At 37.6% G+C, this 129315-nt stretch overlaps 5 protein-coding genes and 2 long non-coding RNA genes across 27 annotated transcripts; 2 read left to right on the plus strand and 5 right to left on the minus strand.

Moving 5' to 3' along the window:
- Window positions 1–7966: 7966 nt before the first annotated feature.
- On the plus strand, window positions 7967–11976 carry LOC110898482 (BTB/POZ domain-containing protein At3g44820-like). 14 transcript variants are annotated; one of them, XM_035982040.1, is made up of 9 exons: window positions 7984–8113; window positions 8189–8962; window positions 9043–9192; window positions 9285–9345; window positions 9643–9720; window positions 10107–10327; window positions 11114–11251; window positions 11508–11539; window positions 11673–11976. In XM_035982040.1, exons 5-9 carry the CDS (start codon window positions 9684–9686, stop codon window positions 11683–11685), a joined length of 441 nt encoding a protein of 146 aa, XP_035837933.1. In that variant the 5' UTR covers window positions 7984–8113; window positions 8189–8962; window positions 9043–9192; window positions 9285–9345; window positions 9643–9683; the 3' UTR covers window positions 11686–11976. The 14 variants fall into 14 exon arrangements, 2 of the variants coding, with proteins under 2 accessions (XP_035837933.1, XP_035837934.1); XR_004877438.1 differs by having other exon boundaries at window positions 7978–8113; window positions 9643–10327; window positions 11109–11251; XR_004877435.1 differs by having other exon boundaries at window positions 7967–8113; window positions 8240–8314; window positions 8496–8962; window positions 9643–11251; window positions 11508–11976.
- A 5618-nt stretch (window positions 11977–17594) lies between these two features.
- LOC110898481 (coiled-coil domain-containing protein 93 homolog) lies at window positions 17595–25303 on the minus strand. Of its 5 annotated transcripts, none has more exons than XM_022145270.2 (10): window positions 25165–25303; window positions 25041–25103; window positions 24777–24890; window positions 23859–24038; window positions 19735–19814; window positions 19006–19045; window positions 18827–18934; window positions 18679–18759; window positions 18438–18560; window positions 17595–17737 (listed from the first exon to the last, which is right to left on the minus strand). In XM_022145270.2, the coding sequence occupies exons 2-10, from the start codon at window positions 25071–25073 to the stop codon at window positions 17681–17683; spliced, it is 816 nt and encodes a 271-aa protein (XP_022000962.1). In that variant the 5' UTR covers window positions 25074–25103; window positions 25165–25303; the 3' UTR covers window positions 17595–17680. The 5 variants fall into 5 exon arrangements, with proteins under 5 accessions (XP_022000962.1, XP_022000963.1, XP_022000961.1 ...); XM_022145271.2 differs by having other exon boundaries at window positions 25041–25045; window positions 25165–25264; XM_022145269.2 differs by having other exon boundaries at window positions 25041–25262.
- Window positions 25304–29164: 3861 nt separating this feature from the next.
- Window positions 29165–35516, minus strand: LOC110898480 (transcriptional corepressor LEUNIG). Of its 4 annotated transcripts, none has more exons than XM_022145268.2 (18): window positions 35216–35516; window positions 34801–34898; window positions 34602–34711; window positions 33608–34039; window positions 33429–33514; window positions 33207–33285; window positions 33017–33092; window positions 32866–32915; window positions 32472–32768; window positions 32151–32357; window positions 31396–31626; window positions 31166–31283; window positions 30974–31083; window positions 30322–30471; window positions 30064–30219; window positions 29854–29970; window positions 29573–29779; window positions 29165–29498 (listed from the first exon to the last, which is right to left on the minus strand). In XM_022145268.2, exons 1-18 carry the CDS (start codon window positions 35245–35247, stop codon window positions 29355–29357), a joined length of 2700 nt encoding a protein of 899 aa, XP_022000960.1. In that variant the 5' UTR covers window positions 35248–35516; the 3' UTR covers window positions 29165–29354. The 4 variants fall into 4 exon arrangements, with proteins under 4 accessions (XP_022000960.1, XP_022000958.1, XP_022000957.1 ...); XM_022145266.2 differs by having other exon boundaries at window positions 31166–31307; XM_022145265.2 differs by having other exon boundaries at window positions 31166–31307; window positions 33429–33517; window positions 35216–35513.
- A 5646-nt stretch (window positions 35517–41162) lies between these two features.
- LOC110902924 lies at window positions 41163–42900 on the plus strand. Its single transcript, XR_002571528.2, has 2 exons — window positions 41163–41312; window positions 42681–42900. It is a non-coding gene; the product is annotated as an uncharacterized LOC110902924 (long non-coding RNA).
- A 5177-nt stretch (window positions 42901–48077) lies between these two features.
- Window positions 48078–49705, minus strand: LOC110902923. Its single transcript, XR_002571527.2, has 3 exons — window positions 49554–49705; window positions 48980–49048; window positions 48078–48240 (listed from the first exon to the last, which is right to left on the minus strand). It is a non-coding gene; the product is annotated as an uncharacterized LOC110902923 (long non-coding RNA).
- A 16956-nt stretch (window positions 49706–66661) lies between these two features.
- Window positions 66662–70368, minus strand: LOC118485802. Its single transcript, XM_035982261.1, has 6 exons — window positions 69680–70368; window positions 69076–69535; window positions 68442–68730; window positions 67810–68189; window positions 66987–67463; window positions 66662–66745 (listed from the first exon to the last, which is right to left on the minus strand). The coding sequence occupies exons 1-6, from the start codon at window positions 70366–70368 to the stop codon at window positions 66662–66664; spliced, it is 2379 nt and encodes a 792-aa protein (XP_035838154.1).
- Window positions 70369–74958: 4590 nt separating this feature from the next.
- LOC110901206 (probable indole-3-pyruvate monooxygenase YUCCA4) lies at window positions 74959–101635 on the minus strand. Its single transcript, XM_022148049.1, has 4 exons — window positions 101012–101635; window positions 99592–99840; window positions 99385–99510; window positions 74959–75144 (listed from the first exon to the last, which is right to left on the minus strand). The coding sequence occupies exons 1-4, from the start codon at window positions 101633–101635 to the stop codon at window positions 74959–74961; spliced, it is 1185 nt and encodes a 394-aa protein (XP_022003741.1).
- Window positions 101636–129315: the final 27680 nt, after the last annotated feature.

Below are 129315 nucleotides of genomic sequence, written 5' to 3' on the forward strand. Positions count from 1 at the left end.
ATTCATTGGGTAAAGGTTTGCAATAAATTTTTGATTGAAAATTTCTATTCTTGCTCCCTGCAAGATTTCAAAAATCTTAACGGTTTCTCCATTTGCTGTCTCTACTAGACATTCTTGTGGTAGTTTAATTAATGATTTATTTAGAAGTTTGCAAAACGAAGTATTAATAAAACTTTGGTTTGCACCAGAGTCAAATAATACTTTAGCAAAAATATCATTAACTAAAAACGTACCAGCTATGACGTCTGGGATCATCTTGGCTTCATCTGTAGTTAGAACAAATGCTCCAGCATTTTTAGTGTTCTTGTTGTTTGCAGGTGGAGCTAACTTCAGACAGTTAGGCTTGATATGACCTTTTTCTCCACAATTGAAGCACAATCCATTGGTTGGTTTCCTTCTGCAGGTTTCTTCCTTGTGTCCTGGTACTTTGCAGAAATTGCAGTAAGTGGAGCATTTTCCTGAATGCTTCTTTCTGCAGGTTTTGCAGTATGGTGCAGAGATAGAACCTACATTCCTACGGTTGGAATTCCCAGAACGGAATTCTTGAGTAAGACTTTGGGTTAGGTTTCTCCTCTGATCTTCTCCATAATTGAAGCACAATCCATTGGTTGGTTTCCTTCTGCAGGTTTCTTCCTTGTGTCCTGGTACTTTGCAGAAACTGCAGTAAGTGGAGCATTTTCCTGAATGCTTCTTTCTGCAGGTTTTGCAGTATGGTGCAGAGGTAGAACCTACATTCATACGGTTGGAATTCCCAGAACGGAATTCTTGAGTAAGCCTTTGGGTTAGGTTTCTCCTCTGATCTTCTTCTCTAGTACGCACCAGTTCATCAGTCAAGGTATTGGCTAGTTCTACGGCTTCTTCTATGGTTTGGGGTCTAGTTGCCTTGACTACATGTCTATTCTCTCCAATTAATCCCCAGATGTAACGGGAGATTAATACCGGTTCAGGTGATGCAAGGGCTGGTACTATCCTAGCATATTCAAAGAATGTAGTAGTGTACTCCTTACTATCTACCCCGGTCATTCTAAGGTTCAGAAATTTATTCGCTATTTGCTCCTTTTCATTGGGAGGGCAGAATTTCCTTTCTGCCATATTTTTAAACTCCTCCCATTCCATGTTATATACCCTATCACTTCCTCTGACTGGAGGATAGTGTTCCACCATTCTAGGGTTGAGTTCTTAAACAGATTAGAAGCAAACATTATCTTGTCTTCTTCTGCACACTTGCTTATTTTTAAAACAACCTCAGTCTTCTCTATCCAGCGTAGAGCTACAATGGGCCCTTCGTTGCCCGAGAATTCTATTGGTTTGCAGGACCAGAAGTCTTTATAAGAACAACCATATGGCATGGTTCTTCTTCTTTTGGGAATGGGCACTTTAAGTACGGGTCCATTGTTCACGCTGTGTTCTGGTTAAGTTGGTCGCTTACTGCTATGCTTACTTTTATTTTCGGCTTCCTTAATATTTTGGATAATAAATGGCATCGCATCTATGATTCCTTGTGCCAGTATATGTTGAAGGGCACTATTATCCACTTGGTTTCCATTGTTATTGTTCGGAGACCGTTATTCAGATTATCGTTATTCGAGTGGTTATCATTCTGGTTTTCCTGGTTCACTTCGTTGTCCATCTGAATTTTAAACATTTACCACATATTAATATCACCAATAATATTTGAATATAGCCAATCACATGTCATACACTTTTGGTCAAAAGCGTCGAGCATTGCGACTTTACTCTATTCATATAGTATGCATCTATTACACACCAGTACTGAAATAAAGTTACAATACCGACTGAAATTTAAAGTTACACTATTAATAATAGGCATCCGTAGTTTTTTTTTCACATACGCACATATTTTATTATTATATTATATTATATTATTATTATTTCTACCATTTCCACCATTGATTCAAGGATATGGATTCATCCAAAATTCCATATTGCGCTCGTCCTATTTCCATACGAGACGCTCTCCCACCTGTCTCATTTGTTCACTACTCTCTAAAATTTCCTCACCGAAGGTCCTAAGTTCTTGTACATTGTCTGCACTCATTGGGGGTGCAGGTTCTAGGACTGGGTTCGGAATCTGGGGTGCGGGTTCCTGGTACGGGGCCTGGTATGGGTAAGGATTATCTAAAATCTCCCTAATGAATGCATCGTTATCGTAATAGGGATCTAGAGGATCTAACCCTGGGTAGGCTCCTAGATTGGGCATGGACAAATCTTCATGGCTGGGGTAACGTTGCATATAGTCCCTGTTATCGTCCCACCATGGGTCGTAATTTGGGTCTAGGGGATTTGGTGCAGGTACCCTAGGTATTTCTTCCGGATTAAAATCATGCATTTCTACTTGGTTTTCAGGGTTTTCTATTTACATGGGTTGGTCAGGAATTGGTGGTTGTGGTTGGGGTGCTAACATTTGTTCCAGTTTTGGGTCAGCTGCAGTGGTTGCTAAGATATGGATATTGGTTATTCCCCTATTAAGCATATCCTGGGCATAAGCATCGGTTTCTCTTTTAGCTGTGGCTAGTGCTCTCTGGTCTTGTAACTTTTTCATACGCTTCCTACGCTCATGTGCTCCCCTACTGAACCATCCCCTCTTTTTCTGAGGAAATGGCTCTTCAGATTGAGCCTTAAATACGAATATTCCTTCTTCTGTATCAGCAGAGTACCCTCGGAGGGCAGGCTGAGAAGAGGCACCTTCGCTTCTAGGCGAACCAGACAATTGACGGTACGCGTCAGATGGTCCTTGGTCGCTCATACTATAAACTAATAAATAGTCAGATAACACATAACAAGAAAATACAATTATACATGTATTCCCGTAATTTATTTCCTAACACTTTGAATTTTGGTGTCAGCGGAACACTTATGTGGCTGAATCAGTGGCTTAGCTCTGATACCACCTTCTGTCACAATCCTTGATCCCACCCTGGGAGCGGGAGCCGTGAGCCAGTTTTGGTATCCGGTTATTGTCTAATTTGGCAGCGGAATTTACATCAGGATCGTAGTTAGGAAATATTTTATCAGAGTAAAATCCCACATTTTCATAACATTAAACACATGGGTAAAACCCAAGTTTTCAGTACACACATTTCATAGGAATAAATCCTATTTTTATTTAAGAAAACATCTATTTCTTTTAGGTAACTTTATTGCCACTTTTCCAAGCCTTCAGTGCTGTCCAGCTGTCTTCTATTTGGCTTCTACATCTTGTTACCTGAAACGCGTTTTAAAAACATTTTGTCAGTGGGAAATACTGGTGAGTGAATCCCAGTTTAATCAAGTTTTTAATAAAAACCATAGTACAGTATTGAGGGTGCATCCGCAATTACATTTGTTTCCAAGTCATATCAATTACCACCACACGGTACTGTCGTTCCGATTTATGGTCATGTTACTCCTCTCAAGGTAGTAACAAATTTTGTATACAAAACCCCAAATTTACCGACTGTAATTGTATCCTTACAAATACTCAATAACTGTTTAATGTATAATTAATTAAGTGAGGTTTTGTAAAAACATTTAACAAAAAGGAGATTACTCACATTGCTGTCTTAGATTATCCGTAAGGGTTTCCTGGTGACAATCTATAAATTACACAAATGCATGCATGTTAGTATAATAACCCATTTTAATATTAGTAATACCCTCCCCGAGACGGTATTCCAACGACTACGTCAGGCAGAACCACGACAGCCGTTACGGAACACTGGATCAATCAGGCAGAGTATCTAATATGTCTCCAGGGGTTATGATACTTACATCGGAGCAGAACCTCGCTATTGAGGGGGGTATAATACCCGTATATTATGCCTAATATTCAGAATTGAGAGAAAGATTTCGATTTTGAACGATTCTCGACTGAAATCCGATGGCCTCTATTTATAGTGCTGATTTTCAGGTTTCTCGCGGCCTGCGTAAATGTAAGCTTAGGCTTACGCGGGCCGCGTAGTAGGGGAATAGGGTTGTAGGTGATCCGGGTCATCAATAGGTTCAACACGCGTTACAACACGTGTTAACACCGAGGCTAGCTTGATCCTTAAGTTGACGCGGCCCGCATAGGTGTAGCCAAAGGGCTACGCGGCCGCGAGCGCACCAAATTTCATTTTTTAATTATTTTTATTAATATTTAAGGTATTCGGGGCCCATTTTCGCGTATGGGGTGTATTTTAGGACATATTGGGATATTTTAAATATTTTTAGGGTGTCGGAAAAATTATGAGGGTGTCGGTTGTTATAACGTTACCCTCGGCTAAGTAGTCTGAGTCAGCAGGGATACAGCCCTAAATAGCCGGGTTAATGTTTTAATAGTAGTTTACATATGAGGGGATCAAGGAGTTCGGACCCCCGCCATCCAATACCAGTGGGTATTGAAGGAGGTCCTACTAAAGTTGACCCAGGTCCTTGCAGGATCTATACACTGAACAAGGCAAGACTCTTACCAAACCATTCCCTTAACCCCCAACCAGGTAACCAACATATCTCCATATAGACCGTGGAGATATGAATGGTGAAAATCTTTTATTTTATATAGACAATAAAATAATGCCAAGACACCACAGACAAATGATAAGGAAGATTCACCTTCAACATAAGAAACTAGTTATTAAAGTCATCAATACATAACCAAATAAAAAGTGCGAAAAGATTAAAAATAAAAAAGTATTACACTAGACACTTGTCTTCACCAAGTGATGTAAGAGACTTAGGCAAACATGGCCTTTGATTGTCAAGAACTCTTACGATCAATCTTGGATCCCGAGACTACTCACACACTCTATGATGGATGATGGATGATGGTGGTGGATGTGGGTTGTGATGGTGGTGGTGGGTGGGTGAAGTGTGAGAGAGGTGGCTTGCCAAGGGATGATTTGCAAATGAGCCAAGCACCCCTATTTATAGCCTGCACAGAAGCTCGAACACGGCCCCGTGTCCATTGGGCACGGCCCCGTGTCCACCCATCTTCTCTTTCTTCATTAAATGCAGTTTGTCTGCATTAGTTGACCACGCCCCCGTGTCCGCTGGGCACGACCCCGTGTGCAGAAACGTATCTGTACTATCAAGATTTTCCTAGATTCTGCGAATCTTAGAGTTGACCACGGCCCCGTGTCCGCTGGACACGCCCCCGTGGTGGGTGATAGAAGCTTCTACAACTTTGTCTTTTCTGCAGACACTTGGGCACGCCCCCGTGCTCATTGAGCACGAGGCGTGTTCAGCCTTCTATTCTCTTGTTTTTGCTTGGGAAGATGTTGTCGCGGGGTCGGGCATGCCACATTTATTCCTTTTCTTGTATTTATGTTAGATTTAGCTGTCTTTTTGCTTCTTTTGTTCATTTGGGCTCATTTAATCCTGAAAATACAAAAGGAAGACAAAAACACACTTTTTCCAACATTAGTACTAAAAAGGTTAGTTTTATGCCACATTTGATGTAATTTATATGTTGCATTTTGATCACATCAACACTCATGGGATATCAAGTTGGAAAGCTTGCAAAAACCGTGAGCATACTCGATCCCTTTTTCTTTTAATCACTTTTGGGTGCAACATGTATACTATACAAACTACACTTCACTTTGAAACTATTTTAAACAAACTCTATCCATTGTGAAGCATGAAACTATGTGTGATGCTTGTTAATCTCGTATGCCATGTAAACTATTTGTGTTGATATATGCTCATTAACTTTGCTAGCCTACTTTAACAATTATAGCGCTATAGGATTAACGCACCGCCCATGAGACTTGGGGTATTGTTAAGTTAAACATGTTAACCTCCCGCGATACTTTGGGATAGGCAAAATTAAACGCGTTGGAAACTTGGGTTTGAACATATTGTTACACAATCTAAGCATACTAGTAACTCGCATATTATGATTCATGTTGGATTGAGCAATTTTTTAGTCTATATTATGCTATGTAATCAAACTTGTATGCTTGCCAACTTTTTGTTGATATATTTTAATACATGTTGCAGGTTGATAGTTTGACGATGATGCGATGAAGAACAAAGATTAGGTGGACTTCGATACACACCTAAATTTAGTTTATCTTTTGATGTCATGTTTTGTTGAACTATGTTGTATTTCTTTGGAATCTTGTATGACATTTAGTCCATTTATGAAATTTGAATTTTAATTATATTGTCACATAGTGTTATGATGTTTTGAGCAATTTGTTCGTCTCATCCCGATGTTTCCGCCATCGGTTGGGGTGTGACAGCAAATACACTAGTGTTCACTATTGAACCCAATCATATAAATATATATATAAAGGGGTCAGTACTAACCTTTAAAACTAAAAAAAAAAAACAATTAGTTCGTAATGTAAGAGGTAAATATATTAAAGTTACTTAAATCGAAAACATCATCATCGAGTAAAGTTATCCTATAAAGTCTCCTAAATCTAAGAAGTATAGAATGACACAATGAATCATAAAATATAACATAGTGCCGAAAAATATAACACAACATCGAGTAAAAAGACACAGTGCTAAATAAAAAGACACAATGATATAAACAAATATTCTATAATCTACAAGCTATAAATCTATAAGTTTAAACCTAAAATCTCATATCGCAGAGTTCGATGAAGCAGTTCCAACACCGCTTGAATGAGATCAATCAAAGTCCGTTTGATACCTTTCTTGCGACTTATTCTTTAGAGATTTTTCATAACATAAAACTTATATATTGTTAGATTATGTGTATTCTTACTAAGATAAATAACATTAGCATATTATTAACATTTAATATATATATAATCTCAAGTAAGAAAATATTTCATATGGTTAAATATAACCAATATTTTTTAAAGTTCTGTTTTTAAACATCTCACATTATTAGCTAATTATATTACTTGCAACTACTAAATATTTAACTTTAGAGATATTTTTCATAACTAAAATTTATATATTGTTTGCATTTTACTAAAATAAATAAAAATAAATCAGTAAATAACAATATGGAAAAGTCAATAGTGGAAATCCTAAGATGGGATGATTGTGGACTTTTGGGCAAGCATGTGTGGCATCAATCATCACTTCGATATTGTATGCATAATGCATCCATGTATACAAGCACCAAGAGATAAAAAGGGTCTCATTATGTCAATGAAATCCCCATGACAATAACATCCACTCATCAAGATAAACATCATTACCTTAATAAACAATATTTATGATAATATAATTACAAAAAGTTATTCTCGTGGTTTTTTACTTCATTTGTCTAAAAACATTAAAAAATTATAATGGTTTGACAATTATTACCTTTCGACCTAAAAGTAAATTAACTTGGTGAGAGGTTATATGGATAAGATTTAGATTTTAATAATCTCAAGTTTCACCTGTTGGTCGACAATAATTTCAACTTTAAAAATTATCTCTAACGATCTCAACTTGTAATAATTTGGCCTCCATCGATCCTTTTCTAACATATAAGAATTGGATCTCCTCAATAGATTCAAGTGCACATGTAGCCTCCTTAATAGATACAAGTACACTGCAGGTAGAAAAGGATCATTGGGGGCCAAATTCTTACAAATTGTAATCATTTGAGAGAATTTTTAAAGTTGGGATTATTATGGGACAACATGTGAAACTTAGGATTATTAAAATCTAATAACCCTAAAAAAATACAAGTGTATATACAGTTTCTTTGGTTCCCTAGTTTGAATTGATTTTATATTAACATATAATCAAACTAAAGAAGTCACTTATTTTAACATCAAACCAACATACTTCTATGTCTGCAAATCGAAGAATTTGAACTTCTCATTTCTTGGAATCTTGGATAGAAGAGAGACACCTTACCATCACACCATGTCCCTCGGAGACACCTATTTTTTTTTAATACATATAATATTTTAGAGGTGAAAATCTATTATCTATATTAAAACAATACATTTTGGTGCCACTTGGCATAATTTTAATCCACTAATTGCCACATGGCATTTGCTTAAACCATTACTCTTCTTTTTGAGCGGCAATTTGTTTACAAGCGGCTTCTCAAACACGCATTATTCAAAAACCCTAATTATCATCTTCTTCAATTCTCTGGCGATTTCATACTTTTTCAATTGTCTCAAACACAAAAACTCTAATCCAGGTATCTTTATCATTTTCAACTTGCTTTCAGATCTTGAAGTTTTATTCACGATTAATTTCCTTTTCATTCTTCAAGTTTTCATCTTCTTTCCTATTTGAAACCCTAACGGAGAAGCCCCTGATCCAGCCGATCGATCTTCATCTGATAAGTTTTTGACGGATCGGGTTTTTCAATTCCCCGCAAGTAGAGAAAAAGATCAAGGTTGGTATATGCTTCTGAATGTTTGATTCTTTGTTTTTATTAGTTTATTTCAACATAGATCCATGAGTTTATACGACACCAAACCATTTGTAATCTGATAAAAATTGTGTTGTTAATTGTGTGTCGTTTTGTTAATTTGTTCTCTATTTGCGATTTGTATTAATGATGGATAATGAATTAGGGCACCAAAAGTGACTAAAAATCTCATCATCTCATTGCCATTTACTAATTCGGCTGATCATCCAACCTGGCCGGTTTGATTTGTCGTTTCCCAAAACTATAGTTAGCGGTTTGACCGAATATTATAGTCATAACATGTAGCTAGCGGGTTGACCGCAAAATTGATATACAATATCTCTGATACTTTGATGTATCTGTATAAGATTTTGTGAATGAGATTATATGTGAATATCCCATTTCTTATGATTATTTGATGTGGTGGTATATCTTGCGTATGTATGGTTTCTTGGATGTGTTGGGGCTCTTCAGAAGTAATTAATCTGCCAATATGTCTTGCAAATTTATCCCGTATAATACACGGGTCTATCACATGTAAATATTTTTTTGGTCTTAACATAATGTTTTGTGGTTTTGATTATGTATGTTTGAGGATCCTGGCTATGATTTTGATCATGATGACCACCAGAGGTCAAAATCTTTTCATTCTCTTTTGTATCTAAAGAAATCTTAATTTGCTTGTGATAGAAGTTTCATTTTTGTTTTCAAAGGGGTTAATGGATTACATCTATACCTGGAAGCTGGTGCTTGATCTATAATGGGTCAGATAATTTTTTATATCTTAAAGGGCTTAAATGGGTCAAACATGTAATGAAGATAGGAAGATCCACTTCTGCACAAAATATGGGCTACTATTAGAGGTTAGTGAGATCAACACACCAAGGTTTTATTTCTATTTTGTTTTATTATTTTATTTTCAAAAAGGATATTTCTTACATTTTATCTGCATTAGAACATAAATTGGATGATGGCGATGCTTTGGTTTTCAAATTGATTGAGCTACAAGATTCAAGGTACATCATTTACCATTCTAATTTGAATCAATCAACAAGTCAATCTAAAGCCAGAGAATAGCTTTATTTTATTCTGCATATGCTTTTTTATTGCATTTTGACCCATTTACTTTTGAACAAGCCAATTTGGTTTATATTTTATCTTTAACGGGTAAAAGGGAGGTGAGCTAAAAAGGAAATCGTTTGAAAGTAGTCATTTGAAATATACCTTTAATGGATATATCCTGGAATGCTTTATACAAATTAATTTAGTTATACTTGTAAAAATATATTTCTAACTTACTTTACTATTTGTAGTTGATTTTACATTAAAAGAATTACAAAATTTAAGGGCAAAGATGAGGGTTCCGTTCCGTGATCATCAGCAATATAATGGTTAGTTTCCTTTTAATTTTTAAGAGCCCAATGTTCTTTGAAATAAAATCCAACAATTTGCTGAAAAATTAACCGGGGCTTTGTAATATAAGTTCATAGAAGGTATTTGAGCTCATACATTACAGAGGTGTTTTGCTTTGAACTGGTCAAGTACATCAAACGGCTTAAATAAATATTTAGCTCACTGCATCTAAATGCATAAAAACTTTCAAAAACTGGATCAGCATTATTATATTCTACTTTTAAATCATATTAATCTCTTCTTATAAAACTAATGGATAGAGAAAGCAAATAAAATGTTGCAAGTTGGCCAATCTGACTTAATACGCAAGGTGGGAATTTAAGTTGTGTTGAAAGGATTATAAATCATTTTTTGGCTTGTGAAGAGAAAGTTACAGTTCTTTCTCCGAGAACGATTGTTTCGGAAGTATCGCCGTCGTCTGTACCGTTGAGGAAAGTTTCAAAGCTTGTGGATAATTATATGGCGGAGGTTGCATCTGAGGTGAATTTGAAACCTGAAAAGATGAAATCGCTTGCGGAAATTCTTCCTGATTCTGCAAGATCTTTGAATAATGGGTTGTATAGAGCTTTGGATGTGTATTTTAAGGTTTGTTTCTTATACTAGAGGTGGGAAATGGGCGTGTCGGTGGGGTAGGTAACGAGTCAAAACTGGTAATTTGGATTTTTGGTGCTGGTCAAAACAGTATGGTCTGGTTGGGTTGATCTAGAATATTTTCTTTAAGTTTTTAGTAACAAGGTAACCAACTTTGGGCAAATTTCTTTATTAGGTAACCAACTGTATTTAGACCACAGAAAACCACATTATTTTTAGAAGAGTAAAGTACACGGATGTTCCCTATGGTTTATCGAAATTTTGGATTTGGTCCCTAACTTTCCAAAAGTACACCGATGGTCCCTGTGGTTTGCACTTTGTAACGCATTCAGTCCCTAACTCGGACATGCCAAAATTTTGGATTTGACTTTATTCTGACATGACACTTGCAAATCAATACCTGAAGATTACTTAAAGAGTTCTATGTGAAGTTCAAAAATGAAGTATAGAGTCTTTGTAAATAGTTTATATGGTTTATGACACAAGAAAATCCATCCTAGATGTTTGGATATTGATGACGTGGACATCTGTTATGGATTTTCTTTAACCTAAAACGCTTATAATGTCGGGTAATTAAGCCCGTTACATGCTTATTCTTTTGTGAAACGTTGCATCTGATTCTTAGGTGTATAGACACCTGATTCTTAATTTTTTAATCCTATATTTTTTGGGCCATTAAGATTTGATCTGGTGTCTTTTGACCCGTTACATGTGTATTTGGGTTCCTAAATTTGTATATGGTTCATTGTTGAGCTCTGTCTCTTTTGTATATGAGCCAAGGTGGGTGGATGCCCAACACCAAACTTTTACATGCCAATGCTTTCGCCAAGTCAGCAGGCACCACATCCAGGTGGAAGTTGTGTTGATGTTCCTGGGAAGCAGAATCAGCAACAACCCATTCTTCATACGCAGCAACAGGTTTGTTGTACTATTCTGTTGCTATGTTTTATTGAATAATAGATGGTGCCATATAGACTAATGTAACCCCACCCACTTGGTAGTAACATTAGTGATGTGTCAAAAGGGTTATGATGTTGGGAATCTGGAGCATTTGAGTGATGCTGGTGGAATCTTTGCACCAAATGCTTTCCATTTTGGTTTCTTAAAAATGAAAAAAAAATGTATTTATTATGCTTTAGATATATGTGTGACGTGTAAATCTTGTGGGTGTTAGCGGAATAGCTGGAACCTGAGTCAGCAACAAAGGTAACTGAACTGCTATTGGAGATAGTTCTCTCATCGCATGATTGAAAACCATGCAGTGCTAAAAAGATTAATTTCAAAGTCTAGATACATTGTTGTGGTTATCGTTTTTTGTTTTTATTTTTCTAAAATGAAGGGTACAAGAATAGGTTGAAACAACAATATGTCGAGTTTCCAAAGGCAGGTTCTAGACAATTGTTCCAGGTTGTTGACGAAGTTTAGGAGTGGTGTGGTGATGTTTAACTGCTGTTAAATTGTTTCTAATATGATATTTAGATGTGCCAAGGTCTCTACTAGGTGATGTATTATGCTTGTGTTATCAATTTCTTTCAAATGATTATTTCAACAATTTTAAGTTATATACTTGTGTGTTAGTCCACCCGCGAAATTTGCGGGATCTTAGGCTAGTTATTAAATATAATAAATAAGTTTGCTAATTATGAATACGTAATGTGTTAATTTTTATGTTTTGTTTATATTTAGTTATATTCACTGGTGTTTTTAAGTTTAAAGAGAAACAAATTAAAAGAAAATGAAGAGTTTTTGGATCATTTTACTTGTAGAAGAGGAAAAAAAATACAAGCAGCGAAAACAAAAAATCATTTTCCTATGAATCTTTTACAATGTCCATGCTTTTAAACATATAAAATGCAATGTTTATACAGTTTTCTCTATTCTGAACATTGTTATGATTTCTTGTGTGATAAGTATCATGACAAAATTTGATAGCAAATTCAAGAGGTTCTTACCTATAAATCGAACAATATTAGCTGGTATGACAGACCAAATATTGCAAGAGCCACTCCTATGTCGTTCGGGATGATAAGGAAAAATTCATCAAGAACGATTAGTCTGGGAGCGTTTGTGATACTTTAGGTGAATCTCACATTCCTAAGGGTGAATCTGATCAATGACGATGAGTCCCAAAGAGGTAAATGAATAACTGTATCACCCTAAACAAATCTCACATCAGTCGTGAACATGAGAGATGTTGTTCGTTGAGTTTATGTCCATCCTCAAATACCACGAACGCGTTTAGAAAAAAAAAATCCACGGTATTTATAGATTGTACACTCAGTTTGGGTTTAAACCCATTAATTGTTAACCCACAACGGATGAGCTTATTGATCCATTAAGGGCCGGCTAATTAGGGTTGGGCCCAACCACTTATCTAAAGAAATTGAATTCCACAACGTGGGGGTTATTGAAGGTACAATTGAAAAAAGAGTAAACTGCAATTTTACCCTCTCAGGTTAGGGGTGATTGGCACTCTTACCCCCTCTAAGAAAATAATTGCAATTTTACCCCCCACTGTTTGCTGTTATGTCGCAACCTTACCCCCGGCCTCAAATTTGTTGACTAATCTGTTGACTATAACTTGAAATGACTATAATGCCCTTTCGTATTTACCCCCTGTGTTTTGTTCACTCTGCGATATTACCCCCCGCCACCACTGCCACCGCCATTGACCACCACTGCCACCTCCAGCCACCACCCTCAACCACCTGCAGTCACCACCCTTCAACACTCTCAACCGGGTACCACCGCTGCCACCGCCATTAACCTCTCAAGATCCAAATCTCACTCTTCCACCTCTCCATCTGTCCACATAATAAAACTCATCATTGCATATTGTATCAGTCACTTATCCTTCATCAATAACACATTAACACCATCTTCATCATCTTCAAACTCAATCCAACTCAACAATCTTTCCTGTCCAACTGAAGATGATCAAAAGATAAAGTTTTTGGTTTCTTGATTTCCACTTCATCAACAAAATATTAAACCGAAATCAAACCCACTTTAGTAACCGATTCAACTCCAAATAGTTCAAAAATGGAGATTTTCAGATCATCAAGAAACAAGAAAGAAATATATTTAAAGCTGAAGCTTTCAAGAACCAAAAATGGAAAAACAGAGCACCCATTTTGCATCAAATACTTCAAATGGATCCTTTGTTTTCACGTGAAGTTCATTACTGCCGTAACCTCCACGTCGAAGGGTGGTGGCTGCAGGTGGTTGAGAGTGGTTGATTAATTCACATATGAAGTCTTATGATTTAGAAAATCCAACTAGCTAGTGAAATCATTTTACTTCATAGAGTGAATTTCAAGTTTTGTCCTTTATCTTTAGGCCACTTTGCAAGTTTTGTCCTTTATGTTTAAATTTGACGAGTTTTGTCCTTTATGTTTAAAAGTCAAGCACGTTTTACCCTTTATGTTTAAAAATCAAACACGTTTTGTCCTTTATGTTTAAAAAGTCAAGCACGTTTTGTCCTTAAAAATAAAGCATAAAGGACAAAACGTGGTTGATTTTTAAACATAAAGGACAAAACTCGTCAAATTTAAACATAAAGGACAAAACTTGCAAAGTGGCCTAAAGATAAAGGACAAAACTTGAAATTCACCCTACTTCATAACATCTAAAAATTACACCAGTAGTACCTTATATAATTCACCAAACACCCCTCCTCCAAGACTGTGCTCATCACTGAAACTATCTGTGGTTATTTTTATATCATCATAGCTGTATTTTGCCGGACCTTGAAACAAGTCAGTTGATCCAGTTGATTTATCTAAGCAATGTAAATACGTTTCAGAGAGTCAATAATATGTTCGACTGGCATAAGTTAAAAGAAATCAAAATGTATCTATAACAAAAATGCATGTACCTTGTGGACGACTACTTGTATTTTTGGATCGAAATTGCCACAAGAAAAATGCAAGTACCAGTAACAACAAACATACACCTCCAACAACTCCCCCAATTATGTACCACTTCTTACTTGAATTATCTGCAAATCATAGATATTCAATGTTTATATATTTTTTAAATAAAATTACTAAACTATTAGTTTTTTTTTAAAAAAAAACTAAAATTACTAACTAGAGTATTGGGAAAAAAAAATGGTGCAGGCTATTGATTTTTAGCTACAACTAGAAAACTGATTATTTACAACACATTTCAGACTAAAAATATAATGACAAAAGCCTCCATGTCGAAGGGAAGGGCAGTGGTGGTACCCGGTTGAGAGTGTTGGAGGGTGGTGGCTGCAGGTGGTTGAGGGTGGTGGCTGGAGGTGGCAGTGGTGATTGTGGTGGTGAATGGCGATGGCAGTGGTGGCGGGGGGTAATATCACAGAGTGAACAAAACACGGGGGGTAAATATGAAAGGGCATTATAGTCATTTCAAGTTATAGTCAACAGATCAGTCAACAAATTTGAGGCCGGGGAGTAAGGTTGCGACATAACAGCAAACAGTGGGGGGTAAAATAACTAAAAATGCAATTATTTCCTTAGGGGGTAAGGGTGCCAATCATCCCTAACCTCAGGAGGTAAAATTGCAGTTTACTCTTGAAAAAATAGAACCTTAAAAGTTGAGTTTAGAACAATATTTTAATAATATAAAAGGTGTACCACTTCTATGAGGTGAAAGGTTTAAGGCCCATAATAAACAAGGGGTGTAGATTTTTAAAGTAGTATTAGTTTTTGTTTAAAAAATAAAAGATAATATAAAAGGTTTAATAATTAGAAACTTTTAAGACAAAATTGTCTTTTCGCAAAAACTTGTGGCTTAAGACCATTGGCTATGGGGAGGATAGTCTCCAAAGGACTACCCGCCATGTAGGCGTTACGTAATCACGGGAGGAGGATAGTCTTTTTGGGGACTACCCAAGGGTGTGGGGACTAGCCAAGACTACCCCACCATTAATAATATATTAATATATATATATATATATATATATATATATATATATATAGGGTAATGCTAGACAAAAAAACACTAAAATTCTTAGAAAACTCTGGAAACCCAAATGGGAACCCATTTTTACCCAACCTCCCGACATTTTTTTTTTGAAAAAAATTACACATGTAATATACATGTTTTAGAGTGTTTTGGGCAAAAAAAAAAAAAAACAAAAAAGTGCCGAAGGGATTTTTTTTTTTAAAATAAACAAATTTCAGTGCCTAACATGTGTTAGGCAAAAAAGACATAAATTTGCTGAAATTTGCTGAAACTTTTTTTTTTTAAATTATCCCTTCGGCGCTTTTTTGATTTTTTTGGCCCAAAAGTCTTAAAAACATGTATATTACATGTGTTATTTTCTTCAAAAAAAAAAAAAGTCGGGAGCTTGGGTTTTCTAGGGTTTTTTATATATATAGGGTTTTCTATATAGCCCAACCCTATATATATATATATATATATATATAAAGGATGAGAGAGAAGCTGCCAGGGGGGCCCACCAGCTTGCCCCGTCTCCGGCGTCACATATCCGACGGAAGTGCTAAGGACAGCCCTAAGGAGGCGGTGTGGGACGTGGCTAGGGGGGGCGGCCCTCTGCCAATCCCCATACCCAATGGTCTAACATCTTATCAATTTGGTCAAGGTTTTTGAGTGTTTTGTGTCAGACACTTTTGTGTACACTTGATTTTCTTGTTGAAATAAAAAATTACTTTATATGACCAATATAGGGTACAACATTGCAGAGGATAGAGGGGTTGCTTTCAGTGAGACCCCCGACTCCAAAATCCATAATCAAGACATAAACTTCTAAAAAAACAATAAGTACGCCACTACTACAAAAGATAGAGATAAAAATACTAATAAACACATAAATAAGTAACACGTGTCTACATCTTACCCTCCCAGACCCTATCAATAGCTTCGCTATAGGTAGAATTATACTGGGTATGGTTGTTGTTGTAGGGTACAACATCCGGTCTATTACTATATTAACTTAAATATTAATAAATAGACAAAAAAACACTATTTAAAACTAAATAAGATTCAAAGTAAATTGTTATTTGCGTCCCTGTAGTTTATTGTCGGATCACTGTTTGCACTCTCTTTTAAATTTCACATGTTGAGCTCGTGCAGTGGCGAAGTATAATGGGTGCCCGGGGTGCACCCGCCCACCCCAATATTTCGGTTAGAAGTGTATACGGTCCGTTTTTTCGTCCAAAAATTTTAAAATTATATAGGATCGTCCCCCTCTGATTATTTTTCCTAAATGATGGGTAGTTTGGTAAATATACTTTAACTCTTATTTTATTTGTTTAACTCTAGATTACCCATCACACAATAAACTTAATATCTCACAAATAGCTTGATGATTTACGTAGAAATAGAAATTGCTGATAAGTTTGATTCATAATTGATGAATTCAAAAATCTTAAAGGTCGTCGGGCTAAGTTGTAATTTTTCGTCCAGGTTCCATTTATCTCATATCATTATATATATATAGGTCTTTTGTTTCTTATACAATATTTAGTTTTTCTATGTTGAAGAACAAGTCCTTTGAATGAATGAATTTTTTTAGTTTTATTTTTAACTATTATTATTATTTGACCCGACCTGAATCGAATAGCCGACCTGACCCGAAACATAACGATAGGAAATGTTTTTTGGGTCCCATCACTTTACGCCCCCACGAAACTTTTGGTCAAGCTCCGTGTCACTGAGCTCGTGTTTTTTACGAACCATTTTCCCTTGCGTCCCTCCGTTTATTAGACGTTACTTTGGGCGTTAAAATGTTGGTGAAATGACAACTTAACCCCTACACCACCATTTTAATTTTTTCATAATTTTTTCACCTCAGTTCCACTTATCCCATCTGGGTTTTACTTCAAAATCAAAATCATCATACAGCTTTCTTTAAATTTTCTCAAATTCCATTTCCTAATTGCAAAGATCCCAAATTTGTTAAATCTTTGAGCTCAATTGGGTCGAAATCTTAATACAAAAGGGAGTTTACTCCAAGATTTATTCAACAATAAGGCTCCAGGGTGTGGTATAAAGCCCATAGGGGCTTTATCACGCCACCTCAACGCCACGTCACACACAGGGGCTTTAAAACCCCTTCCTTTAACTTGCATGGTGTGGTATAAAGCCCCCCTTTAACCTATAGCGCCCCCCTTTAAACAAAAACTGACCAAACATTCCTCGATCTCCTCATAGCGACTCTTTAGCGGCGGCGGTGTGGCGGTTGGCGCCCCACGGCGCTAAAAATGGTGAGGTGGCGGGGGGCGCCATGCCACACCCACCGGCCTAAGAATGAAGAATCTACTTTACAATTATCTAAAACGAAAAACATGCGATATAATCAACAGATCTTTTACAAATCCAAAAAAAAGATACATTCTATATGTGAATCTCTTGAGTTTGCTCTCGAAGTCTCGCATTCCTCGCGCATTCTTCCTGATACAAGTAATAACGATAAACGTTGATTTTGGTCCATAAGAGTAGTGATTTTTTCAAATTGATTTACGAGTTTGTGAGTTTCATATAGCCAACCCAGGTATCCAAATTCGAATTATATCTACATCACATATATGTGTGTGTAGTGTTTGTTCAAATCAACGCGAATTGGGTTTATCCGTTCGAATTAACCCGAATCAGAATCGCTTTTCTAGTTCTAATTCGAATTCCGACTTGAGGAACCTGAGTCGAATAACCTACACAACCCGAAAATCGATTCGACGAGCACCCCTAGGCAGGACCAAGGAGTCGGTTGACCCTCACCCTCCACCCATCGGAATTAATGGAATTTCTTTCGAGTTTACTTAGGGACTGTTTGGCAACTTCTGAATGGTTAAGTGCTGAACCAGTAAGAGGTCTGAACGATTAAGTGCTGAACCTGTAAGAGGTCTGAATCATTAAGAGCCAGTATAATGCTTAACCGTTCAGATGCAAATATCTGACCAATTCAGATTAGAGGTCTTAACCATTCAGACTCAGTATAATACTTAACCATTCAGACTCAGTATAATACTTAACCATTCAGAGGCAAATGTCTGAACCATTCAGACATCTGCTCTCGAAACAAACAGTCTGAACCATTAAGTGCTGAACCAGTAAGAGGTCTGAACCATTAAGAGGTAAACAAACAGCCCCTTACTTGAAAAGCCTTTAACAACGAATAGCAACGCCTTTTCTCCAAGTTCGCTGCAGCATGCTTTTTCTTCAAAACTTCACAAGCTTTTTGCTCTGCTTGCAGTGTAACTCGCACATTTTGGAGTTTCTGCGACAAGAAACAAGCGGGTGTTGAAGCAGTGGTATAAAGGTTTGACCACAAAAGTCAAACTGTAAATCTTTCTAACGGCATGGAAGTAGAAATTTCATGTTACCGTTTTTATTACCTGTTGAATACTCTTTGAAATTCCATCCATGGAACTAGTTAATTGCGCACGGCCAGCAGGAGTATTAAGCGCGTCTTTGAACTGTCAAAAGGCGGAGATCAACATAGGTTTAAGTTTGAAAAGTCAAAGCAACATCGGTTTTATTTACCTGTGAACTTAAAGAGTTTAATAAGGATGTTTCTTTAAGCATCAGCTCTTTTATTTCCAACAAAGCATTGTAGGTAGCATAGTATTTACGAGTTTGCCGGAGCTTTCCCTAACAAACAAAATGGTGAAACGAAATCGTTAAAGACTCTGAATTCAATATACAAAAGATAACCGACATACCTGGATGTGAACATTGAGTTCTGAAAACCGACGTTCATACCTGCAGCATAGACATAACTCTTTTCGTAATTAGCAATACTATATTATTGTTGATGGTCTTATAGATGGAATATTGGATTTTAATAAAACCAACTATTCGTCGTTAGCCGCCAACAGTCCCAACTTTAAAAATAACCACTGGCAGTCCTGACTTTTAACACACTGGCCTCCAATGGACCCTGACTAACAGAACCCTAACGCCGTTAGTCTCCGGTCGCCGGAAAAACGTTTTTTGGCCAGAAAACTAATTTTTTCCCGGAAAACTCAACATTTTTGTCTTGAACCTCTTTGTAACCTTATTATGGACATTTGGGAACCTTTTTCTAGTAAAAGCCCCAATTATTAAAGTTGCCGGAAAACTCGTTTTTCGCCGGAAAACTCAACTTTTTGGCCGGATAACTCAACATTTCCGTCCCAAACCTCTTTGTAACCTTAGATCGGACCTTTAGAAACCTTTTTCTGAACAAAAACGGTTTTTCGGCGACCGAAGACTAACGACATTAGGGTTCTGCTAGTCAGGGTCCATTGGTGGCCAATATGTCAATAGTTGGGACTGCCAGTGGTTATTCTTGAAGTTGAGACTGTTGGCAGCCAACGGCGAATAGTTGGGATTGTTAAAATCCAATATTCCCTTATAGATTTTACAAGGATTCTGTATTTCGACGTAAAAGATTTTGACGATTTACTTACTGGATGAGTTCTGCTTGTGTGGGAATGTCATCACGCTGGCGCTTTAATGATGTAATATCCCTTAGTTTCGAGGCGAGGGCCTACGTAACATAGGCAAACGTGAATCTTACACAGCAAAACCATGGCACAAGTGAAAGCATAAAGAAATTTTAAACGGTATTAGACTAGTTATGTACTTAGTTATAACTGTTATAATCTTAAAGGTAGAGGTAAGGCTGTCTACATCTTACCCTCCTCAGACCCTACCTTAGCTTTGCTATTGGTGGAATTTACTGAGGAGTAGGAGTAGGAGGAGGGGGAGGACGAGGAGTTGGGCGGCGGCGGCGGCGACGATGATGATGATCATATTCCCTAAAAACGCAACTTCTCAAGATTGAGATGAAAGGTGATGAGCCACCATTGGTGAACCGACTAAAGATAAAAAACTCCTTATGCATGTCATTTCAGGTCTTCATGATGAATACATGTTGAATGTTAATTCCTTATCCATGTAGGTTAAGTTATGGGTCGTTTATGTCAATAGTCTAAAGTTAGTTTTAGAGTCTCTTATGTTAAGTATGCAAAGTATAAGGGTCATATATGTATATGCATGTAAATCAATGCCTTGTTCCCCAAGGCAACATAGGGTATAAATACTGGTCAAACTCATTCATTTGTACGTTATGAAAATTCTGGTTTTATAACAATTCTCTGTCGTAATTCGTAAAATCCTGCAACTCGTATTTCTATCAAAACAATGGTTATAAACATTAATCATTGCACACGGATTCCCAATTCATTAAATAAAGTTCATCCTCTTTTTAGTTATCACAATTCACGACTTCATGCTTGGTTAAACCATGCTTCTAACCCATCCGTTGCTCAAGCATTTCGCTCTACCATAGCTCACAACAACTCTCCTAGATCCACGTGATCTGCAACTTACGGATTCCCATCACAAAAAAACCATCTTTTAGTCTTCCATTAACTGCCTATTCAACTTGGTTTTCAGTTAATGCCTACTGCCTCATCAGGTTTCAAGCCTTTACTGGCTGCCATCGACAAATGTGAAAAGCTTCAACGTGGGATTGCCGCATTAACAATTGTGATCGTGTCGATGGCAGCCAATTTATTTGGCGTCGACTTATAACACAATACACGGCACGTGCAATAGATGTGGCATTCTAGGTTTAAAAAAGCGTGAAGCGCACAAAAGCGAGAAGGTCTAAAATCAAAGCGCGAAGCGCAAATCGCAAAAGCGGTGGGCTTTTCGTATGTGAGGCGCAAAATGCTTATATATTTTTATATATATATATTTTTTTTATATAGTGATAAATAAGGTTTATATATGATTTAATGTATAAAATATAAATCTTATAATGTATTTTAGCTGCATGTATAACACTTTAAAGCACAAAACACCTTTTGTACAAAAAGCGCGCGCCTCAGTGGGATTTTTTTCCAAAAAAGCTCGCTTTTTGTGCGCTTTTTGTATAGAGCTCGCTTTATGTCACACAAGGCGCAACTCTTTGTGCCTAGGGTCGCTTTGCGCTTAAGCACTTTTTTTTTAAACCAAGGTGGCATTCGGCACATTCATCACGATGCTATAATCGTGATCCCACTACTATCTATGCTAGGGCGCTAGGCAAACAACCAACTTTGCTGACAGTCATGCTTCTTCATCTGCTACCTCCACTCCATGGTTTCCACTTTTAGACATGGGAGCCGTAGCCCCCCTCTGTTTGTACAACTCAGTGGCGGACCCAGAAATTTTTCTATGGGGGTGCGAAACATTTTTAAAAATTTTAGGCCCCTAGGTATATAAGTAAAAAAATCGGTGCGTATCGGGTCGGGTCGGGTCAGGTCGGGTCGGGTCATGTAAAACAAACGAACATCAAACTAAATTTATATAATAATAAAAAACGTCGACGCCCTGCGGGTTTTCATTTTTTGAAATCTATTCAAAACATCATCTAAAGCTAATTTCTTAAGCAAGTCTTTCTCTATTTAATTTTCAACTATTGAAGCCATAGAAATCATAAGGTAAGTTGTAATCACCCTAAAAATATATAAGCAACATAATCATCCTAAAAATCATCTAAACAACGTCAAAACACACAAAATTTCAAACCTATTTAACAACTTTATTACCCTTTTTTCTCCTATAATATCAACCAAAATCATCAAAATAACAAAGAACCTTACCCGTTTTTGGATTCTGGTTAGATTTGGTGTCGAACGACGGTGGTATGGTGGCTGATTAAGGTGGTCGCCGGCTGCTGGACTGTTGTCGCTGGATGATGTTATTCCTTGGCAGTGCAGGGACGAAAGAGAGAGAGAGAGCGGGAGAGAATTTCTAAAGCTTTTGGGCTTTAATTATTTTATTATAGTTTGAAATATTGTTAGGTTTGGTTAATGGGCTAAGACTTAGTGGGCTAGCTAGTTATGAATTGTAAGTTGGTAAAGGTATGAGTATTTGGGTTTAGTTAGTTAGGTATTAAAAGTTATATAATTTAGGTAGTATATTTTTTTTAAATAAGAGTTTACTAAAAAAATTAAAATATAAATTGATAACAATTTTTACCTAAGGGTGACGAAAAATTTCAAGGGGTGCGGTCGAAAAATTCAAGGGGTGCAGACGAAAAATTCCAAGGGGTGCGGACGGAATTTTCGACGGAACTTAGCACTAAATATTTTTTTCCCCGGGGGTGCGCCCGCCCACCCTGGGCCAACCTTAGGTACGCCCCTGGTACAACTACGAGGTATATCATATGATAATGACACAATCTTGATTGTAATGGTTTCTAGACATGTAAGCTATGAGACCCCTTCTTCATTTGTTGCCTCAACAACCTGGCAGTGCTTTGCCACTTACACAGTTACACTCTTAATTATGTTGAGATTGTTCCTGAGGGTTCTAGCACTATGCAGTTAAAGCGGTCCAAAATCGAATAGCGGTCAAGGTCCGCTATATGATATATAGGTTATAGCGGTGATATAGCGGTAATTTTTATACCATGCATAATTTATGTATTTTTATATATATATAGGGAAAGGTTATCATACAAAACACCTTATCGTACATTAACATACGCGAAGGGTGTAACCGTACGATCAGGTAAGTAATCACGCATGGAACAGTTTTTTTTTTATAATCACGCATGGGAGGCACAAATCACGCATGGAACCCTAATAAATCACGCATGGGAGCCTTTATTATACAAATCACGCACGTTGTATGTTAATCACGCACGTTGTAATCTTGTCGCGTACGTTAACGTACGTTTAGGCTTTTTGTACATTATACTTAATCTATATATATAAATATATCTTTGAAAAATATTAATAGTAATATCAAAATTCATAGTAATATCATTCCATTATCAAAAACCTGTTGCAAATCAAATACTAATAGTAACTTTGAAGTATTTAATTTAAGAATTAACACAATCAAACACCGTTACTGCTATAACCGCTATAGGCCACCGCTATTTGGACCGCTACACACCCTGAGGTCCGCTAACCGCTATAGCACCCTTATTGATTGCTTAGTTCTAGCATCATACGATCTCATACATATTGGAGCATCTAAAATTCCATGCAAGTTTTATCAACAAATGATCAAATTGTTGATATCTTTACAAAGTCGTTGCCAACTCTTAGATTTCTCTCTTTACGATCCAGGCTACAAGCTATGGACTTACTTGTAATTGTGATAGTCTAGAAACTATTTACGTGTAATATCAAAGTGCATATATAGAGTCCCTATAGAACCCTATTATGTGTACAAATAATCAATATACGGTAAATAATACAATATGCTTCCAGATTAAAAAAGTTTCCATTTTGTATACGGCGCTATATAAGCATTTACCAACGCATGTATGTATGATATACCCACTAACAATGCAAAAAAAGTGGAAGTCCATACGCGTTTTTCGTATTTTTACCCTTAAATCATATTAGATTATGCACAGATCAATAAATAAAGCCCTTATCCCTAATTAGTTCATTGTATGTATAACTATCTCTGCTACTGCTAGTATGTATACGACACATTGACACCCTTGGATGACAAAAGATCAAACCCACATTAACATGCCTCGGCTATCTGTTTGAACCGAACATATGCAATACGGAAATACCTGTTTCGCTAAATTCAATCTGTCAACAGCATTAGCCAACAAACGATCGACACCCTGGTCAGAACTTCCTCCATGCTCATCACCCTGTATCATCTCTTCCAACTCATTAACCTCCGATTGCAATCTAGAATATTCTTCACTGAAATTTAATTCAACTTCCGCTTCTTCCTTCTCGAGATCCTAAACCACATTTTTCAAACATTTCAACACCTAATCACCATAAACCCAGGGGCGAAGTATATAAGGGGCGGGGAGCGCCCAACCCCCTGAACTTTTCGCTCAGTAGTGTTATATATGTAGTTTTCGTATAGAAATTTTTGGGTATATAAGTTTTCGACCCCCCCCCCCCCCCCGGTCATTCGGGTCAAGCTTCGCCACTGCATAAACCGAAAGCCTAGTCACTATAAAAGACACATTCACTTCGCTTACAAACGAAAACAGAATTATTTAGGTCACCGGTGAAACCTCAGTTTTTCTTTAATTTACGATTTTGTCCCGCTTTAAAATAACGATTTTGCCATCAGTTTAAAATTATGCTTTTATCTCCACTTTCAAATAAAATTACGCTTTTGCCCCCCGGTGAAAAATTACAATTTTGCCCTTAGTTCAAAATGACCATTTTGCCCCGTTTAAATTTACATGTAGTTTTCGACCCCCCCCCCCCGGTCATTCGGGTCAAGCATAGCCACTGCATAAACTGAAAGCCTAGTCACTATAAAAGACACATTCACTTCGGTTGCAAACGAAAACAGAATTATTTACGTCAACGGCGAAACCTCAGTTTTTCTTTCAGCTTTCTATGCTCCCTCATTATAATCAAGACTGATAAACTAAGACATAACAAATTAATAATACCTAATTAACAAATTGTTTATTTGTTTAATAATAACATCAAAACCATAATAAGTAGATCGAAACCTTTAACGTCTCCATAAGTGAAAGTAATCTCTGTACATTATCAGTAGCACCAGCCTTCTCAGCTTCAGCTCTCAAATCATGTGTCTTCTTCAGAGTTTCTGTAATCTGTTGATCCTGCAATATCAAAAAGAAAGAAGAATGTTAAATTCTACTTAAAAACTATTTAATTAGGTTTTTTTTATTTTCAACTTCAACATATTTCCAGAAATAAAATCAAGAATAAATCCTGTTTTATCAGAACAAGAAGAGAATAAACTGATTTACCATTTCTGTCATCGTTGCATTCAATTGAACCATCAAATTTTCGACAATTAGTAATTCTTCAAGCTGCAGAGCATAAATTTATCAATTAATCGGTCGATAAGAACTAAGAGAGATGGATAATTACCTATCAGGACAGTTAAAGTAAACCTAATCGATTGAGAACTATATGCCCTAATTGTTACTAATTTGGGGAATTTTTGCTATCGTTTACATCTAAGGGCTGTTTGGTAGTCTCTTAATGACCATTCAGATGCTACCTCTTAAAGGTTTAAAACCTCTGAATCAATAAGAGGTAACCTCAAGTCTGAATGCTCTTAATGGTTTAAAACCTCTGAATGAATAAGAGGTAACCTCTGAATGATAAATCATCACATGTCACATTCTTCTACCTTCTCATTGGTAAAATTCTTAATGGTTCCATTAAGAGGTAGCCTCTTAATGATCATTCAGAGGCTACCAAACAACCCCTAAGTTGCATTGCATACGTGTAATAATTAAATTACATATAAAAATAAGAAAGTTACTTTTAACATTTAAATATAGATATAATAAATGATAAAATTATCCTAAATATACAAATTAACAACAACAACCATACCCAGTAAATTTTACAAATAGTAAAACTACTTATAAGGTCTGAAAAAATATACAAATAAAAAGATTGTTTATTAGAAGTTCTACGAGTTCTGTAAATATTTAGGATTCTGAAATGATCTTTACCCTATATATATATAGGCCTATAGGGTTAGGTTCATTTGTGAACAACTCCTTTGATTGTGAACACTTATGAACTAATCTTATCCCTTGATTATCAATACACAAGTGTAAATCAATGGTCAAGATTTGATGATGAAAGTACACTAGTATATTTTACGATTTGATGATATAAAATACACTAATGTATTTAAGACAAAAAAATTCAGCACAAAAAAATTCAGCACAAAAAATTTAGCACAAAAATATAGTACAAAAATCCAGCACAAAAAAATGTTATACAACATGGAAATACAACACATTTTTGTGGGTTTTTTTCGTCGTTATATTTTATATAGCATGTGGAGAAAGAAAGTCAATAAATAAGATTTTCCTAAGATATCTTTACATTTCTCTTTTTTCCTACATTTTCATGTTAACCATTAATTTGAAAAAATGAATAGTTAAGATTACTTCTCAGCCTACTTAGGCAAAATGAACTTTTCATTTAATCTTTACCCCCAACGTGTGTATATATATATATATATATATATATATATATATATATATATATATATATATATATTTATCTTTTTTCTCTTTTTGAATAAATGTCAACAAAAATGTAACCTTATAGATAAGTTATAGATTTTGGAGATTTTAAAGCATATTAATACACTATGGAACTATCCTTTCATTTTGAAATATTATATACACCTTATGATTTATATATTTGACATTGTGTAACCCGTGTGTTACACGGGTACTTAAATTACTAATATTAGATAAGGACTGCAAACCTAGATATCGATAAAACAATAAATGTGGTGTACAAATAAATCTTTAACGACTTGTGATTTTTTCGTATTCAATTTTTCGACTCAGTGTAATTTGATATTTACATAAGTAATGAAACGTTTATTTTATTTCAAGATTTATGCCAACGTTGTTAAATAATATACTTTACTTTGAATAACCTGTATAACACATGTGTACTTAAACTAGTCTTTTCTAAAAAGAAAATCTACACCCAATAATAAATAGATTACTTGTTGCTTCACGTACCACAATTCTGTGTACCAAGATTATTTTTCGTGTTTCTCTTATTTCACTTCTTCGTATTATATTTCTTAATTTAAAAAAGTTAATTATAAAAAATAATAGTAATAAAACGTAATATATTAAATTATTAGTTTGTAACTAAATAATTTATATGAGATATTTGACTTTAAATATATTAAATTATTATATTTTATGTTCCATTCATTCAACTTTGTAATACACTAGCTGTTGCCTCGCCCGCGTTACGGGGCGATAGCCGAATAGTTCTCACTCAATTAAAAAAACACTATTATACTTTTGTTAGGAAAAAAACTAAAACGATGACAAGACCGTAGTTCTGAGCTCAGGGCAAAACTGTAGTTTGTCAGGATTAATGAGCGAGTGTTAGGCAGCTCATTGAGATGGAAAAAATTAAATCCAGTCAACAAATTAAAAGAACACTTTTATATGCTAAAAAAACTAAAACGATAACAATACTATAATTTGAACTGAGGGCAAAGTTGTATTTGTTGACTTGGGTAAAATTGTAATTTGCCAAAAGTTAAAGTGATGACAATACCATAAATTTAAACCAGAGACAAAATCGTAATATAATTTTGCACTAAGGACAAAATCGTAATTTTAAGTTGGGGACAAAACTATATTTTTAATTTAAACTGAGGACAAAATCGTAATTTTGAATTGGGGGCCGGGGGGGGGGGGGGGGGGTGGGGGCAAAAGCATTTTTTTTTGAACCAGGCAATAACATAATTTTAAACTGAAGGCGAAATCATAATTTTTGAAGCGGGGCGAAAATGCAAAATCGTTAGTTTTAGTTTGGGAGAAAAGCAAAAATTTATTTTGAACTGGGGCCAAAAATATAATTGTAATATGGGAATAAAATCATAATTTTGAACCGATGGCAAAATCGTAATTTTAAGCGAGGGACACAAACATAATTTTATTTTGAAGTGGGGGCAAAACAGACAATATATTTTAAATTAAGGACGAAACCGTAATTTTAAAACGAATATAAAAAATAAAATGGTTGGTCTAATTAGGAAGTGTCAGGCAGCTGCCTGACACTATTCCCCCATTTGTTTTTTTTTTTTTTTGTATCTGCCTGACACTATTTCCCCATTTGTTTTTTTTTTTTTTTTGTATGTAATAGGAAATTCATCCTACTCTTTAAATAAACCAAATCTTCATTTTTTTAAAGATCTCTGTCGGTTAGCACGTTTGAAAATCACATGTGCATGTGCTCCTTGTTTCGCTATTTTATTTGACATATAATTTTTTTTTTTACTTATAGAGGGGTTTTCTTTTTTCTTTTTTTTTTTTTTGTTTTAAATCAAAACCTTATCATTCCACACGAAAAAGGACAATTACAAAGCAATGACAGGTAATCGGGCAACAAGTTGCGCCGCCACCCCCTTTTATATACAAATTCGAGCACACCCTATATAAATGTACATGAAACTAAACTAAAGTTGTGAAGATGTATTCAACTTTAGAAAATATTTTGTATTGAAAAGATAAAAAAAAATGTACATCACAATTTGACAAAAACACGTACGGCTGCTTCTGAGCAACTGAGCAAGCCTAGCCTTGCCATCTTCGTCAGCTTGACTCGGCTCATTTAGACCACCTGTAATCGGGCGTTTTTCATCAAAAAAATTGCCCAAACACGCCTGATCACGCCCCAGTGCCGCCCCCTAGGCGTTTTCCGGCGTTATTTGCGAAAAAAGGGACGTTGGCGTGATTTGAAACACGTCGGAACTTGATTTCTTTGCCCATAAGACCTTGCATATGTGTATACTTAGTTTTAATTTAAAAAAAAAAAAACAAAAGAAATGAGTTTTAATTAGATTTCTTGAAGTTTAAGTTACAGGTGGTTGTTGTGGGCGTAAGGAAGAAGAAGGTGATTTTTCATTTCAGTCCATGCATTTTGATTGTATTAAAAAAAAGGATTTAAACTTCAAAAGTCCTTAAAAAAAGGATTGTGCATTTCAGTCCCTAAAGTTTTAATTAGATTTTGGTAATGTACATTTTTTTTTTTTTACTTTTTTCTGTTTTTTTTTTTATTTCTAGTATTGTATATATTTTTTTTTTAATTTAATGAAGTATTTTAAGTTTTTAATTGATAAAAATGTGTAATGATTGGAAGGGGCGTTATTGGGTATTATTTCCACTACGGCACTTTTGCAATAACGCCCAATAATGCCCCCATGCTGACTGGACTGCCACATGGCAGAAAACGCCTCAGGGTAGGTGCATTATTCATCTAACGACTACGCATGTTCTTATTCAACTGAAATTTGAGCTTGAGGCAGCTTGCACGTCTTAAGCCTTAGGTAAATTTTAAAGGAAAGCTATAGATATTATAAATTCAAGAAACAAGTAGATCATATATATATATATATAAAAACAAGTTAAGACGGACAGCACAAAATCCGTTTGTACTAAGATTTCAACATGCTAAAATATAAAGATAAGACAGAAAACACATTAAATAAACATACGATTCCACAAACATGGTAAAACAACGGATCATACAACATTTGTTTTCTGTTTTGTTTTTCACTTCCAAAGTTTAACGATCTTATCATGGCTAGCTGAAGCTACCAAACCCGTAGCCGTCGACAACGCCAAACCCGCAATCAGTCCTTCATGTGCCGATAACGTCATCGTCTTGTTCTCCGACATGTTCCATAGCTCCAAAGACTACATTAACATATCATTACGATCACGTTTATTTTAACAATTTACATTATGATGATCTAGAGTCGAAATTTCACCTGGTAACAGCCGATGACCAATAACGAAGCATAACTAGGATGAAAAACACAAGAGTTAAACTTGTTGCCGTTACAACTGAGTTCGTGTACACACTCCCCTTCGTTTCCATTAAGTAGTGACCACACTCGAACCGAATCCTCACTAACCGATGCCAGCAACTCCCCGGTCGGGTCCCAACAAATCGAATGAATCGGCTTTGTATGCCCCTGCACCAATATCATCACTCGTGTTAGAAAATGTACCGTTGTCTATAAAGAGCGAATATAAACAACAAACAAACCTGTAACGAATGTCGACAGGCTTGAGTTTCCACATCGAGTATAGATACGATGTTTTCTGCAGCCGCTGCAAGAAACCTTCCATGGCGTGGCTGAAATCTCACTTGTGACGTTGCTCCCTAATTTTTCCAATAAATCACACCGTAAACTTATAAATAATACTAAAAAATAGCGCAATACAGTAAAATTTTAGTTTTTTTTAACTTTGGTACCTTGAATACACGAGTGCAACTACCATTATTTACGCTCCAGTAGCGTATCTCCCCATCCCCGTCACACGAACAGAGGAGGTCGTCTTTGTTCGGGTGGAAATCCAATGACATCACAGATGCAGAATGTCCCATAAAGGTACGCAGAGAAAAACCAGGCTGCAAGTGAAGTCAAAGTCAAAACAAAATAGTCAAAAGGACTGTTTAGACAGAATACTTAAGAAGGTGGAACATAAAGTCAACAAATTTTAGTCAACTAACATTGTCGGCATCCCAGACACGGACGGTTTTATCAAAAGATGATGTGGCAAGGCGCGGCATACTTGGGCTGAAACGCACATCCGTGATCATTGATGAATGTTCTTCGAGAGTCGTCTTCAGCTTTAAAGCATCTGTATACCACAGTACAGCCTGCATCCCAAAACTTAGGAGTTATTACCATAAATATAAAATGTTGAGTAAAATGCCATTTTCATCCCTGAGGTTTGGCCAGTTTTGCAACTTTCGTCCAAAGGTTTGTTTTTCCGCATCTTGATCCAAAAGGTTTAAAATCGTGCCATTTTCATTCGGCTCGTTAACTCCATCCATTTTTCTCTGTTAAGTCAGGGGTATTCCGTCCTTTTTGTTCACTTAAAGGGCAATTCGGTTTTTTTCAAGGGTATTTGGTCTTTTTACATAAAGTGAAAAAGACCGAATTACCCTTTAAGTGAACAATAGAGACGGAAATACCCTTGACTTAACAGAGAAAAATGGATGGAGTTAACGGGCCGGATGAAAATGGCAAGATTTTAAACCTTTTGGATCCAGATGCGGAAAAAAAAACCTTTGGACGAAAGTCACAAAACGGGCCAAACTTTAAGGATGTAAATGGCATTTTACTCTAAATTGTTGCAGGTTTAATTGTATTATTTACCTTTTTATCATGACCACCAGTAGCAAGCAATTTACCATCTGAAGAGAAATGACAGCAAACAACCTTGTTTGCACTAGCCCGAACAGAATTGACCTCCGTAAAAGTAAATCCTAAGATCAAACAATAAATAAAGTTATGAAACCGATGTAAATAATGTAAATAATATAATAAAATGCAACTCTCAAGTCTCACCTTTGCTCACATCCATACAACGACCGACAGTATCCCTTAAATCGGTATCATCATGTGATAAAAAAGACTCTACGTTATCATCAAGAGATCCATCCTCCACAAAACGTTCCATGTCAGCCTGCACAATGTCCTTATCATCCCACTGCAACAGTATAATTTATATCCATTTAAAGAAAACTAAAAAACCGAACCAGACCCACTTACATACGACACACGTGTGTCATACTCACCAATTGATTTGACGGAGATGTAAGCGTTGTGGGCCCATCAGGCCGGAACATCATTAACGGTTTTGATGTATTATCGTTATGTGGCAAAGCTGGCATTGAGATCACATCTCCAGGTGTGTGAGTTGACGGTGTCGACGGTGCTGAACTCGGTGAAGGCCCAGCTGTGTTAGCCGTTCCTGAGCTGTTGGCGGGTCCCGAAGATGACACGGGCTGCTTTCTTTTTCTTCCAGTCTGGTTTTTTAAAAGCGTTAAATCGCATTAGCATCTTGAAACCATATTATATATACTATAAAATATGCTATTTGTCAACATCAAACAACTTTAGCCCCTCATATTTAGTAATAAACAACTTTAACCCCCACAACTTTAATAATGACATGTTTAACCCTTTAACTTTAATGATGACATGTTTAACCCTTTAACTTTAATGATGACATGTTTAACCCTTGAATAATGACATGTTTAGCCCCTTAAATAAAACAACTTTAGCCCCTCAACTTCAATAATGACATGTTTAGCCCCTTAAATAAAACAACTTTAGCCCCTCAACTTCAATAATAAACAACTTTAACCCCTCAACTTTAATAATGACATGTTTAGCCCCTTAACTAAAACATCAAACAACTTTAACTCTCGCGATTTGCTTATTTTTATCTACATTTCGAACCCGCTGCAGAGCACAGGTGATAACCCGCTAGTTAGCGTTTAAAAACTCAAATAACAAGCAAAGGGTAAAGTTGTAAAATCCACACGACCTGATCGTTTCCTCTAAACGAATTTGACATGCTCCCATCCCCCACGCTGCTTGCACCAACAATCTTTTCTTGTTGAAGATTCATATTCGAATTTTGCGGCGGTGGTGCAGAAAGAGAATGATGAATCTGTTGTTGTTGCTGATTACCGTTCTGTTGTTGCTGTTGCTGCTGCTGCTGTTGTTGTTGCTGTAATTGCGCCATTTTAATCTAAAGTCGAAAGTAAATAAAGTCACTTAACGGCTTAACCTCAATGCGTTGATTTATTATTAATTAATTTTAATAAACAATAACTAGGTATGAAAGTGAGAATTGAGAAATTACTTTAAGCAGCATATCTGTATCGTTACGGGGTAAACCAGGAATGGGAGATCCGACATTCGGAATGTCGCCAACGGAATTAGAAATACCATCTTTGCCCATACTTATACTTCGGTTATTAAGAAGCATTCTCAGTCGTCTGCTTTCGTCATTGGCTGATTGTGATGTCATGTTCTGTTGCGCTAGCAAAAGTTGTTGCTGATGTTGTGGTGACATCATTTGCAGCTGATGAAACGGTTGAGAGCCTTGCATGAATGACTTCTGTTGTTGCATTATACCAGATCGCAGCTGATCTAATCCCTGATAACATCAACAATAACAATCCCGCATATTTTACTTGTGCGTTTGAAAGGAACATAACATAAATATAGAAGTATACAACATTAACAAAACTTACGGTGAGAGGCCACCCTTTTAACGTCAAATTGTTACCACCTTGATTTGATCCTAAACGTAAAAAGGGCGTATTTAGTATTCAGTCATATACTTATGTGAAGTGATTTAAGTAAATGGCCAATGAAACAGAATTCCATAAAGTCAAAATGTACCGGGAATCCCAATCAAAGATACTTCGGGACCAGCAGCTCTAGGATTCAAAATTGGATTCATCTCCGTCTTTATTTCCTATATTTCAGTGTAGAACAGCCGAACGTAACTTAGATGACATTTTACCACAATAATCAAACGCATCAATGTGTTTTTGGTCTTCAAAACATTCAAACATGAGTTATTACTTACCGGAGCAGAGCCTGGAAGTTGTTGGCTGCGACCTTGGACTTGAGGCGACATACTGCCAGCTGTACCATGCAGCACTTGCCTGAAAAATTACACACGTGTGTTCCGAATTTTAAATTGGTTATCAGATAGTAAGCACCATGAGAACTAGAAAGAAAATTTTCCCACTTGTGAACGCGTGAAAATGTACATAAAATTCATAAGATTTGCATGAAATAACATTACCCTGAAGGTTGACCAGCTGCAGCTGCAGATTTCAAAATTGATGCTTGGTTTGGATCCAAAAGTTGACCGACATTCTCGCCGTACCTCTGCTAAGAAACCAAAATACAATATCTAAATTTGTCAACGAACTCCGCATAAAAGTCAACTATCTGGAACAATAAAAAAGAAGAAAGGTATACCTTCATAGCTGCATCATCTAAAGAATCCCTAGGGAGCGGTACTTTCAATTTCTCCTCATACATTTTGGTAGCAATAGCATTAACACCAGGGTTTGATCTCATAAGCGGATCGTTTCCAACAAGCCTGTTTGACCCTCCATTAAGAAGGTGAGAGCCATCTCTCCGTTGCTGCTGCTGCTGCTGTTGTTGATGTTGCTGTTGCTGCTGTTGTTGCGCTTGTTGTTGTTGCTGCTGCTGTTGCTGTTGCTGCTGTTGTTGTGCTTGTTGCTGTTGTTGCTGCTGCTGTTGTTGTTGAGCTTGACGTTGTAATATAAGCTGCTGCATTTGCATCTGTTGATGCTGTTGTTGTTGTTGCTGCTGTTGTTGCGGATGAGGTGTTTGGTGCGGCTGCTGCTGCTGCTGCTGTTGCTCCCTCGCTTTGTTTAACTGAGTCTAAAACGTTACATAAGATATATAATTAGGGGTGTAAACAAGCCCAAAGGCTCGAGAGCTACTCGTGATCGGCTCGGTTAAAAGCTCGAACGAGCCGAGCCTTAACGAGCCCGAGCCCGAGCCTGAAATAGAGCTCCTTTTGTTATCGAGCCCGAGCTCGAGCCTGAAATACAAAGCTTGTTTAGGCTCACGAGCCTAAACGAGCCCATACAAATATTTAATTTTTTATATATATAATATATTAGTAATGATGATAACATTGATGAGCTGAGCTAGAGCCGAGTTTTGGCTCGTTTAAGTGATGTTGAAGTGAGCTCGAGCCAAGTTTTTAGCTCGTTTAAGGTTGTTCTCAAAATAGTTCGAGCCGAGCTCGAGCTTTGGGTTTTACTCGCGAGCCGAGCACGAGCTCAAAGAAGTAGACTCGAACCGAGCCGAGCTCGAGCTTCATAAAAACCTAACGAGCCAAGCTCGGGCTCGACTCGGCTCATTTACACCCCTATATATAATATTATAATGTGTGTATACACGTAAACATGAAGCTATATATATACAACTAGCAAACCTCAATGTAAGAAGCTGCGACTTCCGAGTGTTTCTCGTTAGTTCTCGCTATAAATATATCCCAAAACACAGACCACCACTCAAACAAAAAGCCACCGGGCGCATCAATAGCTGTAACATACACCAAGAACGTACGATTATGTCTCGAAAGACTAAAACACCCTTCAACAAAGTTGAACTTTTCATTAACAGGTTCTTACCAACAGGGTCAGATGAGACCTTTCCTTCGGCTTGAAACGCCTGAGCCGAAGCCTTTAAATCCCTTTTCACCAAGTAATCATGTATATAAACATCTAACCTATTAACCAAATCAAACCACAACATCAATTTACACAGAAATCAGTCTCTAGAACCAAATTAACTTCAAAACAACATAAAAACTGTAAGCACAAACACTCTAACAGCATCAATTAACAAAACTATCTACCAAAATAAAAAAACCCTAAAAACTGAAACCCTAGATTAAACAAAACAAAACCTAAACAGGATCAAGCAGCAAGTGTTCCATAACCAAAAGAGGAGCAACAAGTGTGTAAATCTAACAAGCAGAGCTACGGATGTAACAGAAATGATCATAAATTAGAACAAATTATGGGGAAAATGAAAGAAATTTACATTTTATCAGCTTCCCAGTGAGTTTGAGACATGTTTACGAAGAAGCAGGAGGATGAAGAATGATGAATTGAGTGTTAGATCTTCATGTAAGTAAGCTAGGGTTTGTGTTGTTCCGGTGAAACTGAAACCCTATGAGTAATTGATGTGAAAATTCCAGAATAATAATAATAATAATAATAAATAGAAAGGAAGATCCTTCAAGAAAGAAAGAGATAAGAGAGGGTAAAGAGAGAGAAAGGGGGGATTGAAGAGAGAGAATGTCTCAATGAGATAATTTTGTGTCTTAAGTTGGCTATTCACTTTCTTTTAACCTTTTTCTCATATTTTATTATCATATATTATTATAATTATAACTATAAAAATTATATATGTATGTTCTTGTTTGAGTTCATATGATTTGATCTAGTTTGCTCTCAAAGCCATGTTTAAAAGGAGGAGTTTCCTTTTCGAATGATATCTGCGGGTTTTATAGTAGAGGGTCTTAATTAATTTAGCGGCCCATGGCTTTATAGCCTAGTGGCATCTTGGGGGTGGGATAAGGCTTTGGGACCAATAGGTCCTGGGTTCGATTCCTACAAGGGGGGTTTTTCCCATATTTATTGGGTTTCCTCCTGAATTGGTGTATAGGCATAATGCCTAGTGGAGATGGATATGATCGGGTGGTTCCGCTGGTGGCACGATGATACTCCAGTGGTCCGTCAGTGATCCAAATTTGCCGTTCAAAAAAAAAATTTAGCGTGTTTTATTTGTACTCGCTTAGTTACATGATTGTTTAGATTTTATGCTTAGATTATCGTGATATTTTGTTTGGCTTTTGTTTGTGTGCTTTGTTTCCCCGTAGGTTAAATCTATCAAGTGAAATGAGTTAATCTTCTTTCACTAATTATAACATTTTTGAACACACTCTTTAAAAAAAACGTTAAATTTAGTCTCATTAAAATTCACGATATAGACACACGAGTCTTAGAATATAAGTTATATTATTAGTTATATTTAATATTTTTTTATTTTTAATATCAAATATACCTTGTTGTTATTTTTTTTAAAGTAGAATACATATTATACAGAGTAAGTTACAGATTATGTCATTTAACTATATGTAATTGCAGGGTATGTACTTTGTCTTTGCACTGTATGTCCTTTACTTAAAATTTATGCACGCTTTATATCCTTTCTACTAGCAAAAGTTAACTTTTTCTGTTAGTTTTTTTATATATGACTATTTTGCCCTCATTAGTTAAAAGACAAATACGTAGTTTGGTCTTAATCAAAATATATGTATATTCTTGTTTGAGTTCATATGATTTGATCTAATTTTTTTTATATCCTTAGTTTTTTTATAATTAAGTGATAAAATTATAATTACTTAATTCTTATTTCTATAATTAATATGGTTTGGTCTTAATCAAAATATATGTATATTCTTGTTTGATTCATATGATTTAATCTAATTTGGTCTCAGAGCGACGCTTAAGAGGAGCGGTTTCTTTTTCGAACGATACCTGCAGATTTTATAGTATAGTGCCTTAATTAATTTGGTGTGTTTTATTTATACTCGATTGCTTGCATGATTGTTTAGATCCATGCTTAGATTGTTATGATATTTGTTTCCCGTAGGTTATCTTTATTTAGTGAAATGAGTTGATCTTCTTTCACTAATTATAATATTTTTTGACACCATCTTTAAAAAAAACCTTAAATTTAGTCTCATTAAAATTCACGATCTATTCTAAAACACATGAGTCGTAAAATATAAGTTATATTATTAGTTATATTTTATATTGCTTATTTTAATCTTAGTACCAAATGTACCTTGTTGTTAAAATTTTTTAAGAGTAAATTACAAGTTTTGTCCTTTATGTTTATATCAGATTGTAGGTGCTATCCTTTTGGCCAAAAGTTTATAGGCGGTGTCCTTAACCTTTCAAAATCTTGCACGTTTTGTCCTTTAGGCCAAACCTGGTTAGAAATCTCAGTGAAAAACTGTCATGTGTGCAATGCACATGAGGGTAAAATGATAATTTCCCTCTCAACCCTTTCTAATCCCCCATTTATAACCCTCACCCCTATTTCTTTAACATTGATGATTGATGATTGTAAATTGCTCAATAATTCCAATCTTCATGGCCATGTTAATATAAGAGCACCAAAAACAACATTATCATCAATCATCATCCAATCCCATAAAAGAAAAAAGAAAAGAGTTTGTTTAATAAACTCTTAAGATGGTTATAAATAGGGGAATAGAAAGTTAAATTACCTGCAATGCCCAATTTTATTTTCTAATCCAATCCAAATACAGGTCGCTCGATACACAGAGAAGTAAACAAAATAGTAAACACGGGTCACGTATCTCCCGTCAGGGCTCGGATAACAGCAGTCAGAAGAGTGATAATAAATGTCGAATACAATTCAGTTCCAAATACATGACATCTGAAGAGATCGAAAGCGTTCTTAACATGCAGCATGCCACAACACACAACAATGATCCGTATATTAACGATTATTATCACCAAGCTCGGCTTGCGAAGAATTCTTCTAAAAACCGATTCCACCCGGCCCATCTTAAAGATTCGTCACAACGGGGTCGTAATGGTTCAGATTCACAACCTCATATTACTGTCAATTCACATGGAAGAGTTCCGTTCTCTTTGATTCGAAGGCCACAGTCGTTTCTTGAAGTGGAACCATCATCCGGTTCGGGTGATAACAGGTCTGAAGTTAAAAGATCTGAGAAACCGGTGGATGATGATTGATGATAATGTTGTTGTTGCTGCTCTTATTGTTGTCCCAATTAACATGGCTATGAAGATTGGAATTATTGAGCCATTTACAGCCTCCAACCCCACCCTAGGAGCGGGAGCCGCGAGCCAGGCAGATGGTATCGGTGGCACAGCCTCCGACCCCACCCTGGGAGCGGGAGCCGCGAGCCAGCCAGATGGTATCGATGTTTATTAATTACGCAGCAGAAAATTTTCATCAGGACCATAGTTAAAAAATATGGCAAAAGATCAAATACAAATAATCTTAACATATTAAACATACTAATTGAAAGAAAACTCAAAAAGATAAGGTGGCATTTTTGTAATTACCACCAACTATCAAAGTTACTATACAAATGTGAACTCAACCAAAAATACATAAAAAACACAATTTTTTTAATATTTTTTATAAAAAATCGCCACATTTTGTTAGCAAAAAAAATTGCTGCTACTAAAATAGCGATTTTTTAATAAAAAATGTTAAAAAAATAAAATAAAATAATTTTGTGTGTTTTTTTATTTTTTAGATTTTTTTAGATTTTTGGGGGTTTAGTTTTTAGCATTTTAGCTTGGGGGGTGTTAGGTTTTTGGGGGGTGGGGGTGTTTAGGTTTTTTGGGGGATGGGGGGTTAGGTTTTTTTTAGGTTTTTCAGGTATATTTGTAGAATAACTTTGATAGTTATTGATAATTACAAAAGTGCCACCTTGTCTTTTTGAGTTTTCCTTCAATTTGTATGTTTAGTATGTTAAGATTATTTGTACAATAACTTTCCCCTAGGAAATATTTATTAGAGTTCAAAACACCAGATTTTTATAATAAATAAATGAGATAAACCCAGTTTTTATTCACAATACATTTATAGGGATAAACCCTGATTATTGAAAACATGATCTCTTTTTCATTTAGATAACTTTTATAGCCACTTCTTTAAGCTTTCGGTGCTCCATAGCTGACTTCTAATAGCTTTCACATTAAGTTACCTGAAGCGCGTTTTAAAAAGGTTTTATCAGCAAGAAATATTAGCGAGTACATTCCAGTTTATAAAAAACATTAGTTGTTATTACATTACAGTATTAAGGGCGATTACAATGTTTATATCTACCCAATTACTCGTTCAGTACGTGTCACTCGACGAATCTGTGATTATGGTCATATAACACATTGGATAACCGTGCCCAATTGTGAAGGTTATCAAGTACTGTATAATTACAAAGACTTAATCACTGTAATTGTAATTGATAAACATTTATAGTTTTGGAAAAAAAAACATTTGAAATAATGGCTCACAAACTATGAGAAAAGGAGAATAACTCACAAAAAGAGTTTATAAAAGGGGAATGACTCACATTGTAGACTTAGGTATTTATACAGGCTTCCTGGTAATATTTTTGGATTATTTCCTTGAGTTTCTATGAAAAATATACAATGCACACGTGTTAGTAAGATAACCCAAATCACATTAGCCGTACAACACGAGACAGAACTCCAATGAACTGAGTCAGACAGAGCCTAAAAATGTGTTACGGAGTCCTAGATCAATCAGGCAGAGTATCGACTTAGTGTTCAGAGGTTAAAATACTTACAACGAGGCAAAGCTTCGTGTTTTAGGGGGGTACTATTCCCGAGTATAATAGCACTATAGCTTTTGAGAGAGAAAAGAAAATTCTGAACGAAATGAAATTGAGGCCAGAGGCCTCCTTATATAGGCTGGTCGAAGGGCGGCTCACGTGTAACGCCCCAAAACTCGAATTACTAAATTTGCTAGTGAGACCCCATGTTTAATAAGATGGAATGTAATAACTAGGTTATTATACCTAGTCAAATGTTTAGCAAAACAAACAAGGGTACAAACTTGAGGGACCAAAGATGAACAAGGGGAAAGTTATGTTTTAATTAACAAAACACACACAAAAACACACACATCTCGTGTGTTCTGGAACGATCAGGAGGGCTCCATAGGAGCCAAACCCTAGTTCTTCAAAAAGCTTCAAATCAAAGGATGATTCAAGGCTTAAATTCGTGAATGAACATGGATTAATGATCACCATCACAAGGGGATCATAAGGTATGTCTTAAAAGTTAGATTGGTGATCTTTCATGAAGTGGGTTTTGATGTAAATCGCGAATTTGTATGAAATTGAGAACGGGTGTGTGTTAGAATCATCATATAGAACATGGATTATGCATGGTTTAGGTTAATTCGATGTTTAGAGGTGAAACCCATTAGTTATGGTAAGAATGATGACTTGAATCATCATCCATGTCTAATTCTTGTTGCATGTTGTTCGTATTATGTGGGTATGATGAATTCTTGTTAGATGAATTGAAAGAAAGGTGGTGTTGATATGCTTGATGTTATGTATGAATGGTAGATGCTAATTCGTAGGAGGATTGGATGAATTATGTATGAGATTAGAAGAATATGCATAAATTAGTTGTACATTATGCTTAGATAGTGGTACGCACGCCAAGTGTTTGATGAAATGACTAAACGACGATATTATATGAAAATGTATGCAAGTAGTGGATGAACATACATACAATGTGTAAATGATTAAATTGTTAGTAAACTTATACAAGGAACATGTGTAAGATTGAATCCATGTGGAGGTTTTATTGATGTCTTGTTTGGGCAGAAATGTGCACTAGTATCTTTCATTGTTCACTCACATTGTATGGTACACACTATGTGTTTAGTCGGCGGTTTAGTTGAGATTACGAAATGAAATTGGTGTTAATGTATAGCAAGTAAGGATGGTAAAATCATGTTGGTTGTGTACCCCAAATATGGCCGTCTTTTATGGGATCCCGAAAGCTTTAGTATATATAGTGTTGATATTATGTATGGGTGTGTATGTAATGGATTGATCATGTGGTTGTAAGCATATTACATCATGAATATGAAGTGTATATAATGCCATTGTTATAGCTTAATGTGATGACATGGATATATGAGGTTAAGTCGAAAGTCCATAAGATGGGTCGTTGACTTTTGGAAGTCAAACCTTGCATGAGTAGTATAGCTAGACTCTTGTCAAATTTCAATGCAATAAAGTCATATGGTGCATTTATAACAATGTGTGTTATATGCAATTATGTAAGGAATTGTACGAGTTGGAAGAGATGTGATTTTGGGTATATGTCTTATGTTTGTTAGACTTGACTAATGAAAGTCAAACGTGAACCATGCATTTGACATGATCATTTAAGCGTACAATCATGCATACTAACAAGAATGTGATTGTGTGATGTGAAAGCATAGGGATCATGTGGAAATGGACTCAAGCAAGAAAGGCAAACGGGTCAAAAGAAGGCAAGGGAACAGACGCAAAAAGGTAAGTGATTTCCGCAATCACTTCTTAGTTGTTTAAGTAATGTAGCGTTTTAACTAATAAAACATGATGTTTAAAGTTAAATGTGGATTAGATTGTATGAAATCGGTGAATTTCGCTAAGTAGACCAATGGGTCAAAATAAGGTCTTATGATTATTGAAATGTTGCATAAGAAATGGCTACACCGGTACTATAACCGGTTAATGGGTAGAATTGCTTATAAGTACGCAACCCGGGAATCGGAGATGCGGTTTAATAGTCAACAGAATCGGATGTGAGTTTGTTTTAATAGATAAACAACTATGTAAGTGGAAATTTTAGTAACAAAGTTAGGTTCGTAGATTTGAATGAAACGTGTGAGTTTAATGAATACCGGGTGTCGGGTGCGTAAGCCCCAAGTGCGGAACTCCGGATAAGGTAAAAATATTATGGCTATAATGTTCGTGTATGATTCGGGTTAGAACAAATGAGTGGTTTGATGAAAACATGAACAGGTCGAATAAATAGAAAATGACTAATAAGCCGAAAGCGCGTAAGATAGGAATTTCCTTAAATCGGATATGGGATTCCAAGTCCATATCATAGAATGTGAATTTACAAGCATGTAGGAAGAAACGGGAGGTTAAACGGGTAAACGGTTTAAAAGCTACGCAAGTTTTAGCGTTTTCGGACGACGAAACGAATCTGCAGCAAGAAACACCTCTTAACTTAAGAGGAGTGCAAAAGAAACACATCTTAACTTAAGAGGAGTGCAAAAGAAACACATCTTAACATAAGAGGAGTTCAACAAAACATCTTTTAACTTATGCACAATGCAGAGACCGTCGGCGACGACCCCTTGTGGCGTCGGCGACGGTACCCCTTCACCCGACGGCCCCTCCTTATCCGATTTTCCTGTTTTGCTTGTTTGTTATAGAGTGTTTATGAGATGCAATGAGCATGTACGCAAGCTTAAAACAGAACGAAATAAGTATAGAGGTATTTGTAAGTATAAGTATGGAATTACTTACTTGATTAGTAAAGGGAATCCATAGGCAAACGCGTCTAGGAATGTATATATGTGAGTGGGTATGTATGTATGCAGGTATGTATACGTGTATGTATGTATGTTCGTAGATATGTACGTATTGTATACATGGTTTCAATACATTTAAGTATTGACGTTATTAACCGTGTGCCTTGAGAATGAAATGTAATGCAGGTACATTATTGATGTCTTATCAAGGATTAGACACCCAGATGGAACGATTAAATCTAGAAAGATAACGGATGGAAAGTATACGTGGATAGAACGTAACGAGACTACATGATTATGAACCTTGTTTGTATATGATGTATGCTAATGTTGCGAATGTATATGGTGGGTGCAGGTTGTACGAATCACAGATTATCATCAAGAGGAGTAGCAATCAAGTCAAGAGCAAGGATTGTACGGAAAGTGCGGTCACATAGTTAAGTTATGTATTGCCTTGAAGTCTTAAAATTGAGTACGAATGTTGCGATTACTTTTATGAAACGTTTGACAATTTGTAACTTGAACCGTCATGTAAGTAATGTCGTTACCAAAGAAATAAATTTTAAGGTTCGCAATTCCGCTACGTCGTTTTAAGGTTAAACGTGTTAGGGTCTTACATCGCGCCCCGCGAGTCCCATCTTCTTCTCCTTCACGGCCCGCGAGGACACTAGGCTAGGGCCTAGCTTTGACTAGTCAGCACTCTGGCCTCAACACGTAGTGGGATACGTGGCTAAAGGGGTGTCCGACAAGTAATAGGTTGTCTCGGCCCGCAACTCGCCCTAGTGATTCCTTCGCGGCCCGCGAGCGACGGGTTTTTTATTGTTTTATTTGATATTTATTAAAATAAATGTTATTCAGGTTCGTTTATCGCATATGGGTGTATTTAAGAGCGTTTAGGGGTGTTTTTCGAGGGTTGTTATATATGCCTTCTTGTAAGTCTCTAAGCATAAAGTGAGTAAACCTACACCATGCCTCCAATCTCACAATGTTGGAAGTACTCATCTATGTGATACCTCACCTGGTTACTTAGCAAATAGATAGTGTATTATGTACTTCATACTTGTATTCATGACCATCCGAATCATCCATGTTGGTGATTTTGTGCAATGGTGAAAATCTTGAGGTTAGTGGATTACCCTACCTCTAATGCATGACAATTACTTGATTATGTAAATAATGATAACAACCTACGTATATACATATCATACTTATCTCAAAACCAAACCATAATATCAACCAAATTCATGGTTGAATGTTATCTGTTAAGGTGGAGAATATCTTAAACTTAAATTTCTTCTTTTGGGCTTCTAATGAGTGTTAACACTCATGAAAAACACAAACTAAAAACAGTGTCCAATAAGTGCACAAGTAAGATATGTTTTATGTAATTTCATATACGTAAATTTCATTTACATTCCAAACTCAAAATCATTATACTCATACACCTTTGTTTACCTTTTTGGGGTAAACTTTGGTGACTCCGTCCTTCAAGACCGATTACTCGCTTTTGTGGAAATCTTTGCAAATCGTGAGTTCATACTTGGCAAATTTTTCGCTTTAGACACTATTTGGGTTGCAACATGTATACGTATTGAAATCACTATCACACATACAATCAATCTTATGCAAACACTCAATCCTTAGACATAAGTATGAAGAGTAATTTGGGTCTGGAAGGTTATTTAAATGAACGCTCATAAGCAATGGAATATTATTATTATCATGCTTGGCTCGTATTTGTCGCAACCCCCGCCCCCCAATTACAAGGAACGGGCGGCCGCGACCAGTTTCAGTGGTATCGGTGTTTATCAGTTTGGCAGCGGAAATTACATCAGGACCGTAGTTAGGAAATATTTTATCAGAGTAAAATACCACACTTTTATAATATTAAACACGTGGGAAATTCTCAAGTTTTCAGTACACACATTTTCATAGGGATAAAACCCTATTTTATTTAAATAAAAACATCTATTTATTTAGGTAACTTTTATAGCCACTTTTCCAAGCCTTCAGTGCTGTCCAGCTGCCTTCTATTTGGCTTTCACATTTTGTTACCTGAAACGCGTTTAAAAAGATTTTGTCAGTGGGAAATACTGGTGAGTGAATCCCAGTTTAATTAAGATAAGTAAAACCGTTTACAGCATCGAGGGCGGTCGCACAATTACATTTGTTTATTTTCTACTTTAATTACCACCCACGGTACTGTCAACCCGACTTGTGGTCATGTTACTACTCACAGTGTAGTAACAAATTTTGTATACAAAACCCCAACATACCGAAGATAATTGTAGAATACAAATAATCAATCACTGTTAAATATAAATTAAAACAATTGAGGTAACAATTTGTGAAAAGAGGAATTACTCACATTGCTATCTTAGGGTTTTCCTTTGTGATTTCCTGGTGATTATATATTAATTACACAATGCACACGCGTTAGTTTAATAACCCAATATTTACATTAGTAATACCCTCCCCGAGACATAATTCCAACGACTACGTCGGGCAGAACCCCGGCAGCCGTTATGGAACCCTAGATCAATCAGGTAGCGTATCTAATACGTAACCGAGGGTTATGATACTTACAATGATGCATAACTTCATTAATCAGGGGGTATAATGCCCGGAGATTGTGCTTATACTACAGAAATTTAGAGAGAGAATTCGTTTTTGAACATTAGAAACTGAAGGCCGATGCTCCCAATTTATAGGAGCTGATTTCAAGTTCCTTGCGGCCCGCGTAAGCCAAAGGCTTAGCCTTCGTGGCCTGCGAGCTAGGGGTGTAGGTTTTCTAGGTTTGACACGAGTGGTGACACGTGGCAGCACCGGGCTACGCCCTTGTGACCATCTGCCGCGGCCCGCGTAAGACGAAGAGCAGGTCTTCGCGGCCCGCCATAAACCATTAAAATTTGTTTTTATTTTATTTTTAATTATATAAAGGTATATAGGGTCAAATTTCATAAACGGGGCGTATTTTAAGACGTATAGGGGCATTCTAAATATATTAGAGGTGTCGTAAATATTTTTGGAGGGTTGTTATAGTATTAGTTAGTGATATTGGGTCATCGTGTGTTGTTGTAGTTGCCTCAAAACTTAGTGTAAAACATAAGAACATTGTTGTTGTAGTTGTCTCAAACTTATTGTAAAACATAAGAATGGAGTCACTATAGTCTTTGAATGAGATTCTATTGTAGTCATAGTTTGTTTTATTTGATTTAGCCCCTCTCATTTAATATATTTGTTTGGATGAGGATATGTGAACAAGGTACTGCAAATTTGAAGGCGCTAAACTATTTTTTTCGTGTAAAAAACGTGTTCTGCGGAAACGCATGAAATTTTGGGATATTGAACTGTAGTTATCAACTACAGTCACGACTGATCCACTTTAATATTGTCCAGCAAAAGCAACAATCAAAGCGTTGCGCAACGCGCGACATCGAAGACCCCTAGTTTATATTCAAGCAATAAATGCATATCCAAACACCCACTAAACTACTGAGTTAAGATTATGGAAATGCCTTGCAAGCAAAAAACAACACTTTGACGGGTGATATTTTAACTTATCCTTATTATAAATATTGATGTGCAGAAAAAGCAACATATAAATTACATCAATTGTGGCATAAAACTAACCCTTTTTTAGTACTAATGTTAGAAAAAAGTGTGCTTTTGTCTTTCTTTTGTATTTTCAGGATTAAATGAGCTCAAATAAACAAAAGAAGAAAAAAGGCAGCAAAATCTGACATAAATACAAGAAAGGGAACAAAACGTGGCATGCCCGACCTCCCGACAACATCTTCCCAAACAATACAAGAAGACAGAAGGCTGAACACGCCCCGTGCTCAGTGAGCACGGGGGCGTGCCCAAGTGTCAGCAGAAAAGACAAAGTGGTAGAAGCTTCTACTGCCCACCACGGGGCCGTGCTCAGCGGACACGGGGGCGTGGTCAACTGTTGCAGACGCATTTAATGAAACTGCGAATTGCAATTAATGAAGAGAGAGAGTCAGATGGACACGGGGCCGTGCCCAGTGGACACGGGGCCGTGCCCAAGCTTCTGTTCAGCCTATAAATAGGAGTGCTTGGAGATCTTGTAACTCATCTAGGGGTGTTAAACGGGTCGTGTTCGCGGGTTGGCGGGTTCAACCCGACCCGAACCCAAAAATTTTACACAAATCCGAACCCGACCCGAACCCGAAAATCGTATCATACATAAGAACCCGAACACGACCCGAAGTTTCGTGGGTTGACCCGAACACGACCCGTTCAACCCGAATTTTTTTATTTTTTTCAAAAATTATCATATTAAAATTAAATTTACTTAAAAAACACTAGTGTATATAATAATATCATATTTAAATTATAAAATCTATGTTAATTCTCTTTTTAAGTTATAATCATTACATAAAATACACACCCCATTTAATTTATAACATAAAATATATTGTAAAAAAATATAATATAGTATAAATGTGTTAAACGGGTCAACCCGCCAACCCGACCAGGTTGACCCGAACCCGACCCGTTAACCTAAACGGGTTCGTGGGTTCAACCTGAAACTGACCCGAACCCGTTTAGACTAAACCTAAACCCGTGAATTTCGTGTTAGGTTCGTGTCGGGTTTTCGGGTCGTGTCAGAAATTCACGCCCCTACTCATCCCTTGGCACACCACCTCTCCCACACTTCTCCCACCACCCACCACCATCACAACACCATCATCCACTACCATCATCCATTGTCCATCATAGAGTGTGTGAGTCGTCTTAGGATCCAAGATTAATCGTAAGAGTTCTTGACAATCAAAGGCCATGTTTGCCTAAGTCTCTTACATCACTTGGTGAAGACAAGTGTTTAGTGTAATACTTTTTATTTTTAATCTTTTGCACTTTTTAATTGGTTTGTATTAATGACTTTAATAACTAGTTTCTTATGTTGAATGTGATTCTTCCTTATCGGTTGTCCGTGGTGTCTTGGCATTATTTTACTGTCTATATAAAATAAAAGATTTTCACCATTCATATCTCCACGGTCTATATGGAGGTATGTTGGCTACCTGGTCGGGGTTAAGGGAACGGTTTGGTAAGAGTCTTGCCATTGTTCAGTGTATAGATCCTGCAAAGGACCTAGGTCAAATTTAGTAGGACCTCCTTCAATACCCACCGGTATTGGATGGCAGGGGTCCAAACTCTTTGATCCCCTCATAAGTTAAACTACTATTAGAACTTTAACCCGGCTACTTAGGACTGTATCCCTGCTGACTCAGACTACTTAGCCGAGGGTAACGTCGCCTTCAAAAGAGGGGCCTACCACAATATGCATTAATAACTTAATTAATTATCTTTCAATAATCCGACCCTTTAGGATTGTATCCTTGCTGACTCAAACTATTGGGTTGAGGGTAACGTCACCTTCAAAAGAGGGGCCTACTACAATAACTAAGATAATCTCTTACAGAAGTGCAAAAGTGCGAAAATAATCAAAGGTTACACTACACACGAGTTGAATCCAAGTGATTCATCTTGTCTATCTGTTTTTATTTTTATTTTATAGCATTTTAGTTAGTTTTATTTTTCTAGTTTAAAAATCTTTTTCTAACATTTTGATTTGATTAGACGTTGAGGATAAACCAGTACTAAAAGCTCTTGTGTCCTTGGACGACCTCGGTATCTTACCAACTGTAAGACCTTTAAAAACATTGAGTTATTTACTTGAAACATATATCACTTTATAAGTGTCTTTTACCAATTATCCACAAAACGATAATTTACATGGATTTTATATATTTTCAACAAAACTACTTCTACTTATTACACATAAGTTTCATTTCAAAAGGACTATTATAATTGCGGAAGCTTTGACATTTGTGTGTTCGATCCTTTCGGGTACTTGATCATCATCCGTAATTCGCTACCATCACCTATAATCCAGAAATTTTTCAAAACATTAGTCATTGATGTTTATAATGTGTATTAACAAGTACTAAAGTCAAAACACATAAAAGAACAACATTTTTTCCAGCTCTATGTAATGTTCACTGTACACTAGGAGTATTCATTGTACAGTAGGTGTTTCACTGAATAATAGGAGTTTTCACTGTACAGTAGGAGTATTCACTGTACAGTAGGTGTTTCACTGAATAATAGGAGTTTTCACTGTACAATAGGAGTATTCCAAATTATTCGACCCGTTTACATTAATGAGGTATAAAATGTACTTATAAGCTCAAAACTTCCATAAGAACCACATCTTATCATCCGTTTACATTACGAGACATTAAACTAAAACTCAAGTGCCGATAATAAGGTACACATGTCCTAGTTTTTCCATTTTGACTTAATTAGCAACATTTATCACTTTAACTTACCAAAGTTTAATACTTTGGTGATTTTGACCCGTTTGATCTCACTAACGAATCCATCGCCCTTTCTGAATCAAACATATAGTATCCGAGTCAATTTAACCCGGTGAACTTTTAAGTGGAATCCACCACTTTCTTCATTTCTATATTCTCAACATTTCTACCTTTTCGTGTTTGGATACTACAAACGAAATTCTTCGTTTTTAGTATTATCCAACTTTATAACGATTTAATTATCATTCCACAACTAAGCATAAAAGTACTAAAACAAGATATTACGAAGCGAATAGCCGCGTACCTTTTCAAAGTTTTCCTTTTAAGCGGTTATCCGACCCGCCTTGTCCATTTGATGATCCACCCAATTCACCTATAAAATTTGACTCGAATATATTGTTTAGAACTCATGGTTCAATATTCGATATCTCATACTCTTGTTTAATCAATTAAACGATTATTTCATACTTTTCAAGTATTTCAATTCATTCAAGCATTTTATCGAACATCTAGTGTGCATACTTAGTATTCTAACATTGTCATGTTCATGATTAATAACTTTAACCTTTTTTAGGCATAGTTATTCGATTCATATATCAAGAACACTACAATCACACTATAATTTGCATCATAACCATCAATCAACATCCAATATTACAAGACTACATGAATTCTTTATAAAAAAACCCATATACCCTTATATGACAAGTAATGAAACTCATGAATTATGACATGAATAAATCAATTCATAGTCTAATACTCCTTCCTAGACTTGTATTCATCAAAATTTACCCATAACATCCATTAATTTACCTCTAATTTCTGTTATGAGAATTCAAAATCATCCCAACATCATTATATCTAAAAATTTAACATACCTTGTGACCTACTAAGTATGAGGATCACAAATTCAGCCTTGATTCACCTTCAATTGGGTTTTATTTCTTGGATTTTGAGTGAATTTAGAGGAGTTAGGGTTTTGAAAGAAGGAGAGTTCGTCCCTGGGTTTCTGATCGTTCTAGACACACACAAAATGTGTGCCTTTGATGTTTATCCAGATTTTGAACAAAATATCTTTCAAAATTTACACAATTAATCCCTCAAGTTTCCAAGTTAATACAATGATTACAATTCTTTGATTTCCCCATCTTTTAAATTAAGAATTTAACTAGGTTAATTATTCCTAGTTTCGATTCTCATTATTTTATGATTAATATTCCAACTTATACATGTACAACAATATATATAGTTTAATAAATTTAGGGGTGTTACAGACCAACACTATACTACATCCACGATGGGTGCACTTGCCCATATGTGTGTTTAGTGTTAGTAAATATCGTGTTTATAAATTTAAAACTTGGCTAAAAAGTGTAAAAAGGGCTTAAAATATACACCCAAATTATATTACACCTAACGCACATCAAGTTTTTGGCGCCGTTGCTGGGGACACAAGGATTTTAAGAAAGCTTAAAATCGACGGCCTAATCAGTTTTACAAAACTTTTTCAAAACGCGCGCACATTTTTCTGCATTTTAGTTTAGTTTGCATTTATAGTAGCCTGAACACGGGGCCGTGTTCACTGAACACGGGGCCGTGCTGCATATTTTTTTTAAAACGCCCAGATACAGAGTCTGAACACGGGGTCGTGCTCACTGAACACGCCCCCGTGCTCAACAAGACTAGTAATTTTAATTAAAACGCCGAGATACAGATCCTGAACACGGGCCGTGTCCACTGAACACGGGGCCGTGTCCAGCCTCTATTTCCGTCTTTGTTTTTGTTTTCTGGTCCCGAGACTCTGTTGTGGTCTGTTGAGTGATTCTTATGGATTAATACTCAGGAGGCTACAACTACACTTATGAGGAGGATGATTATAGGGGAAACTATTGCACTAATTGTGGTAACCCGCACTAGGTACAATATTGCAACTTATTTCAACCATCCACTTCATACAACTATTATGAGGAGCCTAGGTACGAGCCATCGACTTCATACAAATCCTATGAAGACCAAAGGTATGAACCTTCTCCCTCATACTCATATTTTGATGAGCCAAGATATGAGCCTTCATACTCATACTTTGAGGAATCAAGATATGAGCCACCACCTTCATACTCTTATTATGAGGAACCATGACGTGAACAACCCACCTCATATAAGTACTATGAAGAACAAAATTACGAACCTTATCCATCATATACTTACAATAAAGAACAATGGTATGAACCATCTACTTCATATGAGTACTATGAGGAACCAAGGATCGAACAACCGGATTCAAGCTTTGAGGATCCCGATCCTTTTGCTATCACCGAAGTTCCCGATAGGATAATAGAAAAACTTAAAACTATCGAACGATACATAAAAGAATCTCGCGCAAGGGAAGAGGCGTCCCACGCAAGAGAAGAATTAAATAAAGAAACGATAGTTGAAGAGTTAAAAATGGAAGAACAAATAAGTGAAGAACTTATACATGAGTTAAACAACGAAAGAGGTGAGGTCGATAACGTTAAAATTCAAGAAGAGTCTAATTTTAAAGAAATTAATCTCTTGTCACCTTCTTTTGAAAATCATTGTTTGGTACCAACTCATGCTAAGTTTTTAAAAGAGTTAAACACTAACACCAAAATTGAAGAAACTGTAAGTGTTAAGTTAACTAATGATCAAACTTCACTAATAAAAGAAGACCCTTTTTGAAATTAACATTACACCGGTTCCATGTTTCTTTCAAAATTCCTTTATTAGTAATATCACAATCGATAAAGATCTTTGTGTTAACATAATGCCTAACTACATTTTCAGAAAATTAAGTATTAGTGATTTTTCTCCACTTCAAATACCCATTTTTCTATCCGATCGGAAAGTGATAAAATCAATCGGTATAGTTGAGGATGTCTTGGTTCAAACAAATCAAATGGTAATCCCAACCGACTTTGTCATCCTCGATGACGCTCCTCTAGTGTTAGGACGACCTTTTGTAAAAACTCATGAAGCTTTGAAAAACCGGAAGTTCAATAATCTACCTCTTCAATTAGGGGCATTCAAAAGGAGCATAGATCTTGAGCGCTTAATGAAATATCCTTTTGGCAACAATGACCCCCTAATTGAAGATGAAGATGAGCCACCCGATACAAGTGAAAAGATTGACCACTTTGTTGAAGAAGAGGACGCCATAGAACAAACTTTCAAAGTTCTTGATCAAAATGAGCCGCCAAATAAGGAGTCTCTTAAAGACCCACCACTTGAGCTCAAAGAACTCCCGAAAGGTTTGGAATATGCTTTTCTAGACACAGATGGTAAATCACCTGTAATTATTTCGTCTAAATTAAGTAGTTTAGAAAAAGAAAAATTAATTAAACTTTTGAAAAAACATAAAAATGCGATCGCTTGGAAGCTTGTAGATATTAAAGGAATAAGTCCTTCCATGTGCACACACAAAATTTTAATGAATGATGACTACAAATTGGTGATACAACCACAACGTAGAGTAAATCTAAATGTGCAAGAAGTGGTTAAAAACGAAGTCGTCAAATTACTTGACGCTGGACTTATCTACCCTATCTCATATAGTCCCTGGGTAAGTCCCGTCCAAGTAGTTCCAAAGAAAGGAGGTATGACGGTAATAACTAATGAAAAGAATGAATTGATACCAACGAGAACCGTCACAGGATGGAGAGTATGTATAGACTATAGACGATTAAATGAAGCAACAAGGAAAGATCACTTTCCTTTGCCCTTCATTGATCAAATGTTAGAAAGATTATCCGGTCATAAATTATATTGTTTCTTGGATGGTTTTTCAGGTTACTTTCAAATCCCGATAGCGCCCGAAGACCAAGAAAAGACAACTTTCACATGTCCCTATGGAACTTTTGCTTATCGACGCATGCCGTTTTGTCTATGTAATGCCCCCGCAACATTCCAACGTTGCATGGTGGCCATCTTCCATGACAAGATAGAAAAGACAATGGAAGTCTTCATGGACGACTTTTCTATCTTTGGAGACTCATACAACCAATGCCTCGATAACCTTGAACGAATGTTATCCCGATGTGAGGAAACTAACCTCGCCCTTAATTGGGAAAAATGCCATTTCATGGTAACAGAGGGAATAGTGCTCGGTCACAAGATCTCTAGCGAAGGAATGGAAGTTGATCGAGCAAAAATAGACACTATTTCTCGATTGCATCCACCATCCTCCATTAGAGAAATCGGAAGTTTCTTAGGGCTGCCAGATTTTATAGGCGGTTTATCAAGGACTTTTCTAAAATTTCAAGACCTCTAACAAAATTACTTGAAAAAGATGCGCCTTTCATCTTTGACAAGGATTGCAATCAAGCATTTCTAACCCTCAAGGAAATGCTAGTCAATGCACCTATCATGATAGCGCCTGATTGGAAATTTCCTTTCGAAATCATGTGTGATGCAAGTGACTTTGCAGTTGGAGCAGTCTTGGGACAAAGAAAAGAGAAGCATTTGCACCCAATTTATTATGCTAGTAAAACACTTAACGATGCACAAGAGAATTACACAACAACTGAAAAAGAATTACTAGCTGTGGTATTTGCTTTTGATAAATTTTGTTCTTATCTTGTTCTTTCTAAAACAATAGTCTATACAGATCATGCAGCCATTTGATACCTTTTCAAGAAACAAGACGCAAAACCCCATTTGATCAGGTGGATTCTACTCCTCCAAGAATTTGATATTGAAACCAAAGACAAAAGAGGAGCAGAAAACACCGCTACAGATCATCTTTCGCGCTTAGAAGACCCAGCTTTGGAGGCAACTAGGGACGAGCAAATCAACGAAAAATTTCCAACAGAGTCCCTAGAAATGGTGGAATACAAGGAAGAACCATGGTATGCCGACTATGCTAACTACTTAGCTAGCGGTATAGTCACCAAAGGATGGCCACATCACCAAAGAAAAAAATTCTTTGCTAATGTGAAGCATTACTTTTGGGAAGATCCTTATCTTTTCAAAATGTGTGCCGACCAACTCATCCGAAGGTGCATGCATGGTAGTGAAACAAGAAGAATTCTCCGCCATTGTCATGAAGGTCCATACGGAGGACATCATGGTGCCGCTAGTACCGCATGAAAGGTATTTGATTCAGGATTTTATTGGCCGACCATTTACAAGGACGCGCAAAGTCTAGTTAAGACATGTGATGCTTGCCAAATATCAGGTAATATTTCTTCCAAAAATGAAATGCCACAAAATGGCATTCTCGTTTGTGAAATTTTTGATGTGTGGGGACTCGACTTTATGGGACCTTTCCCACCGTCAAAAGGAAACAAATATATACTTGTGGCAGTAGATTACTTGTCTAAAGGGGCCGAGGCCGAGGCACTTCCAACAAATGATGGAAGAGTCGTGGTAAGATTTCTGAAAAAATTATTCTCTCGTTTTGGAACACCTAAAGCATTAATAAGTGATAGAGGTTACCATTTTTGTAATCATCAACTCGAAAAAATCTTAACAATATATGGGGTCTATCACCGGGTCAACAGCATATCACCCTCAAACAAACGGACAAGCCGAAGTGGCTAATAGAGGTTTAAAACGAATACTTGAAAAAACCGTAGGATTAAATAAAAAGGAATGGGCCGATAAATTAGATGATGCTTTATGGGCTTTTCGAACTGCCTATAAAACAACTATAGGCACAACCCCATATAAGCTCGTCTATGGAAAAAGTTGTCATTTGCCAGTAGAAATAGCTCACAAGGCCTACTGGGCAATAAAAAATGTAAACTTGGATTTAGAAATTGCAGGTAAAAATCGATTTTGTCAAATAAATGAATTAGACGAATTAAGGAATTATGCATACTCTAACTCTGAAATTTATAAGGAAAGAATGAAAAATTTACACGACAAACACATTAAACCTAATGAATTTCGAGTGGGAGATCAAGTTCTATTGTTTAATTAACGACTTTGATTATTTCCGGGTAAACTAAAATATAGGTGGTCAGGACCTTTTTCCATCACCCATATTTTTCCTCACGGTGCAGTAGAAATTAAATCTCGGAATGGAATTCCATTCAAAGTCAATGGCCAACGGCTAAAACTCTATCAAGGATTCATTGAGGATGAGGAGGAAGAAATCTCGCTTCAAACGGTCAACGAGTAAAGGCATCAACATCATACCTGGTAAGTTACGAACAAGCGGATGAACATCGAAACGGTAAGTCTTCTAACCAAGTTTTGGGATAACAGGGCACTCACACGAGCACGTAAAAAAAAGTTGCTCGGCACGGGGCCGTGCCCGAGTAGCTGTCGGGATAAAACCCCTTTTTCATATCAGTTACACCATTCCACACGCCCCGTTTCCCCGAAAAACGGTCTGGTCCAGACGATTTTCCGCAGATTTTCGACGTCTCCTCTCATTCTAACAACATCAAGGTATGATTCTATCATCATTAGTAGTTAGATTAGTTACTTGAATGTAGTTAAAATACCAAAAATTTGGGGGGAAATCTAGGGTTCTTGAAGTTTATCCGGATCAAACCTCAAGTTTTTGCATAAATCTGTTAACATTAGTTTAGATTAGTGTTATGGAAAGTAAACCCACTTGTATTGTTGATAGATTTGCCCGATTTCTCACAAAAACCCCAAACCCTTGTTTCTGAATCGAAAAAGATAAAATCAAAAGGGTAAACAGTTTGTTTTGGGAAAAACGGCACTTGGCGTTTCATTTTCGGGGGAAACCGCACCTACTTGGCCAAAAAATTTTAGATTTTCGGGACCAGGACGAAAAATGAAGTTTTTGAGTAACAGACGGCTGGACACGGGGTCGTGCCCGCTGAACACGGGGCCGTGTCCAGCCTGCTGTTTACAGTTTTCTCCGAAAATCTCATTGTTTCGTGCTAACTTTTGGTGTATTCTTTCAGATGTCGAAGAAGTTCACAAGATTCAACGCAAATGAGCTCGATGCTAGGGCCAGATATGACATACTTCAAACAAGACCCGAAGAATACCCAAGACAAGCATGCACGAACCTCTTAGCAATGGTGAACCAACTTGACCGGTTTAACAACCTCGTTACCGGCCCACTAAGGATTGCCCTAACCTCTAGACTTCGTTCCGTCCATGAGTGCACTATGGAATTCTATAGCACCTTCACTTTCAATTCAAGGTGCAACCCTTTCGACAATAATGGGGTGGAATTCCGATGCGGTGGAACAAGGTACTCGATTTCAATGGCACAATTCGGGGCAATAGTAGGGCTGTATGTGGAGGAAGATTCGGGGAATGAAGAGAACACCGGAGGAATGCAAGAGTTGGATGAGAACGAACGCCAAGCCGCATGGGCTCAGATTGGTGATGGGTACTACAATCCGAGCAGCACTAAGAGCACTAAGCTGAGGGATCCGCTTTACCGCTACATTCATAGGCTCCTCGCTTACTCTCTTAGTCAAAGGCATGACAACAGCGGCGTTGTTGGGTTAAGAGATTTGGTGGTTCTTCACTGCATTCATACCCGAAGATACCTCGATGTTCCATTTCTCCTACTCCGGAACATGCATCTAAACCGGCTAGCTCATGCACCAACCCCTATCTTCTTTGGGGGATGGGTGTACCGCCTCTTCAAGCACTTCGTGAACATACCTAGGTCCTTCGAAAGGAGCCCATGGTCGGGACAAGTCGATGTACACATCTGCCGCTCCGTGAACCTAATCTATGAGGCGGAAGATGGGTCGGTTAGCTTTCAGAGGATGCAAGGGCATGCATGGAACCCGCAAGAGGCGCTAGTCCTTCACGCTCCACCTCCCCAATACCAGTACCACCCTTACGGTGATCCAGGCCAATCCTCCTCGCAAGGAGGTGGTTTTCCTAACTTTCAAAGTTTGCATGATCTTTTGCAGGAAAACCTTATGTGCACCAGGAACACCTGCAACCTCGCCAACAACACGTACAACCGGGCCGGGGCCATTGAAAGAAACATATCTGATAGCCAAGATGACATTGGAAGCATCCGGGAGTACATGGCGGGGCATGGAGGAGGAGGTGATGAGGAGGGCAGCGATGATGCCATGGACTAGGCGGGTGGAGTAGGAGCAGGAGCAGGTGGTTGGTGATCCCACAAGTTAAACCCCCTTTTCTATCGAACAATTTCCGACCTGCGTGCCGAGTGTTGAACAATTTACTTTCCCTAACTTCTTTTTATTTCTGCTTTTGTTTTTATTTTTAAATTGATGGTTTGGATGTTGAACTTGGTAATCTAGGATGTTTGGTATTGTTTGGTATTGTTTGGTGTGGTATTTATTGATAAAACAGGTACATACAAGGCTTAGAGTACTAAACATTAGTACTACTAAATCCGGAACATGAAAACCAAAGCTAGAAACCTGTTTTTCAACTTTGCAAACTGTCTACACGGGGTCGTGTCTGGCCGACACGCCCTCGTGCCCACCTCCCAGACCTGCTGTTTGTTTAATTTCTGCAGATCTTCTGCCAGACACGGGGTCGTGTCCAGCCAACACGCCCCCGTGTCCACCTTCTGTAAGTTTTTGTTACTGGCACTTGAACACGGGGTCGTGCCCATCGGACACGAGGCCGTGTCCAGAGTGCCAGTAACATAAAATTTTGCTTATTAACACCTTTTTACACATTTAATCAAACTAAAAACTTATTTTCGGGACACATTGAAGACAATATGTAATTTAAGTGTGGGGGGATGCTAAAACTTTGAATCTTGCAAGTCCTAATTAACAAGCCTTACACAAAACTCTATTGAAACCGCTAATCACCCCAAATTTTTTCAAAAAAAAATTTCGTTTTTTTTACTTGTCTAAGTTTAAGTTAGGAATTTCAAGTTCTAAAAAAAGGTTATATTTTTACAAGTTTACAACCGTTAGCGTCGTGATAAAAAGAACCAACATAAGAAAATTATGAAACGGCATGACAAGCTTAGTTAAAATTTGATTATATATAGTTGATCACATAAAAACCCATTCCCATAAAATTGAGTTTTGAGCCTTTATTGAGCATACAAATACACATCTTTACACTAAATGCTCATTTTTCATTTCTTGTGTGAATAGCCGCTTGGTTCGTACGACTCTAGAACTTGCCACGATAATGCATTCCCGGTCCTTACCAACTTAAATCCGAGTAAGTAAATGATGGAGGCATTAGGACTAACCTTTTTTTTTCTTTCTACACCATTATTTTTCATTTTTTTACCACCTATCCAAAATCCCCATAGTTAACCCCTTTGAGCCTAAACCTTTTCATTTCTTAACCCAAAACAATCACCCTTTTTACCTACCTAAACCTTTTTATTTTAACCCTTTCTTTTAGTAACAAAGCTCAGTTTTGTTATGACTGAAAAAAAATATTTTTTGATGATGAAACCAAATAAACAAACAAGTTCATCAAAAATTACTTCGTTTGTAAGAAATGGTTCATCAAAATAAAATAAAATTGTGAAAAATAAAAAGTCTTTAAAAAACCGACGCTTTTTACGCTTTTTGCCATTTCACTAACCACTAACCCAACCACCCACCTTTAGCCCAAGCCTAACCCTTCACCCAAAAGTCCTCTTGATATTTACAAAGGTATATAATTAATAAGGAGGAGGATTGATTGCTTGGCAAGCTTATGGTAGGAGTAAGTTCCATGCCGCTCTCGAGTGATTCACTAAAAATACACTTTCGGCCGAGTGTTGAGTGACCCACGTGAGGTATGTGAACTTGTATATAGATGAAATTTTAAAAAGGTATGTTATGCCCTAATAAGTAATTTATCCTATGAAACGTTTTTAATAAGTCATGACGAATAGGATTGTAAATAAATAAAAATAAAACCTAAATAAAGAATCTTGGAAATCCCGACACTCTGTGACAAGCCCAAAAACCTTCTCTTCTACTGTAGATCCCAAAACGAATCCGGATCACAGTGGTTGGTTGTTTTAACCCATAACACCTATTGATTAGGTGTTTGAGATATGAAAAGTTAAGAAGGATCAAAGATGAAGGTGAAGCTAATGGATTAATGAATACAACAAGTGTTGTATTGAATCCAAATAATAAGATATAACAATAAACCACCTTGGATATCAGATTTGAGCACAAGATCAACACAAGAATGTAACAACACCAATATTCATTGAAGAGCCAAAATCTTGAGTTTGTTACAAGGCATGAGCTATATATAGGGTGTTCCTGATTAGCCAGCAAATTTATAAATTTGCTGGAATATTATCTACACTAGGTCAGGAACACTACTATTAGAGAATTACAAAATAAGCCCTTGCACATTCTAATTAGCTACAAACTATGACTAAACTAATCCAGCACAAGTATCAATGATCTCCAAAGTTCTAACAATATCCCCCCTAGATCGTTGCATACTTGTCTTTTCATTCTTCAGTTGTGGCGGCTGGATTCTCAGTAGCTTGCTTCTCAGGCTCTGTTGGATTTTCTTCGTTAGTTGTTGTTTCTGGTGGTGCCTCGGTCTCGGTTGGTGCTTCCGGAGTTTCTTGAGTGATTACAGCTTCACAAATAGGTTGATCCTCCACAATGGCCTCATATGTGGATGAGGCCGGAGGTGGTGATGTGGTGGTGGGTTCAGTTGTAGAAGCAGAAGTTCCTTCTTTCTTTCGTTCGTGTTTCTTCTTCTTTCTTGCTTCCTTTTTCTTATCTTCCTTTTCTTTCCTCTTCTCAATCTTATCAACCAGATCCAGCATTTTCCTTTTCAAATTCCAGGCTAGCTCCACCGCTCTCTGAAATAACGCTGCCTCCTCCATGTTTGCGTTACCCGCTCCCACGTTTATACGACTAGCGTTTAATATTGTTAGATCTGAGAGCCCAAACATAAAAACATCCATCGGATCCAGAATACGAATATCCACATTTTCATTGGATCTTATTACAGCTTCACCGGTCCTGCTATCGTAAAACCATTTCTTAAAATTGGTGAGGACGACAGGAACTTCTTCTGGCAGCTTGATCCTCGTGACAACTTTGGCTGGGTTGATTACCCACGTCACTTTTCCCTTTCCGGTTACTGGATCGATGGTAGTTTTTGAAACTCTGCGTCTTGGACGCTGAGGAGCATGATTCGGGAAACCCCTGTTGCTTTCTTTTGCAATTATCCGCTCAAAGTCTCTTCCGATCCCTCTTTCTTCTGGGTTCAGAATGTCCAGACGACCCAGTTCACGCAGATCCCACCTAGGAAGTGTAAAAAGGTCAAAGCCGGTCTGAAAATACTGCATAACGCCACCACGTCTTTTCACTACAAACATCCCTCGAAGATTGTCGTACATCCAGCTGATGATCTTATCAGTGGCTTCAGTCTTTTCCACTGTTATGACTTGATAGAAATCCGGGAGTTGTTCTCTCTCTTTCTTGAACCATTCAGGGTGCTCAGGAGCGAATGTTTTTCCATTCTCATGTTCATAGAGAACTTCGTCTTCAAGACCCCATTCGAGGAATTTGGCTGGCATATGATCTCGATCCACTGCCTCTTCATCACTTTTGTTTCCCTCAGATACTTTGTCGACCTATTCCAAACGCTTTTTCTTAGCTTCAGCCTCCTTTTCTTTTCTAGCATTTTCTTCTTCCACGAACCCCTCAAAGTCAAAGATCTCTTCGAAGGTGAACATGGGCTTGACTTTCATTTTCTCACACATGTTTCGCATCATTCTATACATCTTCTCCAACCCTGCTTGCTGAAATCTGATGAACTTGGACTGCTTAGCCATGTATGCAGTCATTTCTTTGTTTTTCTTCCTCTGATCCTAGATCTTTTCCCTCAGAAAGTTCGTGTCGTTTACTTGATTCTTTAGCAGACAGATTTCTTTGGCAACTGAAGGCCCGGTATCTTTGATCAGCTTGTCGTAGAGTTCTTGAAAGGGACGAACCCTTTGTGGAGGTACTGGAGGCTTTGAAATCCTTGTTGGCTTCACAGGAGACACTTTAGAAGGGCCCTTGCTTGCAGATGCTTCTTTGGGGTCTACAATCATTGCATCTACGAAATCATTCAACGATTGAACTTCCTCAGTCACTGTTCTTGGTCTTTCTGAGGCTGATATCTCTTTTCGCTTCAACTTCTTTTCTCTTTTCTCCTTTTCTTGCAAGGCGTGAATCGCTTTCAAATCTTTAATGTGCTGGCGTTGTTCTTCTGACTCGGCCGCCCTTATGCCTGCCTCCATAAATCGTTCAGTGCTTTCTGACGCCCTTTTCTTTTTGGGTGGAACGTCTTCAGCCGCCTATTTTTCTTTCCTTTTTCCTTTAGCACGTTCTTCTTTTGCAGCTGCTTCGGCTTGAGCTTGAGCAGCTCGCTGTTGTTTTTCTCGAACAGCTTCCTTGTACTTTTTATATGCTTCCTTTACCAGAGGTAATCTCTCAGCTCGATACATCCAATCATGCAACAATACCCATTCATTGGTTTTGATCTCGGTGTACTGACGGCTAGTGGGGACGTGAAATTTGTAAAGGTTTCCATCGTTTGGAAGATCCTTGTATTGATCATTGATCAGCATCTGAATGAATCTTGGATACATCGCCCACGTAGCTCCACTTGCATTTTCAAGCATATAGTTGAATATTAAGCCAGAGAGATTAAACTTCTGATTTAGACATAAATTCAGCATGACTGCCGACCATTCCAAGTTCAAACCATCAAAACCACCCTTTCGGTGAGCTAGACTCATAGAAATAACATGAACAATGAACCTCCAGTCTCTGGTGAGTCCTCCTCTCTTGATCTCTTTCTTGTGACGGAAATCTCCAACATAACCCATCCCTCGAAAACCATCCAGGATATCATCTTGACTCAGGCTTAATGGATCTTGATCATTGTCTCGTAGCTTCAGAACCTGGCGTATCCGGTCTTCAGTCACTTCTATTCTTTTGTTGCGAACCGTCGACACTATCCCTCTTTTGTTGTTGATGGTTTCTGCTTTTGCGTTTTCCCAGAATTCTTGTATGTGAATGTTGTAAACCTTAACTGCTGTCTCCACAGCATAACCGATTCTGGTGGAACGTACCCATCTAGTTACATCTTCAAAATCTAGAGGCACTTCATCCAGGTTGATGCTTTGATTGTGTTTCAACGTCTTATCCCACTCGAGAATCTTCACCATACTGCACATGACACGTAAAAACGAGGCAAGTTAGAACCGAAAATTACACAAGAAACTATGCACAGAACAGTATTTACAAAAAATAAACAAGATTATATAAAATATTAGATTAAATGAATTAAATGAATTTGAAAATTTTTAAAAATTAGACTTAATCTCGCTGCCAGATCATGTGTTGTCTTCGCTGATGCTGTTATCGGGTTCAGAGACTAGATCAGTCAACGAAGATGGTTCATCATCGCTGACTTCGCTGGCCGACTAGACACTGATCACCGGTATTATCGTTACCATCGCTCGTGAACTGGACTCATGTCTTCGCTGAGCTCGCTAGTTATCCGATTAGCGTTGTCGGCATTAAATCCTGGTCAAGTTTTATTTCGCTAGCAAACTTAAGCAAAGACAGAGTTTTGTCTCCGGAAACGATTTACCAGCGAAGGCAACATACTAAATCGCTACACGAGCGAAATAGATAGTTTTGCTGGTTGCTCGAACTCGCGTTCGAGACTTTTGATCTTCCTCAATTAAATTCGCTATCATCGTTTTCATCATATTAAATTCGCTGGCATCAAATATTTCTTATTAAACCCTTTAAAAGCCCTAACAGTTTATATTAACCGATCAAGCATGAGTTTTGCACAGATCTGAGCATATGCAATCACTTTAATGTCGGATTCTACTCGGTTTTATACTAGTATCATCTAACATAATCAACAGATTTGCAATGTATCAAGAACAACCCAAAACCCACACAATGTTTAAACTCGAAACCCATACAATGTTTGAAGCAGGAACCATTAATCTGAACCGATCAAGAAGTGAAACCTGTGATAGATTAAATGAGATTACCTGATAATCTTGAACGGATTTGAATCTTGTGTCGAGTTTATTATAGTGTCCGGTGATGAGTAATAGAGAAGATGAAGCAACCGTTTTTTACAAGAATTTGAAATGTTTGAAAGTAACTGACGGTTAAAAAAATGATATATATATATATATATGAATTTAGCTAACCAGCGAAATTATAATTTCGCTGGTATCTTAATTCCGCCGCCAAGTGTTAGATTTCAAACAATTTTTAATTTCGCTCGTTGATTTCAAACTTTCTCGTAAAACGTGCCCATTTTTTATTAAAAAATTATTTATTACGTAATATTCACAAACTTGCTAAAATTTGGGCCATTTTGACTCCGAACTTCAAATTTCTTGCTCTGGGAGGTTCCATTTAATGCAAATTTTCTTGAAATGTTCGACGCTCACTGAACTTACCTGCAGAAGATCATATTGCCAACACTCGCCAAATTCTTTATATATTATTATTATTATTTACTAACCAGGGCACAAGAAAAACTGCCAGTATGTTTGTCCGCTTAAATCCATGCATCCTTCTTTCAACATGCCTTCAGAGAGCGCTATTATCATGTTTTTGGTAATATTGACAAGTCTTCGATGGCCCCCACACAAGCTATTGAGAATAGAATCATTACGCCCTCGTGAGTCCCACATCAGGACATACCCCCGCGATCAAGGTATGCACAAAGATTCTTCATAACAGGTGAGTATATTGGTTTCATTCTCTTCAACGATAGAACGGAGATCAGGTCTGTACTTTCGTACAACAGAGATCCCAAGAGCTATCGAGGGTTAAGATAGATAGTTCGGTGAACAGGTCAGTACCACCGTACAACAGAGTTACCAAATTAATCTATCTAAGGATTTTGGCCAAAAATGGCGCTTATTATGGATTTTGGCCAAAAATGGCACTTATTAGGAAGGGTTTGGCCTTTTTTTTTGTAAGGCACTTATTATTAAAAGAATATCATAGCGTCTAGGTCAACATGTATCTGGATGCAGCAGAAGAACGACTATGATATCCTCCGAATGAAATACCAATATAAAGACCCAAAATCTCAGACTTTGGCAATCTGTCAACGCAAGATTCAAGACCATCAAGCCATATGCCGCAACGTGTTACCCACTGAGATGCGTAATGCCTGAGAAAAGCCAGAATTCTTGTGTAGACATTATGTTTTGCTCCCTAACAGCAGTTTACTCGTCGGTGTTGCTGAATCTACCGACACGTCGTTGCTTGGTACCCTGATTTCCTTTTGTTTTCTGTTTTTGCAAGAAATGACAAAGTGGTAGCAATTTTCTATCACTTCCTCTAGCAGGAGTCAGACATAAGCATTCGTTTTGGATTTTCTGAATATATCCCCCCTAAAATCTTTATTTTCGTGAGTCCATTTGCCCGAAAATAAAATTTTAATAAGAAAATCTTTTGGGTGGGCGACGTTTACCGATACTTGTTTTACTTTCAACAAATGTTTTTTTAACACAAGATTCATTTCCAGTCAAGGAAATTGACCATTTCCAACCAGGTTACCAACTGGTTGAATCGGGTTTTATCGAAGGCTTTCGTGAAGATGTCGGCCCGTTGCTGTGTTGTATCCACTGGCACCACTTGAATATATCCCTTCTCGTAAGCATCTCGAATTGCGTGAATTCGAATTTCGATGTGCTTTGTTCTTGAGTGGTGTATGGGATTCTTCACAATTCCTAGACACGCTTCATTGTCGATGAATATAGGAGTCTTCATGATGTTGATTCCATAATCCAGCAACTGATTTTGTATCCAGAGAACTTGTGAACAGCAGCTGTAGGCCGCGGTGTATTCTGCTTGAGCGGTTGAGGTGGACACCGTTGTTTGTTTCTTGCTTTGCCATGAGATCAAACGATTTCCCAAGAATTGACATCCTCCTGATACAGACCTGCGATCTACTTTACAACCTGCATGATCACTGTCAGGATATGCAATAAGATCAAAATTACTATCTTTAGGATACCAAAGACCTAGTTTCGGAGTTCCTTTGAGATAGCGGAAGATGCGCTTTACAGCAATTTCATGGGATTCCTTGGGATTTGTCTGAAATCGAGCACAAAGGCAGACTGCCCACATAATGTCCGGCCTGCTAGCCGTCAAGTACATCAGAGAACCGATCATTGAGCGATAAAAGGATTTGTTTACTGATTTTCCTTGAGGATCTAGAGTAAGCTCTGTCTGAGATGCGAACGGGGTGCTTGCAACTTTACAATCGTTCATTTTGTACTTCGTGAGAATATCCCGAATGTACTTTGCCTGATGAATGAGAATCCCATCCTCCTTTTGCTTCACTTCTAGACCTAAGAAGAAATTCAGCTCTCCCATCATGCTCATTTCGAATTTTGCCTTCATGACGGTCTCGAATTCTCTGCACAACGCCTCGTTAGTTGACCCGAAGAAAATATTATCGACGTAGATTTGAACCAGCATTACTTCCTCCCCGATCTTTTTGGTGAAGAGAGTCATGTCTATCTTTCCTCTGGTGTATCCACACTCTAACAAGTATGTGGACAAAGTCTCGTACCAAGCACGTGGAGCTTGGTGAAGACCATAGAGTGCTTTGTCCAGCTTGAAATAGCGACCTGGAAAGTGAGGGTCTTCGAACCCTGGAGGCTGACATACATACACTTCTTCCTTTACTTCCCCATAAAGAAAAGCACTCTTGACATCCATTTGGAAAACTTTGAAATTTCTATATGATGCATACGCCAGGAATATTCTGATCGCTTCCAGTCGTGCAACTGGAGCAAATACTTCTTCGTAGTCAATTCCTTCTTCCTGACGAAAACCCTGTACCACCAATCTGGCCTTGTTCTTGATCACCACTCCACGATCATCCATCTTGTTACGGAAGACCCATTTTGTGCCAATTGGAAACTTTCCTTCAGGTAAATCTACTAGTTCCCAAACTTTAAGCTTTCTGAATTGAGATAGCTCTTCCTGCATCGCCTGGACCCAACTGGAGTCTTGAATAGCATCTTCAATGTCTCGTGGGACGGATTGCGAAAGAAAAGCTGCGAAGAGACCCTTGTTGATGCTTGACGACTGCCCGCGTGTACGTACTCCTTCTTCGACAGCCCCTATGACGTTTTCAAGAGGATGATTTTTATTTGTCTTGTATCCGGCATTTGTTAGAGATTCAATCTGCTGCGGAAGGTTGGTGAAGTGCTCATCCACGTAAATCACTGGTGGATCATCTTGTTGAGTTGGTTCATCCACATTCGCCTGTGAAGAAGAAGCACCGTTGTCTTGGGTGTTCTCAGGCGAAGTGTCACCAGTTGCTTCATTCACAGCCAGAATGGGGTCAACAGATGATGGAGATAGACGGGTGGTAAATGGAGTGAAACCAATGTCAGATGAGTCAAACAGTGGTTCAACATGTGTGTCTTCAACAGGCTCAGTTTCTGGAACTACATCCGGAATTTCAAAGGTGTTAAAAATCACACCCGCATCATAGAACCAATCAGGAGTACTTCCGGTGTTGGTGTAGTTTCCTTCTTGAAAATCAACATAGTAGGATTCGATCACCATCTTTGTTCTTTTGTTGTAAACACGGTAGGCCTTTTGTGCGGATGAAAACCCCATGAAGTAGCAGATATCTCCCACTGCTTCAAATTTGATGAGATTTTCCTGAGTGTTAAGAAGGGTGCACGAACAGCCAAATGGTCTGAAGAAGTCAATGAGCGGCTTTCTTTTGAAGAAAAGTTCGTATGCAGTCTTTCCATGTGGTTTTACAATTAGTACCCTGTTTAGAACATAGCATGCCGTATTTACTGCTTCTGCCCAGAAGATGATTGGAAGCTTTGAGTCCACCAGCATGGTTCGTGCAGCTTCGATCAGCGTTCTATTCTTGCGTTCAGCAACTCCATTTTGTTGGGGAGTTCTGGCCGCACTGTACTGGAGATGAATTCCCTTTTCAGCACAGAAGGATATGAAGGTCTGATTTTTGAACTCGGACCCATTGTCGCTTCTGATCGACTTCACTTTCAATTTGGTCACATTTTCAATCAGCGGGATGAATGTTTTGAGGACTTCAGCTGTCTTGCTTTTAGCTTCAAGAAAATAGACCCAAGAGAAACGAGAGAAATCATCTGTGATCACCAAACAGTAAGAACTTTTAGCAAGACTTTTAACACTAATTGGACCAAAAAGATCCATGTGCATCAATTGAAGAGGCGCAGTGATCGTATTCTCTGCTTTGGACTTGTGCGATTTCTTGTGTTGCTTTCCCTGGGCGCATGCTATACATTTTTCAGAAAATGGGAATTCTTTAACCGGGAGACCTCTTACTAAGTTTAACCTAGAGAGTTTATTCATATTTTTAAAATTAACATGCCCCAATCGCCTATGCCAAAGCAGTGATTCCGATTCTGAAGCCTTTGAGATTAAGCAGGTCAGGTTGTCATTTGTCTTGGCATTTTTCATGTTGAGCACGTATGTGTTGTTTTGTCTTGGAGCAGTGAGTATGATCATTTCAGCAGGAACAACATAGCCGGGCTTCAGAAACAAGCATTCCATGTCATTGAAAAGCACCGATATTCCTTTATCACAGACTTGTGAGACACTCATAAGATTGTAACACAATTCTGGAACATAGTTGACGTTCTCCAACGTGAGTGCTTCAGACACTACATCTCCAACTCCAATGATCTTTCCTCCTTTCTCATCTCCAGCGAAAGATACGAAATCACCATCAATGAAGCGAAAGTTCTTCAGAAGTTCCTTCAATCCAGTCATGTGTCTCGAACATCCGCTGTCAACATGCCAGATGTATTCCATGAGCATCCGAAGCCATTTCTGCAGTTTATTCTGATATACAAAAAATATATACAAATTAGCTAGATTTAGGAACCCAAATTTGCTTTACCTGGCTTCTATCATGATTTTGACCCACATTGACCTCTTTTTGTTTCCAAAAATATGCAGTTGACTCAACCAGATTTTTAACAGACTTCTTAAGATAATTTAATTGATATGTGACGTTTGTAAGAAAATCATGTTCTGGTTTGGAAAACTTTTTGGTTTTACAATGTTTCGTTGTATGTCCTAAATGACCACAGCGAAAGCATCTTTTATGTCTGGATCTTTTGGTGTTAGAAGATGATGTATGTGATGGGAGTCTTGAGCTTTCTGCTTTCTTCATTTTCTTGTCCACTCTGCTTTCATCTTCTGAGTATTCTTCATCATTGTCTGAATCGGACAAACTTTCAGACATGTTTTCTTCACTTAAGCTTTGCTCTTCACTGTCTTCGTAACTTGATTCATCACTGGTGAGTTGATCTTCATTTGAGTCTTGGTCTTCAAAGGCAGATCTTGAACATTCGAAGCTTTCATCATTGGTGGATTGGTCTTCAGACATGTTTTCTTCACTTGAACTTTCTGATCCTTGCTCATCTTCTGAGGCAGTAATGTTTGAATCTTTATTGCCATAATCTTCAGAGACACTCTTTTCTGAATCTATCACACCTGTTCTAGAAGGAATAAATTCAGGAATTTCCTCTGTGAGGAATTTTCCGAAACTATTCTTTTTCAATTCTGGCACAAATACAGGAGATTCACAGGCAACTTTATCATCACAAAACGCATAATTTAAATCATGACATTCAGACACACAATGTTCACGATCACGGGTCTCAAATGTAGGCACATGGCCCTTACAGTCATCCGAAGATTTAAATTTAGGCACTCGGCCATTACAGTCATCCATCCTACTTAAACTATTACAATCATCCTTAACATTGTTTTTCCTAGAACAGTTCCAGGCGAACCAGTTAACGGTGGAATAACTGTCGCCTGAATATCCAATTCCTATTTTAGACCCGCCGCAGTCTCCATCCTCATCGCACACATCTTCTTTACACACAATGGGATCTGCATTGCTTTTAGAACAGTTAGCGTTTGTCTCATTTTCACAAAAATCATTCTGTTCAACAGAGGCCTTTTCATTGAAAAGATCGTTTTCGGGATGAGGAGTCGGCATAGGCACATAGTTTTTGCTATGTGGAGGAAAGAAAAGTTTTCTTTCATTTCCACGCCTATCCTTATACCCAATCCCGTCCTTCACAAACGTTGGTCGCTGGCAGTTTTTAATGTTAGTAAAGGCCTTTTGACTAACATTCCATTTATCTATTATAATTTGTAATTTATTCTTTTCGTTCAAGGCTTTTTCTAATCTTTCTGTAAGATCGTTAATGATAAAATCTTTTCTAAATACAAATTCTTTAAGAGTTTGCATTTCAGCTAAAGTTGAGTTCAACTTTCTCTGATATGCAGCCTCGTTCTATTTAAGCTCATTGTTAAATTTTAAAGCTTTGTCTTTTTGTCTTTCAAATTCTAGATTTAAGAATTTATAATGTGCCACGACATCAACGCATGCAGGTGTGCATAATTTTTCTTTGAAACTGAGTGGAATACTGTTTACCAAGTCCTTGTCAGCCTTCTCCTTTGATGAATCTGCTTTCATTGCGGCTGCTGGGACCTTTTCCTTGCCCTTCTCAAATGCCTCTTTCGAAACATACTCCTCTGCTTGACCACATTTCTTTTCCTTTTCAGGCTCCACTGAAGTTAGAATACTTTTCAAACCTTTGTCAGCAGTATTGTCTCCCTTTGGAATTCCAGCTGTCTGCTTCTCAAACTGCCTTGATGAGGATTCACCTGAGATCTTGGCCATCAGAGCTTTGTTGACTTGCTCCTTTGCTTCAGTAATTTCTTCACTCCAATCATAGTCTTCGACGACTAAGGCTTTTGGCGTGCTAGGAGACGCGTTGTTCTTATTCTCTTCAACTGTGATTTGCTTTACAGCAGGAGTGGTTTCACAGTTTCCTTCTTTCAACAGAGGACAATCACGCTTGAAGTGTCCTAAATTCTTGCAGTTGTAGCACCTAAGTTTGGATTTGTCAAAGCCAGCTTTTCCAAGACCCAAACGCTTTCCTGTCTTGTCTTGAAATTTCTTTAGCCTCAAAGTAATCATGGCCATTTGCCATTTCAGATCCATTTCCTCCATATCATCTGGATCAACCTGATACATGTCTTCAGCAGTGAACATCTCCTTTTTCAGTTCTCCAGACATTAGGGCTTCATAGCTGCTCAGAAACGTGTTGAAGAGTGCCACGTTTTCAGTGGACACTTTCAAAGCTTGAGTGTCGACAGTGATAGTCTTCTCAACAAGTTGTGGAGCTTTTGATGCGCTTGCGGAAGCGTTTGCATAGATTAAGTCGGAGGCTTGTGGAATGGTGCCCCCTGAAGCAAGAAATGCCACATTTTTCAATCCAGCGGAGGTTTGAGTTGACTTTGGTGGGTAACCAGCAGTGTTCATTTCTCTTTTGTTTACATCCATTTCAAAAGCTCTTAGGGTATTGATCAGATCGGACAAAGTGACAGGATTTGGATTGTTGAGGAAATCCTTCTTGATCATCATGCATTGAAGGCTCCATTCCTTGGGAAGTGAATCTAGCAGCTTCTTTATTGCAGCACGATTTGTGACAGGATTTCCCGCCTTCTTCATTTTGGTCATCATATTCAGAAAACGAATGATGTGGTCAGAAAGGCTTTCTCCACGAACTCCACAAAACATGTCATACTGTTTCTGCACCATATCTCTCTTGCTTTCGATAAATTCTTCATTTCCTTCATAGTACTCAATCAATGCATTCAAGAGTGCATTTGCAGTTCGGTGTTCCTCAAACATGTTGCAGTCGTTGGTTGATAGAGCCATGGTTAAAGCAGCGTGAGCACGACGATCACGTTGGATAAGAGCCTTGTCTTCATCAGTAAAGGTAGTAGCATCATTGTTAGCAACTACTGCATCTCCTCGAACGACCGTTGGAATGTGGGGTCCAGCGGTGACAGAGAGCCACAGATTATAGTCCGTGTACTCGAAGAACGATTGAATGCGAGTTTTCCAAGTGCTAAAGTCTTCAGCACCTTTCAACTTTGGTGGACGAGTGGTGGTTCCAGTCTCAAGTTCCGCTTGAGCTATTGGACTTAGTTGATTCAACGACATCTTAGCTTGTTTTGGACGAAATGGAGCTGATCAGACGTTAAATTCGCTGACAAGTCACAGAAAACCGGTGATGAACTTAATTTCGCCGATGACCGAAGACGCTTGATCAACTTCGCTGACAGATCCTCAACCTTCACTAGTATTTTGGGTAGTCCTGCACGAGCGACCACGGTAATTTCGCTGACAAAACACAACACGGACAATAGTTAGGTTAATTCCGCCGATAACCATGATAAGAACGCTGTGGTTCAGTATCACAGTTCTCGAAGTCGCCTTCGATAAGTTCGCTCAAGGGACACTGGACACTATTTCGCTAATGATCAGTAATTTCGCTCGAATGATGATCGGCGAATTTAGTGATTCTGCGATGAGTTTCTCAACGATTTGATTTAATTCGCTGTATTCAAAGCTATGTTCGCTATCTTCAAAAAATAATTTTGCTATATTCAAAAATTGTTCGCTGACTTCAAGCTAATTTCGCTGGATAGAGGGTTTAACACGAACTAAAACCCTCTAATCACCCAAAAACAGCTCAAAAACCATGTTTTGATACATCAAAATGTCCAAAATGACTCCCTAATCATGTATTAACAACAACCTATCGATTAAACACACCAAATCAATCCATTTGAAGTCCAAAAATTTGAAAACTTTGAAACTTTTGAAAAACCTTCAAAACTATGAAAAATCTTAACAAAAACACAACAACCAAGAGCACTAAGGCTCTGATACCAAATTGTAGATCCCAAAACGAATCCGGATCACAGTGGTTGGTTGTTTTAACCCATAACACCTATTGATTAGGTGTTTGAGATATGAGAAGTTAAGAAGGATCAAAGATGAAGGTGAAGCTAATGGATTAATGAATACAACAAGTGTTGTATTGAATCCAAATAATAAGATATAACAATAAACCACCTTGGATATCAGATTTGAGCACAAGATCAACACAAGAATGTAACAACACCAATATTCATTGAAGAGCCAAAAGCTTGAGTTTGTTACAAGGCATGAGCTATATATAGGGTGTTCCTAATTAGCCAGCAAATTTATAAATTTGCTGGAATCTTATCTACACTAGGTCAGGAACACTACTATTAGAGAATTACAAAATAAGCCCTTGCACATTCTAATTAGCTACAAACTATGACTAAACTAATCCAGCACAAGTATCAACGATCTCAAAAGTTCTAACATCTACCCATTCCATTTGGGAGTGAAAAAGCCACATTATAAAGAGTTCTGCTTGAGGACAAGCAAAGATTTAAGTGTGGGGGTATTTGATGTGCACAAAATGCAACATATAAATTACATCAATTGTGGCATAAAACTAACCATTTTTTAGTACTAATGTTGGAAAAAGTGTAATTTTGTCTTCCTTTTGTATTTTCAGGATTAAATGAGCTCAAATAAACAAAAGAAGCAAAAAGGCAGCAAAATCTAACATAAATAGAAGAAAAGGAAGAAAACGTGGCATGCCCGACCTCTCGACAGCATCTTCCCAAGCAAAACAAGAAGACAGAAGGCTGAACACGCCTCGTGCTCAGTGAGCACCGGGGCGTGCCCAAGTGTCAGCAGAAAAGACAATGTGGTAGAAGCTTCTACTGCCCACCATGGGGCCGTGCTCAGCGGACACGGGGGCGTGGTCAACTGTTGCAGACGCATTTAATGAAATTTCAATTAATAAAGAGAGAGAGTCGGATGGACACGGGGCCGTGCCTAGTGGACACGGGGCCGTGCCCAAGCTTCTGTTCAGCCTATAAATAGGAGTGCTTGGAGCTCTTGCAACTCATCCCTTGGTACACCACCTCTCTCACACTTCTCCCACCACCCACCACCATCACAACACCATCATCCATCATAGAGTGTGTGAGTCGTCTCGGGATCCAAGATTGATCGTAAGAGTTCTTGACAATCAAAGGCCATGTTTGCCTAAGTCTCTTACATCACTTGGTGAAGACAAGTGTTTAGTGTAATACTTTTTATTTTAATTATTTTGCACTTTTTAATTGGTTTTGTATTAACGACTTTAATTACTAGTTTCTTATGTAGAAGGTGATTCTTCCTTATCGGTTGTCCGTGGTGTCTTGGCATTATTTTACTGTCTATATAAAATAAAAGATTTTCACCATTCATATCTCCACGGTCTATATGGAGGTATGTTGGCTACCTGGTCGGGGGTTAAGGGAACGATTTGGTAAGAGTCTTGCCATTATTCAGTGTATAGATCCTGCAAAGGACCTGGGTCAAATTTAGTAGGAACTCCTTCAATACCCACCGGATTGGATGGTGGGGGTCCAAACTCTTTGATCCCTTCATAATTTAAACTACTATTAAAACTTTAACCCAACTACTTAGGACTGTATCCCTGCTGACTCGGACTACTTAGCCTAGGGTAACGTCGCCTTCAAAAGAGGGGTCTACCACAATATGCATTAATAACTTAATTAATTATCTTTCAATAATCCGACCCTTTAGGATTGTATCCTTGCTGACTCAAACTACTGGGTTGAGGGTAACGTCACCTTCAAAAGAGGGGCCTACTACAATAACTAAGATAATCTCTTAAACAAGTGCAAAAGTGCGAAAATAATCAAAGGTTACACTACACACGAGTCGGATCCAAGTGATTCATCTTGTCTATCTGTTTTTTGTTTTTATTTTATTTTTCAGCATTTTAGTTAGTTTTATTTTTCTAGTTTAAAAATCTTTTTCTAACATTTTGAATTGATTAGACGTTGAGGATAAACCAGTACTAAAAGCTCTTGTGTCCTTGGACGACCTCGGTATCTTACCAACACTATACTACGTCCATGATGGGTGCACTTGCCCATATGTGTGTTTAGTGTTAGTAAATATCGTGTTTATAAATTTAAAACTTGGCTAAAAAGTGTAAAAAGGGCTTAAAATATACACCTAAATTATATTACACCTAACGCACATCAAATATATTAACTTAACAACACGTTGATGGGTGATATTTAACTTATCCTTATTATAAATATATTAACTTTTTAGATGTTATGACACAATACTTTATATTTTGCACAATTTTGTTTGCAATTTTCCTTTCTTCACTCTTGAAATCCTTAGTAAAGTAACCATATTACGGTCTTCGCTCTAACGCGCTACAACGCCATCTAGTTTTTCTAATGAATTTGTATCCGGTGACCGCTAGAACTTCTTGATACAACTTGTTTAACCATTGCTTGTGTGCGTACATCTTTAATGCTTATGGGTGTTTGTGCTTGATATATTTGGAAAATCAAGATTCATACCAATAAAATATTGTCTAGCTCGACACGCTCGATCCATGATTGATCATTATCAACTGTGGTTGTTTTGCCGATGCCTCAAGATTGATTAGACATTAGCTTCGATTGGATGCTTTATTGTTGGATTCTGCATTCATATGCCCTCCTTCATCTTCGAGTTACATTCTTTACACACGGTTTAAGTTGATCACTCATTGCTAGTGTGTCATGTGTCCAATAATTATTGTTTTGTCTTCTGGATATTGTTATTACGGATGTAAGTTATATACACATGTAAATAATTATATTTAGCATGTATATACTTACTTGTAATACTAATAATTAAAACTGAATGGTGTTCATAATATAAACCATGTATATACGAATAAGTTAATTTTCTCCTTTTTTTGGCTTTTTATACAACCTATTTAGTAATCCCGTTTATGTCAAATGATCCACTTAATTCAGTTTACACTTTTCTCAGCAAAATTAAGAGTTTTCACCAACTAAACCTCAAACTCAAACAACACCAAAACTACCTAAACACTTGAATCAAACAAAGCCAATAATTCCATAGTCACTAGATATCACAATGCCATGTAGAGAATAAAAAAAAACTTACATATGTTTAGATGACTTTAATCTTGAAGAATACTTCTCCATTATCCTGAACCTGAACTTCAAAAAATCATACACCAAAAATAGGTGTTTTCTGTTTCATGCAATTATCAATCTTGGTTAATTATCTTGGACAAGATAAAACAATGCTATTTGCACATGAGGAAACAAGAATATGAAATCATTAGTTGATCCATAGTTGCTAATTCACCTGATAATCACTTGTACTTTCTGACCAAAAGACAAAATACTGACAAGATTTATATTGGATGATAATCGTAAACTTCTTACAATCATAATACAAATAGGTAGAACAAAGCGCTCTAAGTACGGTTACACCACCGATGAGCGTTTACACACACATGCGCACTTATTTAACACGACATATGCGACTAACATTACTTTCGATAACTAGTAGTACGGATTAAACTTATGGTAGAACTTGGCTCATTCCCCACCACTGATTGGCAATGTCATTTGCAACTTTAACAGCATCACATGCAACCCCAAGGATTCCTCGTCTCGTAAAGCCTGCTGTGTATAATCCATTTTCACATTTCCAGTTATTAGGAAACGAGGTTTTTGGCATTCCATCATCTGTAAAGAAGTCACTTCCCTGCATAACAAAATTATCCACATTTAAAATGCCAAAGAGTGAAAACTGCATGAAAGAAGACGAAAAAAGGATACTTGAATACTATGATAACATGTTGAGAAGCTTAAGTAGGTGTAATGCCGATAATTTAGGGTTTTAAACTAAATAAGTTTAATTTATCTGCGAATATAATAAAAGCATGGACATCTTGATTCAATTATGGATATGCACATGTAAATTCGCAGAAGATCTTTCACATGTACTCAAGTGTTTACTAGTATATTCCTTAATTAATATTTTCAATCTAAAGATTCAAATTGATTCTCTAGTTCTTCAGACTTTTGTGGTTTCAAAAGTTTACCTCTCTACATACACATACTCCCACTTAGTCGTATATATAGTTGAATAAACTCACAAAATATTTTAAATTAGTTAATACTATGTATTCTCTATTCTATTAAATAACCAAAGCACTTCATATCATGTAATATATTGTTTTCATGTTTCTCTACTTAAAATTGAGAATAAAGTAAAAGTGCCTTATAAAACATTTATAAACATTTATAGGCACTCACTCTATCTTATACTCAAATATAAATCACAAAATATAAACATAAATCACAAAATATAAACATCATTAAATACTATGTGGTTCTCTCTTCCATTAGATAACCAAAATCAAATATGTTAGTACAATTGGTGATGATGACTCACAATGTTATCGATGGGTTACACGGTAAGACATCCATTTGTCCATTTGTGATTTGTGTTATTAATTATAGTTTTATACTTCCATCCATCACTTTCACAAATTGTTCCACTTTTGATGCGAGTGTACTTATATGGTTTTTACATTTTTGATTTTTCTACTTAATTTAAAATTGATTAGGTCTTAAATTGTCTTTTATATTTAATATATATATATATATATATATATATATATAGAGAGAGAGAGAGAGAGAGAGAGAGAGAACTTGTTACTACGAAAAGAGTTTTGAGGAATGAAAATCACTATCTATGTGACCGTGCCCATTGCTAATGGTTTTGGATAAACTAAATAGATAACCAAATGATAAAATATAGTGTTATTTTAGTTTTGAGATAATTAGTTGATTAATAAAGGTTTTATGTGATGCAAATTTATTATAACTAGTTTTTTGACGTCGCGCGTTGCGGCGAAACCGACAAATGATAATGTAAAACAAACATGATTTAAAAATAAGGCATGTTGTTTAGAAACCCAAACCATTAGAACGGTTTAGTTTATCATCGTACCGTTTTATGATACCAAATAAATACTTTATTTTAAGTACAACTTCATTTTTAACAAAACTTATAACGAACTGTCAGGGAAAAAATCAAGCACAACTACGTACTTAAGTTTCTAGAAAAAAAGTTATAAACGTAAATTATTAAAGAGATATCAAATTAATCGATAAATTAATATATGTTAAAAAAATAAAAAAAAATTATTAAAAAAATGGTAAAGGAAATATGTGATTTTAAAAAAGGAAAAAAATAAAAATATGTTATTAAAAGTATATATAATATATATATATATTGTTATTATAAACTATAATAATATATTAAATAAAAAATAATAAAAAAGCTAGCTATTATTATAAAAATAAAATTACCATTCATCGTCCTTCGTCAACAATATACCTATATAATATATAATATGATGGCAAAAACAGTATACATACGCATCTTTTAAAAATGTTAAGTATGCATCCTTTGTTCTTTTATAACTTGGTACCTTTTTTATTGAAACATACTAAAAATTTATAAAAATAAAAATTGTATCGTAGCAAACGATACCAAATAAATATTCTATTTTAAATACCACTTTATTTTTAACAATAGTTATATCCGAATGTCTAGAGGGGAAAATAAGCACAACTGTGTACTTAAGTTTTTTTTATAAGAAAAAATAACGTACAAAAGTTATTAAATAAATTTGAAATTAATTAATTAAGTCAATATCATTAAAAAAAGGTAATATGGATTGAAATTAATTGATTAAGGCAATATCATTAAATGAGAAAAGATAATATGGTTTTAAAAAGTGAAAAGTATGATAAAAGTAAATAATAATAAAGTATTATAATATTAAAATATTATAAAAAATTACGTATTATTATAAATATAAAATTGCTATTCATTGTTCAACAATAATATATATAATAATTATATCTGAATGTCTAGGGGGGAAAATAAGCACAACTTTTGTGACACCCCAGGAAAACCATGCAACTTAACTAGCTTCCTCCGTGAGTACGTGCTAAATTTCGGGACGAAATTTCTTTCAACTTGGGGATAATATGACAACTCGTATTTCAGAACCTATCTTTGTGTTTAATGTAACGCATGTGGACCCTATGTGATTATGTGAACTTTGATGATTAATGAAATGTTATGTTGTTATGTTATGTGCATGTATGTATGTAATAGGATCACACAAAACGATCCGGTCGCACAACAACAACCCGATCGCACAAGCCTTTGTGCTTTGGTTCCTTACCACTCTCGGCCCACACTCTTTTGTAATTGAACTGAATGGGCAGCCCATTATGGGGGTTCGGCCATTCCCCTTATAAAGCAAAGCATAACCTTTTGTGAGGGTTTTTCCTAGTCTTGCAAAACACAATACACATCAAAACCCTACTCTCTCTTTCTCTCCTCTCGAAGCCGACGGCAAACACCCCCATCTCTTGAAGCTTTCTTGTTCGGATCATCCTTGTTTTACCTTCTAACCGGTTAGTGTTATATGGTTATTGTTTGATTAGATAATATTGTGATTTATATGTTCTCACACAATGATTTACGAATGATATATGGTTGATTATGAATGTTGATGGTTAGTGTTTGTTATTCGGCTCATATGTATAGTATTTTTGAACAATATAGAGTTTGTCAATCATATGATGTGAATGATGGTCTAGAATCGATTGCATGCTAATTGGCTGTTGGACGAGTATATGTGGATGGTTTGATGGATTGATTATGTTAGTATGCATGCTTGAGATCAAGATCACGAATCATGTTAACATGCCTAAGTGTTAGGATTATTGCTTGTGTTTTGTTCATGCTTGAATATGACTAGGGTTCATATGAATCAATAGATAAAGCTTTGATTTAATCGATTGCTGGTATGATTTGGAAACTGTTAAGTATTGCTTTGATTTAGTAAATTCAAAGTAGGAAACTGTTAGCTGTGATTGATCGAATGAAAATAGGAAACTATTCGAATTGGTTGTAACTGATTGCATGATTTTAGGGAGTTAGATATCTAATCGCACAAGGCACACGAAACATGCTTCGCACAAGCTTGAACCACACAAAACCTGTTTCGTGTAAGGGACTAATCGCACAAGTTGGGTACAAACACATAAAGCACAGGGTACTGTTTAGTTATGCATGATCGCACAAGACTTGTGGATCGCACAAGACAGTGCTGATCGCACAAGGCTTGGGCCACACACAACAGTTGGACTTCGTATATGTATTTGGGCAGAAAGGCCAACCCAATCGCACAAGTCTTATTGAATCGCACAAGATTAAATGGATCGCACAACTTGACTCACGTTCATTTGTTGGGCCGTATACATGTTGGACAACTTATGTTATTTGGGCCGGGTATGTTTGGATCGCACAACCCGTTGTGAGTCGCACAAGGATGGGCTGGACGCACAACAGGTTGTGCCGGATACGATTGGGCTTCAACTGGTGATTCGCACAAGGCTGTTGGGCTAATAGACTTGTGCGAGCCCAATCGTTTGAGTCGCACAAGTTCGGATATGTCATAACTGTTAACGTGATTATACGTGTTTGCCATGATCATTACATGTTGTAACCTGTTTGGCTATGTGTAAAACTTATGTGCACTACTTGAACCTAGACCTGACTTGTATGGTAACCATGTTAGGACGTGGTTAACCACATATAGCTCAAGTGACCTATTCGTGTATCTGCTGAGCAAACCAAGGTGAGTTCACACTCTTAAGGCATGGGATTCCCGGTGGATTGGGAATGGGATAAAATAGCTAAGACAGAACTTGTACTTTCGCCACTACTAGACTACTTACCTCTGTCCTCGGATTGGGAAGGACGCCAGCGCTAAACCTACGTACTCGCTACGTACCACTGTCCTCGGTTTGGGAAGGGCACCTGCGCTTAACCTACGTGTTCTTATACGTACCTCCGTCCTCGGATTGGGAAGGACGCTTGCGCTAAACCTGAGTATTCATATACATACCTCTGTCCTCGGATTGGGAAGGACACCAATATATGCATCTAGTCTAGTGGTTTATAACATGGGGTAGCCCCCACTGATCATGGTTTGGAAAACAAGGAAAGTTGGTTTACCATAGTTGCAAACAAACTCTTAGTTCTAGAGAAACTACTCTAAAACAAACACCTCTTGTGAACACGCTCAACTTTATTGTTGACTCTTTGTTACATGCCTTGCAGGTCGTTAGGTATCTTTGGAGCTTGCATGGGAGTGGGAAGAGTCGTTGTGGGACATGGACAGCTGTGTGCCATACTAAACATTTGAAACGTTTAAACTTATGATTTGGTTTTAAACATTATGCTTCCGCTTACAACTTAAACTATGTTTTGTTTGGACACCAATTGTATTGTGTTGGATTTTATAAATTACTTACATGCTTATTCAATATGATTGGTGGCTTGATCCTGGTCAGTCATTCCTCCAAGCGGTAATACTCCGCATGTGGATTTTGGTGGTGTGACAGATTGGTATCAGAGCCATTGGTTATAGTGAACTTGGTTTTAAAAAGGGAAAAGCTTTTTGATAAAACCAGACTATAACCTGTACAGTGCTCAACGATCCACAACGATGCTTCGCTCCACGTGCAAGGCTCAACGCAATAGGCGATATGGTTCGTGATTGTATTGCTCGCCTGATAGTTTTAGTAGTGCATTGATCATGGTATGCTTAGTTAGTACAACCACTGTTGCTTGAACTCTGTGTGTTTACTCTTTTCTGTCACTCCACATTTACGCACATTCGCAACATTTTTCTTACTTGTGTTTCCTTCGATGTGAAGACCATGAGTGGACGTGTGAACCTGACCCAAGCTCAGCTGACGACTCTGATCAATGAACGAGTTGCTGAGGCACTCGCAGCAGCCCCTGCAGGAGGCATAACCTGCCACTTCGATCCATCATAGGATGTTTAGATCCTACCCTCGTGAACCAACTCTCGTGCTTAACCTTGTCTTTTCTTTCTCGCGAAACAGGTCAGAATGCTCAGCCACCTGTATGCACGTTCAAAACCTTCATGGATTGCCGACCTAGTACCTTCAGCGGTACTGAGGGAGCTGTAGGCCTCCTCCACTGGTTCGAGAAGCTCGAATCTGTCTTCGAGATGTGTGAATGCCCTGAGGCTCGTAGAGTAAAGTTCGCTACTGGAACACTCGAAGGTGCTGCGTTAACCTGGTGGAAAGCACAGGTTCAAATGTTAGGGCTGGCAGATGCTAATGCCACCCCATGGAACGACTTCAAGGATCTGATTAAGGAAGAGTATTGTAGTCGTGACGACATCCACAAGCTAGAGGTGGAGTTTTTCAATTTAAAGATGTCAGGGTCTGAAATTGAGGCATATACGAAGAGATCAAATGAATTAGTTATATTGTGCCCCACTATGGTAGACCCTCCCATCAAACATATCGAGCTGTATCTCAAGGGTCTTGTGCCAGAAATTCAGAGTCATGTGACCGCGGCTAATCTTGGCACCATCCAGCAAGTCACTCGACTTACTCATCGTCTCACTGATCAGGCGGTAGAACAGAACAAACTGCCAAAACGTGTTAATGCTGCTACAGCTACTCCTGATGCTCCTAGCGACAACAAACGCAAGTGGGATGGGAATTCGAGCAAGGGTTCCACTTCGGTTCAGTCTCAGTCCCAGCAGTGAAAGAAAGATGAGTACAGGAGCCCCAGTCAGCAGTCTCTTGGTAATCGAAGTCAGGGTGGATACAGGGGAAACCACCCTAAGTGCAATCGATGTAATTTGCACCATAGCGGGCCGTGCAACAAAGATCGTTGTCAGAGATGTAACAAGCTTGGTCATGAAGCCAAAGATTGCAGGAGCTCACGTCCTGCAAACCAGAATCGATAACAGCAGCCACAAGCCCCACAAAACCAGCAACAACAACAACAGGGTAATAAGAAATGTTACCAGTGCGGTGCTGAGGATCATTTCAAGAGACACTGCCCACAGTTGAACCAGAATCAGAATCAGAACAACAACCAAGGAAATGGGAACAATAATAGGGGCAACAACGGGGGTAACAACGACGGCTACGGCGCCAGGGGACGTGCGTTCGTGATTGGTCAGGGAGATGCTAGGAATGACCCCAACGTTGTGATGGGTAAGTTTCTACTGAACGACTTTTATGTTAATATTTTATTTGATTCGGGTACCGATACCTGTTATGTGTCCTTAAAAGTTAGTCAGATGCTCAAGCGCACCCCAACCCTCATGAACACCAAGCACATAGTAGAGTTAGCAAAAGGTAAAAGTATAGAGGCCACGCATATAGTTAAGGGTTGTAATCTCTTTTTAGTGGGTTAGACCTTCTCTATCGATCTTATCCCCCTCGTTCTTGGTAGTTTCGAGATCGTTATTGGTATGGATTGGCTATCTCAACATCGAGCAGAGAATCTTTGCAAAGAGAAGATCGTCCGCATTCCTCGTGCTGGTGAAGAACCTTTGGTGATTCATGGTGACAAGAGTGGTGCTGTGGTTGGCATCATTTCTTTCCTTAAGGCCCAGAAGTGTTTACGTAAGGGCCACGCAGCTATCTTAGCCCTCGTTACGGATGCATCAACGAAAGAGAAGAGAATAGAAGACATTCCCGTTGTACGAGATTTTCTAGAGGTATTTCCTGAGGAATTACCTGGACTTCCGCCCCATCGTCATGTCGAGTTTCAGATCGAGCTAGCTCCTGGAGCAGCACCAATAGCTCGTGCACAGTATCGCTTAGCTCCATCAGAACTGGAAAAACTATCTATGCAACTGCAAGAGCTCTTGGATAAGGGTTTCATTCGTCCTATCTCTTCGCCCTGGGGAGCTCCAGTCCTATTTGTGAAGAAGAAGGACGGTACCTTTCGAATGTGTATAGACTATCGAGAACTCAACAAGGTGACCGTGAAGAATCACTATCCTCTTCCACATATTGACGACTTGTTGGACCAGTTGCAAGGGTCGAGCTACTACTCGAATATTGACTTGAGGTCAGGCTACCATCAACTGAGAGTCCGAGGCGAGGATATCTCTAAGACAACATTCAGGACTCGTTATGGGCATTACGAGTTCCTGGTTATGCCTTTTGGGCTGACAAACACACCAGCGGTCTTCATGGACCTTATGAACAGAGTGTGCAAACCTTACCTGGATAAGTTCGTTATTGTTTTCATCGACGACATCCTGATTTATTCTAAGAGTCAGGAGGAACACGAGCAACACCTGAATCTTATTTTGGAACTCCTTCGAACAGAGCAGCTGTATGCAAAGTTCTCGAAATGCGACTTCTGGCTTCGTGAAGTCCATTTTCTAGGCCATGTGGTGAATGAGGATGGGATTCATGTTGATCCATCCAAGGTTGACTCGATCAAGAACTGGCCTGCGCCTCGTACTCCAACAGAAATCCGCCAATTCTTGGGTTTGGCGGGCTACTACAGAAGATTCATCAAGGATTTCTCCAAAATTGCGCAACCTCTCACTTCGGTAACTCAGAAAGGTGTCACCTATCGTTGGGGTGATGCACAGGAAACTGCGTTTCAGCACTCAAAGGATAGACTTTGTAGTGCACCTATCCTCTCATTGCATGAAGGCACAAACTATTTTGTGGTATATTGCGACGCATCCATCCAAGGACTTGGTTGCGTGTTGATGCAACGTGACAAGGTCATTGCTTACGCGTCACGTCAACTTAAAGTTCACAAAAGGAACTACACTACACACGACTTGGAATTAGGAGCAGTGGTTTTTGCTCTTAAGATATGGAGACACTACCTGTACGGTACCAAGTGCACCATTTACACCGATCACAGGAGTCTCGAGCATATCTTCAAGCAGAAGGAGTTAAACATGCGACAACGTCGATGGGTCGAGCTCCTGAATGATTACGAATGCGCGATCAAGTATCATCCGGGCAAAGCCAATGTTGTGGCTGACGCCCTTAGTCGAAAGGATACTACCCCTAAACGAGTGCGAGCATTACAACTTACCATTCAATCTAGCTTCCTATGCAAATACGAGATACCCAGGTCGAAGCATTGAAAGCAGAGAACGTCAGGGCGTAGTCCCTACGAGGGTCCAGGAAACGGTTAGAACAAAAGGAAGACGACGCATACTACGTAATGGGACGCATTTGGGTCCCACTTTATGAAAACTTACGCGAGCTTGTGATGGATGAAGCGCATAAGTCTCGTTACTCAGTACATCCTGGTTCGGATAAGATGTACCATGAGTTAAGAACTACGTATTGGTGGCCTAGCATGAAAGCCCACATAGCAACGTACGTCAGCAAATGCTTGACTTGCGTGAGAGTCAAGAGCGAGTATCAGAAACCATCAGGCCTACTTCAACAACCAGAGATCCCGAAATGGAAATGGGAGCAAATTTCCATGGATTTCGTTACTGGCTTGCCTAGATCTCAACGCGGAAATGACACTATTTGGGTGATAGTGGATCGATTGACTAAGTCTGCACACTTTTTGGCTATCAAAGAAACAGACAAGTTCTCTACTCTAGCAGACGTTTACTTAAAGGAAGTAGTGTCAAGGCACGGAGTGCCAACCTCCATTATTTCTGATCGTGATGCACGTTTTACTTCTGAGCTGTGGCAAGCTACGCACAAATCCTCTGGCTCACGTTTAGACATGAGCACCGCTTATCATCCGCAAACGGATGGGCAGTCTGAACGCACCATCCAAACCCTCAAAGACATGCTTAGGGCATGTGTAATTGACTTTGGTGACGGCTGGGAAAAGCATCTCCCGTTAGTGGAGTTTTCGTATAACAATAGTTACCACACCAGTATCCAGGCCGCTCCGTTTGAGGCATTATACGGGCGTAAATGCCGATCATCTCTTTGTTGGGCAGAGGTTGGTGACAGCCAGATCACTGGCCCAGAACTCGTGGTAGACACGATAGAAAGGATTACTCAGATACGACAACGAATGGCAGAATATCATGACCGTCAGAAAAGCTACGCTGATAAGCACAGGAAACCACTTGAGTTCCAGGTTGGGGATCGAGTGCTACTCAAAGTCTCACCTTCGAAAGGTGTAGTTCGTTTTGGCAAACGAGGCAAACTTAACCCATGATACGTCGGACCTTTCGAAATCATAGAGAAATAGGCAAAGTGGCCTACAAACTGAACCTACCCGCAGAACTCAGTGGAGTTCACAACGTTTTCAACGTGTCGAATCTGAAGAAGTGTATCTCAGATGAGGCTCTCATAGTTCCTTTGAAGGAACTCACTATCGATGATCAACTGCGATTCATCGAGGAACCAGTAGAGATTACTGACCGAGATGTTAAGATTCTCAAGCGCACCAGAATCCCTCTTGTTCGAGTTCGTTGGAACTCCCGTCGTGGCCCAGAGTTCACCTGGGAACGCGAAGACCAGATGAAGCACAGGTATCCCCAGTTATTCGAGAAAAGCAAAACCACTACTGAGGCTGAAGCTACTGCGGAATTTCGGGACAAAATTCCAAACCAGCGGGGGAAGGATGTGACACCCCAGGAAAACCAGGAAAACCATGCAACTTAACTAGCTTCCTCAGTGAGTACGTGCTAAATTTTGGGATGAAATTTCTTTCAACTTGGGGATAATGTGACAACTCGTATTTCAGAACCTATTTTTGTGTTTAATGTAACGTATGTGGACCCTATGTGATTATGTGAACTTTGATGATTAATGAAATGTTATGTTGTTATGTTATGTGCATGTATGTATGTAATAGGATCACACAAAACGAACCGGTCGCACAACAACAACCCGATCGCACAAGCCTTTGGGCTTTGGTTCCTTACCACTCTCGGCCCACACTCTTTTGTAATTGAACTGAATGGGCAGCCCATTAGGGGGGTTCGGCCATTCCCCTTATAAAACAAAGCATAACCTTTTGTGAGGGTTTTTCCTAGTCTTGCAAAACACAATACACATCAAAACCCTACTCTCTCTTTCTCTCCTCTCGAAGCCGACGATAAACACCCCCATCTCTTGAAGCTTTCTTGTTCGGATCATCCTTGTTTTACCTTCTAACCAGTTAGTGTTATATAGTTATTGTTTGATTAGATAATATTGTGATTTATATGTTCTCACACAATGATTTACGAATGATATATGGTTGATTATGAATGTTGATGGTTGGTGTTTGTTATTCGACTCATATGTATAGTATTTTTTTTATCAATATAGAGTTTGTCAATCATATGATGTGAATGATGGTCTAGAATCGATTGCATGCTAATCGGCTGTTGGACGAGTATATGTGGATGGTTTGATGGATTGATTATGTTAGTATGCATGCTAGAGATCGACTTTATTGTTGACTCTTTGTTACATGCCTTGCAGGTCGTTAGGTATCTTTGGAGCTTGCATGGGAGTGGGAAGGGTCGTTGTGGGACATGGACAGCTGTGTGCCATGCTAAACATTTGAAACGTTTAAACTTATGATTTGGTTTTAAACATTATGCTTCCGCTTACAACTTAAACTATCTTTTGTTTGGACACCAATTGTATTGTATTGGATTTTATAAATTACTTACATGCTTGTTCAGTATGATTGGTGGCTTGATCTTGGTCAGTCATTCCTCCAAGCGGTGATACTCCGCATGTGGATTTTGGGGGTGTGACAACTTTTTTTTATAAAAAAATTAACGTACAAAAGTTATTAAAGAAATATGAAATTAATTGATTAAGGCAATATCATTTAAAGAAAAGGAATTATGAAAAACAAAAGACAAATAAGAAAAGATAATATGGTTTTAAAAAAGAGAAAAAATATGATAAAAATAAATATAATAATAAAGTATTATAATATTAAAATATTAAAAAACTACGTATTATTATAAATATAAAATTACTATTCATCATTGTTCAACAACCATTTTAAAGAAAAGGAATTATGAAAAACAAAAGACAAATAAGAAAAGATAATATGGTTTTAAAAAAGAGAAAAAATATGATAAAAGTAAATATAATAATAAAGTATTATAATATTAAAATATTAAAAACTACGTATTATTATAAATATAAAATTACTATTCATCATTGTTCAACAACAATATATAAATATATATATAATAGTGACATGACCATTTTTTTTGGTCAAGCTACACAAAGATACTAGAGTAATAAAGTTTATATAAGGTACTTATTTTCTCACTATAGTAAGTAAACCTCTTTATATAGAAATGATATCTAGAGCAAATGATGGCTTGGGCATACACATGATAATTATGCCACATCACCTGGTATGTTGACTTACCACGACATGTGGTATACGTCATGTGTATGACTTCTTATTGCGATTCATGAATGCAAATAAGTAAAATGAAGGAATCAAGATGATATCACAGTAAACACATAAACTCTCACAATTTATTCATAGATCAACTGGCTATATATACATAGCCTACATCGAACATTAACAATCAGAAAATACTGAACGAACCCTAAATCTCGCACACAGGCGATAAACTCGATCAAAACAAAACAAAACAAACCTAGAATACTAAAATAAACGTGGGTGTAAACCCACTATTGTACTGGACTACCACTAAACCCATAAACATAACTTGGACCCAAACAAAAGACATAATAAAATAAGCCCATCAAATCCTCCCCTTAAACTGAAGAATAACTCAATCTTCCAGTTTAATTTCTTGTACTCCCATCCATGCTCTCATATGAAAAAACGTATCACTCTTCATCGGTTTGGTCATGGCATCTGCTAGTTGATCCTCAGTTCTGCAGAATTCAAGTTTCACAACCTCTTCGTTCACTAGATCTCTCAAGTAGTGAAAGCGCATATCAATATGCTTTGTTCTTCGATGCATCACCGGGTTTTTTGAAAGCTTAATACTTGAGCAATTGTCACATAGGATCTCCAATGGTCCATTAATCTTTTCTCCGAGATCTTCCAGCAACCCCTTTAGCCATACACAGTGGCAAGCACACGCGGTTGCTACCGCATATTCAGCCTCCATGGAAAACAGAGTAACGATATCTTGTTTACGCGAGCTCCAACATATGGCTGCATTATTGAACAAGAACACATATCCTGATGTACATCGTTGATCTTCAACGTCCCTAGCATAATCACTATCCGTATATGCTACTAGCCTGTTTATGGAGTGTCGTTCATACACTAAACCATAATCATAAGTGCCTTTCACGTACCTTAGAACCCGTTTTGCAGCTAGCATATGTTCCTGTCTTGGATTAGCCATGAATCTTGAAAGTAAACTGAGTACATACATCATATCCGGCCGAGTCAAAGTCAAGTACATCAGGCTTCCAATTAACGTTTTGTACACAGTTGGATTAGTTTCCTCCCCTACTCCAGACTTAGTGAGAACAGTTCCTGGGACAATAAGATTGCTTACTGAATTGCTTTCCCACATATGAAATCTTTCTAGGATTTCCTTTGCATATTGCTTTTGACAAATAGAAATCCCAGCAGGTGTTTGTTGAACTTCTATCTCAAGGAAAAACCTCATATCACCTAGATCTGTCATTTCAAACTCTTGTTGCATGGATCGTTTAAAGGCTGCACATATCATAGCATCGTTCCCAGCATAAATCAAGTCATCAACATACAAGCTTACAATAATTACCTTTTGCCAAACACGTTTAATCAACAGTGTGTGATCATATTTGTTCTTCTTGAACCCCTCTCGAATGAAGTAACATTCTATTCGATTGAACCAAGCTCTCGGAGCTTGTTTCAATCCATATAATGCCTTGTTCAATTTGTATACCTTTGTTTTTTCACCTTCTTTAACGAATCCTGCTGGTTGTTCAACGTACACTAGTTCTTTGAGATCCCCGTGCAAGAATGCACTCTTTATGTCTAATTGAAAAACTTTCCAATCTCGTTGAGCTGCTATCGCTAACAATGCTCAAATAGTATCCGAACGTGTAACCGGAGCAAACACCTCATTGTAATCCACACCTTTCCTTTGTGCGTATCCTTTCACTACAAGCATGGCTTTATACTTGTCAACTTTGCCATCAGCATTCAATTTGGTTTTAATGGCTTTACCCCCACGGGTGCTTCAAGAAGATCCCATGTATCATTCTATTCAATTGCCTTCATTTCAGTTTGCATGGCTGTGACCCACTTAGCTTCTTTACATGCATCCTCATATGAAGTAGGATCATCTGATGTGCTATACATGGCAAACCCCACTCCTTCAATGTCTTCGTCAGACAGCCCTTCACCCGATTGGTAATCTTCCATCCATGCTGGGGGTTGACGAGTTCGGGTTGAGGGTTCAGGTTTCGGACCACTGTTATCAGAATTAGAGGATTCCTTTGAAATCTTAGTGGTAGAACTCATACCTGCATTATCAGCATGATGTACATCAGTTGTAGCTGCTGGTGTTTGGTTCCCTTGAGTTTGTTCAAGTAGAGGTGAGATTGTGTCTTCTACAAGTACTGATGTGCCACTGGCTTCATTTCCATTACCAACAACCAGGTCTTTCACCTCCAAATATTTTGCACTCCAATCCCATTTAGCCTCCTCATCAAAGACAACATCTCGGCTGATTACAATCTTCTGGTTTACGGGATCAAACAAGCGGTATGCTTTTGATTCTGTGCTAACTCCAAGAAGAACACACTTATGACTTTTATCATCCAGTTTGGTTCGTAACTGAGATGGTATGTGCACGTAGCCAATACAACCAAACAACCGAAAATAGTCAACTGTTGGCTTACTTCCGGACCAAAGCTCTTCTGGTACCCGGTTGTCCAAGCTGTGACTAATACACCGATTCATGACATGACATGCCCATTTTGTAGCTTCTGCCCACAGATACTTTGGCATCGATTTTTTTGCTAAAAGACAATGCACAATGTTCATGATAGTACGATTCCGGCGTTCTGCCACTCCATTCTGTTGAGGAGTGTAGGCAGCCGTTAGTTGTCGTTTTATGCCATGCAATTCACAAAATTCAGTGAACTCCTTCAATGTGAACTCCTCCCTTATCACTTCGAAGGCATCGAATTTTGGCTCCGGTTTCAGTCTCAACCATGGCCTTGAAGCGTGTAAAAAATTCAAATGCTTCTCCTTTATATGCCATCATATACACCCAAGTTTTCCATGTATAGTCGTCAATAAAAACAAGAACATATTTCTTACCGGTTTAAGAGGCTGGTGTGATTGGACCACACAGATCAGTGTGGATAAGTTGCAGTCTCTCAGTTGCTCTCTAGTTACTTTTCTTCGGGATCATGTCACTTTGTTTCTTACCCACAACACAAATCTCACACAACTTTGTCTTTTCAGCTACCTTGGGCATACTCGTAACCATTTGTCTAAACTGCATGGTTCTTAGAGCTTTGTGATTCACATGGGCAAATATTTTATGCCATATGTTAGTGTTGCTTTCACTAATTTGCATGTAATGTGGTGAGTAAGGCTTTGAAGTAGCATGCACAGGGAACATTCTATTCCTTGTCAATCTGGACGAAATGATCAAACCCCTTGCAGGGTGATAAACATTACACTGTCTATTTTGCACCTTAAAAATAACTCCCTTCTCTTGTAATTGACCATTACTTAGGAGATTTGAAGTAAGTTTAGGCATGTAATAAACATTAGTGATTACCTGAGTTATGCCTCCTACACAAATCCGCACTTCACCCAAACCTTTCACCCTTAGTCGGTAGTCGTTTCCGAGCCTTAAGGTGTGAGTATACGTTTCATCCAACTGCACAAACCATTCTCTTCCACCCGTCATGTGATTTGAACAAGCTGAGTCAAGGTACCAAGTGCCCTCTTTCTTAGCTGTCACTTCCTCGACCATAGCCATCAAAAGCAGTTCATCACTTTCTTCATGTTCGGTATAGTTTACAGATTTATCACCAGTGGGGCATTCAAATTGAAAATGCCCAAGTTGGTGACATCGGTAACACTCCACTGTAGATTTATCAAACGAACCACATCCTCTGCCTCGTCGTCGACCATGGATGGAACTGAACCTACCTCGTCCTCGGCCTCTTGCACCAGCAAGTTCAACCACAGCCTTCAACACTTTCTCCTCAGGGACCTTTCGTAAAAGCTTCTGTTCATGTATTAGAAGTGAACTTTGCAATTCATCTACCGTCATGACATCCAGATCCTTAGACTCTTCTATCGAACACACCACGAAATTGAAGTTTTCTGTCAGTGTTCTAAGGATCTTTTCCACAATTTTAACATCGTTCATGTCTTCTCCACAGACATGCATGTCATTTGCTATGATCATAGTTCTGCTAAAGTAGTCAGTGACAGACTCACCATCTTTCATTTCGAGCGTCTCGAACTCCCTCCTAAGTCGCTGTAGTTGCGCTCTCTTGACCCTTGCATTCCCTTGATATCTGACTTTCATTGCATCCCAAATTTGTTTTGCAGTGTTCTTTTGAGCAATTATCTTCAGGATGTGCTTGTCAATTGACTGAAACAAGTAGTTTCTCGCCTTCAAATCTTGGTGCCGCTTGGCTTCTACACTTGTACGTTGAGCATCCGTCATCATTGCACCTGTCCTCGGTGCTATGTACCCTTCTTCAACCACCGTCCAGTACTCCTTGGATCGGAGAAGAGTCTCCATAACTAGACTCCAGTGGTCGTAATCCCCATCGAACTTTGGTACACTCACTGTTTGGAAATTGCTCGATTCCTCACCCTTTTTCTCTCGTGAAAGTGATCAATCTCTCTCTGTGAATTTTCGCTCTGATGCCACTTGAAGGAATCAAGATGATATCACAGTAAACACATAAACTCTGACACTTTATTCATAGATCAACTGGCTATATATATAGGGAGAGGATCATGAGAAAACTAGATATAAATGAGAAAACTAGAAAACTAACTAAAATCCACTAAAAAGGAGGGGGAGGGAGACTTTTAATGAAGAAGGGGGGACTTTTAATGAAGGAGGGGTAAAATTGGAAAAAAAAATATATAACTTTTCAAACATTTCCCATTTCTCCATACGTTATCATTTTAAAACAAAAATGGCACCATAAGATCACAAATTTTCTTATCTTTAATTCAAGTATATTCGAGCATATTTTTTATGACATAAAAAAAAGATTTATAGTGTCGTCTTGCTTTCAACACTATTATTATAGTAGTGCACATGTGCAATATAACATGTACTACAATTGCATTACATGCTTAAAATTAGCTTTTTGAGTCTAGTTTAGCTTTTAGGGTTAGTTTTTTTTTGGAGGTTTAGGATTAGGATTAGGTTTTTGGGTGTGGGGGGAGGGGGGTTTAGGTTTTTTTTTTTTTTTTGGGGGGGGGGGGAGTGGGGTGGGGGGTTTAGGTTTTTTTCGGGTTTATGTTTAGGGTTTAGTTATAGGTTTTTGGGGGTGGGGGTGGGGGGGGGGTTTAGGTTTTTGGGGGGTGGGGGGGGTTAGGCTTTTGGTGGGGGGTGAATTTAGGTTTTGGGGGGTGGGGGTGGGGGTGGGGGGTTTAGGTTTTTGGGGGGGTATCGGTGGGGGGTGGGTTAAGTGGTTTAGACTTTCCGTATTAGTGCACATGTGCAGTACAACAAATTTTTTTTTTTTTTTTTTGAAAATTTTTTTCCATACATAAAAAGTAGCGATTTTTCTTAAAAAAAAATTGGTATTTTTTTTAGGTTTTTTTAGTTAGTTTTTTGGTTTTCTCATTTAAATTAGTTTTCTCATGATCCATCCCCTATATATATATATATATATACATATAGAGAGAAAGTATAATGTACTTCAGGGCTTAACCTACATTAACATACATGACAAAAAATATAACGTGCGTTATTATCATAGAACGTGCGTGATTATAGTCCCATGCGTGATTAGGTGGTCCCATGCGTGATTATGTGGTCCCATGCGTGATTATGTGGTCCCATGCGTGATTATACCCCTGATCCAACGGTTACCATTGTCTCTTACGTGATGTATGATAAGGCTTTTTGTATGTTAACCTTACTATATATATATATATATATATATAGAGCCTACATCCAACGTTAACATGCAATCAGAAAATACGGAACAAACCCTAAATCTCACACACAGGCGATACTCGATCAAAACAAAACAAACCTGGAATACTAAAATAAACGTGGGTGTAAACCCATTATTGGACTGGACTACCAGTAAACCCATAAACATAACTTGGACCTAAACCAAAGACATAATAAAATAAGCCTATCATAAAAGCCTTTTAGAAAAACGTAAAAGTATCATAAATTTTAATTTGATATGCCTTTATAATCACGTCATATTTCGTTACGTCTACTTATAGAGTTCTGTGAAAACATGATTATGTATCTATTTAGCTTGTATATTCCACTTCATTCTATATACCCGACTATGTATCTATTTAGCTTAATTATATAGTTCACTATATTCTATATACCTAACTATGTATCCATTTAGCTTGTATGTTCTCGTCTTTTGCTAGGTTGCTATCATCTAGATTTTGTTTGAAATTATTGATTTAGAGGGTGAAAGTAAAGACATAATGAATATTGGTAGCCTACAATGGTTTTTTTTAAGTTTGTTTTCTTGATAAAAAGTGAAATGGGGAAGAAGAATTGAATAAAAAAATTATTAGAGATTTATACATTTGTGAAAATATGTTGCTATGAAAACCTTGTGAAATGCTTTTTTTCTCACCAATGCCACTTTCTTTTGATTGAACATCCAACACGTTCAAGCATGATTGTACTATCAATGTTACATCATATTGTTAAAATTGATCGTTAAATTACTACGGCAAAAACTTCTACATGTTATCAACCTAGCATAAACAAATGGCGTGTGTCCTTTAAGCATAGGATTTCCCCCTCAAAAAATAGGCCCCCAATTTTATCTTATTATATATACACACATCAAATATAGATATGATATTTAATGGGAGGACACCAGGGCCGTCACTGGGAAGTTGTGGATTCTCTTAAGCCCTGTGTGAGTAGAAAAATGGGGCCTCTAAAGCCCTAAATATAAACTTGTATATAAAAAAAAGTTGTTATAGGACGATAGTGAGCCGAAAGTAAATTAGTTATTGTTTTACTATTTTTAGTTTAGTTTTAAATTTTAATTATTGATTATAAAAACTAAAACCTTAAAAACAGTTTTGAAGGCTTCTATGTGTATGCTTCGAACATTTAAAATGTCATATTTAAAAAAAATAAACACTTTCATGAAATATTATAGAATATGTTACATTTAAATGACCTGAGATTTTTTAATTAAATGTTTGATTTTTTTAAAGCCTAACTGAAACATGGAGGTATAGAGAAAAGTAAAGCAAAAGAAAAGCTAAGGAATATAAGTCGGCTAGGATAGGTTTATAAAGCCCAATTCAAAAATAATTAAGAAGGAAAAAAATATATTACTGATTCTTGAAAGGGTCGAACCAAGAATACATACTTTCATTTCCAAGCGCCTTATCCACCGATTACATAGGCATTTTATAAGTACACAATTTCGTTAATTTTTATTTATACAGTATATAAAGTTTTTAAATTATTTTGGGCCCCAAAGGGTTATGGGTCCTGTGCAGTTGCACATCCCGCACAGGCCCAAAACCGTCCATGGAGGACACGACATGTGGTTTGTGTGGTGATGGTGACGAGATGGTGGACCATCTGTTCACCTCTTGTTATTATGCCTCGATGATTTGGTATTATATTAGTAGTTGGTGCAGGACTCAAAACTTGGTTGTGTTTTCATTCAGAGATCTGTTAAAAATACACGAACATGTTGGGATGAAGGGTTGGAAAAAAGAAATTCTAAAGGGGCTTATCAGAATCGGGTGTTGGAGTATTTGAAGAGCGAGGAACGGAGTCAAGTTTAGCGATAAACCAGTTAAGTTGGAGAATATCATTAGTGAGATAAAATCGATAGTTTTTTTTTTTTTTTTTTTTTTTTTTTTTTTTGTGGTTTACGTCTAGGACTAAAGTGGTGTCTATCTTTTGGGAAGATTGGTGTAAATATGTAAATTTGTAATATTGGTTTCATTTGCCTCGGTTTGAGATGACTCGTGTTTTGATAAAGTTTACTTTTCGAAAAAGGTTTCGTGAAATGTTTGGTTCCGAAGCACAAATAGAATAATAGAATTTGATTAACATATTTTTATCATTATTTAACTTTTTTTTTAACGGCTAATTTCTGTAATCTCCTGTCGTCTGTGAGACTTGAACCCAAGAGCTTCCTCTTTTCAACCTAGATGTTTTAAAGGTTTTGTCTTTGACAATGAACTACCATCCCAATCCCAATGGTTTTATCATTATTTGATTAGTTTTTCCTGCCCAACATCCACAATGTTTTATCCTTTTTTGTTATGAACAATTTCCTGTTAAATAAAAAAAAGTATTACTTAAACCAAAGCATTAAGAAACATACATATTATTATTCCATATATAAATTGTCAAGTTTTTTGTGCATTAAGAGTTGTACACTAAGTTTTGGGAGTTTCCCAAAAAAAAACTTTATATTTCACTTTTAACCTTTATGTTTTATCTTTTATATTTTAACCCTCAAAATTTTTACTTTTAACTCAAAGTTTTTCATATTTTTTAATTTAACACAACACTTTATTATTTACAACTTTGGCCCCCATAGTTTTATTTTTTCGCAAGTTTTTCGTTTTACATTTCATTCTAAATTTTGCGAGTTAACATGTCGTAGCGTGCATGTGAGGTTTAACGTTTTTTGCTCTATTTTTCATATTTGACAGACCCGTCGCAACGCGTCCATTTTTTCCCTTTTGAAAAGTTCGCCGCAACGGTCGGGTCCTAAATCGACTAAGTTATTATTTTCTACGTTTTACGTTTCTGGTTAATGTCTTCACATTAACACACTGTAACGGGTGTGCGTTGTTCAACGATTTTAGTCTGCTTTTCGTTCAGTGTAATTTTTACCATTTTATCTATTTTATTTTTACGATGTTGAGAGTCGATGTCGTTGTGGAATTGGTGCTACTTGGCACGGTTTTACGAACGTTTTTAACCTATTAATTTTTTTTACTAATATTTTGTTTCGGTTTACCCCTATACTCCTTTTACTTAAAATTTATTTTTTACGTGCATATTTTATGTACGGTTATATATAAATATGATTTGTTCTACATTCCGACGTAAACTTTTTTTTATAGACGAGTCAGGTCAAATATAATACGTTTTCTTTTAAAGAAACCATTTTTACGTGCATATTTTTATATACATTTTGGTATAAATTCAAATTGTTCTACGTTTCGACGTAAACCTTTTTGTGAAATGATTCAGGTCAAATATAATATGTTTCCGTGCTTATTTTATGTATGTTTCGTAAAGTTTGTTTCGAACCAACTGGAGTCAAATTATGGTTTCTTTTTCTCCCTTTTTTACGAAAGCTCTAATTAATCCCTTTCGATACATGTGCATATTTTCCTTCATACCCGTTACGTTTTCTATGTATGAGTTGGGTCACATATAATACGTTATGATTGTTCGATATGAATTTGATTTACTTTACGTTTGATCCAACCACACTGCTGATATAGGTTACATTGAGTTCAACTAGATATGTCGAAGTGTGTGTTTTCATATGGTTAATGCATCATATAACGTTTGGACTAATACATTCAATATTTACGATGTACCCGCGCCGCAACGCGGGCGGGTCTTAACCCTAGTTTATATTAACAAGAAAACTATTAGTAAATATTGAGACGTAACAAATTTTTATTGAGAAAATATTTTGATAAACCGCTATGTAAGTTTTTTCCTAATAACTTTTTTTTTGTCAAATAGAAATTGAGTTTATAAACCCTAAGAAAATTGAAAAAGGGTCTCGAAGCCCCCCAAATGGTTCAACCCCTATATGTTAACGTAAAATGTTAAATGTCCATATCTAGAAAGTAGTTAAAGTTGTAGGTTAATTACATTAAAGTAGCTTATGATGGAAATAATATAATGCTAGATAATTCTCATATCCTCAAACAACAGTATATCCATATTTCTTATATTTTCATCATTGTATTATATAGACTATAGTATGAAATATGAAATGAAATATACGTTGAATCAACGAAAGAATAGTGGAAATAATATAATGCTAGATAATTCTCATATCCTCAAACAACAGTATATCCATATTTCTTATATTTTCATCATTGTATTATATAGTATGAAATGAAATAATATAATGCTAGATACATATATACACATCTTATACCATCGACAATGTATTATCTCTTTTTTAACCTCAGTTTGTTTAACTATTATATTGAAAAAATAAAATATAACTAGTATTAAGCAACCCCTTTGTCGTGGCGAGGTCATCAACACTGAACTCGCGGCATGTTAATACGAATAACTTAGACTGAAACGTAAAACATAGAAAAAACAACCAAATTGATCTAGGAACTGCGTGTTGCGATGAAACTGTCAAACGGGAAAAAATAGACGATGTAAAAAGGTTGAACCACCAGTGGCGGAGCCACACCTTGAACAACGGTGTCGTCCGACACCATTGAATTTTGTGTAGCAAATACAACGTATAATAGGAAAATTCGAACGACACCATTGTTTTTTTACGAGCGACACCATTGTCATTTTACAAACAATACTATTGTTTTGTTTTCTTCTAAAAGAATTACATAATAAACAAATTTATATTTTAAAAATTAAGCCCAATTACTTGAATTTAATTAATATACTTGAAATCATTAAAGATCCATGCTTAATTTTTATTTTTTCTAATCCAGTAAGCATTATAACCCCATCCCTAATTTGTTTTGTTTCAATTGTTTAACCTAATAGGATGTTTGATGATCATTTAAATGATGCGTGCACTTGTTTGCTATAATGAAAAAGAGTTTTTTTTTTTTTTTTTTTTTTTTTTTTTTTTTTTTTTGCAAGTTGCCATTGAAAACATTATGAATCGTTTTCAAAAATGAAAATGCGTATAGAGCAACTATTAAATGCATTTTTTTATATATATTTCAAATGACTTTGTAATTTTATTATGTGTTTTTATTCAATGACATTGTACTTTTACTGAATTATTTTTATTATGTGATTTGGCTCGACTAGATCCGAACTGATCCAAAAAGTTCAACTTCAGATTACTATAAACCGGGGTATCCATAAAAAATGAAACCATAAGAAAAAATTTCTGGCTCCGCCACTGTGAACCACACACACGTTGCACCGTTTAACTCGTAAAATTTAGAACGAAACGTAAAACGAAAAATTTGCGTAAAACGAAAAGTATAGGGGACCAAAGTTGAGAGTACAAAAGTTGTGAGGTTAAACTACAAAAGATGAACGTTTTGGTGTTATAAGTAAAACACAAATTGCTTTGAATTAAAAGTGAAAAATCATTTTTTTATTGAAAAGCTCCTAAAGCATGAGGTACACATCTCTATACACACAAATGCTGTAAATTTAGAGAATGTAAATAGTTTCAGGTACTTATTATGCAAATGTTAATTAGTTTTTTATTAGAACTAGATATAAAAAATGTCGTCGCGTTACGGCGAACTTCTTTTGTTATTTAGTCTATGTTTATATGTGTTTGAAATTACTACAAGCGCGTTGCACACGGAACCACTGACAAGAATAAAAAGAAAATGTAGAAAAAAACACTAAAAAATAAACGAAAGAAAATCAACTAAAAAGTTGTATGGTAATGATGTTGTTCGGTGGAAACCCGTAGTCAGAGATGAGCAAATAGTAATGGGTACCGGTACCGAATTTCCTGAACCGAAAGATCCTAAGTACCAGTTCGGTACTGACGTTTGGCGTTCCTGTTACCGGTTCGCTACCGGTTTTTACCTTCATATACGGATACCGTAACCGGGGTATCAGTCGGCACCAAGCTCATCCTTACCCCTGAAACTAAAAAAAAAAGTTGTACGATACCGTTGTTGTTCGTACGGTACCCGTGATCAGAGACGAGCAAATGGTACTCGGTAGCAGTACCAAATTTCGCGAACTAAAAGACTATCAAACTCAATCTGGAACGAACTTTTGGCGTTTTATGTACCAGGCTGGTGCTGGTTTTTACCTTCATATACCGATAACGAACCCGTATTTTTGATACAAGTCCCGGTTGACACCAAACTTATCAAACTTAAAAAGTAAAAAAAATAACAATTATTATAATGATGCTAAAACAATAAAACTATATATAATATTTTATTATATTATAATATATTAAATTACTGTTCAATTCATTGGGTTTTTAATATATAGATAATACGTAACATTTTCGTTGTGATAAATCCATTTTATCTAGTGGATATTAATTAGTGGAGAAACTAAAATCAAAATGGATACCGGGGGCGTAGCCAGGATTCTTTTTCTATGAGTTCGGAAATTTTCAAGAGACGGATGACAAGTTGTCTATTACTAAGTTTCGGCTTTTTCTACAGGTTCAATGTTGAAATTTCTATGGATACGTAGTCAAAATACTTGTATATAATATTAAAAGTGTTTTTTGGTATAGATTTGATCGAACCCGTATCCTACGCCCTGATACTACTGGAAAACATATAAATTGATACACACGCATGCATGCGTGCATGTACACCTACATGCAAACATACAAAGGGGAGGAAGGCTAGAAGCAATGTAAAAACAAAATATTGCGAGAGCATAAAGGAAAAAATATAAATCCTTCATATATTTCAATTATAAAACAACTTTGATAAATAAAAAAAACTGGTATAAATGTAATAATAACGAGTGTTTCTTAATTATCTCTTCTAAAATAAATAAGCAAAATAGTTTGATTGTCCATTTACGTGTATACCTTTCATTTTGTAGGTGTAAAAATAAAAACATAAATGACTAGATTAATTTGATAGTTCTTTATTTACATGCAGGAAAGATAAAAAAAATAATAATATGAACTACTAATATCAAAACTAAACAGTTTAAAATTTTCCTTTTGTTTTTTTTCCTTTTAAGTTATTAAATAGAAGTCAAACTAATTAGTAAAATTTCATGATATAAGCCCATGCATTTACCTTGAGCCAAGAAGTGACATTGCTCTTGTAACCAGTTGCTAACACTATGCAATCACACTCAAGCTCTTGCCCATCCATGAACACGACTCCATTTTTAGTTATTTCCCTCACTCCCTGTTCAACTACCTACAAACATACATAATTAAATTAACCAAAAATGATCTTATATTATATTTTTCAAAAACAAATTGATAGAATACCTATTACCTTGATGTTACCAGTTTTGACTTTCGACAACGTTCCAACATCAAGAACCGGTGATCTTCCGGTGGTCATTTTCATCTCCAGCGGGCCGGTTTTTGGCCGTCGAAGACCGAATTTTTCAGTGTCTCCCAGTATGTAGTTGGTTATAGACAAAATCACCTTGTCTACCAACTTAATAGGTAGCCATTTGATAAGTGTCATGGCTAGTCCAAATGTTGAGAATCCAAACATATCTCTAGGCACCACATGAACCTGAAAATTACAAAAATCCGTATTATATAATAAGAAAACTACAAATTATGAAAGAACAATGATATATAATAATTATAAAACTAATAATAACATCATATTAAAATAATTAATATTAAGATATATAGTTGTCTTTGAGGTTATGCAATGAACAAGGGTACTAGTGGCTTATAGTTATACATATATAATCATGGTTGTAAAACAAGGTTTCCAAGCCCGAGTACTCCCGAGTAATCGCTATAAGGTAGGCTGCCCATATGGTTTTCTTCAACTCCGTCTAATTACTTAGAATCGATCAGACGCAATCAACCTTCGCCAAAATTGGATCTAGTAAGTCAACTAGGGCCGGGTTTGACTTTAAAAAAAGAAAACATAATTTTATATGTTTATCACACTAAAGAATACATATCATTTTTAAAGGAATCAAAATCAATTTTGAAATACTTTACTATTTGAAAATATATTTTTTATTTATATTGATATTCAAATATTTTGTTATAAATATTTATAAATTTATGATATTTGACCTATATATAATTTTCCGAAAATTAATTTCTTTATAATTTAGCATGTCCGAGTACTCTCCGCCTAGGCCGAGTACTCTCAGCTCCCTGGTCGACCGATTAGGGAGCGCCTAGCGACTTTTGCAACCATGTATATAATATATTTTGGTTTTAGATAATTGTCAAATTTGTTGTTTATACAAATGTCTCGTTTGCGGTGTGCATATATAATGTATATATGTGTAGGCGCTCGGGGGCAAAAGTGAAATGGTACTAACTTTAACGTTTTTTTACTAATTTCGTGAAAATAACGTTAAAAGCGGCGGATGGTTAATCATGCATCATGTGGTGACGTTGATAGCTGAAAGACACGGGGGTGCATGCACCAATCAGTATCTGTCCCGATTGTTTGAGTGTTATGTGTCTTAGATCCAAGGCTTGATACAAAACTACAATCGAGCTGGGGGTCTCACTGGAAGCAGCCTCTCTATTCCTACGGGGTAGAGGTAAGGTTGTCTACATCTATCCTCCTCAGACCCTACCTTAGCTTTGCTATTGGTGAGTTTACTGAGTATGATGATGATGGTGGTGTTGTTTATACAAATCAATGCCCTTAAAACAATAATACCATTATAATCAAACACAATATAAATTAATAAATAATAACTTACAGAATTTCGAACCACCATAAAAGGAATTGAATCATGGTTACAAAGATCCAAGCTAATCTCCATGCCAGAATTCCCACACCCAATAACCACAACCCTCTTCCCTCTAAACTCATCTCCATTCTTATACTCACTTGCATGCACAAGAGTCCCCTCAAACACTTCACTCCCCGGAATCTTCGGCACCAACGGCTCAGCATTCTCGCCTGAAGCCACCACCAGCCACCGCGATTCGTAACAACCGTCTTGTGTCTTCACCCTCCAAACCCCACGTTCAACTTCAAAGCCAGCACTCTCCACCGTCTGGTTAAAAAGTGGCTTGATACCAAAGTGGTCAGCATAAGATGTTATGTATGAAATGAACTGGCTTTTGGTAGGGTATTTTGGGTAGCTTTTAGGGTATCCTAACAATGGAAGCTCACATAATTCTTTGGGGATATGGAGTTTCACACAGTCATAGGCTTTGTGTTGCCATAAAGATGCTATGCAATCATTTCTCTCAAGAACAAGAGAAGGGATGCCATCATGTTTCAAGCATGCAGCCACTGCTATACCAGATGGTCCACCTCCTACAATGATTGGTCCTTCAACTTTAGTGAAAACCTCATCTCTTCCAAACGAACCCATCAAGATTTTCGATATGAAAAGAAGATTCTTTGAACAAGATACTAATGAATATTCTTTCTTGTGGCTTGTTTAAATAGGGATGCATTAAAGACAACCCTCCATTTAAGTACACTTGGAGTTCAGAAATGTGCTGAATCAGAGAAGTAGTGAGTTCCTTGGGACTTGATTTTCTTCAAGTCAGAGAGATTTTATGACAGATGAAAGAGAGTGAGAGAGAGGTGTAAGATTAATGGAGTGAAAGATAAGGAAAGGAGTTGCTTCTATTTCTCAAGGCTCTGTCTTCTTAGGGTTTTTAAGTGCAGATGGAGGAGATTTGTTGGGAGAGGGGGAGGAGAGTTTGGAGCTATAAATACATGCATGCATGCATGCATGTGTTTGCTTGTGATTCTTAGGGTTTTTAAGTGCAGATGGAGGAGATCTGTTGGGAGAGGAGGAGGGGGGTTTGGAGCTATAAATACATGCATGCATGTGTTTGCTTGTGATGTTGTATTTTACTATGTGTACTAGTTGAGTTGAATTTACAGACCTACCTGCATTTACATGTCATTAATTACTCTAGGGCTCATGGTTGTATATCTCAAATGGGGTTTAGTTAAAGTTGTGTCAATGATGAGCTTTGTACTTAAACTCGGATTGGCATAAATTAGACATGGTATTGTTAGGGTCGGGCGAACCTTGTAGCAATGGCAACGTTGTTTCCATCTAACCTAGAAACGACGTGTTCTCGATTCGTGAAACAATCTAAGTGGATTTTACTTGCAATATTCAATTTAGACCTGAATTATGGTATTCTATATCATAGAAATGCTAGAGTTGTAGTTCTTAACATGTTAGAAGTGTTTAATTGAGATACTCTTACACACCTAAGAACATGCATGTATTTATTCATGGTGGATTGTTATCAATATCGAGTGAGAATTTTAAATGATAACTTTTAGAACACATTTTCAGGCGTGGCAACTTACTATATATACGTTTATATAATTTTTAAGTTTATACATATGTTATTTTTTACTAAACAGTTTTTTCACTCAAAAATATAATTGTATATTCTAACGTGATCATTAAAAATCTCCACTAAACCGTGATTATAAATGAAGACTTCGCCTATGGATGCTAACAGTTGGAAATTCTTTGTTGATTTTCTATGATGGATTACCATCACTATCCTTGTATATTATATTTTTTACATGGTATGATGGTATGATGTCTTTCCTATATTTTAAAGGAGGTGAAGGTTTCAAATCTTACAAGGTGTATGTATCAGTGGTTAAGAGCATCTAGAACGTTATTTCTTACAGACCTCCATAAACCTTCACCTCAACATGTCACGTGTCAGATTTTGAATCTCCTTATGAAACCTTCATTTTTCTCATAACACTATACCTCTACACACCCCCAACTCACATTCTACAGTAACACCTACTTTCACATTTATTTAGTTTTTTTTTTTTTTTTTTTTTTTTTTTTTTTTTTTTTTTTTTTGCCTCTCATTACTTTTTATTTAAATAGGTCCGCCCAGGGGTGAAGCTATAAAGGGGCCGGGGGACCCCCTGAACTTTTCGCTCAGTACTGTTATGTATTTAAGTTTCGTATAGAATTTTTTAGGTATACACGTTTTCGACCCCCTTGTTTTATATAAAAAAATTTAGGTATATACTTTTAGGTCCGGTGATTTCCGACTTGCCGGTGGAAATTTTCAAGCTTCGCCACTGGGTCTACCTATAGAGTCCGGACTTGGTTCACAGCCACTGACTTGGTTATCGAACTTGATGGTTGGACCAAGCTAATTACAATGCTAAGAATAGATTTAGTTTCGGTTAAAAAAATTGATGCAAGTTAAAAACATTTTCACATAATTAGCAAATAGAATTCTTATACTCTGAATAATGTTATAAAAGTTTGTAGAACAATTAATTAATATGGTTGGCCCCAAGTGACACTTGTAAGTTGTAAGTAAGCCCTGTCACACCCAACTCAAACAAAACCGCTCCAAGACTGCAAGACATGATCCCCATTTTGGCAACCAAGTTTCCCTAATTTACCCAAATATAAGAATCTAGAGTTTACACGTTATATATTAATTTTAGAACCGTTGTTTTCCTCCCATGTACATATTTCATTTCATAATAGTTATAAACACAACATTCTATAAGATACCATGTCAGTGTTTCCTTACAGAAATATATTCTTAAGTTATTTGTCATCTGATAATTTCTCTTTAGTGACTAGTATGGTGAGTGTGACCCCCATAAAACAGCATTATAATACATCAAACAAGACTTTAAATTTGGTCGATCACTATTTAGAAAGAGTAACCTATACAAAATTGTGGTCAATATGTGTTGCAAAATAAAAGGAATTTATTTATTGTTTCTTAGCTAATGACAATTATTAGTGCCTGGAAAATGTAGTCACTGAGCTAGACTGCTGCAGACTATAAAACAATCACAACTTTTTTATAGACTAAGAGCATCTTCAATGGTGTGTTAAAAAAAGCTCGATAACTAACATGGACAAAAAAAGTAGATGCACACATTCAAGATTTTTTTTCTTTCCCTACTATTTACCAATTATTGTCAAGAACCATGGAATCATTTATAAAACATACGCCAACCATTTGATTTTATTATCTTAAATGTAAAACTCGAACAAGACATAGACAAAATACAAAAATACAATCATGATACATCATTCGATTTGCTCCATGATGGCCCTAATTACAAACCGAAGAAGAATATTGCAGATGCCCACGTATAACTTGGACAAACGAAAGTAATAAACCATAACCCACGAGCCAAAACGAAAGTGACACAACGCCACAACCGTTTTATTATAAAACATTATATATTAAAAGTTACAAAAGAAAAACATAAATATAGATTAATTGATTTCACATAACTTGGTGCAAATAATAAAAACATAGGTGTAAGTAAAAGCACCCCACACAAAAGCCCCTTGATGATTCAAGACAAGACATCCAACTCCTTTATCTTTCCATCAAGCTGTAAATACCCCCTTTAAGTTTCCGGCTAAAGCACATCTAGTCCTTCAACTTTCAATAAACCGAAATACCCCCCCCCCCCACCACGAAAAAAAAAAAACAAAAAAGCAAATACAATTATAAATAAAAGACAGCTGAATTGACATCCATAACTAATACTTATCTCTTTAACAACTCAATTTAGTTGACTGCAACACACTCAACTGGAAAGCCTGTACATCAAACCAAGTTTTTTTAAACAATTTTTGTTTAGCTGCAATTGAATCTTTTATCTAACACACGCTTTAAAACATTGAAGTAAGAAACATAACATAAACAACTCTTTAGATAATAAATCTTCATCAGTGACAAACGATAGAGAATTTGAAGAAAGAAAGTAATTAGTCGTATTTTCTGCAATGAATCCTACTTTAGATGGAGGTGTGTTCTGTAAAATCGTGTTCTAGCTAATCGCGTTTTTCGATTTCTTGTTCATTATGGCCTCGTGGGACTGTAATGGAGAGAAATCATCTTCTTCACTAACGATTCATTTTTTTGGTTTCTTCGTTACATACTGACCGATGTCAAAGGGTCAGTAATACGAATAAAAACTCAAACCCAACTACCTTAGTAGATAAGGTAAGTCGGGTTTCGAACCACGAGGAATACTGTCACACCCCAACCGATGACAGAAACATCGGAGTGAAACGACTGAGTTTGCTCGACACTTCATAACACTAAATGTGACAAGTATTTAATAAATAAATTCATTTCATTGGTAAGAAAAAGTACATTGTTTAAAACAGAATACAACAAGTTGAGACAAATTGAATTACAATACAACAAGTATTAAAGCTTAAAGTGCGTTTCTAGGTGTAATGCCCATAAATTTAAAATCATTATTCTAGAAATAAAAAAAGAATAATAGTAATTATAAACCACTAGAAAACCCTAATTAAGACACCCAAGCATGTCAATCAAGCAAGTAGGTAGGCATGTCAATCAAGCAAGTAGGTAGGCATGTCAATCAAGCAGGTAGGTAGGCATGTCAATCAAGCAAGTAGGTAGGCATGTCAAGCAGGTAGGTAGGCATGTCAAGCAGGTAGGTAGGCATGTCAATCAAGCAGGTAGGTAGGCATGTCAATCAAGCAGGTAGGTAGGCATGTCAATCAAGCAGGTAGGTAGGCATGTCAAGCAGGTAGGTAGGCATGTCAAGCAGGTAGGTAGGCATGTCAATCAAGCAGGTAGGTAGGCATGTCAAGCAGGTAGGTAGGCATGTCCCAAAAATTAGTATAAATAGCAGGCTTTGGGACTTGCTTCTGTGCACAGAAACGACGCTCATAAGTTCTGTGTACGTCGAGTTATAGTTAAATCAGTCCACAACACACACTAATTCACGAAGTGCTGCCACAATCAGGGTAATAACTCGATCGCTATTACGATTCATTTTCCGACTGATCAATATATCCAATGGATGTTTAAGTGCCGCCCACATTAGGGTTATACTTTGTCGTTCGTCGTTAATTCGATGAATGAGTTTAAGTATCGTACTTTGTCATTCGTCGTTAATTCGATGGGTGTTTAAGTATCACACTTTGTCGTTCGTTGTGAGAATTTGATCTCGTGAGTTATCGTAAATGCTGTATTAAGTTACTAACCTAGTTTGCGTGCATGTTATTTAAATTAGGTTAAAAGATTAATCAGTAGTCTAAACTCTGCCCATATAAATCTAAAATATTAGCACAAGGTAGCTTCACTTTGGAGTTATTAAGGTACGGATCCTTACCCCACTCTTTATTGCTTCATATTCAAATTGATATAAAACCACTAAATTACTATATCTGTAAAAAAAAAAAAAAACTCCTCACGTCTTTGATTATCGATTCATTTGACAGTCCGTTCGATTCCTATCCTAATCATTTGATTTAGCTTTCATGTCATGCGATAGTATTACGTTATACTCATTATCGCATGTTCCAATATATGTTCCGTTTTGTTATGAAAATAAGTTTTATAAGTTATGTAAATAAGACCATTTGTACTCTGATACCCTGAGTATCGCTTCTCGTGGAGTGTCCCACGAGCATGTTGTTGCGGCATCGACATCATGTGCTCCATCCGTGACGGAGAGATCAGTTCACGGCGTCTCTTAAGTACAAGTGTGGTACATAAGGCTATTAGGAGGCGTATGGATCGATCCTAGGATTTAAGTATAAGGAGGTGGATAACGGGTATGCCAATTCGCCATCTCATGTGATAATTATGCAGGAGTAGCTACATCCGTAAGATATGATTATGAAATTATGTTCTTGCATCGTATCATTTTCGCATAAAGTTCCATCAGGAAAAGATTTCATATAAAGCGTTATTTGTTATTTGAGCCTAAAATTCCGTACTGAGCATTCGGCTCATTCCGTAAATTTTTTTGTATATACAGGTCCACAGATTATTTTGGGAGGGGAAAAGAGAGAAGAATAAAGCCTAGGAATAAATCTGAAGATGTTAGTTAATTAAGATGAATGTCTCCGCTTGTATATTAATCTTAATTTTAATGGTCGTGTGGTTGTATCCTTATCAAATAAATAAATGGAATTATGACTTTTGGTTATGTTACCGTTATTGTGACACGCCAGCCCTTCCGGGTTGGGGTGTTACACTAGGCATCCTACTAAGTTCCGTGCATCATCATCATCATCAAAATCCTACAACACGTTTTTAAGTATAGTTCAATACAAAAGTATTGGTGAGTATACAAGTTTTGAGTACTAGCATGTGAATAAACAAGTCAACAAGATTAATGCATTACTGGCATGTGAATAAACAAGTCAACAAGATTAATGCATTACCGCAAGTATGAATTAATGACTTAACATGACCTCACGAACACGGGCGGTGCGTTACTCCTATAGCACTATACTAGTTAAGGGTAGGCTTGTACGAAGTTAATGATGTAACGCCTCGCTTTTCGCAGCTTTCCGTTTTTAGAAAGTTTGACTTGTAATTCTATTTTCGGAAACTTGTTTCCCCTTGTAATCGTATTTCGTTTCGAGCCATTTTAAATCCGAGATTTTGATCGTAATGAAATGAATCTTTTATACATCGTTTATACATTGATACGTGCATTCGTTTGATACATGATTCATAATTCGCATAAACCTAAGTTTAACTCGTAAACAATGATTATGGACTCGTAATTTGTAAACATTACATACATACAAGACACTTGATTATTCGAATACGAGACTTTAATTATTCGATACTTCATTATACATTGCCTATACTTGTTTAAATCCTTGCAACACTTCTTTCATTCTTACAACACCAAATTCATGTTTAATTATTTGATTAAACCCTTGTTTCATGTTTGTTATATATATTAGAACATGTTACATGACACATATACAATTGATACACCTTAAATACATACAATACACAACAATTAATCCTCTAATATTTTACATACACTTGTTACTTGCAACCATGTTTACATACTTATGTATCACCCATTTTAGTGATTAAAAACATGTATATTATGCATTTAGACCTTATTACATGATAAACAAACATTGGTACATCATCAATACTTATCATATTTAACAATTATACATGTTAATATGTTACAAAAAAAAAATAAGATTAAAAGCTGATTATAGGGCTGATCGCAACTTTGGGCTGCTCTTGGTGGACTTGTTTCAATGTTTAATCCCTCCTAATCACTTCCAAAGCCTAAACCATTGAAACCCTAATCCCTTCCCTATATAATAAGCACTTCCCCATCCTTTATCCCACTTTTACCACTCTCAAACACTCTCAAAAACCCACTTAAACACGGTCGAGTTTTCAGCAACATCAGAAAAGTCCCAGCTCTTATAAGTGAGTTCTAGCTCACTTCTCCTTCTAATTTCTTCTTGTTCTTTCTTCTACAACACTTGGATAACCTCTAGGAAGGTTTTCACAAGTTTGCTTGGGCAAACTAAGGTGAAACCTCACCATTTTTGAGGTCCAAAGTGCACCTATAATTCTGCTCATTTTTTTCTTTTTTAATTCTTCATGTTTTGGAAGAAACCTTATTAAAACTTATGTTTTATTCATACAAACCTATGTACTTATGCTCCTAATCAAGTCTATGATTAGTAAGCTTAAAAACAAGGTTGTTACATACAATTCGGAGGTGTTTTATCACTCCAAACTTTATGTTTTTATAAGGGTTCTAACCCACAAGTGTTGTATCCTCCAAGCTTGTTCTTGTAACAAGACCTGTGATGAATGTGTGTGATTATTTGGAAGCTTGGGCTATCCTACCTTCAATCAACCACCTCACTTGATGATTTGTCCCTTGAGTAGTTAGTTCATTTCATTTTCATTCTTATTGTATTCATGACCATCCTTGTTGTTCTTGTAACAAGTTGTGCATTGATGAATCTACGAAAGAGGTCTTAAATGGAAGGATTATCCTCCTACCTCCTTGCATGACTTATATAAGATCCTTGTAATATATATTGGACTAGACTTATACAATATACTATATAGAATATATAAAGCATATAACAACTGAACCCTTGATGATAATAAAATGATTATTTGTCATGGTACTAAGTTACATCATCTAAGTACTTAAATTCTCGTTACGATTCTAATGGGTATTTTAACCCATGAAATCATTCTAACCCATATGTTTCCTCGTGTAGAAGGACTCGGTGTATTAAGTCTAGATGACTATTTTCTCGTATGCTTACTTTTGTTATACTTTAAATTTCGACTCTAAATTCTCCGTTATCATCCAAATTACTCACACACCTATGTTTCCTCGTGTAGAAGGACTCGGTGTTCCACATCCAAACTAACAACTCTTCACGGAATAACAAGTGGAAGCTTGCAAAACCGTGAGTACACTTGACCCATTTTCATTTTTAACACTTTTTGGGTGCAATATGTTAACCTTATCAAAAATCACAACACTTTATTCTTTATGCAAATACGCAAAACAATCCAAATACATGTAAACTACTTGTTATACTTGATACATATACTTGGGTGATTCTTATGTGATACTATAGTCATTAGCTTCGTAAGAGCCTCCATTTAACATGTATAGCGCTATAGGAGTAACGCACCACCCGTGAACGAGAGGTCATGTTAAATTTCATTCTTTATTGTGTAAACAGAGGGTTGACTAGAATATTCCATGCCATGATATGATGATCTTGAATAACTTAGGTTGCCATGTGGATTCATTTTAAACTCTTTTATACTTATACTTATATACTTAAACTTGTGTACTCGCCAATGCATTTTTGTGTTGAACTATACTTTGTTAACATGTTCCAGGTTGAGGAGGTTAATTAAGACGAAATCGAGTAGGGACGACACTAGAAACGCACTTGAAATTACTAGATTTGTTATTTAGTTGTTGAACTTGTTGTATTGTCTTTCATGTTGTATTTTGAATTTCATGTTGTAATTGACAATTTTGTTATGATATGAAATCGGTTTTGAATTAATTATTGCCGCAATTAGTGTTATGTGTGATGAGCATTCTATCTTCGTCTCACTCCGATGTTTCCACCATCGGTTGGGGTGTGACAAATGACAAGTTTGTCACAAAAAGAATAACCCCAGAATAACGAATAAAGTATAACATATTAGCATGCATGTATTGGATTGTTGTTTAATTGCATAAAGAATATGTGTTTGTGTAAGTTTGTATAATGTAAACATGTTGCACCCAAAAGTGTAAACGAAAAAGGGTGTCGAGTATACTCACAAGTTTGCGAAAGCTTTCCAATTATCTGTGTATTGACGAGTTTATGAGAATAGGAGAATGAAGGTGTTTGGGTGTTTGGAGTTTATGGAAAGTTATATCTTGTCTAGACACTCGTTTGGACACTAAGTTTTAAAGTGTTTTCAGAGTTTTTTTTTTCCTAAAATAGTGTTGGTGGAAAAAGTATTTACCAAAATGGTGTTCCTTAAAAAGTATTTACCAAAATAGTGTTTTAAACAATTAGTTATATCTCCCTCCTATTAAAAAGGAAAAAAACATATTATATGTTTACTAAACAAAAATAAAACACTATAAAGATTAAATAGAAAAAAAAAGAACAATATAATGATCACTGAAAAACAAAGAAATTTAAACCTGAATTGCTTATATCATTATATATTAACTTAATTAATTATACAAAAAGTTGTATAAAAGCGAACAGGAAAATCGTTTAGTACGTCTGTTAATATAAGTTATTATAAAAATGTTTGAATAAAAATAAAATTGGTGTTTGTTTTGTACAAATTGATATGACTTTAAGTAAGATTAATTGTTCAAAAATACATCAGACTTTTTTAATTTAATTAACAACTAAAGAAATACCATATTAGCCTAGATAAGCATGAAAAAGTATTTTTTTTTTTCATTCAAATAGTTGAAATTTTTAAAAAGATCATTTTTAAAGATGGACAGCGAATAAAATTATGATGTTTTATTTCACTATTTAATATATTTAGATTCTTAATTAACATGAGTTTATTGAAAAAAACAATAAAAAGAAAAGAGTTATAAATTGTAGCAAAAAATATAAAAAAAACTATATGGGTTAATTGGAGTAAAATAAATTATTATATTGATCTAATAAAACAAAAAAATCTATAAGAAAAGTAATAAAGTAGAAGTCTTACATTTCGGTTTCAAAAAACAAAGTGTTGATTAAAATAAATAATAAAATTCCTGAATTAGTTTCTATTTAATGAGATGATGAGAGAGACAACTAAATTTTAAAATACTATTTTGGTAAATATTTTTTAAGGAACACCATTTTGGTAAATACTTTTTCCACTAACACTACTTTGAGAAAAAACTCGTGTTTTCATGGGTCCTAACGTGCCCATTAGAATCACAAACGAGGAATAAAGAACAAAGATAATATAACTTATATTCGCGACGTGTAATCATGATCCGATTAACATCAAGAATTCGGTTATGTTTATATTTATATGTTATATAGTATGTCTAATATTATGTTCGTCTTATACTATCATAGAGTTCATGGAAGTCAAGCATGGCGGTATAAACACCTTATTATATGATTCGCTAATGCACAAATCACCACAAGGATGATTCAGATGGTCATGAATGAAAAGAAAATACTAATTACTATACCAAGTAGCCAAGTAAGCTTTAACCCGGGTGGGCCATTCCCAACATGAAAAGAGAAAACTAAGTGTCGGAGGCTAGACGGGGTTAAGTTACTTTAAGTCTAGCAAACTACTTGGGTTAGCGAGGTAAAACATCAAGTGAGGTGGTGGAATGTGGTTAGGATAGCCAAGACTTCCAAGTATTCACACCTTGTACCATAACACAAGTCTTACCATAAGCACTATGGTAGCCTTGGTTGATTTCAACACTTTGGGTTGTCTAGACCCTATTAAAACAAAAATTTTAGACGTGTTTGCACCTCTTAAACTCATAAGAATCTACTCCTAACAAGTCTCATAACTTTAGCTAGGTTCAAGAACAAGTAGGCACAAGATAAAATCAAGAAAACATAGTTTTATAAAAGTTTAACAAGTATTCTTCCAAAACAGAAAGTTTGGACCTCAAAATGGTGATGTTCCACCTTGTTTTACCATGGTGAACTTGTGGAAACACTCCTAGAGATGTTCCAAGCTTTGTAGAGGAAGAAGAAGTGAAGAAAACATGAAGAAAAGTTAGATGAAGCTCACTTTAGAACTTAAAATGATTCTGTCCAAACTTGCAAATGTAACGGATTTGAGAGTTTTTTTGTAGGGTAGAAAAGTTGGAAAAGTGAAAATGAGGCGATGGAGGCTTGGTTTTATAATGGAGGATTAGGGTTTGGTGTTTAAAGAGCTTGAATGGTGATTAGAGAAGAGAAAGGTGGAAAGAAAATGGCCAATCTGCACAAGGGAAACAACTTTCTGCGGATTGGGGGGGGGGGGGTTGGCGCCCCATCAAGGCTAAAGGGTTTAGGCTTGGCGTAGCGCCAAGCCTCAATCTGGTTACCACTTTCATTTTATTACACATTAGCCTTTGAAGTTTGATAAGTTTGATGTTTTGAGGTGCAACTTGTATAAAGGACATGTAATTAAGCATGAATCAAGTATTAAAGCATAAATCAAGTATTGTGAGTGTATTATTATGTATATTGCACGTATAACGAGTATTAGTCACATATTTACGACTGATTGTATGTCAAACAAGTACGAATTCGCGTGAGTGATGAATGTGCATCAAACATATATTTAAGTTGAATGTAACGCAAGTATGTATAATCAAGGTATAATTCCCATAAATTGATCAAGTTTTATTGCGATCAAAGCCTCGGATTACAATGATTTGAAACGAAATACGAATGCAAGAGAATACGAGTTTCCATAAATAGAATACAAGACATAATTTATAAATAAGGAAAGCTCTAAAAAGCGAGGCATTACAGACTTACAGTCTCGCCTCCTTTAGGAAATTTCGTCCCGAAATTTATTCAAGATGAAGACTTTGGAAAAAGCATTTTGGCTAAAATAGTTGACTAAAATCGAGATTTTGAAGTTTGAAGTGTGTTGAAATTGCATGGAAGTTTTGAGGAACGGAAATGGTAGGTTTGTAAAAGTAGTTCATTTGACTAAGGTGATTTGAGGCACCCAACGTAAGTGTGACACCTGTGTCACCGCGACCATCAAACAAATACCAAGCCGATGAAATATTGTATTTCATACTTGGGATCTTGTATAAATATGTGTATGTTTTGCACATATCAATTATTGTTCAATTCCAAACTCTACATTGCTTTCTAGAGCATTATACGCAAACTGGTGCGTAAACGTACTCAGTTTAATGCGACAAATACTCCAGAACATAAACATATACTCAACATACCTTAAATAACCTTTACATAACTTAGAAATAAGTTTTGAAGGCTTTGGTATAGCAAAAACAAGTTAATTCGCTTACAGGGACTAAACTTGACAAACTGCGAAAGTATGCCAATTTGAACTGTAACGAACATTCCGGAACATGTCCATAAGTTAAACATACCCTAAATATCCTTTACATAGCTTAGAAATAGGCTTTGAGGTGTTTGGTATGCTAAAACAAACTTTTGGATCATTCAGGGACTAAAAGTGTCAAAAAGTGCACAAGTTTCCACTTTCGCGCATAACTTACGTTCTGAATACATCCGGACATCCAAAAATTTATGTAAGCATCCTAATATTATGCCTTAGTGTTTGGCATGAGAAAATCCATTCGTTGCGTCATTTGGATCGTTTTCCGCGCTTATGCGCATTCCGTCGTAATTAACCGAACATCGCGATCGTACGGCCAAACGAACCGACATCCGGAATATTTTTGAGCATATTTCATGTCCCCTACACTTTAACTTCATCTTAGAGCCTTGAAATGAGGTTAACGGGGCTTAAACGTGCCAAAAATGGGCCAAAATACGTGTTTCTGAAGTGCAGGGACCAAAATTGTAAATTCTGATCTGGGAACCTTAGGCGGGGCGCGTAAGGATTTACCAAATCCTTACGCGGGGCGCGTGAGACTGTCAGACAGATTCAATGTATCTATTTAATGCAGTTGGCCTTTCGTTCGATCAAGAGGCAATGCCCTTTCACCTAATCAAGAGCCAAGGGGCAATTTCTGACTTACCACAAGAATTTGACAAGTGTACGCTCGAGATCGCGGCACGATATTCGATAAACGATCCTAACGGTTCCACTTTTCCTATAAATACCCCCCTTTAGTGTAGAAATCACAACAATCTGATCAAAATGCTCTAAGTTGATACCTTTGCTTCATACCTGAGCTATTTGATCTAGATTAGCACTCGGGGACCCTCCGTAAGTCTTCTTTCGCTCTTTTATTCGCTTTTCGAGTCCGAAAGTCAACGTTTTGTTGACTTTCTGCATTGACCAGCTTATGGTCGATGCGAAGTTCATGGAACTTCATAACGTGAGCGTGATCACGATGGTTATAGTCCGTAGTGACTATACCTACTGATCACCACGTTATCTAGGCTCAGTGACGAGTCGTAGTTTCGGCCAAAAATGTGCATTCTTGCATATTGTGTAACCAAACTACTCGTGGGCATCAAAGCCGTTTGTTTTGATGTCAAACCTGTTTTCAAACTTAGTTAAGCATGTTCTAACATGCTTAGCTCGTCACTTTTAGTTTAGTGCTTATATAGGGTCGTAAGGTAAGCGATCTAAACCATCGCTTATACTTTCGAACCCGACCCATTTGGTCGATCATTAGGATCCGACCAAACACCTTAGGTGACCATAGCTATAACCTTCCGAGGTTATACCTTGTGGTCGCAATGTTAGGCGTTCCGAACGCGTTCTACGCGAACGACGCGTTAGGGTAGCATAAGCTACCTAAACGGGTCGTGATGGGCCGTAAGCACTTAGGTTAAGTCTAATTTTAGTATGTAGGCTTTGTTAAACCACATTACACGAGTCTCCATGCTCGTTTGGTTTACGAACCCGCGTACTATCCGATCCTTCCGACTTGGTCCGGTATATTAACATAGCTACCTATTAGGTGCCGTTTGATATCCCGTGGTCTTTAGCATTATCTGGTTATTATACAAGAACTCCAAAGCAATCTCAGGTGAGTACATTGAACCCCTCTTTTACTGTTTTCCAAACTGTTTTGGGGTGAAACACATGTGCCTACTTGCTACTTTCATGCTTTCCGGTTTTCACATCATATACTGCTATGTTCGATAGTACATATATAGTACATGATTTCATTGTGTTTATGCTATGTATGCCCATTGTGTGCGTACTTAGTACATTGCTTTACATCACATTTCATGCTACGTACGCCCATTGTGTGCATACGTAGTACATTGTTTCACATTGCATATCTGTTGCATATGCTCATCCAGCATATGAACACATTATTCTACATTTTGAACCGTTGTACTCTACAAGACATTTCATGCTACGTACGCCCATTGTGTGCATACGTAGTAGATTGTTTCACATTGCATATCTGTTGCATATGCTCATCCAGCATATGAACACAGTATACTACATTTTGAACCGTTGTACTCTACAATACATTTCATGCTACGTACGCCCATTGTGTGCACACGTAGTACATTGTTTCACATTGCATTTCTGTTGCATATGCTCATCCAGCATATGAACACATTACACTACATTTTGAACCGTTGTAACCATTTGACTATGTGAACCGTCTTACCCCTTTGATTTCATGAACCGTCTGTAACCATTGAACCGTGTAAACCAGTTGTATCCGTTGACATGGATTACATTTGACAATAGACATTTGACTATACATGAACATTTCTACCGTTGTTAAACATTTCATCTTGATGGTTTGGTTTGAGTAAGTGATTTAAGTAACGAGGCATGTGTAATATGATACAAGCATGGTGGATACGCCGCTGGTACTTCCTATATATAAGTGTTTGTATGGTATTACATATCGTAGCGTTATTTGAATCATTTCAATTTGAAACATAGAACATTTTATACAAATAACACACTTTTCACGAGACATTGTTTTACAAACGACTTATCTTATACAAACTCATTTTACATGGTTATCCGTTTAAACATACAGTGTTCTCTTATTTATACATACCATTTGATCTTACCGTTTTCAAATGATTTACAAGACAAAGCAAAATACGAGGTTCATGACTAAACATTTTCTCAAACTCAAGTCGTGAATTCCGTTTTCACAAAACCAATGTATCTCACAGGCATTTTTATGCTGACGTACCTATTTTCACATGTGTTTTCAGGAGATGATGCATAGGACTTATCAAGACATACTTAGGCGGACCTGTGCCTTAGTGACTTAAAACGAGACAAGAACTAGTTAATTTATGTTACGTACACTTTGTTTCTTGTTTAGACAATGTAAACTTTCATGTTTGATTTATAAAACGAAACTTCATTTGCCATGGATTTGAAACAACTGATTCTGTTACAACACTCCCCGACGTTTCCGCCACGTTTTGTATGTTCTACGTGGTCGGGGTGTGACAGAAAAGATGGTATCAGAGCCAATGGTTATAGGGAATTAGGTTATTAGTAATGCTTTGACCTAGTCTATAACCTTCCTAGGACCCTAACGCGAGTTCACTTGCGTTTAGTCATAAAACAATACCGTCACCTATCCTTAGGCGACGACCACAACAAGAACATAAATTTCAAAAACGCTTTGAAAACCAATCATCTGTTCTAGGATGGTTGATTACTAGGTTTTGAACCCTCTGTTATAAGGTTTTGAACCCCTTTGAATTTTCAAAACTCTCGTCAAAGTTTTGGGTCCTAAATAGTGTGAACACGTGCGAACTGGAAGAGTGAATGCCTGTACCCTGGGTTTTCTGTCTAAGGTTAGAGTGTTCGTACAAATCCACATAATCGGACCAGTCACTCTTACCTGGGAACTCTTGGGGTGAGTGTCCACTTATAGGTGAGCATGTCTTCGCGATACACTATGAGGATCTATTTGCTTTGATTCAGCCTTGGTGTTGTTTGTTTGCTTCATGATTCAAACAAATGACCATCAACCGTGATTATGGTCGGTGATTGTAACATCCTATTCTTACCCAATACCATTTTATTTGTTTCCTTTCATGTTTTCCTCTTTTAGAATGCCTCCTCGACGCGAACACCAGATAGCAACTGCCGAGCTGGCAGAAATTATTGCGCAGCAGATGGCTGCTCAATTCCCAAATCTCTTTGCTCAATGGAACCAAGCCAACAACAACAACAATGGTACATGCAATTTCAAGAGCTTTAACTCGGCTAAACCACTCAAGTTTAGTGGTTCTGAGGGAGCAACTGGGCTTCTCCAATGGTTCGAGAGCATCGAGAATACCTTTCGCCACGTGCAGTGTCTGGAAAATCGCAAGGTCGAGTTTTCTTCGAGTGTGTTTCAGAAGAGGGCTCTTACATGGTGGAATGGGGTAATGAGAGACCGTGGTGCAGATGTTGATCTAGCACAAACATGGGCTGAACTGAGAGCTCTTATGATGAGAGAGTTTTGTCCTCGTCATGAACAACGAGCATTGGAGAAGGAGTTTGATGATTTAAAACAAGATAGTGGCGAACACAGGGCATATACTGATAGGTTTGAGGAGTTGAGTCTACTTTGTCCGACTATGGTCGCCCCACTCGACAAGGCTATCGAAAGATACATCGACGGCCTGCCTGACTCAGTACAAGACATTGTCACTGGTAGCAACCCTACCACACTCCGTCAAGCCATTGAGCTATCTGCAACCTTGACTGAATCGCAGATCAGAAAGCATAAACTTTTTCGAAAGGGTGACAAGAAGCCATTCGAGGAATCAAAGACCATGGATGAACAGACTGAATCTCCTAAGAAGTCAAAGAAGCGAAAGGCTTCTCAGAACTTCGCCATGGTCGCTCACAATGGTCAAACCGTCCCCAACCAACCAGCTCAACCCCCTGCTAGAAAACCATACAATGGAACTGCACCTTTGTGCAACCAATGTGGCCTCCATCATCACGCCAATGTACAATGCCGCAAATGCCAAACTTGTGGACTTATAGGCCACACAGCAAGAGTCTGCCCAACTGCAGCTGCGCCAAACCAAGCTGGCAACAATCCTGCTCAAGGTCGTTTTCTACCAGGCTCTTGTTTCAACTGTGGCGAGATGGGTCATTTCCGAAGAAATTGCCCAAAGCTTGCTAATGCAAATCCAACACAGGGATAAGCATCTGACTGACAAGAAGACAACATCGTTTAGAAATAATCACGTCTTATGTATTATTTTCTTTTGTTGTCAAGGTCCAAGAAACCGTTGTTATCGTTGTTTATAAATAGATTTTTATTTACATTGCAATGTATTTGTGTGGTTACATATATAAACGACATACCCCCTTACAATACCGACAATCAAGGAACCGTATTCCTTAAAGAACAAACTACCCCCAAAATTCTCCCATTCTATAATCGCTTGCGTCTTCCACGAAATTCCTAAGTACCCGTTTATTCTAAGGAAACGAAGTACAAGGCGCAGGTTACAACACATGACGAATACCCAAAGTACCACTATAAATCCTTAATAGGGTACCAAAGGATTTCCCGTAAGTCCTTAATTGTGTATACCTTAATTCGAATGTGGTGATTCCTTGAAATCAAAAATCGAATTTTGGGAGATCTTTCTATCTTCTCAGATAGATTACAGTGAACATTAAGACCCGTCGATTGGTTTCCATATCCGTATTCAATCAATAACAAGTTAATAACAAATTATAATCAAGTTAAACAATTATGTGACTTTGTGCTTATGTGTTCCCTTATGTGTTGTTATGTTATCCAAATCTTCGTAGAATCTTACATATCCGTGTACAAGAGATTCATAGTAGGATACCCAAAGGTATTACTTAAAATCCTCAATGGACTTCTATGTTATAGTTAAGTCCCTCGGATTATAAAGTACTACTTCATAATTAGACCCTTGAGTGGTCTAGTTAAACAGATTCATCCAAAAATCTGGATAAGGATATCATGTGATGATATAGCTGAAAGGACTCTTTGGTGGCCTAACTAAGAAGATCCCCTGTCGATCTAATTAAAAGGAACCGATGGAAGTCTAGTCACCCTCGTCACAAGTTTGATATCCTTCCCCAAAACATTACAAAACAAACTGTGCGGACTGTGCAAGGGATAACGTAATTATGGTTGCATACATAATTATGGAATTTAGTGCACAGAAATCACAGCAAGTTCTGTCATGTGTCTAGAGTTAACCCTATTCATTTCCAACTCCGATGAAACAACCGTTGAAAATGATTCCGTTTAGTTCATTTTCGTTTCTGAAGATTTATCCGTTGAGGGAATGAATATCCGTTGTGTAATCCTTCATTTCCAACTATGATGAAGCAACCGTTGAAAATGATTCCGTTTAGTTCATTTTCGTTTCTGAAGATTTATCCGTTGAGGGAATGAATATCCGTTGTGTAATCCTTCATTTCCAACTCTGATGAAGCAACCGTTGAAAATGACTCCGTCTGTTCATTTTCGTTTCTGAAGATTTATCCGTTGAGGAAATGAATATCCGTTGTGTAATCCTTCATTTCCAACTCTGATGAAGCAACCGTTGAAAATGATTCCGTTTAGTTCATTTTCGTTTCTGAAGATTTATCCGTTGAGGGAATGAATATCCGTTGTGTAATCCTTCATTTCCAACTCTGATGAAGCAACCATTGAAAATGACTCCGTCTGTTCATTTTCGTTTCTGAAGATTTATCCGTTGTGAAATCCTTCATGTCCAATTCTGATGAAGCAACCGTTGAAAATGACTCCGTTAGTTCATTTTCGTTTCTGACGATTTATCCGTTGGGGAAATGAATATCCGTTGTGAAATCCTTCATTTCCATCTCTGAGGAAGCAACCGTTGAAGATGACTCCGTTAGTTCATTTTCGTTTCTGACGATTTGTCCATTGAGGAAATGAACATCCGTTTGCTTATTCCGTCATTTCCATTTCTGAAGAATACTCGTTGAGGAAAATGACTCCGTCTGTTCATATTCGTTTCTGAGGAATGACCATTAAGGAAATGACAGGATATTGCCTTGCATATCGCTGGTGGTTATTTGGCAAAGTCACAAATAGACTCCTACGAATAAATATCGGGACGAAATTTCCTAAAGTAGGGGAGACTGTGACACCTGTGTCACCGCGACCATCAAACAAATACCAAGCCGATGAAATATTGTATTTCATACTTGGGATCTTGTATAAATATGTGTATGTTTTGCACATATCAATTATTGTTCAATTCCAAACTCTACATTGCTTTCTAGAGCATTATACGCAAACTGGTGCGTAAACGTACTCAGTTTAATGCGACAAATACTCCAGAACATAAACATATACTCAACATACCTTAAATAACCTTTACATAACTTAGAAATAAGTTTTGAAGGCTTTGGTATAGCAAAAACAAGTTAATTCGCTTACAGGGACTAAACTTGACAAACTGCGAAAGTATGCCAATTTGAACTGTAACGAACATTCCGGAACATGTCCATAAGTTAAACATACCCTAAATATCCTTTACATAGCTTAGAAATAGGCTTTGAGGTGTTTGGTATGCTAAAACAAACTTTTGGATCATTCAGGGACTAAAAGTGTCAAAAAGTGCACAAGTTTCCACTTTCGCGCATAACTTACGTTCTGAATACATCCGGACATCCAAAAATTTATGTAAGCATCCTAATATTATGCCTTAGTGTTTGGCATGAGAAAAATCCATTCGTTGCGTCATTTGGATCGTTTTCCGCGCTTATGCGCATTCCGTCGTAATTAACCGAACATCGCGATCGTACGGCCAAACGAACCGACATCCGGAATATTTTTGAGCATATTTCATGTCCCCTACACTTTAACTTCATCTTAGAGCCTTGAAATGAGGTTAACGGGGCTTAAACGTGCCAAAAATGGGCCAAAATACGTGTTTCTGAAGTGCAGGGACCAAAATTGTAAATTCTGATCTGGGAACCTTAGGCGGGGCGCGTAAGGATTTACCAAATCCTTACGCGGGGCGCGTGAGACTGTCAGACAGATTCAATGTATCTATTTAATGCAGTTGGCCTTTCGTTCGATCAAGAGGCAATGCCCTTTCACCTAATCAAGAGCCAAGGGGCAATTTCTGACTTACCACAAGAATTTGACAAGTGTACGCTCGAGATCGCGGCACGATATTCGATAAACGATCCTAACGGTTCCACTTTTCCTATAAATACCCCCCCTTTAGTGTAGATATCACAACAATCTGATCAAAATGCTCTAAGTTGATGCCTTTGCTTCATACCTGAGCTATTTGATCTAGATTAGCACTCGGGGACCCTCCGTAAGTCTTCTTTCGCTCTTTTATTCGCTTTTCGAGTCCGAAAGTCAACGTTTTGTTGACTTTCTGCATTGACCAGCTTATGGTCGATGCGAAGTTCATGGAACTTCATAACGTGAGCGTGATCACGATGGTTATAGTCCGTAGTGACTATACCTACTGATCACCACGTTATCTAGGCTCAGTGACGAGTCGTAGTTTCGGCCAAAAATGTGCATTCTTGCATATTTTGTAACCAAACTACTCGTGGGCATCAAAGCCGTTTGTTTTGATGTCAAACCTGTTTTCAAACTTAGTTAAGCATGTTCTAACATGCTTAGCTCGTCACTTTTAGTTTAGTGCTTATATAGGGTCGTAAGGTAAGCGATCTAAACCATCGCTTATACTTTCGAACCCGACCCATTTGGTCGATCATTAGGATCCGACCAAACACCTTAGGTGACCATAGCTATAACCTTCCGAGGTTATACCTTGTGGTCGCAATGTTAGGCGTTCCGAACGCGTTCTACGCGAACGACGCGTTAGGGTAGCATAAGCTACCTAAACGGGTCGTGATGGGCCGTAAGCACTTAGGTTAAGTCTAATTTTAGTATGTAGGCTTTGTTAAACCATATTACACGAGTCTCCATGCTCGTTTGGTTTACGAACCCGCGTACTATCCGATCCTTCCGACTTGGTCCGGTATATTAACATAGCTACCTATTAGGTGCCGTTTGATATCCCGTGGTCTTTAGCATTATCTGGTTATTATACAAGAACTCCAAAGCAATCTCAGGTGAGTACATTGAACCCCTCTTTTACTGTTTTCCAAACTGTTTTGGGGTGAAACACATGTGCCTACTTGCTACTTTCATGCTTTCCGGTTTTCACATCATATACTGCTATGTTCGATAGTACATATATAGTACATGATTTCATTGTGTTTATGCTATGTATGCCCATTGTGTGCGTACTTAGTACATTGCTTTACATCACATTTCATGCTACGTACGCCCATTGTGTGCATACGTAGTACATTGTTTCACATTGCATATCTGTTGCATATGCTCATCCAGCATATGAACACATTATTCTACATTTTGAACCGTTGTACTCTACAATACATTTCATGCTACGTACGCCTATTGTGTGCATACGTAGTACATTATTTCACATTGCATATCTGTTGCATATGCTCATCCAACATATGAACACAGTATACTACATTTTGAACCGTTGTACTCTACAATACATTTCATGCTACGTACACCCATTGTGTGCACACGTAGTACATTGTTTCACATTGCATTTCTGTTGCATATGCTCATCCAGCATATGAACACATTACACTACATTTTGAACCGTTGTAACCATTTGACTATGTGAACCGTCTTACCCCTTTGATTTCATGAACCGTCTGTAACCATTGAACCGTGTAAACCAGTTGTATCCGTTGACATGGATTACATTTGACAATAGACATTTGACTATACATGAACATTTCTACCGTTGTTAAACATTTCATCTTGATGGTTTGGTTTGAGTAAGTGATTTAAGTAACGAGGCATGTGTAATATGATACAAGCATGGTGGATACGCCGCTGGTACTTCCTATATATAAGTGTTTGTATGGTATTACATATCGTAGCGTTATTTGAATCATTTCAATTTGAAACATAGAACATTTTATACAAATAACACACTTTTCACGAGACATTGTTTTACAAACGACTTATCTTATACAAACTCATTTTACATGGTTATCCGTTTAAACATACAGTGTTCTCTTATTTATACATACCATTTGATCTTACCGTTTTTCAAATGATTTACAAGACAAAGCAAAATACGAGGTTCATGACTAAACATTTTCTCAAACTCAAGTCGTGAATTCCGTTTTCACAAAACCAATGTATCTCACAGGCATTTTTATGCTGACGTACCTATTTTCACATGTGTTTTCAGGAGATGATGCATAGGACTTATCAAGACATACTTAGGCGGACCTGTGCCTTAGTGACTTAAAACGAGACAAGAACTAGTTAATTTATGTTACGTACACTTTGTTTCTTGTTTAGACAATGTAAACTTTCATGTTTGATTTATAAAACGAAACTTCATTTGCCATGGATTTGAAACAATTGATTCTGTTACAACACTCCCCGACGTTTCCGCCACGTTTTGTATGTTCTACGTGGTCGGGGTGTGACAGTAAGTATGAGTAAAAACGTGCATGTGTGTTTAGGCAAAGTGAGTTTGACTAAGTTTGAATAACTCGATGGGGGAATTATTTTAAAAAGGATGTTACCTAAGAAAAGTTTTCATATAAGATAGAGTATATTTTGATGAAAAGTGCGGCCCACACCATAGGTTGTAAGAAAAGTTATATCGATTTTAAAGGCGTATTTGTAAAATCACATGTTCGTAGAAAATTGCTTATTGGTGAGAAATTAGGATGGTAGGTATCTAAGATTTCAAAAGGTTTTGGTGGTAATGGGCCAACTAAGCAAAGTTTGTGTGTAATAAAGAATGGAAGATAGTTTTAAAAGTAAAGCGGCAATTTTTGGGATTGAACGTTTAAGCCAATTTATAGCCGAAGAGCGAAGGAGGGTAATTGAGTGGCTAGACCGACAACCCGTCGCCTTTTGTAAATGTGTTGCGGTTGTCAGTCCGTCTGCCATCTGTTCATGCAAGTGGGTTGGGCGACTGATGAAACAATGGTTAACCGGGTAGGGTTAATTCACTGGTCTCGTCAAGAAGGGTTAATCCCTTCCTCTCGAGGATCGCTGGCTGGATCACCGGTGGGTTGATCTCCTGCACAAGGAAACAAACCGTGACTCGTAACAAGGAGGATGAGGTGGGGGGTGCTCCTTGTTACCACTCTCCGGCGTGAGAATCAGTAGTCTGATTGGGAAGCAAAGTATGATAGTAGTAGTAGTGAGAGAGTTGAGAAGAGATACCTCAAACCTGGTTTGGGGTTGGTATTTATAGCCGAGGAGTGAAGGAAGAGGTGGATGGACGGACTGACGACATACTGCACCTTTGCAGGTGTGTCAGGCTTGTCGGACGTGGAGATAACGCCACGTCAGTCTGTCGCTTACGTAGACCTGACACGTGACTGTCATTGGTGCTACTTGCACTGTTGTGTCAGTCCCACTTGTTGAGCACAAAGGATGCGGTGCGAGCCGCATCGCTGCTTGCGGTAACTTCTGATGTTACCGCGTGTCTTGCTTGTGATCAAGAAATACGCAAGATGCGGTGCCAGCCGCATCGTCGTCCGTGGAGACTGTCGCCTGCATCCCTTGTCGTGACGAAAATGCCCATATGATGCGGTGCCAGCCGCATCGTTATGTTCATCTGCTTCCACATACAAGGTAAGGCTTCTCATCCTCAGACCGCTTAGATTCAAAGGATGTGACCGCATGGACACGGTTCATCACCGGTGAGGGTTTGTTTGATACGGGTGATGGTCGATTTAGGACCATACCCCTTCAAGTCCCCCCAGTCTAGTGTTGCTGCCTCGTGCAAGTTGCATGTGGGAGGAGCACTGGGCTATGGTGTTTGGAAGGTAGTTTGCAGCCTGGAGAAAATTCTAGGCCATATAAATGGCGTTCGCTTTTCGTAAATCAAGCTGGAGATCTGGTAGAGTCGTGTGACGTCTCTTCCGTACCGGTGAAGAAATTTCGTCTCATGCGAAATTCTCAGCCGTTTGGGTAACGGGCTACCTTTTCCTGATGTTATCAGGTTGGTTGCCACCTGTTGGTGTGTCGAACCAACCTCTGAGATCGTGTCTCTGTCTTCGAACCAACCTTTGAGGTGGTGAATGAAGAAGAGAGGAGGCTTCGAACCAATCTCTGAGATCGTGATCGAAGATGGCTATGCTGCAAATCCTTTGCTCAAGCTCTATGTTCAGCAATTGGACATGTAATGATGATCCCCTTTTTTGTGGGTGTTTGTGTTCATCATTTCAGCTCTCAAGTAACCGCAGGTTCTTTGCGGTTACCTCATTGCGTCATTGTTGGCCATGTTTGGTCGAACAATTTGAATCTGTACTATAGGACAATAAACATGGTTATAGGCAGGGATATGCCCACCATTGTTTATTCTATGTGGTCCATAGGTGGGCAAACAAAGTCACAAGCAGACTTGTTACCGCTGTTCGGTCACTTGTTGTTCGACGAGATCTCTTTGGATGATTGGGGATCTTGTCTGTACTCGTTCTGGAGCCACTTGCCTTCACGCTCCAATAGTTTTCCTTGAAGTAGCCTCGTTCATCTGTGTGATGACTTAGTCGTGGCTCTTCCGTAGCAACCATTTGCAGAGGTAAAGGTATGTCCGCAGCGACTCATGAGTGTCTGCGGTTTTGTCACAAAAGACTCTCTTTAAAAGAGTGTTTTGCCTGGATGCGACTCTTGAAGGTTCAGGAGTCAGGGTTGCTGATGTGCGGTAGCGTACATTCCCTTCCTTCTTCCCTATGGAGAAGCTGTTTATGCACCCTCTGTGGTTGTGAACCGGACAAGAGGGATTTGAAGCTTGAAGAGAATGAAGGCAATGCGGTTTACCTGTTCCTGAGATGCGGTTCAGTCCAAAGAACAACGCTGGTTCTGAGCATCTGACACACCTGTACGGGCTCGTGTGTGTCATCTCCGCATATTCCACGTGTGCTCGTGGGTATGTGCGGATAGGTATTATACCCCCTTATAGTGTAGAGATATATATCTTTTGCCTATTTTAGGGGTATGTAAAAAACGACATACGGTATGGGTTATGGTGCAGTATACCAGAGAAACCGCATGCCGCTTATAATTGGATAATGTAGTCGCTTTTTTGTTGCATACGTGGCTGATCCCACGTGTGAGTTGGTGGAAGTTGGTGAGATCTTTCTGGCATGTGCTGAAATGAAAGGACATTTGCACTGCCCGAGGCCATTAAATGCACTGTAGCAGGAGTGTAAACGTCTACTATGTCAGGCGCGTGGGCGGCCACGCGCGCGAGGTAACCGTCAGCGGAAAGGTCGCTTGACACGTGGTGCCGCATAATTCGCTCTTTTTGGACGTGATGATTCCGTTTTCATGCTGCATTTATTGCGATGAGTATATAAGGGGAAACCCTTCGTGGTTTCCCCTCACTTGTTCGAAATTTCAAAATTTTTCCGGTGAGAGAAACAATTCCTTTGTCTTCTCCGAAAAGATTTCCTGAACTTCCGGTGAGGTTATTTTGAGTTTTTCCACTCACGTTCTTCCCTTCGTCCATATTTCTGATGGCTGAACCATCAAATGTACACAATGTGGAGGGTGAAAACCCTGAGCAGCCACTGGCAGGGGCTGAAGAAGATGAAGATGATGATGGCGGTGCCGTCGGTGGTGGTCTACCGGTATTGAAGTGGTCGAAGGGTGGTTTTAAAACCCTGATGACCACTATTCATATGGCCGACGAGTGGAAAGCCACTTACCCACAAGAGGGGGACACCGGTGCCGATGCTCCGGCCGGCTATATCACCCCGTGGGCTGATTTTTTCACCGAGGGCAACCTTCGATTGCCGGTGACGGTGTTCGTTGCTGAGGTGTTAGAATACTATCATCTCCATATTTCCCAACTAAGTCCATTTGGGATGTTCCGGATTAGGAACTTTGAGTACACCTTTCGTGCCCATGGTTTGGACATTACCGTTGAGAATTTCCGGCGGTTTTACCAGTTGACGGTGAACACCGGATTTTTTTCTTTTAATCAACGACATGGGAGTTTGAAGTTGATGACACCTCCCAAGGGTGTGACCCATTGGAAGAAGAAATTCTTTTACGTTAAAGCCTGTGCGGTGTATACCAACATGACTTTTCGGGACGTTAATGTGGGTGTTACCAATGAGAATATTCCTATTGCCACCGCGAAGACTGTGGAATGGTTCTCTAGGCTGCGGCCTATTGAACTCAAGAAGTTAGACAACAACCAGTTGTGGGTGTTGCGGATGATGCTCACTAGACCAGATAGGAAGGCAACGCCTGTTCTGCGGGAAAAGAGTGGTGGTAAGCTTGTTACTCTTTATTGTTTTCCTTGCTTCGTTATCCTTTTAGTAATGTGTATGTGTTTTATCAGAGGATGCGGTCGGTCTGTGGAGGATGTTTGAGCCCGATTTTGAGGGCAAAGTTGAGCTGATTCCATGTGATGTACAGGAAGATTTTAATTTGGAGATTGTTGGCAACTTCCGTGTTCCCACACGTGATGTGATGAATGCACCCGTGCCAGAAGGCGAAGGTATTTTCTAAGTTGCTCTGGTTTTCAAAGTTTACCCTTGTAATTTGTTTGCTTGATTGCTTCAATGCAGGCACCTTTGGGGATTTAGGGAAGTATGAAGTTAAAACTGGCCCTAAAAAGCATGTGGAGAGGAAGCAAGTGAAGAAACCCGCGCGGGGTCGTGGTAAGGAGAAAACTGAGGGTTCTACCGCCCCTCCGTTGGTGTCTCAAGCCGCAGGTACCTATCGTTCTTGTTACCGCATATATACTGATTATGTGGTAGTATCTAACACCCTTGAGGGTTTGGGTGTTCCAGGTGGTGGTGCGGCTGTAGGTGGGACTGCTGCGGGTTCCACCGTTGCCGGTGAAAAGAGAAAACCGGAGCAAGCAGCTGCTGGTGGTGGTGAATTGAAACGTCGGAAGCTGCAGTCTAAAAGGGCTGCTCCGACGCAAAAAAGCCTGCGGTCCCTGCTGGTAAGTGTATAACTTTACAAGTGTTTTGTATGCACAACTTGTTTATTGATAGTTATTGCTTTCTCAGTATTGCAGAACCACAAGATGCAGGATTCTCTTTCTTTGATGCTCCCTTGTCTCCCTCGCATACCACAGCTGCGGATGCGGGGGTACCAAAGGAACCTGCGGCACCTTTTGTTAAGGTGGTTCCTGATCCAACCGTGCAGGCGGAGAGGACCGTGGAGAAGGTCGCGACCCAGATTTTTGATACCGTTGATTCCTCCAATAATCTGATCTCTCCAAATGATGGTGATAATTTGGATCTACGGTTTTCTGATGCTGGGAAGCAGAAATCGGATGCTAAGCCGCAGAAATCTCCTGCTGGTGAGAAGGTTACTGGTTCTTCTTCCGGTGGCGCGGGTTATGATGGGCCTCCTATTCAGCCTGGGGAGTCTGAATTGGAGTATTATTACCGCACTTACACTCCGTATCGGAGCACGAGTTATCATCGACCCCCCTGGACTGTTATGCAGGGGGATGATATTTCTAATGATCCTTCTGCATGCAAGGAGATTCTGGGTGGTCTGGGCACCCCCTTTGAAACTGATCGTGCCCGTTCCGCACCCCGTGAACTGCGCATCAACCAACTTTCCACCATGTTAGTGGGAAGTTCCATAGTGGCGAATGCCATTCTGGAAGATTACAAGGTGCTAGGCCGCAGGGAGGAGGAAGCTGCTCGCTTGCGGGCCGAAGCGGAAGAGTTGGTGAAGGCTGCTCGTGCGGGTGCGGAGCAGCTTGAAAGGGATAGGGCTGCTTTTGAGAAGCAGAAACAGACCGCAGAGTGGGCTGCAACTGCTGAACTTAAACAGGTTCGTACTCTTGCTAAGTTACTTTCTGATGAACGCAAGAGTTGGAATGAAAAACTTTCCAATGAGCGCAAGACATGGAAAGAATCTTGGGCTAAACAGAATGAAAATCTGTTTCGTGTGCGCCAGGAGTTGGCCAATCTCAGGACGGCAAACGCTGCTTTGGCCAAAGAGAAGGCTGCGGCTGAGGCAGCTGTAGGCAGGGCTTAGGAGGATGAGGCCCAGACCGCTAAGGCTCTTGAGGAGGCCAAGAAAGCGGGGGCTCGTTTTGCTAATGCTCTTGATGAAGCAAAT

The sequence above is a fragment of the Helianthus annuus genome, chromosome 13 (genome assembly GCF_002127325.2).
Source record: "Helianthus annuus cultivar XRQ/B chromosome 13, HanXRQr2.0-SUNRISE, whole genome shotgun sequence".
Lineage (NCBI taxonomy): Eukaryota > Viridiplantae > Streptophyta > Magnoliopsida > Asterales > Asteraceae > Helianthus > Helianthus annuus.

Coding starts and splice junctions, on each gene's coding strand:
- LOC110898482 (XM_035982040.1), top strand. CDS start 9,684: ATGAGGGTTCCGTTCCGTGATCATCAGCAATATAATG. Junction 9,721..10,106: donor TGATCATCAGCAATATAATG/GTTAGTTTCCTT, acceptor TGGCTTGTGAAG/AGAAAGTTACAGTTCTTTCT. Junction 10,328..11,113: donor CTTTGGATGTGTATTTTAAG/GTTTGTTTCTTA, acceptor ATATGAGCCAAG/GTGGGTGGATGCCCAACACC.
- LOC110898481 (XM_022145270.2), bottom strand. CDS start 25,073: ATGGTTCAATTGAATGCAACGATGACAGAAATG. Junction 19,046..19,734: donor ACACAAGCAGAACTCATCCA/GTAAGTAAATCG, acceptor TCTATGCTGCAG/GTATGAACGTCGGTTTTCAG. Junction 18,935..19,005: donor AACTCAATGTTCACATCCAG/GTATGTCGGTTA, acceptor TTTGTTTGTTAG/GGAAAGCTCCGGCAAACTCG.
- LOC110898480 (XM_022145265.2), bottom strand. CDS start 35,247: ATGTCTCAAACTCACTGGGAAGCTGATAAAAT. Junction 33,093..33,206: donor AACTTCCAGGCTCTGCTCCG/GTAAGTAATAAC, acceptor ACTGAAATATAG/GAAATAAAGACGGAGATGAA. Junction 31,084..31,165: donor TTGTATGGATGTGAGCAAAG/GTGAGACTTGAG, acceptor GTTTGATCTTAG/GATTTACTTTTACGGAGGTC.
- LOC118485802 (XM_035982261.1), bottom strand. CDS start 70,368: ATGGCTCTATCAACCAACGACTGCAACATGTTTGAGGAACACCGAACT. Junction 69,536..69,679: donor ATGTTCACTGCTGAAGACAT/GTATCAGGTTGA, acceptor ATCCAAACTTAG/GTGCTACAACTGCAAGAATT. Junction 66,746..66,986: donor GGCATAGGCGATTGGGGCAT/GTTAATTTTAAA, acceptor TGGTGATCACAG/ATGATTTCTCTCGTTTCTCT.
- LOC110901206 (XM_022148049.1), bottom strand. CDS start 101,635: ATGGGTTCGTTTGGAAGAGATGAGGTTTTCACTAAAGTTGAAGGACCA. Junction 99,841..101,011: donor TTATGGTGGTTCGAAATTCT/GTAAGTTATTAT, acceptor TGTAATTTTCAG/GTTCATGTGGTGCCTAGAGA. Junction 99,511..99,591: donor TCAAAACTGGTAACATCAAG/GTAATAGGTATT, acceptor GTATGTTTGTAG/GTAGTTGAACAGGGAGTGAG.